The 144,179-nt window shown below is 42.7% G+C and overlaps 3 protein-coding genes across 3 annotated transcripts in view; 2 read left to right on the top strand and 1 right to left on the bottom strand.

The window, feature by feature from the left end:
- LOC311244021 (tumor necrosis factor receptor superfamily member 1A) overlaps positions 1 to 4,096 on the top strand; it is a gene marked incomplete at both ends in the record, with an annotated part of 15,501 nt that extends 11,405 nt beyond the window's left edge. Inside the window, one exon of the mRNA XM_084333430.1 lies at positions 3,744 to 4,096. Coding sequence (XP_084189556.1) covers positions 3,744 to 4,096 — 353 coding nt within the window. The remainder of the gene's footprint in view (positions 1 to 3,743) is intronic.
- Positions 4,097 to 27,002: 22,906 nt separating this feature from the next.
- On the bottom strand, positions 27,003 to 41,468 carry LOC311243827 (5-aminolevulinate synthase, erythroid-specific, mitochondrial-like). The gene is made up of 10 exons (XM_084333193.1): positions 41,377 to 41,468; positions 39,219 to 39,540; positions 38,648 to 38,746; positions 38,167 to 38,389; positions 36,621 to 36,805; positions 36,171 to 36,350; positions 34,748 to 34,912; positions 32,878 to 33,146; positions 30,801 to 30,963; positions 27,003 to 27,747 (listed from the first exon to the last, which is right to left on the bottom strand). The coding sequence occupies exons 2-10, from the start codon at positions 39,526 to 39,528 to the stop codon at positions 27,584 to 27,586; spliced, it is 1,758 nt and encodes a 585-aa protein (XP_084189319.1). The 5' UTR covers positions 39,529 to 39,540; positions 41,377 to 41,468; the 3' UTR covers positions 27,003 to 27,583.
- Positions 41,469 to 43,811: 2,343 nt separating this feature from the next.
- Positions 43,812 to 140,069, top strand: LOC311243851 (N-terminal EF-hand calcium-binding protein 1-like; the record flags this gene model as incomplete). Its single annotated transcript, XM_084333223.1, has 12 exons — positions 43,812 to 43,934; positions 66,913 to 66,937; positions 107,323 to 107,431; positions 108,118 to 108,143; positions 108,533 to 108,630; positions 125,660 to 125,918; positions 127,086 to 127,165; positions 133,274 to 133,327; positions 135,599 to 135,711; positions 138,603 to 138,680; positions 138,895 to 138,986; positions 140,041 to 140,069. 12 exons carry the CDS (start codon positions 43,812 to 43,814, stop codon positions 140,067 to 140,069), a joined length of 1,086 nt encoding a protein of 361 aa, XP_084189349.1.
- Positions 140,070 to 144,179: the final 4,110 nt, after the last annotated feature.

Genomic DNA, 144,179 nt, shown 5'->3' with positions numbered 1-144,179 from the left:
CTGGTAATGGAGCAAGTTTGAATCAAGATGTCAGCCCCCAGTAAACAGACTCTCCAGTCTCCGGATTTTATGTTTAGGTAATATAAAATGCTTCTGAGTAATTCAAATAAAATATCATGACGTACCGTCGTCAGGGAGATCAAAAGTAAATTTCAGATATGTTCAGTCAAATTTGCCCGGCTGTGATATGAAGCGAGCAAAGCATAGCCGTATGCCATCACTTCTCTATACAATGGAGCTGAAAGGCACTTGACTCGTGGTGCACCAAAGAAATATCTAAAGCAATGGGCCTCATTCAACAATACTCTGTTATTATTTTTCTTATATTCTTGCTTACCTGTCTGTTAACACTTTCAGTGCCCAGCCATTAACATGGGAAACATGGTTAAATGCCAAGACCCACTTAAATGATAGCGTTGTGAACGCATAATCTCTGTCTTAAATTATGGCTATGTGTCTACATTTGCAGTCAACATTGTCGAAACAGATTGTTTTTTAATCGGTTCATTTTCGTTTTATAGCATTTTGAAAAGCCCTCGTTTTTCAGGAAAATATATAGATTCCGTGATAAAAGGCATTTACTGGAATATTCTAGCATACACAAAAACGTTGTAATTTTTTCGGCCTATTTTTTTTTTTTATCCACTTTTTCTCCCATTTTCTATATTTTCTCCCATCCCAATTTCGTATCATCCAATTCAACCCTCCCCTGTCACGAACGCTGTTTCTTGCCTCCCACAAGCCGGCTGCAATGTGGACTAAGTCATACATAGCACAAGTCCCCTCCGGTACTTGAGGTAACAGCAGTCGCATCTTTTCACCTGCGCAGCTCGATCTCTCAGTGGCGAGGAGTAACGCGTGGGAGGCTCACGCTGCCCCCGACACTTCCTGATTCTACTGCGCAGGCGCACCAACCGACCTGTAGGAGTCGCTGTCCACAACGCCCGATCCCCACCCATCAGTTTCCCACCCCCTAATACGGCCAATGTGTATTAGTATGAACGACCAGCTAAACTGAAAGCAATGTGGAGCGCTGGGCTCGAACAGGCGAGCCCAGCGTCTCCGCATTCGTGGCGAGCGCCTTGCCCACTACGCCACGTAGCCGCCCTAATTTTTTGTCCTATTTAGGAATAGTTTTCAAATAAACGCTAGATTATCGATAGTATATGTGTACTTATGCACGCTATAGAGGCGGGCTGAAATCTATTCTCTCATTTCCTGATCGCGCACACACACACAGACACACACACACACACACACACGCATAGGGCAAACGCTTATATCTCTGTGAAAACAGCTCTGATTATCCTAAGACTGGTAAAATAAATTCCTTACCTGAGATCAGATGTTATCCAAAAAGATTATTCCAATTCCTGATCGCCATTCCAAATATCGATCACGCTTATTGATTACAGTGTTGGGTCCTGTAAATACATAATCCACGCGTTTTCCGGGCCGGCGAGCACAATCGATCCTTCAGTTGGCTTGAGGGAAAAGTAAAATGAGCAAACTGGCCACCCCCCCTTCAGCAGTGTAAAGTAATGGTGTGCAGTTACACAGGGAGAGACGATAGGGGGCGGTATCTTCCCAATTGAGCTCAGAGAGACTCTGCAGCACTAACCCGAGGCTCGATTGATGAAATATGAATTCAAATCGCCAAAAAAATTATAATAATAATAATAAACGCTATATAGCGTCGGGGGCACTCAAAGGTCGGCATGAACTAACGACAAAACGCGTCCGTGGCACTCAATGTGTTAAGAGAACAATAAGAAAAGCCACCGCCACATTCATCAAGCCATTCCGTCCAAATCTGTTCTTACCCAGGTGTCTTGCATGATGAATCCCACTCATTCTTAAACTCAATACTTATACCCTTATAAACCCTTATACTTGTACATATGCGTACTGTATAGTGCGAAATAAATAGTTCCAGCAAAGTAGGCTTTGTCAATACTGAACGACTGCGCGCTTGTCAAGGAACCAATCGCGCAGTAGGTTCGGAAATACCGGATCTGTCACCTGTCATCTCTCTCTGATAAGGTCCCTGTGGCTAAAACCCAGAGTGCGCTCAGAACTTGTAGGTGGGGAGCAGAGAAGAGAATAGATGAGAGGAGAGGGGAGGAGAGGTTGTAAATATGCGTTCTATGCGTACGGCCTGGGCAGCCAGCATCTAACTGTTCTAACAGCAATATATAATCCATTTCAGAAGCAGAGCGCATGCAATAATAATTTAAAATATAATAATTATTATTATTATTGAAAAGTTATGGGTTTATAAAGTCGTATTTGGGGGCAATTGACCAATGGTTTGCTTTCAACCCATGAACTCCTTCCTCTCTCACCTTTTTATATATATTTTTTTATTTTATCTACTAAAACTGTATTGTATTATATTGTTTGTTTTGTAAAGTGTCTTTGAGCATTAGGAAAAGCGCTATATAAATCTGATGTATTATTATTATTATTATTATGAATGGTAGGCTTTTTTAAATGTTTCTCATCTGGGTAAGAGTTTCTTATCTGGGTAAGAGTGCTCTCGACACTCTTAGAATTTGGTCTTGCCTGAGAGAAAAGCAACAATAAGAAAACATTGCTGAATCCCAGGTAAGAACAAAATAAGAGGTAGTTAAGAATGAAATCTGTTCTTATATCGCTTCATGAATGAAGCCCAATGTCTCTTTCCAGAAATCATGACCCGGTTACTCAGGATAGTACACACAGAACTTGTTGTGAGCAGTTGCATGTAGGAAAAATGTTCTACCGAAGTACACCCTCATTCATTATTATGGGGGTGTAGTTCAGTAGAAAATTGTTCCTAGATATGTTTATTGAAAATGTTTTGGGTTAACTGCTTATAGTCCCTAAAATAAATGACTGTTTTTACTTTTAAAAAACAAAGGTGGTGAAGGTCAACAGAGATGAGTAGTCGATGTGACCTTTATCAGCATTGCGCTACTGCGTCCCATCGTATCGCGAGCCACTGTGGGTTTTTTTCAGAAGAGGAACTGCTGCACCTTCTTCTCTCTTTCCACTCAGTCAGCAGCACGGTTGCTTATCTCAGGCCGGCCGCGTGGCTCACTGTGTGTAGGAGGCCTGTCACTGATTCAGATCAGCTAGAAGTTCAATTTCAGAGGAAACGACAAAGCAGATAGTGATGAGCAAGTGTCTCAGCCCGTCAACCACAGAGCATGCTGCCTGCTTCTTCTACCGGTATATTATGCCCCAATTCCTAAGAAGGCTCTCTATAGACCTCTCACGTGTTCACGTCATTATGACGAGCCCCGGTGCCTTCTTTTTTCAGTCTATGGCGGACATTAATGGTCTTTTCCTTTCCCGTTCTCCTTTTCCAGTATCCTTGATACTACCTGTGGTGTTAATGGGAAAATGTTTTACTGCCGCTTAAAATCCCCCCTGCCTTATGTATATTAGAAGGCTTTGTTCACGGGACCACAGCTGCATGAACCACAGATGACACTAGGAGCTATCTAGTAATAATCCATTCATTTCCCTATAGCTGCAGGAGATTCTGGAGACTTGGGAGCAGCCGTAAAATACGTCCCCTGTGAGAGGTCTATTGACCATAGTCACACGGTGCTCTTATGTCATGCTCAGGTTGATGATCCATAGTGCTGTAAAGATAATACTTGGTGGCCAAGCTTTTGCACCAATATCATTGTGATACCCAATACCCTGATTTCCCTACCTCCCTCAACACTCTGCCTGTCCTTGTCTCCTCTCAGCCTGGCCTGCCACCGTCCTCTATGCCGTCATCAAGGAGGTTCCCTTGCGACGCTGGAAGGAGTTCCTGCGGCTGCTGTCAGTGGCCGACCAGCAGCTGGAGCGTGTGGAGCTGGAGGCCGGCCTGTGCTCCCTGGAGAAACAGTACCTGATGCTGAGGCTGTGGAGCCAGGGTGCCCACGTGGCCCTGGACGACATCTACTCTGCTCTGCACTACATGGACCTAGCCGGCTGCGCCCAGCTGCTGCAGGACAGTCTGGGCAAGCTACAGTGGAAGTCGGGTAGTGGCGTGGCCTTGCCCCTCGAGTCCCCGCTACCGCACAGGACCGCTGGAGCTACACATGTGCAGCTGTGAATTATGTCAAGAAGGCATCATGTAGTGACAGAAAACCATGGTTCCACAACCTGTAGTCGTGTAAATCACTCCCAGGAATGACATCACAGCAATGAGCTGTGCAACCATGAGATGTGCTGGGACAGTTTACCATTGCAAACGACCTGTGACTGAGTATCATATCAACTGTGGTGTTCGGAGATTCCCATAGTGTTCACCTCCCAGTGGACGGTAAAGACTCTTCATTTCTACTACAGTATGTTAACCTGGAGAATTATGAGGAAACCGGGATTCATTACAGTCCACATTGCCCACATGGCCAACCTGTTATGAACTTGTATATTTTTTTCTTTCAGATGACCAATTTCAATGTAGTAGGTTATGGTATTGGTAATTGGTAATTGGTAGCAGCACAGTTGTTAGCCATGGAACTAGATCTGGTGTGGATGATGTGCCATGCTCAAGGGCACACAGCAATAGTGCGGTAACTCAAGGAGTGATGTCAGCAGTTAGTTCACAGCCTTGTAGTTCTAAATGAGGTGGCATCAGCTCTTAGCAGGTAGAAATCAGCCAAGGACAACATCGATTACATATTTATTTAGCTGGTTCTGTTAGCCTAACAAAAAGCCCTTGTAATCTGCCAATTTCTTTAAAACATAGCCTATTATAGAAAATAGGGTTTTCCTAGTCTGACATTTTTATTTATTTATAAAGAAATGTGGGTGTAGCCAGGCAGAGAAGGAAATAATACATTTTACATGTTGTGTGTGCTATAGCCTACCCACCAAAAACAGGAAAGAAAAACTGTATTGTTCAAAAGATACTTAATAGGTAGCATGTAGGCTATGAAAGCACTCTGCCGACAGTTTTTATACAATCCAAATTCAATAGGAGCGGTGTCCAGTCTGATCAATAGACAACAGATTTGCCATAAGGTCTTATGTAAGTCCAAGGTGTGGACGGATTCAATCGGAAGCCTAACGATCTACTCACAAACCAGTCAGGAATATCAAACATGTTGAATATTTATGACTCAAATCCCTGTGTGGGGGAACCGTAGAACAGAAACCAAAGAGTTGACAGTGCAGTGCCTCGTCCCGATGTCTAAATGTAGGGGAGATAGAGCAGTCCTATGCGTATAGCTTTTGATGGCGAACACAATGGTGGTATCCCTTTCAAAATGCCACCACAGGAAGGGCCTTTTTTCGGCACCACTTTTCTTTTAGCTGAATTCTACCCACATTTGGCAGATAATGGGTGTTAAAAATCCAGTATAATGATGTCATAAATTGCTTATTGTGGACTATTAATGTCATGAGTATCCTTTTTTAGGCTTCAGTTGTATAATTCGATTTGTTATAAGTGTTTTAGGTCACCCTCTCTGAGCACTGCCAGCTCTCTGTAGGCTGAGGGGGCATGGCCTTCTGTTCACTAGACACTAAATGTTTGATTGTTAAGTACTCGGTGTCCTTACACCACTCAGCTGTGACTGATGGGCCAATTAGAGTAACCCAAGTATATTATGTAATATCATCAAAGAAGCAGATTGGCTATCTGAAATGGCTTGATTTGGTTGATATCCAGGGGGATAGACATCAAAGCGTTTATACATAATAACAGTTCTAACCTTTTGGGTAATTTTACATCAACATACCTTCTGTTAAAAAATGCTAAAAGATTGAAAAACACAAACTGAATCTTGAATGTCAAGCCCTGCGGTGCTTGCAAGATTTGGGACTTGAGTGTAATCTTCAGTTTTGGCAAAATTGTCTAATATGTGCGTTATAATGAATGAAAGACAACAAATATGTGACATCTTTTCTAGTGCATGCCAGGCTCTTGGCCTGTGAAGTTCTGAGTCCTCATGGTGGCGCTCTTCTCATAAAACTCGGATAGGTCAAAAGGTGGATTGAAAGTTTGTTGACCACTGGCAAATGTCTAGTTCTGTTTGAGCTGTATTGAACTTCCCATCTAATCGGATCCCGGGAAATTAGTGTTAAGACCTTGTAATATGTGATACTTCTTTACACTATTTTCATTCAAGTATTTGAACATTTAGGGCGGCTGGGTGGCGCAGCAGACTAAGCGCTCGTCACCAACGCGAGAGACACTGGTATCGAATCCGGCTGTCAGCGTTGGCCGGCCGTCATACTGGCTCAATTGGCAGAGTCAGCGGGAGGGAAGCCGGTGGGGTGGTATTCTGGTCGTTGTAAACAGCGACTCCTACGGGTCGGTCAGGGCGCCTGCACAGCGAGGGAGGGAGATGGTGAGGGTAGTGTGACCTCCCACACGTTACACCTCACCAATGAGAGTCCGCGCTGGCAGGTGAAAAGATCCATTTAAAATGCAGACCTATACAAAGTACAAATCTTGCAGGTCCAACAATTTAACGTTATTAATACTGCGGCCGCACTTTACTTAAAAACAGCCAATCAAATCCCCATCAATGGAAAATTAACCCGCCCATGCTGATTGGTCCTTGTGCAAGACTAGAAAGCGGGGATCTTTGATTAAACACCTGCTATCGGAAGAATAGACAGTCCGAAAAAAAGTTTTAACTTTTTAGTACTTAAGTACATTTAAAAGTAGAAACTTTTTTTACTTTTACTCAAGTGTGTTTTTAGCCAGATACTCTGACTTTTACTTGAGTACGATTTTGAGACGGTACCCATACTTTCACTTAAGTATAATATCTGGGTACTTTTTACACCCCTGCACTTAACCCATCTACCTACGAATAGAAACGGTCTAGGAATAATTCACTTGAATACTGTAAGAGAAGCTTACTCCAGAAACTGGATCATATTTATGTTTTAGTTCTACAGACCGATCCTGATGTCCTGGTCGTGAATCTTACAAAAAAGTATCAATGACTTTGTACAGTAGCTCTAATGGGCTTGTATAGAGTGGACAGAGTTTGGAGGGAAGGGGGGGTGTTTACAGTGTGTTAAATCTGGTTTATCTGTGGCTGTTCTAGATGCTGTCACCAGACCAAAATGTTTTGAACTTCTTGCTGTGAGGGTTCAGTTGGGGCTTACGTAGGTGGTTATGGTAGGCAGGTAGGGGATCTACAGACCACCATCTGCTTATCTAGGTTTCATTGACGCAATAGCAGATCGACTTTTTCAGTTATCTGATGCTGAGCTGATGTTGTGGATGATTTTAACCTGAACTGGCTGAATGATACTTCTGATTATCTTAAGGAAGTTTGAAAAACTACTTCTACTCTAATTTATACTTATATTCTCCAATAGGGTTGACAAAATCATTGCCTGTGGTGTTAGGAATTGCCTGGAGCTAGGTATTAGTTATCACTGTCCTATTGCATGTGTCAGAAATACATGATTAAAGACCAGACAAAATCTTACATCGTTACACAGAGACATCTAGACATTTTTAGTGACCAAGCTTGATCATAGCACAAATGAATGGAAGCACATATGGACCAGCTGGTCCATATCCGCTTCCATGCATTTGTGCTACAGATGTAAACAAGACAAACATCTTTCTCTGGTCTGCATGAATGAATGAATGAAAACTTTATTTAACAGATTGCAGAATGGGTACAATACAGTACGGCTCAATACACACAATTGTTAAAGGGGAACTATTTTACTATTTCTTTCACTATTTGGGCACTTTTACACAATTCCTGTGAGTCTATGGAACACCTCTGTAATATTTTTTTTTAATTCATTGTTTTGTATTTCTAATCAACTACTCAAAAACAGCATTTTTCTACCTCAAGATCTTAAGCCGTTTTGAGCCTGGGAGGCCACGGTGGTGCTGCAAGGGGCCAACCGTGCACATTATTATGCAGCTGAGACATCTCTGACATCACAGATCAGCACATGTTCAGATGACTCAGTTCAGTGAGGGTGAATATTGTGAGAGGAGAATTGGAAGAATGTGCCAATATGAGAATTAGAGACATAGATCATATTAATATAAGTCCACATAGCTATGAAACAATGCTAAACACTGAAAAAGGCCATTTATAAGATAGTTCCCCTTTAAGGGGATGCAGACCAGAGAAAGACTTTCGTCTTGTTTACATCAGGGTCCCCCATTTTCAATTCATAGTGACATTTATGACTTGATTGAAAAGTTTATTAACAGATTGCAGAATGGGTACAGTACAGTACAGCTCAATACATACAATTGTTAAGGGGATGCAGACCAGAGAAAGACTTTTGTCTTGTTTACATCAGGGTCCCCCATTTTCAATTAATCATAACATATATGACATACATGACATACAGACAGACAGTACTGCTACATCTATACATTTATGACATATCAGATTTGCAAATACAGTACTGTTTGTGATACAAAAAGTGTCCAGAAAAAGAGTGTATATACATTTGACGTAGAAACTGTACATTGGAGGAGGTTGGGTGGGTGGGGTTGGTGGGTGGGGGCTGTACATTGGAGGGGCGGGGGGTTGGGGTGGGGGACACTGTACACTGTACATTGGAATACTGACAAAGCCATACTTGGTAATTTACTGTACAACTGGGTTAAGACATTTGTAGGGGCCAGTTTCGAATTGCAGTCTCCCGTAGGTGTTCTTTGAGAGTGTTTTTGACATACACAACATACATGACATTTATGGCATAGGGACATACATGACATACAGGTATTTAGTACTTCCCACTCTCTCACCAGGTAAAAGAGTAACCAGAAAATCTCTTTGTTTGGTAGGAGTGGCAACCTCTTCTCCTCAGTGTTCTTTGTAAAGGGAGGAAGTAGCTACAGTACTTATATTCACCACTAGATGACACCATATACATTGAATAGACTTCAATGACGTCACTTTTTTAAAAGACAAAAGTCCGACTGGTCCTTCCAACTCTCGCCGGGTGCGGTGGCGCGCACCTATAATCCAAGTTACTGGGAGGCTGAGGCTGGCGGATCGTTTGAGCTCAGGGGTTCTGAGCTGCAGTGGACTATGCCGATCGGGTGTCCGCGCTAAGTTCGGTATCGATATGGTGCTCCTGGGGGAGCCCGGGACCACCAGGTCGCCTAAGGAGGGGTGCACCGGCCCAGGCCGGAGACGGAGCAGGCCAAATCCCCCGTGCCGCTCAGTAGTGGGATCGCGCCTGTGAATAGACACTGTAGCTCAGCCTGAGTAATACAGCGGGACTCAGTCTTTTCATGCTTTTTCCGCCCTCAAATTTCAACATCACTCTCTCTGAAACGTGAATACACGGTGGCTTGGTCCATCCTAACTTACATCTCCGTCAATGTAAACACATGGATATTTTGACAAAATAATATACAAGAGAAAATGGCATGCTCATGACTGCCTCCTACTGGATATCTGGGGTAAATACAAACCTTTTTCCTGAGCACTTTTCAAATCCCTTTAACAATTGTGTGTATTGAGCCGTACTGTATTGTACCCATTCTGCAATCTGTTAAATAAAGTTTTCATTCATTCACATGTGTTGTGTTTTGTGTTTCAGCGTCTCGACCAAACCACTGCAACACGAGATAACATGAAACACCACCCAGCACCCACCCACTCATGTAGGGACCCTCACAAGAGGAAACACACTGAAATCCCCACAGACTGTCAAGAGTTTCACTTTCCCCCATAAACAGATGTACACATAAGCCTGTTTACCACTTCCTTGTGCCATCAAAACTGAAGACCCTTGTGTGGTGTGTCTCATTCTCAGTCTAAGTGTGTGTAAAATAATTAGCTGCAGGCAGTAAACGACTTTAATATTTCAAGTAGTAGCTAGTATGTTGCCTACATTTGTATGAAATAAATAATGTTTTCTTCCAATGGAATTGCTTTTGATGCCCACCAATATAAACAAAGGCAGCATGAATGAAAGAAGTTCATGGCCACAAGGTGGTAGCATTTGCAGCGCATCTGCCCGGTGCACAAAATGTCAACTTCACAGAATTTGCTTCCCATACGCCAGCGCCAGTAGCATGGCCAGTTTTAAATTATATGAGCGGATTAGGCACCGCTCATGAATTGCAAATTCTGCCTGAACACAATGACGACGAGCGTTGCCCGTGCTTACAGCACAGCTGTCCTATTTTGTCCATTCATTCACCATCATTCGGCAGCACTTGCAAAATAAGGACAGTTAAATTAAGAATACGATGTGGTCATGTGGAACAACGAAGAACGTAAGGTTCTGCAACGTTTCGGTATCGTTTTAATTTGATATGATACACTTGATGTTGCCACTTTCTGCTCGTTTATTTGGTTTCACAGCGCGAGCGTTTGTGGTTTCTATGGTAACCGGGCTTCTGTTCACGAGAACAACAGACCCACAGAGCTCGTGCAGAAAGCCCCATCCTGACTATTTAAGAAAGAACGAACTCGGGAATGTAAAGTTGTGTTTTATATTATCATTACGTTGTTGTTCAGTTAGCTGGTTACACTTTGCATAACAACTACTATTTTGTTGTATGTGTGAGTGTTGTATTGGTAGCTCTGAGCTGAGGGCTATTGGATTACAAAAATGGGGCCATGGTTTTGTGTTCGGAGTCTGTCTCAGGGAATGATCAACTTGTGTGGCTATTTTGCAGATGGAATTCGGCCCTGAATAGACATGGCATGAATGAGGTTTTATCCAGTGCATTATCGTCAATCTACCACTGTAGATGTTGGCAAACAACAACAACAACAAGAGCAGGTACGTGAACAAAAGGGCAGAAGAAGCAAACAAATCCTCTCACCCAGATACTTATGGAATGTTCCCAACAGGTGATAAACTGAAACAATTTCCCCTCCATAGAATGACATCTGGTTTTGCTATAAATAATTGCAAGTTATAATATTAATCCGGCTGATTCCTAACATTTCACTGGTAGGCTATGTGTTATTAGGCTGAACTACTGTGTTGTAAAATGTGTTTGCCCTTTATGTCATGATTATGTACATGTTCAGTTTAATCCATGTTAATTGACACTTAAAATCATTCGTTCTGATAATGGCTTACTGTAAACTGTATGATGATAATCAGAGAATGATATTTTAATTTTTATGTTCATACAGACCTTTGTATACAGTGAATCAATGCCCATGTTGACATCACTGTGAACAGCTGGAGAGAGAGCAGAGCGAGAGAGAGGGGTGGCCTGCTGGCTAATCATGACTGCTCCTGTTGGCCCTGGGTCTGGGGCTATTGAGCTGTGCAGAGATGGAGACAAGTTCCTCAAGGCTGGAGAGTTGGCAATGGCTACTTCCCTGTACACCTCCGCCTTCAGGTCTCACGCTGCCTCCACTGTGTCTCACTTGCGCGGCCTGGAGAGGTGCAGCCTGGCCGGGGTAATCTCCACTCTAGAAGCCTGGCTTGATGGTCATGGGGAAAGCCAAATCATGAAGGGCTTAAATAAGGGTTTGGCTGCAGTGTTTCTATCCACGCTCAGCCCCAACAACATATCAGCCACCATTTACAAAATGGAGTCTATCCTTCAGAGCGGTGGGCAGGGCTGCGATGAAATCTTCGCCCGCTGCACGGCCCTCCTGGAGGGGAAGAAGAACCTTTGTCCGGAAGGTTCTACTCGTGCGGTTTTGGAGTTGACTCGTGCCCTCGCATGCTTGTTCTCTGACCCTCAGAGTAACAAGGGACTTAAGCTTTACCTCCAAGCCTACCAGAATAACAAGTCTGAAGCCGTCACTTTAGTCAAGAGCAGACAAGCACAGCATCTCCCCAAAATAGTGAAGGCCTTCTCAGAGCAGACCTCGCAACGACACCTCTCTCCAACGTCTGACTTGAAGCCTGGGTTTAGACCTAGCCAGGATGAGTTAGACTCAGAGGCGTCCTCTGATTTCCTGGAGTTTCTGTCGGCCGTCTCGCCGGGGAATGTAGAAGTGCGAGAACTTCAAGCGGCACATTTGTTTGCAGCAGGGAGGTTTGAGGAGAGTGCAGAGGCTTGTTCTGTCGTCTTGCAGGACAGTCATGCTCAGCCAAAGGCAGGTGCAGACACAGGTAAGGCAGTCCAAGGGACATCACCTGAAAGGAGGGCTAAGCTGTTAACAAGTAGAGCAGCGGCCCACTTCTCGGCTGGTGGCCGGGCTGCGGAAGCCTGCAGGGACCTGGGGGAAGCATTTGAGATCCACCCCGCCACTGCCAGGATGTACTTCCAGAAGCTCTTCATGGACCACGCTACAGGCGTGGCTGCCCGCAGCCAGCTTCGCCAGCAGGCTGAGAGAGGCATATCTGGCTACAGGGAGAGGGTCCTTGTTCGTCCAGACCTTCGCTCCACGGAAGGCGTGGAACTCCTGGATCCCGTTATCACACAGTTACGGGCTCTGTGTCACTTGGAGCCTGACGGTGGAGGCAGAGAGCTACGGGTTCGGCTGGCCGACTGCCTCCTCCTGCGAGGGGAGCACAGGGAGGCCCTGTCTATCTGCAGCCAGCTCGCCTCCACCACCCCGGCCCAGCAGAGCTACCAGAACACGGTCCATGTGCTTCGCGGCTACGCGCGTCTCCTCTCGGACGACCACAAGGGGGCAATGGAAGACTTCCAGGCTGTGATAGAGCACAGTGCTCCCCACCCTTCCAGCTGTGTGCGGGCGCTGTGTGGAAGGGGGCTCCTTCGCATGATGGGAGGCCAACAATACCTGACGGCTCTAGACTATGTGACAGCCAGCAGGCTGCAGCCTCAGGACACAGCGCTCACCGTCCGCTGCCTGCTGCCCTGGAACTGCAGAGGGCTGCTATTCACCGTCCTGCTGGAGCAGGGGAGGGTCATGCTGGAGGGGTCTGGAGCCCAGGGCTCAAATCCCCCTGAACAATCCCAGGAGCAGCAGCCACAGGCCTCACAGAGACGAGACCTCCAGAGAGTAGGGTATGGCTTTGTTGAGTAATCGAATAGTTGATTCAATTGAAAGAAATCTGTGAAATAAAGGTGCTATAGATAACATTCAGCCACTAGATGTCGCACTAGAGCACCAGTATGTCATTTATCCAATCAGGTGCATTCCACATGGGGAAATAGGAAGTAGGGAGAGGATACATGCCTGCAACATGTAAACAAAAACATTCATTTTGGACCTGCCAATTTTTTTTTAAATGATACTTTAATCAAACAACTTTTTTTGGGGAAAGCAATACTTTTATTCTGCACCTTTCTAAAAGCTCTATGGTTATATTATTTATTTTCAAATGATTAGTCTACATAAACATTTGATCTATAGCACCTTTAAATCCAGTGTAAAACATTAGTAATGTGATCAACTGCACCACTAAAAGTTCTGTCCTTTTTTTACCTACTGCTAAATGCCAAGGAAAGATAATATCAAGTAAAACTAGTAATGACTTGAGTTTCTAAAATGTTTCCTTGATGTGTTGTCGTGTTGATATCAGTGGTCCCAGTGGGGTGCACTCCCTGGCTGTGCTGCTGATGGAGCTTCAGCCCGGTGCCGATGGGGCTCAGATCCTGGTGGCGGATGCTCTGTACCGGCTTGGCCGGGTGGAGGAGGCCTACCGCCTGCTGCTGGCCGTCGGACCCACCAGCCCGCGTGCACCCATCCTGGCACGCCTCGCCCTGCTGCAGCTGCACAGGGGCTTCCTCTATGACGCCAATCAGGTCAGTATGTATGTGTGGGGCAAAGGTACTGGTTACGGTCAATATGTATGTGTGGGGCAAAGGTACTGGTTACGGTCAGTATGTATGTGTGGGGCAAAGGTACTGGTTATGGTCAGTATGTATGTGTCAGGCAAAGGTACTGGTTAGGGTTAGGGTCAGTATGTATGTGTGGGGCAAAGGGCTGCCTTTTAATTCATCATTAGATACATTTTCAGCTGTCTCTTACTTAGTTAGTTGACACAACATAACCTGACTGACTAGAGCAGCAGCACATCATTTATCCAATTATTCCATGTGGGGAAATGGGAAGTAGGGAGGGGATACATGCCTGCAACATGTAAACAACATTCATTTTGGACCCGCAATTTTTTTTAAATTATAGTTTAATTTACCAATAATTGTCTTTAGGGAAAAGCAATACTTTTATTCTGCACCTTTCTAAAATCTCTGTGGATGTATTTTTATTTTTTTATGATTACTTTACATATAAATGTTGTCTATTGCACCTTTCACTTTTAACACCTTTTACATACAAAATTACAACAATATAAATATTTAATTAGATATATTCACCTGCATACTGAGAGGAACATGGCTAGAGAAAGTAAGGAGACCCAATTAGAAACTACATTCCTTCTTGATTTTTTAAAGTTAATTATTCATTTCTGTATGTGTGGTTTATGTGTATTTCATTATTCATATGTCTCTATAATTCAGCGTTCATCTTTTCTTATAAATAAAAAAGTAAATATTTGTACATGTATCTCAGTGTGTTTGAAGGCTCTGTAGTGCACAAGGTACATTATGGCTTGCTTTGTCACAATGGAGAAATGTATTTCTATCCTTTATGAAAAATGATCATGGTATTTCCGATCACTAAAATGATATTACCATCGGTATCATGGTTTTAATTAGATCTGATCACAACATGATATTATATAAGTACAAAATCGGTACAATGGTGATACATCATGTCTATTTTATTATATATTCTATCTTATTATTGTATTTTTGCACAATCAAAGCGGGCATGGCCACCTTCATTTCACTACATGTATGGATGTGTATGTGACAAATAAATCTCTTGAATCTTGAATCTTGAATCATTACTTTTACCATGGTCAATTTATACAATGGCTGGTACCATGGAAAAACTTAAATTACCATCAAACTACCATGATACTTTCCCCCAAAGAGATGTCCAGCTTAATCAGCCGACTTTACAGGAGAAAGTTCTCAAACTGTCATTCCTCTCACTTCTCTCTCCACCCAGCTGCTGAAGAAGCTCATCCAATGTGGTGATACCAGCTGCTTGCGCCCCCTGCTGGCGATAGCCTCTCAGAAGGACAGGGCTCTGCTACAGGGACACTGCCACTCCGGAGCCAAACGCATCCTGGAGGCCACCAGAGACCAGAGCTCCCTCAGGGAGGCTGTGGCTTACCTGTCCATCGCTATCATGGCATCTGGTGATTCTGTTTTCTTTGTTTGATCAGGTCTTGAATCTGGTGATTCTGTTTTCTTTGTTTGATCAGGTCTTGAATCTGGTGATTCTGTTTTCTTTGTTTGATCAGGTCTTGAATCTAGTGATTCTGTTTTCTTTGTTCGATCAGGAATAATAATAAAAAAAAAAACGTCTTTCTATAGTGCTATATATATATATATAACATTCAGCCATTAGATGTCACACTAGAGCAGCAGCATGTAATTTATAATTGTTTTGGGGAAAAGCATTACTTTTATTCCACACTTTTCTAAAAGCTCTGTGGATGTATTTTTTTTATTACTCTACATAAAAATGTTATCTATAACACCTTTAAGTTGAACCTTTATTAATCCCCTTGAGGAAATTTGTTCTCTACATTTGACCAATCCTAACTAAGAAAAGATAAGATAAGATATATAAGGTTGAACTTCAGTTCGAACAGGCTGCTTCCAGAGGTATGTGGCAGGGCCTCAGAATGATGACAGATTATAAAGGCACCTCCCTCAAGCTGAACAGTGACATCTCCTTGGCAAATGATCTCAATACCTTCTATGCGAGGTTTGAGGCTGTGAATAACAACACCAGCCTACAATGCCTAGCCATGAAGTGCTTTCAGAAGCTTGTGAAGGGCTACATCTGTTCCTCCCTCCTCATCAAACTGGACCCCCTGCAATTTGCATATCGCCCCAACAGGTCCACGTAGGACGCCATAGCCCATGTGCTGCACACAGCAGCATCACAACTGGACAAGAGCCAGGGGAACTATGTGAGAATGCTATTCATCGACTACAACTCAGCATTCAATACCATAGTCCCCTCCAAACTCGTAGCCAAGCTCAGGGACCTGGGCTTGAACTATGACCTCTGCCAGTGGGTCTTGGACTTCCTGACGGGAAGACCCCAGGTGGTGAGAGCAGGAAACTGCACCTCCTCATCCATCACCCTCAACATAGGGGCCCCCCAGGGCTGTGTTCTGAGTCCCCTCCTCTACTCGCTGTACACACATGACTGTGTGGCACAGCGGAACAACAACACAATCATCAAATTTGCTGACGACACAGTAGTGGTGGGCCTGATCTCTGCAAACGATGAGAGGGCCTACCTGGAAGAGGTAGAGGATCTGGCGCGGTGGTGTCAGGAGAACTGCCTCTCCCTGAACGTCAGCAAAACAAAAGAGATGATTCTGGACTTTAGGATGTCAGGGGTCAGGGACTACAGCCCCCTCAGCATCGACGGGGCACTGGTCGAGAGAGTGAACAGTTTTAAGTACCTCGGAGTCCACATATCCTAGGACTTGACATGGACCACGCACATTGACAGTGTAGTCAAGAAGGCACGGCAACGCCTCTACTTCCTTAGGCGCCTAAGGAAGTTCAAAGTGAGTCAGAAGATCCTTAAGAACTTCTACTCATGCACAATAGAGAGCATCCTGACTGGCAATATCACCTCCTGGTTTGGGAATAGCACCGCACAAGACCGTAGCAGACTACAGAGAGTGGCCTGTTCAGCCGAACGCACAATTGGAGGTGGGCTTCCCACTCTCCAAGACATTTACAACAAGTGTTGCAGGAGTAAGGCTAAAAGAATAATCAAAGACTCTAGTCACCCTAACAACTGCCTCTTTGAACTGCTGCGGTCAGGCAAGCGATACCGGAGTCTCATGGCCAGTACAGAGAGACTCAGAAGGAGCTTCTATCCCCAGGCCATCAGGATGCTCAATGACAATAACACTATTTAACAAACCATCAAATATACTCACAGCACACACATCCACATGTACACACTCACTTTAAATAAACAACTCACTGTAGCACCCACTTTACCCACTTTAGACACTTTAACACACTTTATATGTATTGGTAAAGAGATTTGCACTACAACTCATACCTCATTGCACCTTACCCTAAGTTGTACCTTATCCCATTTCTGCATTGTACTGTATATTGTATTGTAACTCAGTTACTAATTTTTTCTACTCTGTATTGTATATATGTATATTGAACACTTTTGTTTACACTTGTTCACATACTTTTGACTTTCTATTTTATACTTTATCTATTTTTTATCTAGCACACTCTCAGGATCAAAACAGAAAAAAACATTTCATATAAAAGTATTCTGTATTTTTGTATGACAACTAATAAAGAAACTTGAAACTTGATATTCCTTTATTGATCCCCTTGGAGAAATTTAGGAAACTATGTATTACTTATTACCTATTACCATCATTACCTAATTAAATTTTTTACTATAAATATTTATTTGCTATCCTTTAGGTGGTGAGGCAACAGACTCCTTGCTGGAGAGAGCCAGGTGCTACGCCCTGTTAGGCCAGAGGAAGACGGCCATCTTTGATTTCAGTGCCATTCTCAAGGAGCACCCTGACCACATCCAGGCTCTCTGCGGACGAGGCTTCACCTTCCTCCTGCTGAACCAACAGAAGGTAGTCTTGACTTGGAAAAAGGTTGATAAAGCTACAGAGTTTAAGTTGAACCTTTTATTAATCCCCTTGGGGAAGTATATTTTGTGACAAGGTACTGGCCAGGCCAGAGGAAGGGAGTCCGTTTTTACTGATAGCATGGACCCCTTATCATTTATCATATTTAAAGCTGCAATCAGAGAATTTCTTTTATTTGAGTGTAGGGAATAGTTACATACTTTCTTTAAGAGTTTGATTTGTAAATAGAAAACCTTCCTAAATCCACTGCTGTACTTCAGTGTTTACAAACATTACTGATGTAAACATACATTTAGCAGACAGTGTAAATACAATTTAAAAACTAATATTTACCTGTTGTTTCATGTTAGCCCTCATACCAAGAGCTCAGTCAAGCAACTAGAGAATGAAAGCATGTCTCCAGTTGAACATTAATCGCTATAGATCCACCCAAAACCTAAAGTACGGCAGGCAAAAAATATACAGATTATTCAACCGTGTTGAATGCATAGACAAAATCAGAAGAGGATGTTATATATTAGTGGGGCTCCCTCTGGAACCCTACATCGTTAACCTCTTGATTCAGCTGCGGCGTGTGCTGTCCGTTCCAATGAGATTGTCCGATTGCCTCTTACTCCCCACAGGAGTGCACTCGAGACATCCTGGCTGCACTTCAGATAAACACAGACATAGTCACCAAAGACATCCTGTCACTCAAGGATAAGGCGCGGAAGCTGGTCTGTGATTGGCTGCAGCAGCACTGCAGGACCAGTCTCTCTGAGATCCTGGCCGCTAATGCCTTCCCCTGCCAGGAAGAGCAGCTCAGGGAGACTTTTCTAATTGGTGGAGCCCTGATGAGGACTGACTGCAGAGACCCCCGATGGCATCTCCTCTATGTGGATACACTCTTAGCCAAAGGTAATGGTGACAACTCTTTTAATTCTCAGTTAGTTTGATCCTTTATGTCATGAACTAGGTCTGCTCTAGGGCTGACCCCTATTAGTCGAATAGTCGACTAATCGACCGAAAGGAGCCGTAGTCGACTGCCAACCAATTTTTTTATTTTCTAATTTTTTATCATTCTTTCCAAAAGAAAAGAGGCCTAGAAGCGTGGCTAACGCTAATGGCACGCATACCAGATGCTAACTGCCTAAGAAAACAGGCACTGAAAGAGGATTTCACCCATCTAATGAACACACTAGACTAAATATCAAGGTGTATCCATCAGTGGACCAATTGCATGCTTTTGCAGAGGACAAGAAGCCTTCAGTCGACTCCTTCAGACATTAAGCACCCCCACAGCCCAAATGGAATGATAAAAAAATATATATATTTAAAAAATATATACTTTTTTTCCCAATTTATTTTCATAGTCTACTAATAGTCGACTATCGGCTAATTTCGGCCAATCATAGTATCCAAATCCTTAGTCGGGGACAGCCCTAGTCTGCTCATGAGAGACCATTGTATGTTCAGATGTACTTTATGAGTGTGTTTACATGCACACAGCATTCTGGATACCAGCTACTGTCTCAGTTCAGGTCCAAGGTGTAATACAATGTTTATTTTTATATAATCTTGATATCCCTGTGGCAATATACTGAATATTACATTACCATGAAAACAGATCTTACAAACCCCTCGTACAGCAGACAAGCGGTGTTCTGGGTAATATCAGCAGATTACAGCTTGACTTTGAACATTGAACATTGAACTTTCTCATAGTTATCTTGGCAACTACATGTGGGTTCTGGCACTTACATGTGCCAACTTGTATAAAAGACAGAATACTTGAGTATCAGACAATTGACTGTATTCACGTGGCGGAATATTCACACACGCAAGGTGGGAACAGGGTGGAAAATAACCTGAGTATGACATTAAGAGCCAAATGGCCACCGTGTGAATATGGTCAATATTGGAATACTTATTGGGCTAGGGTTACGTACCTCCAGTTCATTATCGTTATATATATATATATATATATATATATATATATATATATATATATATATATATATATATATATATATATATATATATATATATAAAAAAAAAAAAAAACGTCTTCAAAAACGTACAAGAAAGGTTTGAAGGAACATCTGATTATTATATTGTAACAGTGTGTTGTAACTTGTATATTGTAATCAGTGTATTGTATTTTTATTTACACACACACACACACACACACACACACACACACACACACACACACACACACACACACACACACACACACACACACACACACACACACACACACACACACACACACACACACACACACACACACACACACACACACACTTACTCATACTTACTTCTTACTCTCACACACTCCAACAAGGTCATTACATTGATCTTGTTTTCCAACTTGCTATATGTAATATAATTATGTTTATTATTATAGGTGGATGTTTCTTATACGCTTTCTGGGCTTTTCTGTCTCTTCCTGCCTCTTTATGCTGTATCTGTATCTATCTTTTGTACATTACAGTTGTCGTTATTGTGTTGTTGTTTTTATACTGTGCGAAAAAATGTACTAAACTAAACCAAGGCCAATGTAGGTTTCTGTTCTAACTACTCTCCAACTGTGCTGTGCAGAGAGCCACTTCAACTGCAAGCTCCACATACAGACACTGTCCACCAATCAAGTCCAACTGTACATTGGAGGGGGTTGGGTTTGGACATTTACAGGAGCCAGTTTAGAATTGCAGTCTCCTGTAGGTGCTCTTTGAGAGTGGTTTTGAAGGTGGGTAGTGATTCACATTCCTTTACAGTTGTGGGTAGGGCGTTCCACATTGATGTGGCATAATTGCGAAACGTGTTTAGTCCCTTGTTTGAGCCGAATCTGGGTTTAACATGATTTGTGGAGCTCCCTCTGCTGTTGTGGTCGTGGTATTCACTGACCTTTGGGAAGTATTTTGACATGTACATGGGTACCTTAGTGGTGTAGTGTATCTTGTAGACCAGGCCCATTGCAAGTTGCTGTACTCTGTTATCTACTCTAAGCCATCCTAGGTTGTCAAAGTGGGCAGGGGTGAGGTGGGTTCTTGGAGTAAGGTCAAGCAGTAGTCTGACCAGTTTGTTTTGAGATGTTTGTAATTTTGTTTTTAGTGCCTTTGAGGTGCTTTGGTACCATGAGGTGCAAGCATAGTTGTAGTACCCTTGAATGAGTGCTCCTGCCAGAGTCTTCAGGGTATTCTTGTTTACCAGAGACGAGATCCGGTACAAGAATCTAGTTCTTTGGTTGACTTTTTTTATTACATTGGATGCCATTTTGTCACAGGAAATATTTGCCTCTAGGATGGAACCCAGGTATGTAATTTCATCTTTCCTTGTGACAATATTGTCACCCACTGTAACTGAGAAGCCGTCGGTCTTGCTGAGTTTGTTATTTGAACCGAAGAGAATGGACTCTGTTTTACCCAGGTGTAATGAGTTTGTTATCAGCGAGCCAGGTGCAGATTCTGCCCAGTTCCGAGCTGAGGGTTTTTTCAACCTGTAACTTGTTCTTGTCAGAGACCAGCAGGGCTGAGTTGTCCACGAACAGGAACAAGTTGCAGTCACAAGCTGACGACATGTAATTTGCATAAATTAGGAACAGTAACGGCCCAGTAACGGTCCTAGTATGCTTAGTATGCTTATTATGCTTGCCTAGTATCACTCATGCTTGTTGCATGAGTGATTGCACACCTGAGGAAACAGCAGACCTACGAACACTCCTGGTGTCTGCAAGGTTGATACATGTAGAGTAAGGTTTTAATTAGTGCTGTCAGGCGATTAAAAAAATTAATCTTAATTACAGGATTTGTAATTAATTAATCTAATTAATCACATTTTAATCGCATAACCATTTTAGGCCTGATATTCTATAATCATATTTCAAATTGCATGTGTCCGGATGGCAGAATTCAGTACTGTATCTACAAAACCTTCTGTTTAATCATCTTCCATTTATTCATTTGCTTAGATTTTTCAGGTCTGGTCAATTTTAGCATGGTGTTATTCACAGTCAAAAATAAAAAAAAACTTATTGATATTCTCATTTGGTTCATTACAATTTACTCAAGCCTAGTAACAGACACAGTATTTCTGACACTGGGAATACATTCCCTGAGATCCATATAGATGTCCCTAGAATCAGATACCAAGAACATGCAAATGAACCATATTAAAAAAAAAAATCTGTAAATGTGTATTCTACGTTCTTATGGAATGAATGAGATTTAACAAAATGAAATAAACATATACCGGTATATATATTTTTATTATTCATTTTGAGTACATTTTCATAACGTGATAATTTGCTGTGTAATTAATTAATCTAATTAACGCGATAAACTGACAGCCCTAGTTTTAATACAGCAGCTGTATAAAACCTTACTTTACTCATAAATATACAAGCAGCGTATGAAGAGACTGATAAATCCGCCCGTCCCCTGTTGCCATCCATCTGCTCCAGGCGAGGCGAAGGCAGCGGCGGTCCACCTGAGCCAGGTGTTTGGGCAGGAGCCCAGGGAGGCGGTGGCCCAGGGCAGGGTGGGGGTGGTGGAGGCGTGGCAGCAGAAGTACTGCGAGGCGGCCGACAGACTCAGCAGACTGTCTGAGAAGGATCCTTCCAGCCTGGACTTCCTACTCTCCCTCATCCCTCCCAGACACAGGAAACGAGTGGCTCAGGTAAAACCCACAACACGTCCCTGTTACAGCCATGCTGCAGTGTAAAGTGCTAATGTGATATTGCTTAAAGCTGCATTAGTCAACGTCTGAGTTGTGGTTTTACCTGCCCAGCACAAATAGAGCAAGCTCTGCATACATTTTCAAGCCCATGCACACACGACAAAGGTTTTCCAGACTTCCAGAGGCACCAGCAGCTTTAAGCTGACATTTTCACACACAATTATTTTTATATATATAATCTTTTATATTTTTAATATTCTTTATTGTGTGTGAAGTAAGTTTACCTGCCCAGCAGAAATATGATTTATTTGCACATTGTGTGTACTCCATATATATATATATATATTAGGGATGCTCGATATTGGCTTTTTTACCGATACCGATATACCAATATTGTCCAACTCTTAATTTCCGATACCGATATCAACCGATACCGATATATGCAGGGCCCCCCCCCCCAAAACGGAATCATTTCAGGTAATTAACATTACATATCTCTTGTTGTGGAATTAACACAACATTATGCATACTTTTGACAATAAATAAAATCAGAATTTGTTCTTACTTGCTTGCCTGGGTAAAAAAAGGTTATAGAAATGTAAAAAAAATAAAATATGAATACCGATATTTTCCGATATCACATTTTAATGCCAATATCGGACATCCCTAATATATATATATATATTGTGACAAACCTGGTAGTGTTCAGGCTTGCCACGGTTCAAATACAAACAAATTTGAATGTCCACACAAGAGCAATATAAATCAATACAAGTATTTATTGAATTCAGTCCAGAATCCAGAGGGGAAAAGCAAAAGAATGGTTGTGATTCAGTCCGAGGTCAAAAACACAAAACAGGCTCGCTGAAAGAAAAAGGGATTGTTCTCAATTCAGGGTAGTCGTCCAGTCCAGGGTCAGTACACAAGGGGGAATCTCAGCCAGTCCAGGGTCCAGTGCACAAAGAACACCTACTCGCTTTCTCCTCACATTTCACTACCTCTCACAGTCACAACTCTGAACAAACAATCTCTCTCTCTCAATACAACAACTCCAACCTCACCTCCACTCAACTTACTCCTGACTAACTAAGTGGCTTTGTAGTGTGTGTGTCTGGGGTGTGTGCACGTGAGATGTGTGTGAACTAATTATGCGCAGGTGTATTCTATCAGTACTAATCAGCTAGTGTGTGTGTCGGAAGTGTGTGCATGTGAGATGTGTGTAATGCTGCACAGGTGTATTCTATCAGTACTAATCAGCTACCTAATTGACTCTACTCCTCCTGTGGCAGAAGTATCTCCCATCCCTCACATATCCATGGGAGGGGGGAGGAGATCTGTCACTATATATATATATATATATATATATATATTTAAGCATTACATCACGCGCAGGAGTGGTTTGTGAACAATAAACCATGCCTAGGGGTGGTCGTTAGACCCCCCTAGGCATGGTTTATTGTTCACAAATCACGACTGCAAGTGGTGTAATGCTTTTATACAACTGCCACATTCATCCAACCTTATTGCTATACAATAAACACACATTAATCGAAGATTTATTGAAAAAACCATCCGCCAGAAAAAGTTGTTCCCACAACAACAAAAAAGACAATTTGCCTCCATGTGGAAGCAGCTCGGAAGTGCATCCAACCAACTAACACATCCAACTGTGTGTTATTGGAATGATTGAGAGAAGTTGCCTCATGTGGAAGCAGCTCGGAAGTGCATCCAACCAACTAACACATCCAACTGTGTGTTATTGGAATGATTGAGAGAAGTTGCCTCATGTGGAAGCAGCTCGGAAGTGCATCCAACGGATCCAACAAACTAACACATCCAACTGTGTGTTATTGGAATGATTGATTGAACATTTTATTACCAGATGCAGAATGGGTACAATACAGTACGGCTCAATACACACAATTGTTAAGGGTATGCAGACCTACTTTCTATAGAACTTCATTCTTAGATGCTTCTATAGAAAGTAGGGATGTGTACCGAATTCGGTTCTTTTGAGGTACCGAATCGAAACACGTCGGTACTACCGAGTATCGATTCAAGTGAGATACCTTGTCTTTTTACTTTTCATGTCAACGTTCACACGCACAATATATGCTTACCTAGGATTTGACTTGATTCAACAACAAAGCAGTTGGAGCAATGGCAAGCCGAAAATGGTCGAAATTGTAGTTATTTGAAGTTAGGATTATTTTTTTCACGACTGAGGAAGGTAAATAATTTTTTTTTAGACTAAAGTACAGAAAAAAGGTACCGTTGGTACCGGTATCGATTCACAGGTACCGGTACCGGTACCGTATCGGTTCAAATGTTAAAGGTACCCATCCCTAATAGAAAGTAGGTAAAACAAATTAAAACGTTTTCTTTGCCCTATAGGGAAAAAAAAGTTTTCTTCGCCCTATTTTTTTATTTATTCTTTTAAACCTACTTTAGAGGGCCTACACTTAACCAGTTGGAAACCAGGCGTACAGTAATAAAATTAGCAATCAACCAATCAATCAATTCAATAGACCATGCTCACTTAAAACAGCGCAGCACTCAGCTGCTTCTCTCTCAGTCTGACTCTCCCCCGCCATTGCAGACAGGAGTGTGTGTGTGTGTGTGTGTGTGTGTGTGTGTGTGTGTGTGTGTGTGTGTGTGTGTGTGTGTGCGGGGGTGGGTGGGTACGCCAGCATCGGACAGTGTGAGAGTGAGCGCTGCAGTCAAGGGGAAGGAAAAAGATTTTTTTTTATAAAATTGCAAATAATCAATCAATCAATCCGCGATTTTTCTTTTGTTCTACAATGACTCATGACCCATCAATTACATCATCCAACATTGTTTAAAGGACTAAGACATTCGCCGTGACAGAATCGCTTTATATTTAGTCGTTATATACATATACAACATATCCATTTGTTAAAGATTATTGTCCGCCATCTTGTTTTTCCCGACGGAGTGATCCGGCGGAGTGATGTGATTCGGTTGTGGGCGGGTCCTGGGACCAGGAGCGTGGATTGAGCCCTATACATACGTGTAAATGGACTGTTTCAGCCAATCAGAATCGAGAAATTTGCATGCCGTTGTATAATAAAAACTAGACTTTACTAGACTTCACTCAGGTGTATTATTGATGCTCTCATTGATACTATGTTTGTGTGTGTGTGTGTGTGTGTGTGTGTGTGTGTGTGTGTGTGTGTGTGTGTGTGTGTGTGTGTGTGTGTGTGTGTGTGTGTGTGTGATATAGAGAGAGAGAGGGGGGTGAGAGAGATGAGGAAGGGGCAAGAGAGAAAGAGAGCTGGGAGAGTGTGTGTGAGAGAGAGAGGGGGGGTGAGAGAGAGAGAGAGAGAGGGGGGCGGGGTGTGTGATTACTCAGCCCTTGTTTGGGTGAATGTAACAAGTTCCTAACGTTTTCTTTCCCCTATTATTTCATGCACACTTTATTCATTGTTTTAAATTATTATTTTCTTTTAAGTTATTTTGTGCATCACTCTGTTTTGAATTTGATGCAAATTTGCAATGCATGAGGGTCATCCTTTTGTGTTAAATGGCTGCATAAAGCAAGCATTTGTTGACTTGCATGTTGATAAGAGTATTAAAACTTGGAACTTGAAAAAGATCCGTTTAAGGTAGAAAAAAATGCGATTAATTTGCGATTAATCGCGAGTTAACTATGGACAATCATGCGATTAATCGAGTTAAATATTTTAATCGATTGACAGCACTAATATATATATATATGGAGTACACACAATGTGCAAAGAAATAATATTTCTGCTGGGCAGGTAAACGTACTTAATTTCTCCAAAGTTTAATTAACACGTTTTTAAATAGTCAAGATGCAGAAGAAATATACAGTGTACTGTATTGTGGTTTTTAAAGAGGCTCTAAAGACAAAATACTTACCTAACAGGACAACATAATCTTACCGTCTTCTTTCCAAGACACTGCCACAAATATATGATTGGTATATTATTTTAACCACGTGTGGTTTAAATCTCAGGCTGCAGCTCAGGAAGCCAGCAGTGTGTCGTCAAGTGGCCACTGGGACCAGGCCCTGACCCTGCTGACCGTGGCAGTACAGGGAATGACCAATCAGAAGCTCCAGTACCTCCGTCAGCGAGCTGCCTGCCTTGCCCAACTGGGCTTACACGAGCGGGCGATCAGCGACCTCGACCGAGTTATCCAGAACCACGGTGGTACTGACTCCGGCTGTTCGGACGACCCGCGGGTTCGGGCTGAGGACCTGTGTCGACGAGGCCGCAGCCTGGTGCTGTGCGCCAGGGAGGGGCCAGCTCTGGAGGACTTCACCCGGGCCCTGGAGCTCCACAGGGGCCAAGCCGTCCAGTGTGTGGAGGCCGGTCTGGGGAGGCACCGGCTGGCTGAGTGCTTCCTCCGCGGGGCCCTGCAGTACTACGGCGAGCAGCAGCTCAATAAGACCTGGAGACTGATCGAGAGCGGCCTGGCGGTGGACAGTGAGAACGCAGAGCTGCGCAGACTCAGGACTAGGGTCAAACGTGAAGTGGCCAGCCCCTGTAACGTCAACTAGAGTGAGGTAGATCCATCCTCTGCCTGCATGATGTCATCATAGAAGTGCCTATTCCTGAACATGTCATTGTATTGAAGGGGAACTATCCAAATGGTACAGAGTTTCTTTCAATAGAATTACATGTCTTCCAAGTTCAAATGAAATCATTAACAGTGTTATTATATCATCTATAGCATTTCAGAGAGTATTCTACAAAGGACTGAGATTCCAAACAACATTCATTTTATTCCAATTGTTTTTATTCATCCTTGTGTAATAAACCAAATTGCTTAATGAATTATGTTACATTCGAAGATTCAAGTTGGATAGTGGACTTTTTTTCCCCAAACCCTGGATGACACAGTAATGATACTCTAATTATAATGAAACAAATTATGATGGTTTTATTTTATGTCATAGCACATGAAATAAATAATATACTGTAATAATAATACAATACCATCCACAATATCACCCTGAGATGAGAGATTCTTTGAAAGTGCCTGTGTGCAGGTTTATGCCATTATTATTTAAATTTTATTTACCTAAAATAATGATTTATAATCATACACATTATGGCAAACACAAGTCACATTGGCAGCTATAAATAGAAAGAAAGATAAAAAGCGGATGAGTTGATGTACAAGCATGACGTCTAGATCATGGATGTAAAGGACATTATGTACGATCATACACTTCTGAATGTATAATGATACGAGGTAATTTCATGCAACAATAATATTACATTTCTACATCTATAGCATGTGCGTGTTCTGTTGAGAATGTATGTTTTCCTGATCTCCTGATTGGATGTTTGTGTTACGCGGACATTGTGATGTACTGGGGCTCCATGTTGCCAAAGTAGGATTTCTCCCATTCACTCATGAGGTCAAAACGCAGCGGGCGGTCGCAGAAGGAGCAGGAAACTGTGGCCGAGCTGTTCAGCATGAGACCCGCCTCCTGCCACACCTCCACAAGCTTCTCTGGAAAACAAAAACACAAAAGAATGTTTTCAAGAATTAAAGGTGCTATAGATAACATTTGTGAGTAATCATTTGTGGATGACGATGAGGCTGAATACAGGGCTCTGGTGGAGAGCTTCGTAGAGTAGTCGGACAGTAACCAGCTCCAACTCAATGTCATCAAGACAAAGGAGCTGGTGGTGGACTATCGGAGAGGCAGGAAGGGTCCCCCTTCTCCCATAATCCTCGGAGGGGAGGAGGTAGAGATGGTGGAGTCCTACAAGTTCCTTGGAGTTCACCTGCGCAAAAAACTGGACTGGTCGGACAACACTGAGGCCCTCTACAGGAAGGGACAGAGTAGGCTGTTCTTCCTGAGGAGACTCAGGTCGTTCGACGTGTGCAACCGACTGCTGCTATCTTTCTACCAGTCGGTTGTAGCCAGCGTCCTCTTTTTTGCTGTGGTGTGCTGGGGGGGGCAACATCAACTCAAGGGACTCCAGCAAGCTGAACAAGCTGGTGAAGAAGGCTAGCTCAGTTGTGGGTGGTGAGCTGGATAATCTAGAGGTGGTGGCTGATAGGAGGATGAGGAAAAAGCTAGAAGCCATCCTGGAGAACCCCTCTCACCCCCTCTCTATCTAGCCAGAATGAAGAGCACGTTTAGCCTAAGACTCACCCCCCCGACACACCACAAACCGCCTGGGCCGGTCCGTTATACCGGCAGCCATCAGGCTCTACAACAAAGGGCTTGGACGGCCGGATCTGCTGCCAGAACTATCACTGTCAGAACTCGGGACTTGAGAACTAGAGACTCACATCACCGTACTGACTATCTTCTTGTATTTTGCACCAGAGACTCATATCACTGGACTCTCATCACTAGACTATCTTGTGTTTGTACTTTTTTTTTTTATATTATATTGTATTTGTATTTATACTTTAAGTGTATCATCTATAGTGTATATAGATACTGGACTGTATAGGACTGTGAAGCTATGTACCCCCCCCCATGCTGCTTTGACACCCGAATTTCCCCAAGGGGATTAATAAAGGATCATCTTATCTTATCTTATATTAAAAATAAAAATGATTCCCCAAACAATTATTTTGATTAATGAATTTATCATTTAAAAAATGTTGGTGGGTCCAAAGTTAATGTTGTTACATGTTGTGTGCATGTATGCTCTCCCTACTTCCCTGTAATGTACCTGCATTCCTTACATGGAATGCACCTGATTGGATAAATGACATGCTGGTCCTCTAGTGCAGTGGTTCCCAAAGTCGGGGTCGCGACCCAAAGATGGTCCGCGAGCAGCCACGGGAGGGCCGCGAGATGATTTCCCAAAAAAAAATATTTTTTTTTTCAGGCCACTGAACTTAGAAGCAGGCCAGGACGCGTGAATATTTTAGGCAACCAACTTGTGTTTAGCGTTTCTCTGATTGGCCACTACGCCCATGTGACCGTGGCAGCGCGAGAGAGCTGCAGCGCGGAAATAGGCTGTCTATTGCCTCGCGCTGCAGCGCGGAAATAGGCTGTCTATTGCCATTCTCTAAGACAAACTCTAACCTTAACCAGCTCCTTAACAGTGCCTAAACTTAACCCTTCTAACCTTAACCAACTCCGAAACAATGCCTAACCTTAACCTTTACCTTAACCAACTCCGAAACAATGCCTAACCTTAACCTTAAACATAACCAACTCCGAAAGAATATTGCCATTCTCTAAGACAAACTCTAACCTTAACCAGCTCCTTAACAGCGCCTAAACTTAACCCTTCTAACCTTAACCAACTCCGAAACAATGCCTAACCTTAACCTTAACCAACTCCGAAACAATGCTTAAAGTTAACATGCCTAAACTTAACTGGCGAAAGAATGCATGTTAAAAAAAAAAAAAAAAAATTGAAGGGAATCGAACTTGTCACCAACGGACCGCAGAATCAACAGCAAGGCAGTGCTACCAATTGAGCTAGTTCTCGATGTTAAAAAAGGGGGGATTACTGCAAGTTGGGCGTGGCTAGACACAAGTTGGTTGCCTTTAATATTTAGGCGGCCAGGACAGTGTTTCTAGTTGTATTCTAAAATTCTATTCTATTGTATTCTAAAATGTGACTATAGGGTTTTATATTAACTTAATAAATAAACAAAAACGAAAAATCGACTTATTTCAACGAACATTTCAAACTAAATAACAGACTATGCACATAAAACGCTGAAAACAACCGAAGCAACAATAGTATTTTAATGAGGCTATTATTATTATCATTATTATTTTGCAACAAGTTAGCCCTCTCATAAATAGCACATATAAATGAATAACTAACTTGAACTAACTTAATAGGATTGAAGTGATATTTGGCTTAAAAAATCGGTCGCCTGGCAAAAAGAAAAGAAAAAAAAAGCCTGACGATGTGCATTGGGCCGCGGCTCTCTGACACCTTATTTTCTGGGTCCCGGCCTGAAAAGTTTGGGAACCCCTGCTCTAGTGCAACTAGTGGCTGAATGTTACCTATAGCACCTTTAATAATAACGTATATTCACAGCCTGTATATTACAAGGGTCCAATAGTAGGTCCACTTATTTTCGGCACTATGGTCGTCAATCACATTAGAATCACCATTGATTAAGTCAACAATCAATCAATTAACAATCAATTAAAATCATTACATCAAGCAAGTTGACAGCATTTTCTTAAATAAATTGATTACACGTGCAATTTCGATGATCAATTTTACAGATCGATGCGGTTGGATTTCTATATTCATACTGTGTGTATTGATCATGATGCATCAATGGTTTATTATTTATTTATTCAATAAAAAATAAAATTACCCTTTCCATAGTGGGAACTGATTTATTTTACATCTGAATAGGTCGTTGCCATTTCTACTGCATTGCAGTAGGTGGTGACAATCGGATGCCAAGATGCCAGAATGTGCTTACGAAGCAGCAGAGACAGACACGGCATGCATCATTTGTAACCCTCCACTGTCCCCCCACTTAACTTAATTGGGACACCAGTGCGACTAGAACGTCACTCTCTGAGGCAGACAGGGAGGAGTTCCTGGCCCACTCACCCACAAAGTACTCCATCATGGCGGGATGGTGGTGAGGGGAGGGAGCCAGCCGGAGCAGCTCCTCCCCCCGAGCCACCGTGGGGTAGTTGATGGCCTGGACGTAGATGTTGTGTCTCTCCAGCAGGATGTCGCTCACCTTGCTATTGAGCTCAGCGTCGCCCACCTGGGGAAATAATGATGAATTAAAGGTGCTATAGATTACATTTTTATGTAGAGTAATAATTCAAAAATATATATATACAATACATCCACAGAGCTTTTAGAAAGGTGCAGAATAAAAGTATTATTGATGAATGAAACAATATTTACATGTTGTGTGGATGTATCCCCTCCCTACTTCCTATTTCCCCACATGGAATGCACCTGATTGGATAAATGACATGCTGGTGCTCTAGTGTGGCATCTAGTTGCTGAACGTTATCTATAGCACCTTTAAATAAATTCTGTTGCTGGTTTTATGTGTCATTTACAAAATCATATTGCACAGTGGTTCATAATGCCTTTAATCTCGGAGAGGTCAAAATTGTCTGAGGACATTTACATAAGTATATGGATTATGATTAACTTGGATTTATCCCCCCTCGTATATATCAGGGATGGAAATGGTAATGAGATCAATTTCATTCTAAATTAATTCTCTTTGACCTTCTGACCTTACTGCTGAGATTACAGTTCAGTTCAATAGACCATAGCCTTGCCCTTTATAATGATGAATTAGCTCCCTTTAGATTATATTGTTCTGGCCCATAGACACAAGCAGCAGTATGTAAGGAGGTTGCTAAGATAGTACACAAGATGAGACAATAGAACTGGCACTACAACTAACCAATATTTATTGTCATATTTCTGTGTTGTCTTGTGTGATATTCCATACCTAAGCAAGCAGATATTGTTACTGAAATAAATCTAGAGTATTGTAATGATCCTTTATTTTCTCCTCCTCAATATCGCCCGGCCCCAAGGAAACATAAAAGAAGGAAGGGTCATCACGTCATAATACCAGCGTTCTATGCTCTGCTTGGTGCCAGACTTTGGACCAGTTCTATTGAAGCCCAGGCACGTGCACACATAGAGGCTAAGGGGTGCCTGAGCACCTGCCTTTTTTAGCCTCATCAAAAAAGTGCCCTTTTTGAAAAAAGAATTTAATGATTTTTTTCTTTTCTTTTTTTCTTTTTTTTTTATCGTTAAGCTATAGACTGCCCTTCCAACTGAAAAATGTCAGGATAGAATCAAAATATTAGGTAAAGAGAGAGAGATGCCCCATATTCCATTGCAGTTTGCACGGCCTCCTCAGCGTGCCTCTCTGCGGACCTATATATTTTATGCATAGCGTGGGTGGTGATGATGATGATGATAGAAACCGCTGTTGAATGCTGGTATTTCACTCATTGAGGGACACGAAGAAGTCAAGTCCGATGGGATTTGGGAATCTCAAATACAAATCGGGATTGGAATAAAAAATGCATTTATATTAAACAATACAGAATATACAGCACTTCTTGGGGTCTGTAGGGTAAGCACTTATTCCCTCCCCCCTGAACATTTATGGAGATGTATGAGCCTTTTAAGTCAGTGATAAAAGTGTCTTTCAAGGATAAGTGAGCTCCTGCACTGATTATTATAGTTCAATATTCAATATTTTATCACCATAACCCCCCAAAAAGCATAAAAAGGGGGCCCCCGCCCGAAAAGGGCCCTTAAAAATCGCGCTTGCGCGCGCTCGGTTAATATATACACACAACTGTGGTGCCCTTTTCAGCCTTTGAGCACCTGCCCCTCTAAAGTCCTGTGCACGTCCCTGTTGAAGCCTATATTAAAATGCAAAATCTACTAGCTACCGTATCTGAGGAAATATACATCAACCAATACATCAAACGTTAGCTAGTTAACAATACAACACATTGCAGATGATTCTGACATCCAAGGTAAATAACCTGTTAAATAAACGAGGAGTTAGCTGGTCCCAATGTTGGGCGAACTGAAGGTTTCCACACTTGGCACCAATGTGCGTTTACCCTTCCTACTTTTATAGTTCCCTTGCCCGGCCCTAGGCAGTGGTACCAGTTTGATCTCGTACCCGTATGGGGATGATGTGACTCGGGCAGTTGACCACAGGGAGGCCCTTGTCCAGGAGCAGCTGTCTCATGTGCTTGACGTTCCTCTGGTGAGCCCTGCGCATCGCCTGTCCCTCAGGGCTCCTCAGGACCCTGACAGACTCCAGAGCCCCGGCCAGCACCATGGGGGGCAGCGAGGTGGTGAAGATGAAGCCGGCCGCGAAGGAGCGCACCGTGTCCACCAGGGCGGCACTGCTGGCGACGTAACCTCCCACACAGCCAAAGGCTTTACCTGGAGTGACGACGACACAAGGTCATGTTAGGCTAGACCCTAGCCACTAGGGTAACGTGTGAATACACAGGTTTTGATTCATATCAATGAAAGTTATTGGAAAAACGTTGTTAAAGATAAAGAAGATTTCATGATTTGTTATTTTATACCTACCAGCCTAGTCTATAGTGCAAGGAATCTGCACCACATTCTCAGTGACAAGTCAGCTTACTACAAGTTTCAAGCCATGCACTATGCAGCCTGATTGGCGGGCGGTTTAGTACACTGTGTACTTCTCAACAAGGAACACAGTGGTGGTGTTAGTTTGCTTGGCAGAGTCTGGCCACCCTGAGACTTTGGAATTAATATGATTACAGGGCCTGGGACAGATACCGGGTTTTCTTTCTCAGAGCATTTGATTTATTGGTGGCTTTTGGGATGTAAAGAGAATTTCACCAAATATGACAAACGGTTCTAAAGAGAATGTGCCTTTAATTCTCGACGTGTACTGTACTTTACAGTGACTTCTACCTAAAGCCTCACAGCCTAATTGAAACCATACACAGTGGACTCCCTGGCAGGGCTGTTATCTCTCCAGCCAGAATAGGAGTAGAGTGAGCTCACAGCTGAAGACTCCTACGTCTCCTCTGATAAGAGGTAGCTCTTCTTCATGTGAGCTGGGGAGAGTTGTTGCTGGTGATACAGTATGACAGCGTCAGCTGTACAGACCAGCTGTACAGACCAGCTGAGAGGAGAGTCCGCTTGGCAGGACCTAATCTAAACTAATAACTGTTTGAGGGTGTTTACCAAATCCCCTTCGATTTGAAAGGTCCCATCATTTACTTTTCAACTAATTTACCTTTACTTTCAAATATTTTCAACACTTTTATACGATTTCCTCTATGGAACATGTTTGTTTATTTCTTTATTTTTTTAATTTGTGTAGACTTATACATAGATTAAATTAAAGTTAAACTACTGGTAAATACTTCTTCTAAATAGGTTATTTACTTTTCCAGTACCTCTTTCGTCCCTTGTATTGCACCGTATGTTGTGGGTGTAGGTAGCACACACCACATTTGTAAACGTATTATTCCCTTACCTTATTTATCTATTTTTTTTTCCGGAGAATAGATTTGGTGGGCATTGTTCCTTACTCCAAAAAGAGCAGTTAATTGACTAATTAAAGCTAATTGATTGATTGTGTCCTGGGTATGACATCACAAAGGGGCTCCTTCTGAACAGCTACAGGTAGTTTAATCTGAAGGCTTTTTCAGGTAACAACCCTGACCAAACAGCAAGGCGGAACCTATGTAATTTCCCCCCCAGCACCTAATAAAAAAATCTAGACTGCCAAATCCACACACAAATTAGACAAAACCCAATCTGTTTACTGGACGGGAGGAAACTGAGGTGTTTCTAGCGTGTGACTGGTGTGAATAAATTAATAACATTAATTCTCCTTCAGAATTTAAGATATTCATTCTTATCAATAGTGAGAAAATGGATTTGGAACATGACGTGGGCATTGACGTTTTCAGTAACGGGAAACATTTCCAAGCCATTAAAGAGATGAAAAGCACTTTAGCGAGTGAGTGTTACAGCGCCACTAGAGTGCTCACCCAAGGTCCCAGAGACGATGTCGATCTTGTGCATGACGTTGTCCCTCTCGCCCACGCCGGCTCCGTGCGCTCCATACAGGCCCACGGCGTGCACCTCGTCCACGAAGGTCAGACCTCCGTATTTGTGAGCTACGTCGCACAGCTCCTCCAGTGGACATATGGCACCTGAAGGACACAGGAGACAAGGTCAGAACATGTAAATGTAAGTACTAATTAACCACAGAGAAAATGTAAATAAAGTACTAATTCATCACATAAAGTACTAATTCATTCTGGTCTATGTTACATTGAACTGACATCTATAGTTGTTTGTACTGTACTGTTTCTGTCATGTATTTGTTCTAGGTGGTGTTTTCTGTACTGTACTGTTCCATGTGTCTTTTATGTTTTATGTGGTGTATTGTCGCAGCTACCACCTGCACCGTGCTTGAATTCCACCGGCCTGGCCATGTGGCAATAAAAGGAACTTGAACTTGAACTTGAACAGAGAAAACGTAAATAAAGTACTAATTAATCACAGAGAAAACGTAAATAAAGTACTAATCGACCACAAAGAAATCTTAAATAAAGTACTACTTAAAAGCTTACATATGGCTATAACATAATGTACAATCTGTACCTTTTTTCCTGTGGTCGATTAGAACTTTATTTACATATTTTAAGTGACATACAGTCTTATGAACATGAATAACTTTCTCATAAAGTTGGACACCAGACAAGCAAGACTAATGAACTCTTAGTGACAGTCACATTTTAGAAAGCAGAATTATTTTGACCAACACTGGACAAATCATTTGAGCTTTACTTTAAAGGAAAGTGAGCCAGCTACTTTAACCATTTACCACAAAGACTTGACCCATAAACCATCTCCCTCTACCATCCAAACCAAACTTCCATTTCACCACTGTTTAAGTGGACATATAATGTATAATTTCAACAGTTTTATATGACTTCCCTCAATCTGTGGAACATGTTATTTGTTTTTTTTGCAAAGAAACTAGACTATATCTAATTTACATTTTAAAATATATATTCATTTTCCAGCATCCTTGTATTTAAACACAGTGTTTCTTGTAGGTGTAACACGCCAAATGTCTAATTAATTATTTCCTTTTTACGATAGGATAAGATAAAAATATTCCTTTATTGATCCCCTTGAGGGAAATGCAGGTGTATTAGCAGCACGGGGAGGGGAGGTACAGGTATGGGCAGGGTAATAGGTAGACAATAAATATAGGCAATAAAGAAATTTGTACATGAATAAAGGTAAACAATAGACAAAAAGGTGCAGATGAGGGTCTGTATACCCTATCGGTCATAATATGAGCAAACCTAATTGACTAATTAATGTTAATTTATTGCTCCATACAGAGACTAGGCAAAACCAGTTTTTCCATAATATGTCTCCTTCAGAAGTGCTCACCGTCCATGGAGTGCACGGTCTCGAACGCCACAATTTTGGGCGTCTTGGGGTCAGAGCGCTGCAGCAGCTCCTCCAGGTGTGCGCTGTCGTTGTGGCGAAAGATGAATCGCTTGGCCCCGCTGTTCCTAATGCCCTGAATCATGGAAGCGTGGTTCCCCGCGTCAGAGTAAATCTCACACCCTGTGGGTTGCAGCAAACACGTCATGAGGCCAACGGAGAGCACGTCAACCTTCCCACAATGTCAACACAAGGAGAGCGCTTGTAAATACTGCACAGCGCACCCAGTATTCATAGGAAATACAACCACCATGCTTCATCAAATCATGGACTGGACGTTATTGACGTTATACTGAGTAATGACTGCTGTTTCGCAAAAAGAGAAGATACAGCACCTATGAAATCGGACCTCTGGCTTGACCTGTGGCCCTGAGGTCAAAGGTCAATATTTACCTGGCAGCATCTTGGCTAGGGTGAAGAGGGTGGAGTCGTTGGCCACGAAGCAAGAGGAGAAGACCAGGGCTGCGTCCTTGTGGTGCAGTTGGGCCAGCTCCTGCTCCAGTGTCACGTGGAAGTTACTGGTGCCCGAGATGTTCCTGGTGCCACCGGCCCCCGCACCGTGCCTGTCCAGGGCCTCTCTGAGAGAGGGCACACAGAGTACAAGTCACTAAGGGCCCTGTCCTCGATTCTGGTGCCACCGGCCCCCGCGCCGTGCCTGAGAGGGCACACAGAGTACAAGTCACTAAGGGCCCTGTCCTCGATTCTGGTGCCACCGGCCCCCGCGCCGTGCCTGAGAGGGCACACAGAGTACAAGTCACTAAGGGCCCTGTCCTCAATTCTGGTGCCACCGGCCCCCATGCCGTGTGTGAGAGGGCACACAGAGTACAAGTCATTAACCCTTTCACTGCCACACTACAGAAGGTTAACCCTTTACTATCACACTACCGATGGTCGCCGGTACTAACCTGCTGTTGTGTGGCAGTGAAAGGGTTAACCTTCTGTGTATTGTCACAGTGAAAGGGTTAACCTTCTGTAGTGTGGCAGTGAACGGGTTAAGGGCCCTGTCCTCAATTCCAAATGTAAACAAAAGGGTAGCCCCACCACTGAAAACCAGAATGTGTTATTGGATGTTTTTCTTTTATTGTTTTTTTTTATTCTCAAATGTCATAACTGAGCTTTTGATAGAAAGATTTTGATCATATGCTAAATATTACCGCATTTTATAGCTGTTAAAGTTTTGTTTACATTTGAGAGTACTGTATTTTGAGTTTGGATGGGTTAAGAAAGTTCTAGAAATCCCATTTCCCTTTGACAAGTCAACTCTCCAAGAAAATGATGTTCAAATACATTTACATTTAATTAGTCAACTAAATTCTGGCTCAGACCTTTAAAGGAGACCTGAAACAAGCCTTTTAATTGTACTTTTTTGTGTGCATATGTTCATTTAAAACGTGTTTATCTTGAACTGACAGCTTTTTAGACCATTTACCAATCCCACGTCAAAATGTTTAGTTGAACTAGCGAGCTACTGCAAAATGTAGTTAAACACTGGTTTAATTGACTGAAACAAGTGTCTTCCATTTTGGCCAGAGAAATGCAACTCATAAGATGACAACAGAGTGAGTTTTGCATACACCTAAAACCTACTATGGTAAATGGACTGCATTTATAGAGCGCTTTTTTCCAAAGCGCTTTACAACTATGCCTCACATTCACCCATTCACTCACATTCACACATTGACGGCAGAGGCAACCATGCAAGGTGCAAACCTGCTCATCTGGAGTATTTAGGGGTTAAGTGTCTCGCTCAAGGACACTTCGACACACTGCCAAGAGGAGTGGGAATTGAACCTGGAACCTTCTCATTACCAGACGACTGCTCTACCTTCTGAGCCACTGTATCATACCACAGCTACATAACGACCATAACACCTACAACAATAAATTCAACCACAAAAGAGAGCAATGTTTCAGGTCTATTCTTGCCGTCCCCTCTCACCTGATCCCCTCGAGGACCTGCGGGTGGCGGCTCATCCCCAGGTAGTCGTTGCTGCACCAGACAGACACCTGAGAGGACACCCTCCCGGCGATGGAGTAATCCTCTGCGAATGGGAAGACCTCGGCACTCCGGTTTACCGTCTTGAAGACGCGGTAGGTGTGGTCCTTTTTCTTCTCCGCAATCCTCTCATCGAAGAAGCTGTCGTAGTCATAACTGGGGCTTACTGTTAAGAGTTAGCAGTAAGATGACAATATTGAACTCCCTTTGATATGTTCTTTCAATTAATTATGTAGTTGATTAGTCAAACATGCCATGGTTTACCATGATGAACTACACAGTATTTATCACTTACAGTGTAAACATTTGATGGTCGCAGTTTGTTGTAATCTCAGCACCATTGAAAATTTGCCACAGATCAGACCAAGACAAAATCTTTCTACAAAGTCAAATACAAAGCGGGGCTGTTTTGAATGAAACTGACCCATGTTGTCCTTGAGAAGGTGGGACACAGTGCTGGGTTGACCAGACGTAGATGTCAGGATGGAGCCTTTGAGACCCTTCAGCAGAGCGCTCATGAACCCTGGAACAGAAATAGAGAAGGCCTGTGACTCTATGAAACTGCTGTACCATGGATCTTGTTTATCCTGGATCTTTAGCTTGAGGTGTAATAACTAGTGACAGTTCTTTCTGGTATCAGATCTTTGAGGTATCCGAACTGAACCTCTTTTTATGTCTATCAATGCCATTTGTATATCTTAGATGGTTGTGTAATAACCAGTCCTGAGTCAAATAGTATTTGCATTGGCCTATTAATTCTCAATGTTTGTAGAACCAGATGGGCGGGAGACTGCCAAAGGGTTTAGACCTGCAGGCAGATTATTCCAACGTCAGTTTGGGAGCCTATTCGTTTTGATATTTGAATAGTCCCTGTGTGGTAATCCCCACATGTCTTCCACTCTAAACAGGTCAAAACTAATTGTAGGGTTGATTTATCTATGATGATTCTATGTATGTCCAGACTCCAGACACTTTCTTCTTGTATGTAGGCGCACCTGTCTCGGTCGCAGTTGGGACGTCCTCCTGTACCTCGGAGCTCGCTGGCACCACCCCGATCTGGGAGGAGACGAAGGGACATCCCTTTGACACAGACACGGCCACCTGGGTGGCCGACTGGGCAAATGCCCTCTTTTGGTCCACCACCATGGGCATCTTAGTCTCGAGCGAGGGCGTGGCAGTGACCGTGATCTGGCGAGCAATGATTGGGCATCGGTCGGCCAGAGAAAGCAAGGCGACCCCTGTCCTCCTCAAAGCCGGTTTAGGGGCAGACTTCAGGAAGGGGCAATGGTGTAGAAAGGCAGCCATGGCACTGTTAATCTGAGTCCAAAAGAAAAGAAAATTTATTAATTTGATACAACTTCAAAGGTGGATGTTTATAGACCTTTTCTAACTTGACAACGTAAACATTCTAAATAGGCCCCTTTGTATTTCTTCATTACATTTCTGTTCATACAGTTGCTGACATCAAATAAACAGGGTCCAAAGTTGTTCCCCGAGCAACAGTAGCAACAGAATACTTCTGAAAATGTCTATATGGTCTTTTTTTGTGGAAGTGCACTAGTTTTTTTTGGTGATGTGCAAATATAGAAAATATAACTGCCATTATTACACAGCTGGCATTATGCAACCAGCACTTTCCAGAAACATCCCTATAGCTAGTGGCCCATCCACACACTGGACTGCCAGCGCTGAAATTGAATGGGAAGGGGGCATCACTGCATTTTAGAATTGACTTTTACAGGGTGGACAAATGCATTCCCTTTATCCTACAAAGTTACAAATGTTTGGAGGCGGTATTAATGTGGAACAGCGCAGCCCATTCAAAGCGTGGTGCCGCCTCCTGGGCGCGGCAGGTTGCCGCTTCTTATCTCTGCTTTGCAGGAGCGCTGTCCTCTCGCCGCAGGTGCTGAAGTGTGATTGGCACAGTGGCTGACGTCATTACGCTGAGGCCTATGCGATACAATTAGTAGTATATCAAATTATCAGCTATAGAAGACACATTGGTGACATTGGGTGTTATTTAGTTATTTTGATTATTGACAACCCATATTCTACTATTTCTCTCATAGTATTTCTCTGCTCATAATTTCATTACATTACATTTTTTCTTTTGGAAGTTTAATATAGTTGGCTAATGTTGACTTTAATTAAAACAAAACAAATTGGCCTAAATTCATCCAAATGTTAATATGTTTACCTGATGAGCATGTGTGTGTATAGTTTACAAACATAGGCTACGTGACGTGACGTCTATCGTGCATATCATCCTTAACAATGGCATGCGGTCAGGAGATAAGGCAATTCTCAGGATCTGTGGTTTATTCTTGCGGTCGGATGGGGCCACCGTCTTCAGGTTAACCAAGATGTCAGTGGGTTTTAACCTCATAATCAGGTCAAAGCGCTGAATATTTTGGTAAACAATTGGAAAAGTTTAATTCCAAAATGAGATCGACGAACGACACCTATATGTTGTAACAGCCTGGCAGACAGTGTTACTCTTTTTGTACACATAAACAACAGTACTGTATATTTGTAGATCTGGTATGTCATAAATGTCTAGATGCAACAGATGTCTACCTGTATGTCTGACATATATGCTATGATGAATTGAAAATGGGGGACCCTGATGTAAACAGTACGAAAGTCTTTCTCTGGTCTGCATCCCTTTAACAATTGTGTGTATTGAGCTGTACTGTATTGTACCCATTCTGCAATCTGTTAATAAAATGTTCAATCAATCAATCAATCAAGTGGTAGCGTATAGCTATCCAGTAAATTACCATAAGCCAAAATACTAGGGGATATTATAGCACTGCACAATAGCCCAGGGAGCTTAGAAACAAGCGTTTCGGACAGTCTTCTTCAGTTCAGTGTGTCCAACATGAGATGTTCTTTAGCTTTATGGTCTAGCCTTTAATAATTAGCATTTATTTTAAATTTATTTTTAATTGACATCCGGTAACACGCCCCCCCCCCCCCCCGTCCCAGTGGTGTTATTACATTATTTTTTGTCTTGTTTTAACAAGTGCTGTCGATTCAAGAGGAATGCTATTATACACTTTACAAACAAATACATGATAAAACATAATATTTGGAAAACGTTATAGAAGGCTAAAAGTGAATAAATGAAATAAATTAGTTTGGTTCTCTCACCTGTTGACCTGCACTGAGGACGAACTTCTGAACAGCAGTTAGAAGTTAGGCGGAGTGGCACGAACACAAAACACTCACAAGTTATTGTTGTGACGTCGACGATTGCGTAATGCAATCTTAAAAACTCCTATCCGCTAGCAGCTGTCATAACCCAGTTTTGGGGGCCAGGCACGGGCGTAGTAGCCGAGATGCAGATGGGCGGATTGATTCCAAACTATCGATAGGCTACTTCCGATTTTAACATTTTGTTTTAAGACTCGTCATCAATCGATACCAAAACGATCCATTCATTTTATTTTAGAGACGAACATAATGGACTGTTCTTCTGCAAACTCCGTTCTGGCGTCATTACACAACCAAAAAGAAGAACTGCATTAGGACTTAAAAAAGTTCATTTTGATTTTGTCATTGTCATTTTTCCCCCTCAAATCTTGCAATATCTTTGTTACTGGCAGAGAGAAAGGGAACGAGAACATATATGAGTAGTCTTTATCATGGCATTGAGGGAGGAGTATATTATTATTATTATTATTACGGTGTTGTAATTAATGTGAAAATACCTCTCCTTTAGAAACACAATTTGTTTCAAGTGTTTGGCCCTGGTAGGGGATTCATTATCATATAAATCCAAAATTGGTGGTGACACCCATCACTTATATTTCATATTTTTTGAACTTGTAAAAAAAAATCAGCAGTATCACCTCCATGTGTCTACAATTAAATTAGTTCCTCCAAGGTGTGCAGGCTCCTCGTTCACTTCAATTTATAATATAATAAACATCATACCTCTGAAGTATAAACAGGGTCCTACTAGATTGGAGTTTAATTTATACCTCATATATTTAGTAAAATAAAGTTTAGATTTGTATGTTTGTGCTGGCTAAACGTTATTGGAAGTCCTTGAATTGTATTTATTAATGTCAATACACCATCATACCCATGTCCACCCTGTTAAGTGGATTCAACCAAAGGCTGGACACTGAGAGGGTGGAGATTTTGAGCTATATGTAAACCTACTTGTGACTGAGACTGAGCTATAGTATACTGGCACATAATATATGGGCCGCTGAGCTAGAATACTAGCACATATGGCACATACACGAATACTGGCACATACACTCTGATAGAATACTGGCACATACACTGAGCTAGAATACTGGCACATACACTGAGATAGAATACTGGCACATACACTCTGATAGAATACTGGCACATACACTGAGCTAGAATACGGGCACATACACTGAGAAGGCACATACACTGAGATAGAATAGTGGCACATACACTGAGATAGAATACTGGCACATACACTCTGATAGAATACTGGCACATACACTGAGCTAGAATACGGGCACATACACTGAGAATACTGGCACATACACTGAGATAGAATAGTGGCACATACACTGAGAATACTGGCACATACACTGAGATAGAATACTGGCACTGACACACACGCTGAGCTAGAATACTGGCACAATGGCACATACACTGGCACACGCGCACACACACACACACACACACACACACACACACACACACACACACACACACACACACACACACACACACACACACACACACACACACACTGAGCTACCATACTGGCACACTGAGCTATACTGGCACACATGCACTTCATTCGAAATGTATCTTATTTTTTTTTAATCAAAAACCTTTTGGAAATATTGTTAATTTCCCAATATAGTTTAGCCTAACATAGTGGTTGTGTTATGCTTGACCCCATCCAGCTGACATCACAACATCATAAAAAGTAGATGCATGGTTCATATTAAAATATTATGGAATATTTTCTTTGCAAATAACAATTGTGATTTAAACAAATTCCTTAGAGCCTGAGGTGTGGCCAGCAATAGCAACCCCTCCCATATCCACAGACCACAGTACACTCAACTCCAACCCACACATTAGACCAAAACAAAAGATTAAACACAGCGCAGTACCAATATAAGGTATTTTGCCTAGAGGTCGCTGTTTGATGGCATTACAGATTGTATCTTTTAAAAAAGTATATCATAAACGTATCATAATCACAATTCTATCATCATTTATTTCACAAACAACCCTCTTCAACCCTATCGATTGCAGCTCGAGTGCGGTCATTTGACAGATGTGTGTTCATCAATATGCTCGCCAGCGGATGGTGCATTCCATAGAATTTTATGAATCGCTCCCTGGCTCGTCACGTAGAGAGAGAGGCGGAGTTTCACATGTTGCCAAATGAAATCGCTGTAACGTCGTTGAGGCACCAGGCAGCAGCATCAACACTGGTCCATCGTACGACGAGCAGCATCATCGGAGGAGCAGCGCAGTTGGAAAGGAAGGAAGGCTGTGCTCAATACACCCTGCTATACCACCGTTGCAAGGACAGTCATTCCGAAACGCACCAATTGCATCAAAATAAGAGTGTCAAAATGCTGGCGTGTACAGAAATAATTACTATGTGTCTTCAGTCTGCTAAGCATGAACACATGCGAAAACAGCAGGAGCTTGAGCTACAGAAGAGTCAAACCCAAGGGACGTCAATCTTTCAGGATGTAAGTAGTACCTAAACCTTCATCATTGGAACATGTGGTATGGTGTCGTGTGATTTTATTACCAGTATAGTCCAAGGGTTGTTTAGTTACCGGTACATTACACTGTCAAGCTGCATAGCCTATGTCCACAACAATGGGGGGTCGAAAAATCTAAATGCTATGATTTGCTTTTATCTTCAATGCATTGTCCTTCAGCTGGTTCGATATAAATGGTACATATGGAGTTAATAGACGTCAGTGGTCTTTTAGCCATATGTGGCCAACCATATTGGATTTGGAACCTATTATGTAAGAAAGGTGAGAGGGCTTGCCTATTAGTGCGTGAATAACATGCATTGTAGCCTGCATCAGCTGGATCATGGTATTTTGATGTAATTTCCACTGTTTTTCTATTATGTAATGTGATGTACCAATTTATACAACCATGTACTTTGAGTAATACCTAATTATTTGTCTTATTTAGGATGCCTTATTAGTAACAGACATTTTAAAGAGTCATGGCATTCATGCATGGGTGAGGCTGTTTTTCCTTTTCTTTGTGATATTTACTTAAACATAACATGCTCCTTAGTATACATGGGCCTCTTGATGCTGTATTAAAATTGTTATTAGGATTTCTTGCTTGCACAGCTCCCTCTGGATTTTGTGTTTATAGCCAGGAAAGCTCCACAACAAGGCACCTACATACTCTACTGTTCTCTTTCTTTGTCCATGAATAATTTACAGCTGCTCTGTTACTTAAATCCCTCCACATAAATGCAGTCCCATGCCTTCCAACCAGGTTATCTAGAGGACAGTGTTAGGTGTAGGTGCAACATGGCCTTTTAGAATCACCTTCATTAGCCATTTGGTTTTATTTGTTGAGCCTCTAGTTTTCCAATGAGATAGATTATATTCTAGAAGATATAAAACAATGTACTGTATTAGCTGTTACGTAATTTCCGTGCCACAGACTTCCTTCCAACTGAGTGGAAACAGAATCCTAGGCAGATTATTCCCAGCAAGGGGACATTAGAAATATAATCCTAGAGGCAGATTATTATCAAGCAAAGGGAACATTATACAGAATCCTAGAGGCAGATTATTGACAGCAATGGGAACATTAGACTGCAGTAAATGCACATTTTGGCGGAAATGCAATTTGCATTCATCCTCTGACTCCCAATACATGCTGGATAATCTGTAAACTGGCAACCCTGCATGAAACCCATTACAATGGTTTATGGATATCAATTTGTGCACAACAGCTGCATATAAGCAGTTTGTGAAAGGCAGCCTGCTTCTCAACACACAGCATTAATCCAACTCTGCTGCCATATGTTTTGTTGTGTTGAAGCCAAATCAATTATAGTGCAATTAGTCAAACAACAATTCAGTGTAATGAGTTTAGCTTGGGTGTCGTGCTCTATGCTTAGCCCTCCCAGTTAGCCTGCCTCCCAAGTTAGCCCTTCCAGTTACACCACAGCACAGTGCTGCACACAGTCCGTTCCATATAGGTTATTAGAGATGTACTGCTATCAGTGCTGGCTTTTTATTTTCTGCCTTATTCTCATAGAAAAATGCTAGAATTAATTCATTCAAATCTCAACTCAAATCTCACCTCTTCACCAAATGTATTCTTTTCTTTTCACTTAATTGTTCCTCTGATCTCCTTCCCTTAGTTTGCCCCCTCCATTGTTAAGTGCCTTGGGTTTCATGGAATAAATCCAATAAATTATTATTATTATTAATAGAAAAGGGTATATAGGAAGAACACATAGAACACATAGATCACATAGAACACATAGAAGTTCACCCAGAAACTGAAATGGAAAGTTTGACATGGCAGTTTGAATGGCTTGTAGTAGAAAATAAGTAACATTGGTGAACATATACAACTTAGTGGTTTTCACAAGGTGAATTACCAATGCTATGCCTAGTGACTTTCAAACTACTTTAAAGTCTCACTGAGTATTTACTATTTTCCACTCCATCTCAATATCATTGGCAGTATGAATGGCATTTAGTAAGGTAAGCTGGGATCAGTTGAAACACACTGTATACATCTACCAAGTACCAACACAACATTAGTAAGGTAAGATGGGATCAGTTGAAACACACCATATACATCTACCAACACAACATTAGTAAGGTAAGATGGGATCAGTTCAAACACACTGTATACATCTACAGTACCAACAACACCACATAGATGGGATCAGTTCAAACACACCGTATACACCTACCAACACCACATTAGTAAGGTAAGATGGGATCAGTTGAAACTCACTGTATACACCTACCAATACAACATTAGTTAAAAATGGCCAATCTTCGGTAATGGCTAGAGGTCATAATTAGACTGGTATGATCCTTTAATAAATTAGATATGGTCATTTAATAAATTAGACTGGTATGGTCCTTTATAGTATAAGTAGAATTACTTACTTTAAAAACTATAAGTGACGCAATTACAGTAATGAGAGTAAATGTAATTAGTTACTTTCCACACATCAAACAATGCTGATTTCCAAGAAAACATTGTCAAATTTCATGACCATTTTATAGTTGTTACCAACGATACTCCAGGACATCTGTCATTCTATCCAGTCAAGTTATGTAGCATGGGACTTAAACAACTATGCCAGGAATGTTCAGACAGAACATTCACTACCTAAACGGACAACGTATAACGTATGAAGTATATCACGCCATACAGTATGTACCTTAAGCATACTAATGCAAATACAACTGAGAGGGCATACATACCCTCATCTGCAGTTCTGCACCTTGACTTATTTACACTGCCTACTTGCTCATATGCGCATACTCAGAGTTAATTATATTGTTATACTGCCTATTTTTATTTTTACTTCCCCACTGTACTACTACTACTACTACTATTAATAATAAATTCAATTTGTAACGCACTTTACATTGTGCTACAGTACATAAAAGGAGATAAAGATTTTAAAAAAATAAACTGAATAAAAACAATTAAAATGAATAAAACAACCAATGAAATGGAAGAAACATTCAGATAAAAAAAAAATAATAATAATAATAATTATTATAAAAACACACAAGGTCGGTCCATTTAGGCAAATGCCTTAAATGTTTTTAGTCCCCTTTTAAAAGCCTCAACAGACTGTGGTGCTCTTAGATGGTCGGGGAGGGCATTCCACAGCCGAGGAGCAGCTGAGCAGAAGGCCCGGTTGCCCATGGTGAGGAGGTGTGTTTTGTGTATGGGTTTGAGTGGGTTTGAGTATCCAGAGCTGAGGGAGCGTGGAGGTTGGGGGAGCGATGAGTTCTTTTAGATAGGAGGGGGCTTTGCTGTGGATGCACTGATGAGTGAGGAGGGAGACCTTGTATTCAAGCCTGAAGGAGACGGGGAGCCAGTGTAGGGAATGGAGTACTGTAAGTATCTTGCTAGGGATCCCGACGAGCAGTGCGTTGCAGTAGTCAAGCCTCGAGGAGACAAAGGTGTGAACGAGTTTTCCCCGCTTCTGGCAAGGTGAGTGTGGGACAGAGTCTGGCTATATTTCTAAGGTGGAAGAATGAGGTTTTGCACAGGTGCTTAATATGGGAGTCAAAGGTCAGGTGGGGGTCCATTTTTATACCCATGTTAGTGATTACAGGTGAGAGGGGGAGGTTCTGGCTGTAAAAGGTGATGCTGGTTGTTGGGGATGATTTGATTTGGTGTGGGGTGCCGATTAGAATGGCTTCTGTCTTGGAGCTGTTTAGTTGCAGGAAATTGTGAGGTCAGTGTGGATGAAGGTGACGAAGGTGGTGACGGCAGGGGGGCAGAGGGGAGTGGGGCAGTCCTGAGGTAGAGTTGGGTGTCATCAGCTTGGCAATGGAAGGATATCCCATGCCAGCTGATGACACGACCAAGGGGGAGCATGTATAGTGTGAAGAGGGCCAAGGACGGAACCTTGGGGGACGCCGCAGGTGACAGGCTGTGTCCGGGAATTAGCGCCTCCCAAGGATACACACTCAGTTCTGTCAGTGAGGTAGGAGGTGAACCAGTGTAATGCCGAGTCGGAGAGTCCTATGGAGGAGTGAAGACGGTTGAGGAGGATGGTGTGGTCGACTGTGTCAAAGGCTGCTGACAAGTCCAGGAGGATGAGGAGGGAGGGGGAACCATTGTCAGCAGCCATCAAAAGGTCATTCGTGACCCTGACCAGCGCTGTTTCTGTGCTGTGGGCTGAGAGGAACCCTGACTGAAATTTCTCATATAAGTTATTATGTTTGAGGTGTTGGTGAAGTTGGGCGGCCACTACCTTTTCCTAATGGCTGTGGTGATGAGGGGACTTATGCTACTGTATATGGGTTTTTACAAGGGCTGTGGGGAAGGGGTCAAGGGTGCATGTGGATGGTTTCATCTTGGTGATGATGTCTTGTCCTCAACCTCTCGCTGTGAGATGTTGGCCAAGCAACGGAGAGGCTGGGAGATCCCTGGCTGTGGGGCGGCGGTCAGGGGAGGAGGAGTGAGAGAGAACAGAGCGGATGGTGTTTACCTTTGACCTGAAGGCGTCAAGGATGCTGTTGCACTGATCCTCTGTGGTGTCACTGTGAGTGGCTGATTGTGGTTTGAGGAGATTATTGATTGTGGAGAAAAGTTGCTTGGAATTACCGGGGCTGTTATTGATGATGTTGGAGTAGAATGTTGACTGTGCATCTCAGAGGGCCTTTGTATAGACCTTCCGATGGTCTCTGTACGCCTCTCTGTCGACAGTGAGCCCTGACACCTAGGAACGGAGTTCAAGGACACGGCCTGCTGCCTTAAATTTCCGCAGCTCACTGGTAAACCAGGGGGACGAGCGTGAGAAAGAGACTGTTTTCATTCACTGTACTATCTACTACATTTTATGACCTGTATCATGTCTTCTACTATCACCATGTACCTGTACCTCCCCTCCCCCCTCCCCCATGCTGCTATGATGCCTGAATTTCCCCAAGGGGATCAATAAAGGAATATCTTATCTTATCTTATCTTATGCCCTTGCCTGTAATGTTGTGCATCCTATGGCCTCCTTACCTGTAATGTAATGTATTAGATTATATGTCCTCTTTGCCAATATAATGCATTCGATTCTATGGTCTCTTCTCTGGTCTGTGAGCGTTGGTTGTACAGACAGGAGTTTGACCCCATTGACTTTGCACTGGTTTGGGGCTAAACGAGTATGAGGCAGTATACTCAGCATGGGCCCCGGTAAATGTCCGAATCCCCCCCCAACCGACCCCCTCCAATGTACAGTTTCTTCCCCTTCGAATGTACATTTTTTTTTTTTTTTATAATATCTCTTTTTCTTAAACAGTACTGTATATTTGTATGTCTTGTATGTCATAAACATCTTGATGAATTGAAAATGGAGGACCCTGATGTAAACAAGACGAAAGTCTTTTTCTGGTCTGCATCCTCTTAGCAGTTGTTTGTCTGTATTGTACCCATTCTACAATCTGTTAATACAGTTTTCAATCAATCAATCAATCAATCAATCAATCAATCAATCAATCAATCAATCAATCAATCAATCAATCAATGGATTGTGCTGAGAAATAACTCTACTCTGATCAAGTTCAATTTCAAGTTTCAAGTTTGTTTATTATTTGTCACAACAAAATACAGAATACTTTATGGTGAAATGCTTGTTTCTGTATGAGCCCCTGAGAGTGTGCTACATACAGTAAACAAAAGTAATTAAGAAGTAAGTAAAAATTAAGTAAAGGAATGTTCAGTCAATATACATACAATATACAATACAGAGTAAAATGAGTAACAGTGAGGTACAATGCAGAAATTAGATGAGGTACAAAACATAGGGTAGGGTGCCAATGAGGTATGAATGTAGTGCAAATCTCTTTAGTAATAGATAAATATAAAGTGTGTTAAAGTGTCTAAAGTGAGTAAAGTGAGTGGTAAGGTGAGTGTTTGTTTAAAGTGGGTGTGTACATGTGGATGTGTGTGCAGTGAGTGTAGATGATGGGTTGTTACTAGGGATGCTCGATATTGGCTTTTTTACCGATATACCGATATTGTCCAACTCTTAATTTCCGATACCGATATCAACCGATATCAACCGATACCGATATATGCAGGGTTCCCCCCCCCCCCAAAAAATTGAATAATTTTAGGTAATTAACATTACATATCTCTTGTTGTGGAATTAACACAACATTATGCATACTTTTGACAATAAATAAAACCAGAATTTGTTCTTACTTGCTTGCCTGGGTAAATAAAGGTTATAGAAATGTTATTTTTTTTTTGAAAACCGATACCGATATTTTCCGATATCACATTTTAATGCCGATATCGGCCGATAATATCGGTAGGCCGATAATATCGGACATCCCTAGTTGTTACATAGTGTCATTGGCATTGAGCATCCTGATGGCCCGATAGAAGCTCCTTCTGAGTCTCTTTGTACTGGCCATGAGACTCCGGTAGCGCTCTTGCCTGACCGCAGCAGTTCAGTTGATCAACATCATCGTTGATAATTAAGAAATAGGGCTAGAGTTCCAAAAATCGGAGTAATTCCTCTCAGGTTAGTGTTACCGTAAGGGTTAGGTTTATAAATAATAATAATAAAAAAGTTTATGGACAGTAAGTTCACCCAGTATGATCCTGTCTATTTGGTGCCTGGCTTTTATGGAATCCATGAAACATGGCAGCCATTTTATGGTGTACCCATAACATAAGGCTGTGTACCCCAGCCTAATGAACGTTCATGAATATTCATTTGAATGGGAATTGCTGTTTTATCAATTCCAGTGTGGGCAGAACACAGTGACTAGTCTACCCAGACGTTTGCCTTCATTTTCCTTATATCTTTTTGTATTACTGCAAATTCAACATGGGAGTTTAGAGGTGAGACACAATATTTACAGTAAACCCAGAATAGATAACAGTGTTGTATGTAGAGTATGACCAGTCTTACTAACATTTGTTCCTAATGTGTGCTCAGTGTGCTCAGTGATGATGACACGACACAAATAATTATTACTCTTGTGTGTCGTGTCGAACAAATGTAACGTTAGCGCCCACCACATCTACACGAACGTCTACACAACATAAGAGTTGTTTGTAGGTCGGAAATGATGGAATAGATTTACCAACAAAAAAAGGTGTTTAACCTGCCCATACCTTATTAAAAGCGAAAGTATAGACGCAGCACGGATAACTTGTGCTTCCATTCAAACAGACGGCAACAGTGCAACACACGTGACGTCAAGTCTCGCTCGCGTGAGACTTCCTCTCTAGATACTCTACCTGGCCAGGGTACTCCTGGGTCCTAGTGCCCCCCCAGTTACACTATATGTCATGCACATGTATTTTATATGTTAATAAAATTGCATTTATCTTTAGTCCTAATTCTGTCACTGTTTGATGTCACAAAGAAGGGTGTATCCGAAAGCTGCCTACAACATTTGTAACATGTGATGAAAAAGTAAACAAATAATTAACTGTATTAGACATTTGTTAATGATGAATATGTGAGGTTCGCCTCTTCCCTGGACCTTTAATTCCTGTTCCCTGGACCTTTGATTCCCTGTCTCCTCACCTCTCCAGCCCCCACCCTCGCGTTCGTTTACTCTCGTCTGCTCTTCAGCAGCCCACACCCTTGGACTACCTGTCATTATGTGTTTGATTGGTCCGTGCCGAACACACACTTCTAGTCAAGTATCAATTACTATCTCGCACCTGATGTGTGTTCTAATTAGCGCCCCAGTGGGCTTTAAATAGCTCGATCTTCCCCCCAGTCCTCGTCGGGTCGTTCTGCAAACTCCTACGGGAGATTCTCTATCTGTAAGCTCCTACGGGAGATTCCCTATCTGTCTGTATGCTGTTTCATCTCCGGCGTGAGACGAGGTGCAAGCCTTCGCCACCTGTCGCCGTTTGCCTGGAGTGGGACACAGTACTGCGCTCTCTAATTCTCTACGGGAGGTATTCCAGTGTTCCACTCCAGACCCCGCGCCAGATGCGCTCTCCGAACCGGCGCGTTCTCCAAGCAGACGCGCACCACTCCAGACCCCGCGCCAGATGCGCTCTCCGAACCGGCGCGTTCTCCAAGCAGACGCGCACCACTCCAGACCCCGCGCCAGATGCGCTCTCCGAACCGGCGCGTTCTCCAAGCAGACGCGCACCACTCCAGACCCCGCGCCAGATGCGCTCTCCGAACCGGCGCGTTCTCCAAGCAGACGCGCACCACTCCAGACCCCGCGCCAGATGCGCTCTCCGAACCGGCGCGTTCTCCAAGCAGACGCGCACCACTCCAGACCCCGCGCCAGATGCGCTCTCCGAACCGGCGCGTTCTCCAAGCAGACGCGCACCACTCCAGACCCCGCGCCAGATGCGCTCTCCGAACCGGCGCGTTCTCCAAGCAGACGCGCACCACTCCAGACCCCGCGCCAGATGCGCTCTCCGAACCGGCGCGTTCTCCAAGCAGACGCGCACCACTCCAGACCCCGCGCCAGATGCGCTCTCCGAACCGGCGCGTTCTCCAAGCCGACGCGCCCCACTCCAGACGTCTAGCCTGCGCCCTCCTACTCCATCCCTGTAAGCAGCTCTGGCCCTAGTCTCCCCTGTTGGCTTCTTTGTTAGCTCCCCTGTTAGCTTCCCTGTTAGCTCCCCTGTTAGCCCTTGTTAGTTCCCCTGTTGACTCCCCTGTTTAGCTTCCCTGTTAGCTCCCCTGTTAGCCTGTTGACTCCCCTGTAGCTTCCTTGTTAGCCTCGTTTAGCTCCCCTGCAGCTTGCTAGGCCTCTACTACCAGCATGGCCCCAGTCTGCTAGCTTAGCCCCGGCTGCTAGCACAGCCTCTATGTTAATGCAGCCCTTGCAGCTAGCATAGGCCCTGTAGCTAGCCATGCCCAGGCAGCTAACCCGGTCCCTCTGCATGGCCTCCACTTTTTGTGTAGTTTTTCTCCCACTGCTAGGACTGCCCCTTCAGCTAGCAAGGTCAGTTTTCTCCCACTGCTAGGACTGCCCCTTCAGCTAGCAAGGTCAGTTTTCCCCACTGCTATGACTGCCCCTTCAGCTAGCAAGGTCAGTTTTCTCCCACTGCTAGGACTGCCCCTTCAGCTAGCAAGGTCAGTTTTCCCCACTGCTAGGACTGCCCCTTCAGCTAGCAAGGTCAGTTTTCTCCCACTGCTAGGACTGCCCCTTCAGCTAGCAAGGTCAGTTTTCCCCACTGCTAGGACTGCCCCTTCAGCTAGCAAGGTCAGTTTCCCCACTGCTAGGACTGCCCCTTCAGCTAGCAAGGTCAGTTTTCTCCCACTGCTAGGACTGCCCCTTCAGCTAGCAAGGTCAGTTTTCTCCCACTGCTAGGACTGCCCCTTCAGCTAGCAAGGTCAGTTTTCCCCACTGCTAGGACTGCCCCTTCAGCTAGCAAGGTCAGTTCCCCACAGCTAGGACTGTCCTTCCAGCTAGCTTGTTCTCTCATGCTGGTCCAGCCCTGTCTGCCAGCCTAGCTCCGGCAGCTAACGCAGCCTCTATGTTAATGGAGCAGTACAGCTAGCATAGGCCCTGTAGCTATCAGTGCCCTGGCAGCTACCCTTTCCCTCTGCTAGCCCCTTCCCTGTTCCCCTCTCCAGTGCCCCTGTTCCAGCCCTGTCTGCTAGCCTAGCTCCGGCAGCTAGCGCAGCCTCTATGTTAATGTAGCCGTACAGCTAGCATAGGCCCTGTAGCTATCAGTGCCCTGGCAGCTACCCTTTCCCTCTGCTAGCCCCTTCCCTGTTCCCCTCTCCAGTGCCCCTGTTCCAGCCCTGTCTGCTAGCCTAGCTCCGGCAGCTAGCGCAGCCTCTATGTTAATGTAGCAGTACAGCTAGCATAGGCCCTGTAGCTATCAGTGCCCTGGCAGCTACCCTTTCCCTCTGCTAGCCCCTTCCCGGTTCCCCTCTCCAGTGCCCCTGTCCCTCGCCCTGTCCAAGGCCTTAACCCTGTTTTCTCTGTCCCTGTCTCCAGCCCGCCCCCGCGGGCCTCTGTTCCCGGTTCCCCTCTCCAGTGCCCCTGTCCCTCGCCCTGTCCAAGGCCTTAACCCTGTTTTCTCTGTCCCTGTCTCCAGCCCGCCCCCGCGGGCCTCTGTTCCTGTTTCCCCTCTCCAGTGCCCCTGTTTCCTGCCCTGTCCCTTGCCCTGGCCCTGTCCTTTAGCCTTTCCCTTAGCCTTCCCCTTAGCCAGCTCGCCTCTTAAAGGCACATTGCCCTTTTCCCTAGTTCTTGTTTTCCAGTGTTTTTTGTTCTCCCTTAAAGGGACAGTGCCGCTTTTCTGTTGTATTCAATAAATGCCCAGTTCTTGGCTTACTCTCATACCTGTCTTGTGTTGTGCGATTGGGGTCGGTTACAAACCATAACAGAATAGGCTTCACTTCAGATTGGCCCCCACGATAGCATCTGCAAATGATTTATAAATGTTTTATGAATGTCAAACAACAACAAATCATTTGTTGAACATGAAAAATAAATGGAGATACACTATAGTTGTTTTTTCATATCTATTTTTCAAAGCATCTACAATGTGTTACTACACATTAAACAACATTATTTAATGATGAACAAATCAAGTACAAACAATGCTGATAATGCGTTATAAATAATGTAGAACTAATCTGTAAATGTTATACAAATATAGTTATAAATGATTTAATAATCATTTATGAATGTATATAAATGGTTTGTTCATGATTAGTTCATTATCTACAAATACCTTATAAATGTATTATAACAGGGTGTTATTATAAAGTGCTACCAAAATGTATATTAATAATAATAATTATAAATATTGTGTTTCTGTTGTACCGAACTCGTACCGAACCGTGACCCCAATACCGAGGTACGTACCGAACCGTGGCTTCTGTGTACCGTTACACCCCTAATGTGTTCTACCCCAAAATGCCCTGAGTGGGAGGGTAGTTTATTTACCAGTGTTGTGGCTATGTTTGTGAAGAAAATGTTTAAGTAATTGGCCACATCCAGCTTGTCTGTGATGAGCGTGTTATGTAAGGGATAATGTATAGCTACGAGGTCATTGTTGCAAAATAATTGACAGACACAGAGTTTAGAATACCGAGGCGCCTTGCCGAGGTGTTCTAAACGTAGTGAAGGTCAATTATTCTGCGACAATGACAGAGTATAGGCTATTATCCCGCTTATTACATGGCTAACTTACTAACAATATACCTAATTCATTTTACACCATCGACAAGACGAGATCAAATGCAGACGCAGTTGTTGTGTGGCTCCGCTGTCATTATTATTATCGCCGGCAGCCGGCAGGTGTGTCTGATTGCACTGATGCAGTGTGTGTCAGTGGGCTTGATTTCTGCAGCTGCGAACAGCGGTCATTATTGCTTGGCAGAGGTTCGTTATCGAGTAATAACGGACCTCTGCCGAGCGCTATTGACCAATCACAATCAAGCATTTCGGTGAATGTTAAAACGCCAGGTAATAACTGTCTTTATGTTTATGTTTGAAAATCTGGTTTTAAGTTTTTTACTGCAGCCTAGTTGATTATTGAGTAATTTCCAAAGTTCACAGGGTTTATTTTTGTTTTCCTCAATTTAGTCATTGATGAAATAATTTTTTGCAATTTTGATCATGGAGTTTACGTAATTTCTTAGTCTGTTTCTTTGCAGTTTGAGTTCAGTCACGTGGGCTTGGAGTTCACTGCTCAAGCTTTTGGTAAGCTTTGACTGACTTTTACGAAACTCAGAGCATTTTTTTCTCTGGTTTTCATAGTGGTCAATATTTCTGTGTGCATCCACGGCTCAGCGCGATTTTTTACCCTGGTGGTTCTTAGGGGGGCCATGTCGTTTAGTATTGTTGATCATTTGGTTTTGAAACCAAGCCATGTTTCTTCAACTAGTGTACCACTGAGCTCTTCTGACCAGTCCAGGCTCTCCAGTTATAGGTTAAAGGCCTCGCTAGAGTAGGTTTTGAGGTCTCTAGATGTGACTGTTTTGTGCCAGCCGGCCTTTTGTTTTAGCTTTTTGCGGGTACAGAATATCATATAATGATCGCTTAACCCGCATGCTATAACCCCCTTTACTGGTATGCCGTTGCTGACGATCAGAGCATCAAAACCCCCCCCCCCCCCCCCCTTGATGCATTCATGATGAAACATAATATTAATACCTAATATATACCTTTGATTTGGAAATAGTAACATGTCCAAACGCCTTTAGAAAAATTCACATAGCGCTCCATAACGCAGCTTCCAGGAATTTGCCCGGATCACTCTGAAACTATACAATATTCACCACGGGATAACACGCGAACGTATACATGAAAAAATTTACTATTTTTTACATGTTGGACGAGCGATAGTGACTGTCAAATGAGCCATAGTATTGTCTCCATAGCTATAATATAGAATATAGATATAGCTCTGCAAACATTGAAAATGCCTATCTTTTAGCGTGGCCCATTGACTACAGGATAATAGCTGGCGCGAATGAGTTAATATATATTTGTATGTTGTATGTTATTAACTGTTTTACATACTTGTTTTAATTGATTGATCTCTTGTTGTGTATCTTTCATTATTTTGAATCTTCTTAAGTTATTTTAAACCGTATTCAACATTGTTGTAAATTATATATAATATATTTTATTCAGTCGATGACTTGTGACAAGACCTCTAGTTACAGTTGTGTGTCAACATTCCAATGTGGCTTTGAGGATATATTGGTAGGCGGTGCTAGCACTCACATCAATTAGATTAATGCTCGACTGATCTGCGAAGAGACATTTTATTGTCACACGTAAAGGGTAAGTTCGCTATGCGGTGTGAAGTGAATAGAGGAGACAGATTCAGTCAAGCCATAAAAACCACTGAATAAAAAATCAACAATCATCAGTTAATTCATCTATAATATATATTGATGTCTATTGTCATCATCATCATCATCATCATCACATCATCATCATCATCATCATCATCATCATCATCATCATAAAAAGGTGCCACATGACTAGACATAAAACTCTGAATCTGAATCTGGTCTCTGTTACATTGCAGCACGTGGCTGTTGTGTTTTCTTTCTCATTATGTTATTGTATACACTGTAAATATTAATTAATTGCACAATATATATTTCACTTTCTTCCACCTCATTTGTTGTTGGCATTCTTCCCTTTGTTCATTTATCCCTGGTTACATCACATAGATTTTTGACATTAGTTATGTTAGTTAGAAAACATCAATCACTCAATCGATCTATCTACAACATGTTGGTGAATGAGTACACTCTCAAAAAACACCTAAGGGAGACTGCAACTCGAAACTGGCTCCTGTAAATGTCCGAACACAACCCCCTCCAATGTACAGTAAATTACCAAGTATGGTCTTGTCAATAATCCAATGTACAGTTTTGTTTGTACAGTTGTACAGTGTCCCCCACCCACCCCTCCTACCCAACCCCCCCCCCCCCCCCCCCCCACTCCTACCCAACCACCTCCAATGTACAGTCCCCCCCACCCCCACCTACCCAATCCAATGTACAGTTTCTACGTCAAATGTATATACTCTTTTTTTTTTCTGGACTCTTTTTGTATCACAAACAGTACTGTAATTGCAAATCTGGTATGTCATAAATGTATAGATGTAGCAGTACTGTCTATCTGTATGTCATGTATGTCATATATGTTACGATGAATTGAAAATGGGGGACCCTGATGTAAACAAGATGAAAGTCTTTCTCTGGTCTGCATCCCCTTAACAATTGTATGTATTGAGCTGTACTGTACTGTACCCATTCTGCAATCTGTTAATAAAGTTTTCAATCAATCAATCAATCAATACAGACCTGAACGTATATCAAGCATCAACATCATACACAACTCCATCCTTTACCCGTATTTTTTCACCTACAGCACAATGGGACAATAGACCTAAAGGACAGTGAATCTGCCACGCTGTTTTCTTGATTTTATGGACTGATTCCCAGTAGGTTTCCTCTGAGGCCTCTTATGTCGGATGCTTGTGCAAGAATCAAGAATCAAGAGGTTTATTTGTCAGGGCATACAGTGAAATGCGGGTGGTCATGCCCGCATTGATTGTTAAAAATACAATAATAAAATAGAATAAAATAGGCATCGAAAAAAGAAAGTAGAAAAAATAAAATAGATAAGACACAAGATATGCATGGTAAAAAAAAGACATGCTAGGTTCCTGAGAAACTGGTTCTTATATGGGTGAGCAGCAGGACTTTGTAGTTGATCCGGGATGAGACGGGGTGCCAATTTAGTGAGTGGAGGGGTGGGGTTATGTGCTCATATTTACGGACTCTCATCAGGATCCTGGCAGCGCTGTTTTGGATGTATTGCAGCTTTTGGATGCTCTTGCCAGGAATCCTGATGAAGAGTCCGTTACAGTAGTCCAGTCTTGAGGAGACAAAGGCATGGACAAGCTTCTCTGCATCTGCATCTGACAGGGTTAAAGTGGGACGGAGTTTGTAGATATTTCTTAGGTGATAGAATGAGGTCTTGCAGAGGTGTTTTATGTGAATGTTGAAGGTCAGGTGGGGGTCAAACCGAATCCCCGATTTGTGACTGAGGGGGAGAGGGGGATGATCTGGCCATCAAAGGTGAGATGGGATATGGGTGAAGACTGTCAATGAGTGCCAATGAGAAGTGCCTCGGTTCTTTTGCTGTTTATTTGGAGGAAGTTGCTGTTCATCCATGCCTTTATCTCCTCAAGACAGGTGGTGAGGCATGGCAGAGCTGCAGAGGGGTTTGGGGCAGTTTTTTATGTAGAGTTGTGTGTCATCGGCATGACAGTGGAAGGACATTCCATGTCTGCCGATGACACGGCCGTGGGGGAGCATAGGTGATGAAGAGGATGGGACCAAGAACCGACCCCTGTGGAACACCACAGGTGACAGGGAGTAGCCTGGACTTGTATCCTCCCAGTGAGACATATTCAGTCCTGCCTAAGAGGTAGGACTGGAACCACTGCAATGCATGGTCTGACAGTCCAACAGTGTAGTGTAGGCGCTTCAGGAGGATGGTGTGGTCCACAGTGTAAAATGCTGCTGTCAGGTCGAGGAGGATGAGGAGTGATGGTGATCCTGCGTCAGCGGTCATTAGCAGGTAATTTGTCAACCTGAGCAGAGCTGTTTCCATGCTATGGGCTGAGCGAAAGCCTGACTGGAACTTTTCTAACAGGGTGTTATTTTATAAGGTGGTCCTGGAGCTGGGAGGCAACTACCTTTTCCAATACCTTGGCCAAGAAGGCAAGGTTTGAAATTGGCCTGTTGTTGGCAAGAACCTCCGGGTCCAGGGTGGGCTTCTTGAGGGGGAGGGGGCGGATGATGGCAACTTTGAGGGCAGATGGGATAAGGCCAGTTTGAAGGGAGAGGTTAACAGTCTAGGTCACGGGTGGGCAATTATTTTTCCCGGGGGGCCGAATGAGCAACTGAAAATATGTTGGAGGGCCGGGCCAAAATTCCAAACTCAATTATGCATAATATACATTTTATTTCTATATAAAAAGCAGTAAATGGCATTGTTTTGACCCCTGGTAAGAGTGTATGTTATTATTTGGCAATTAAAAGGTGAGGTTAGCTTTCAAAAATATAATTTATTCAAATAGAATTTATTTCCAAAATGATAAACAAAATGTGAAACATTAATAACAAAGGGCATGTATGAAAATGTGCTATACAAATAAAGTTATTATTTTGAGTTATTATACTATTGAAACAAGGATTTTCTTAGCTTTCTAAAGACATCACATCATCTTATAGCCAAAATAAACAAGACATGTCACTAGTGATGCACGATATATCGGCCGCCGATATAATATCGGCCGATATGGCAATTTTTTTAGGTATCGGTCCGATATCAAGATAGGGCCGATATAATTTTTTTTTATACATGTTTTGGCCTTAAATATTTTCAAAATATCAGTCATTTCTGAAAATAAGTTACAAAAGTAAAAGAATTCAGCGTTTTGGAAAATAGCTCTTTATTTGATTATCATAAAAAAGTGTTTTCTATACAGAGATATCGACATCGGTAAATATCGGTATCGGCCAGAACAGCAATATTAATATGGTTATCGGTAGGGATGGGTATCGTTAGGATTTTATCGATACTACTACTCCTATCGATACTGCTTAACGGTTCGGTACTTTATCGATACTCTTATCGGTTCTTTTTGATAATTTTTTTATGATTTTTATATTTGCAGTTGAGAGCATTGGTCATCTCCCTACAGTAAAGATTAGAAATGATTGAATTATTGTAAATGTGTGTGGAGTGGTGGGAATAGCTGCTTCAATAATAACTTATAACAACAACAGACAAGTTAGACAACTATGTATACAAAAAAAACGATATACACTGAATGATTAGTTGTTACCTAAAGTCCTTGGACTCCACTGTAGAGAACGGGTGCAGGCCTTTGACAACAAACTTTGTCACAGCCCTGTGACACTCGTTCACCCTATCCTCTGTCATCTTTCCTCTAGCTGCTAGGGAGAAAGGACTTTGGGTGGTGGAGGTAGAGGGAGGATGTGTGGTGGGCTCACTGGCCTGGGACACATTGGTGGCTGACCTCAGCTTGACGATCTATAAAAAGTTTTTAGATTGTAGTATTTGTAGCTAAACAATTATTTTGTTTATTAGCCTATTTGTAATAATTCGTTATTAGCCTAGGAAACTCCGTATCTTGGCTTACCGGCTGCAGTGGACGTGGATGCAGATGAACCACTGCGCGCAAGGCAGTCGAATACGGCGCATTTCTGCACACTAATATAGTGTTTTGCAAACAAATGTTTTGATAGATTGCTCGTATTGCCACCCTTACTGGCAAATGTTTTGTTGCACTTGTGAACGCTTCGCTCTATCCGCCATCACGACTCAGTCCATGCAGAGCTGTCTGTGTCTGTGTGCAGCGCGTGTCGGCACGGAGACAGCGCTGAGATGCTTCCAGCTGCAGCACATCAGGTGTGCGGGGCTTGTATGTGCGGGGCTTGTAAGCGCTGCTGTCTGACGTGCTGCAGCTGCATACTATTGACAGCGCTTTCATTAAGGAGTACCCGTATGTATGTGTAGCGCGACTCGCGAGGAGTGTGTGTAATAATGACTCGCTGCTTCTCGTGCAGAGACAGAGAGAGGAGAGATCGTTCGCAACTTTTAAATAATAATAATAATAATAATAATTTCTCTAGAGTATCGATAGCAGTACCGAGGACGTCGGAGCTTATAAATACTCCGGTATTTTCTAATATAGTACCGGTTCCCGTTTAAAACCGGGGTCCGGGGGGCATCCCTAGTTATCGGTATCGGCCACAATTTTCACATCGGTGCATCACTACATGTCACTGAACTGTGTAAAGAAAAGTGTCCCAGTTTTGTAGCCTTTTTTACTTTACATGCCTATATTAAACATTTAATGTTTTCAGAACTGTGCAAAAAAAAGAAAAGAAAAAAGTTCAAGTGTCCCATTTCACTTGTTATATTTCCACATTTTAGTGTTCTTCAGTTCTTTTTTTTTCATTCAGTGTGATAAATCCAGTCTCTGTTGAGCTTTAACAAGTCCATCAAAGTCAGGTTGCATGTCTGAGGTGGAGATGCGAAGCACAGCTGCCAGATGTTCATCAGTGAGAGAGGATCTGTACCTGGACTTGGTAAACGTCATGACTGAGAATGTCTGTTCACATATGTAGGTGGATCCAAAGAGAACCAACATCTTCTGAGCATGTCTCCTCATGTTTGGAAAGTTCTCCTCCTTGAGAGCAGAGTAGAACTCTAGCAGTGATGCTGACTTAAAGTGCTCTTTCAGTAGTGAATCAGACTGCAGGTCAATGAGTTCAAGCTGAACATCAGTGGGTGCACGATCAACACTGCAGGTAAAGGGAGAGGAAACCAGCTGCATTTCATCCTCAACCTTTTTGAAATCTTGAAAACGCCTTGAAAATTCATCATGCAGTGCTCCTAACATGGATGAGTACCTGTGCCGGTGATCATCTGATGGTTTGACTTCTTTCAGGGTTTTCATGTGTTCGAGATTGTTGCTGCCTAGTTGCCTTGAAATGAATTGCAAATAATTTTTTTTTAATCTACCTACCTCAGTTGTGAAAAAAACCCACACTTTCGACAGTTTTCGGCTTGCCATTGCCCCAACTGCTTTGTTGTTGAATCAAGTAAAATCCTAGGTAAGCGTATTTTGTGCGTGTGAACGTTGACATGAAAAGAAAAAATGTAAAAAAAAATTAAATATTATAATTTTCTTTCTTTTTTTTCTTATCATGTAATCTTTCGCGGGCCGTACAATGCCCAGGTCTGGTCTAGGTGGTGATTGGGCTGATGCTGGGGATGTATGACTTGAGCAGGGCAGTTGGAATGGGATCCAGGGTGCAGGTGGATGGTTTCATTCCTCTGAGAGTTATTTCAAATTCAATGTGGCTCTGCTGAACCTCAGTGAAACAGTGGATGTTTCTATGGTCTAGGTATGTTAAGATGTTTCCTACTGTATGGTATATTAGGTATCTTATGGTGTTTATATGGTCTATTAGGTGGTGTAGTGGTTAACACTGTCGCCTCACAGCAAGAAGGTCCAGGGTTCGATTCCCGCTTGGGGACCAGGTTTCCATGATGCCAGGTATCCAGGTGGGGTATCTCCCAGGCCTTTCTGTGTGGAGTTTGCATGTTCTCCCCGTGCTCGCAAGGGTTTCCCCCCGATAAGATAAACCCAATGGAAAAACATGCACAACAACAGATCGCTAACGCTGTGGCGTCCTTGACGAAGACGGACAGGAGCACTTGGATTGGTCCCCTGGCGCGGCTCACGTTGACGCCTGTCTGCTCCCGGCTGCCCTTGGGGGGGAAGGACGACGGGATGGGTTAATCGCAGAGACGAATCGCATCAGCGATCCTACAGACAATGCATGCGTGTGTGTTCCGGTGTGTGTGTGTGTGTTGAGGATAATTGCCAATGCCAATTAAAGACCTCTGAGCAGGTCCTGCATTATAAAAAGGTATCTAACATGTTTCCTATGGTCAATTTAGATATCTTAATATGTTTCCTATGGTCTATTAGTTCATTAGGTATTTGGTTTTAATTCTTTGTTTATGTAAATTCCTAAAACTCCATGTTCATCCTCACCATACTGATTATTCAAAACAACTTTTCATTCACTTTTCAAACAACATTTCACTGATCTGTGGAATAGGTGTCCGTGGGATGACATCACATAGAGGACAATACTCTCAATAACTCAAATACATGAATACGTTTGCAGATTATGTGCATGATCATAAATCTAAATGTTGTGCCCTGCTCTGTAAAATGCTATAAGTGCATGGTACCAACGCTGGGCCATAATTCAATGTGATCATTTATCGTCTTTCAATGGGATCATATTTAGTTGAAAACACAGTATCAAGATATTCTGTTGTCTGAATTGACAATAACAAGCACTTGATAATAACAATTATTTCTCACATTTGATCTAAAATATTTGTAAGGGAACATCATCTGCAGTTTCTTGTTGTATGTCATTTACAGTTCAGTGAGATCAACGTCAACTGGATTACATAACACTTGTGATTTCACACACGTGAACAGATATCATGATGTGTATATCGGTATAGAGAAAAGGTCCTTATTGATTATTGTGATATTGATTTCTTCACTGTGAAAATGGACAAGGAGGATGGCATCAATAAAGGAAGCTATAATTTGTTCATTGTTCATTGTCTTCCCAGATAACTTAAATACAATCCTTTGTTACTCCACACAAATCCCATTTAAATGTGTCTGTATACAACCATGCAGTATCACTGCAGTTGGTTTCCTAAGATCACTTTGTGAAGCTCACAAAGCTCTGTGTTCAGTAAATCTCGCTTCTATGAAAGGTACAATGTTGTTTTAAATGGAATGCTAGAGGAGCATGTCGAGGCCCTCACACCCCAGTGGGCTTGAGAGGGGACAGCTCTACGGATCAGAGGCCACAGCTCCAGTGTGATGATACAGGGAGTGAGTGAGTCAGTCAGCTGATCGGATGCACACATGGTGTTTTAGTGCAGGGGTTCCCAAACTTTTCAGGCCGCGACCCCCAAATAACGGTGTCAGAGAGCCGCGACCCCCACTATTATAGGAGGTAAAAAAAAATGTAAATGTTAATTATTTTTTATAAATGGAAATGTATGGTTGAAACATGCAAACGTTCAAACGCACACACACTAATAAGCATTGGAGGCTTTTTAACCAGGGCCGGACTGGGGAAATCATTCAGGCCAGGAAATATAGTGCAAAATATAGCCCTAGTCAGGCCACTTTTTAACCATCAGGACACTTCATTTCCTGCATTCTGGTGCAGGAATCTTTTTATTTGTACCCTTTAAATGCCAGTGTTTGTGATGGCATCACAAATTATTGTTAAAAAACAGGCTAGCATATGTATGATTAGCAACAACACTGATTTGGATGGATTTTCAGTTTTTTTGTAATGTTAGATTGAAAAAAATACAATCTTTTATTCAACTTCAGCCCTGATCATAACACCACATATTCATTTTATAATTCTAACCCTTTAAATGCCAGTGTGTGTGATGGCATATATTTGCAATATATCAAATGCAAAGTAGATTTTTCTGGGGAGGATTATTACAGGCTAGCATGTGTCAATGATTAGCAACAACAGTTTTTTGTAAGGGTCCCGCCTCCACCAATCACATGCAGCTCCATTTGTGTGTGTGTGAGAGCAAGAGAGAGAGAGAGAGATAGTTCTCCAACTTGTGTGAGTTGCAGTCATCTCCTGGTTGTTCCCCACCTAGGTTATCTAACTATTGCGCTGCTGCAACTAGAAACACTGGCCTGGCCTGCTTCTAAGTTCAGTGGCCTGACTGCATACATTTTTCTTATCTTTTTTTTTATTTTACATTTTTATCATCTGGCGACCCCCCCGCCCCCGTGGCGGCTCGCAACCCCCACTTTGGGAACCCCTGTTTTAGTGGACATGGTGGTGGAATTAGATGAGGTGTCACTCAACAACCCTCTCTCCACACTTTGCACCTCTGTGTGCTCAGTACTTTGGTGTTATATGACGGCAATGATGATGATGATGATGATGATGATGATGATGATGATGATGATGATGATGATGATGACAGTGGTGGTGATTGAGAATGTTGAGAATGATTATATTCATCCCCACAGTTTGCACACCTTCATTTTCTCCAAGTTCTCACAGAGTAGGACATTAATGTTGAATTTGGAAGGAATACTGGAGCACACTGGTATTCTTGCTACTTTATGTAGGAATACTTTAAACCAACGTTTTGGTCAACAGATCTTCTTCAGGGTAATTGATGAATATAATTGAGAATGATTATATTGACATTGATGACAATGACAATGACAATGATGATTTCAAGTTTCTTTAATAGTTGTCATACAGAAGTACAGAATACTTTCATACAAAATGCTTCTTACTGTTACGCTCCAGAGACTGTGCTAGACAAGATAGTATCAAATAACATAGTATAGCATGTAATTTAGAAGAAGAAAATGAGGTCACAGTGTTCGGTATAGACATATGTACAATGTTCTGAGTTACCATATAATATACAATACTATGCAGTGTACTAATGTACAGTACTATATAGTGCAAAGCAGAAATGGGATGAGGTACAATTTACAGTAAGGTGTACGAGTTGTAGTGCAATCCTTCATCAATAAATATAAAGTGTGGGGAGTGGGTGCTACAGTGTGTTTGTTTAAAGTGGGTGTGTGCTATAAAGTGTGTGGAGTGGGTGCTACAGTGTGTTTGTTTAAAGTGAGTGTGTGCGTGTGGATGTGTGTGCTATGTGCGTTTGGTGGTTGTTGTTGTGTAGTGTTCATTGTTCGTTTAGCAGCCTGATGGCCTGGGGATAGAAGCTTTTTCTGAGTCTTTCTGTGCTCGCCTTGAGACTCCGGTATCGCTTGCCTGACCGCAGCAGTTCAAAGAGGCAGTTGTTCGGGTGACTGGAGTCTTTAATGATTCTCTTAGCCTTGCCCTTGCAACGCTTGTTGTAAATGTTCTGGAGGGTGGGGAGCCCCCCTCCAATTGTGCGTTCGGCTGAACGTGTCACTCTTTGTAGTCTGCTTCGGTCTTGTGCAGTGCTATTCCCAAACCAGGAGGTGATGTTGCCGGTCAAGATGCTCTCTATTGTACATGAGTAGAAGTTCTTAAGGATCTTCTGACTGACTTGGAACTTCCTTAGGCGCCTGAGGAAGTAGAGGCGTTGTCGTGCCTTCTTCACAACACTGTCAATGTGTGTGGTCCATGTCAAGTCCTCGGATATGTAGGCTCCGAGGTACTTAAAGCTGTTGACTCTCTCAACCGGTGCCCCGTCGATGCTGAGGGGGCTGTAGTCCTTGACCCCCGACCTCCTGAAGTCCACAATCATCTCCTTTGTTTTGCTGACGTTCAGGGAGATGATGATGATGATGATGATGATGATGATGATGATGATGATGATGATGATGCTGCTGCTGCTGCTGCTGCTGATGATCATCATCATCATCATCATTTCGAAGGCCATGTCCCAAATTAGGACACAAGACAACTGTCCAACTGTTTGCACAATTGTTCCGTGATATTTCACAAAGATCCAAAAGCAGAATGAGTATCACGACTCCCTCGTCCCAGAAACACCATAGGGGTGAAAACAAGGATGGCCACCAACCCTGTCCCCAGAGCTTCTTCTTGGCAAACATAAATATCAACACTTCTTTTTCTGAGAACATGTCATCTCTCTGGGCTGTTGAAATGCCTACGGAAATCACAGAATCTCTTAAATGCCCTCCTATTTGCAAAAAAAAGAGAGAAGAACACCAGGAAATGTTTATTAGATCTGGTGTATTATTCACACTACATGTTTAGTGGATTTGACATTATGGAAGCTGCCTGGGAAGTCGTCCATTACTGCCAAGGCTGAGAGGATGTAGTTCTTATTACAATCGTATTACAATATAACTTACTAAATGTTTATTTCTTTCTTGTTTCAGATATTCCACCGGGCAGACAAAAATGGTGAGTAACTTCACTGTTAAACTACACTGTTACTGCTCTGCTGTGGCCTTGGATGAGGTCAAACACACTGTGTTGTCATGGAGATCAATAGTGTCCGTGGAGGCCGCCTGGCCTCCTTCAGTTAAAGTAGCTAAAGGTTTGGATGTCAGTTAGGCAGCTGAAAGGTGCACTGAGCCTAAAGAGACCACTGTGTATATCTCTTAAAGTCCTGTAAGGTGTAAAGATAATGATGTGATGTTGCAACAAGGGATTGTAACCACTCAAGTATGAGTTTGTGTGTCTGTGTCTGTGACTGTGATAACATACTAAGTTTTAATCCGATTTGCGTCAGACTCGACGGATGGTTTGACGGCATGTCGAGGACCTGCGTTATTGATTCTTTCTCGAATTGATCAAAGATCGAAGGCACAGATCAAGGTCAAAGTTTTAGCCATTGGTGTGTGTGTGTGTGTGTGTGTGTGTGTGTGTGTATAGTACTAAGGATCAAGGTGATAAATGACAGGATTTCCAACTGGGGAAACTCCAGGGAGAGACACGAGCAAGACTGACGCCAGGTCTACTCAAACATATACAACATCATAATGAGCCTCCTCCGTCGACTTGGTATTATATAATATTATTGTGTAATATTCATAACTGAAAGGCGGGTTTACAGGATAACGTCTGCCGTAGCGCAGGTGTTGCGTCTCTCTGACTTCCATTCTAGTTGTTTATGTGAAGGTTTTCATGTCTTTCTCGCATGTCTGAAGTGGAGCACAATAATATTGACAGATGAAGCCCAGGTGTTCTTTTGATTTTGTTTCCCTCACGTGAGTCTGTATGAATCCCCTCAGCCCCAATATTTATTAACCCTTTCACTGCCACACTACAGAAGGTTAACCCTTTACTACACAATTATTTAAATAGGGTGCAACTAATGACAAAACACTGATGAAATGTTACATTAGAGAATGTTAACCTTAATGTTAATACAGCTACAATGACGTGACAACATTAAGCAGTGTTAAGCTAATATACAGTAGTTGAAGCATGTAGTATAGAAGCACATGAAGGGAGCAGCAGGACAACATTAATCAGCATTAAGCAAATATTAGTTGAAGCATGCAGGTAGTACAGAGGCATGTAGAACATGAAGCAAACAATACATACACATGGAACAACACATGAATCACACTGAGAACGTTAGGTTATGACTATAACCAAGTTCTGTTAATTAGGGGTGACGCTTGGCATCACTACTGCACTATCTCGCGTACGTGCACGCGTACTGAATAAACCACAAATGTACCTCTAATACAGGCCTGTACAGTGCGAGATATATATCGCACGTGCTACAGCAACAGCGGTCTGTGCGATGAATGGATTTACTTCACTAGCACTGGTGCGATAGGGATTCGGTTCATATAGATACTCTTATTTTGAAAATCCTGTAGCGGGTCTCATTTCTGCCCACGCGCAGCTCCAGCTATAATAACTAGGCTCGACAGCTAGCAACATTCAGGTGCATATGATACTCTTATTTTGAAAAAACTCCGTGACAACTCGACGAGTCATATCCGCCCTATCCGTGCTTGCAAGCAGAGCAGCGTGTTGGTGCGCACTGCTGTAACACAGCAGTGCGCCTACACGTCCCGAAATAAGTCCGTGGTGTTTTTTTTTTCTCGCAACGGGTCAAATGCATCTACATGCTTTGCACCGTCGCCATTCCTTTATGCGCACATCGCCCGAAATTAACGTTTATGTACCATTACAATCACTACAACGTTAGCAAGCTAACAAGCTAATCCTGATCACAGGCAGAGCCACAGTGTGGAAAGGGAAATGGGGGGGCACTCTCTCCCCTTCCCTGTGTGTGTGTGTGTGTGCGTGCGTGCGTTTGGAAAGACGATGAAGTCACTAGTCAGGACTCAGGACAGGAGTATATTATAGTAAACTGAGGATGGACAGATAATGTTGATATTCAAATATAAAAAATTTCGAGAGGAGTGGAAGTTTGAAGACAGACTAGACTACAATATGATGCAGGGGTGGTGAGTTGAAACAGTGTGTGTGAATGAATTAATGTAAACTTTATTTAACAGATTGCAGAATGGGTACAGTACAGTACGGCTCAATACACACAATTGTTAAGGGGATGCAGACCAGAGAAAGACGTTTGTCTTGTTTACATCAGGGTCCCCCATTGTGTGTGTGTGTCCCAACCGACCCCACTTCTATGTTTCAATAAATTATTTGCATTTAAAACTATTAACGCTGACTCATTCCTTCAGTCCACTCAAAATTATGCTAATATTCCTTATGTTGTTTATGATATTAATTGAAAATAGCATATGAGAGTATTACTATTATAGTAATAATAACACATGGCGATATACTAAATGACAGCCAAACATGGCACTGCAACTAAATAACACAAATACAATAGGCACATTTGTGACTGTTACAAATATAACATGTTTTATACTTGTGCTACAAGATTTTGGCCTGTGCTACAAAACTATCAACCTCTGTAGCACCAGTGCTATGTGCAAAAAAAGTTAACGTACAGCCCTGCTCTAATACCAGTATTAGTCTGACCACACCCCTCATCAGCTTACCTTCATAAGCAGGTGTGTGGTCACCTGCTCTCCTCCTTCCCAAGCTTTCACCACAAGGTGAGGTCAAGGGCTGCAGCGGCCGTCTGATGCCAAGCGTCACCCCTAATTAACAGAACTTGGTTATAGTCATAACCTAACGTTCTGTTTCATTAGGGGCTCTGCTTGGCATCACTACTGCACAAAGGGAGGCCAAGCGGAGCCGCTGGCTGACAAATACACCCCGCTGACAGCCCCCCAAAACCATCAGAACAGGGAGGGCCGAGCCCCCCCGACCCCCCCTAATGGAGGGTATCCCCCCTATTAGAGGCTTCAAGGGAAGGCGACGGACCCGACCGTGCGAAGAGGCACTCAAGCAACTTAACGCACAGGGTGAGCAGACCGTGGCTTGACCCCACGACTACACACACGCACAACCCGCATGCCACCCGGGAACGAACGGAGGAACAACCTCGTTACTGCCCCCAGAATCACGGGGTCAAGGGCAAACCCAACCCCGTGGCAAGGCCGTAGCAGCGGAGCGCGAAGGAAGACCCAGACCCACCAAAAGGACTGGACTCCCTGGAATGGGGGCCCGGAGAAGTCCATGATGCCAGCATCAAGACCCCACCAGGTGGGCACGTAGTGCCCCGCCCCCCACATCGCCAGCGTATTCGGACAAAGGCCCCCCAGTTACTGCACCTGGTAATCCCAGGCGGTATCCCAAGTACTAACCAGGCCAGAACCTGCTTAGCTTCCGAGATCGGACGAGATCGGGCGTGTTCAGGTCGGTATGGCCGTAAACCGAGCGGGCCCCGTCCCCCCAACAGTACACCGCCTGGCACACTAACCCTGCAGAACAGACAGTCAGCATGGCCGTAAGCACACAAAAAAGGTTAACCAACGGAAGCAGGCAGCGCACCGGGGAAAAACCAGGCAACAGGCTGTTAACCCTAGCCTGGAGACTGCGGACGAGACAGGCGCCAGAGGGGACAGCTGAACACAGCCGCCCCGGCGGAAGGAGCGTAAGCTGGCGGTGTTGCATGACCAAGCCTCCATTTAAAAACCCCCACCCAGAGGGGTCGAGGCAGAGAAGGCTGACACGATTGGCAGACGTCATGAACGTGCAGGGGCACCCTCAAACGGTGAACCCGGGAGTTGACACTGCTCCAACACACCAGGGAATCAACCACCTCGGTGTTACCCAATGCGGTGGTTGTTCCTATAACCCCTCAAGAAAAAACTCCAAAACACACCTGCGGGTATACACCGGCTATACCGCAGTACAAGTGTTTCAGTTTCCAAAAAGGGTTAACCCAGGCCTACGGGTCGCAAACATCACTTCGGACCGGGCCTGGCGGTACGGGAAGCACAGGGTCACCAGAGGAGGTCAAAAAACCACCCCCACAGGCCCCTCTTCGCCATGCGTGAGAGAGGAGCGAAAAATAATGGAGAACCAGCCCCTAAGCACACCGTACCTGGTATTCCCCGGCGGTCTCCCAACCAAGTACTAACCAGGACCAACCTGTGTAGCGGCCGAGATCCGACGAGATCGAGCGCGTACAGAATGGCATGGCTGTAAGCCATGACGACAGTGCTGAGTAAAAACATACCCAACCAGGGTCTCCATAGCGCTTAACCCTGTGACACCCAGACCGACCTGGCATTTTTCCCCCTGAAAAAAGCCCAAGTCCCTCAGGGTACCAGAACAGCAGATCTGCATCCCCGGCGGACAACGGGTTCAACTGATCTGGACCAGCGTGACCAGAACCAGTCCCGTGCCCTAACCACGCCGACATGCCTACTCCAGGAGAAGGGCAGATATGCGTGTTGATCTTAACATGAAAAGAAGGCGCCACCCAGACGTTCGGACGAACCGCGCCTGGTGGCCCACCCCAAGGGCGTGAGACCCCACTACATATGTTCAGATCCATCCCGTCATCATCCCCCAGACATGAACGAGAATCCGTCGACAACCCACCCAGGTCATGGGATGTGGTCGTCGGAAGAGGAAAAACCCCCATCTCAGTTGCTTTATAAAAACGCTGTTTCAACCACAAGCAACCAAGGCGTGCCAGTCAATCGCCTGTTTACAGCGAGCTAGCACTATACGTGCGTCGGGACACACCCCCATCAATGAACAGGCTATTTAGACCTGTCATTGAATCCCCAAGGCGCCCAGGGGAACGACAAGAGGGGTGTGACACTCCCTAACTCCAACACTTCTGGAATAGAAAGAAGGAAGCATCAACAGTATGTATCCCAGTCTACACAGCCGGGGTAAAAAATGTTCACATTTTTACATCCCACCACCCTCCCATAGGAAAGAGACGGGGATCCCCAGAGAGACTTCCCACGCGAGCTGTACAGATTGAAAAGAATATATTGCACCCTGAGCCATGTAAAAAACTGGTTTTAGGGCCTCCGGGGAAGAGGCACTGAACCCATACACACTCAATAAACGAATTGAATCGAATATACATACAATAGAAAAGGACCCTTCTAGAGGGTCCACTCACTTTGACAATCTGAGGAGGAAGGCTCTGTACTCTGATGGAGGCTTCCTCACATGGAAGAAGGAGTCCGAACTCACAGAAGGCCTGAATAGGCGCTTGGTGAGGAGGAGCCCTGACCACCCCCCCTGAAAACAGATCCATCACATGGACCTGAACAGCACACGGAAGTCCTACCAACAGAGACGCGCACGGTGACGTACTCTATGGCGGGGGAATTCCTGCGGTGCACACGCCCAATATACCAGGCCGTGGGACCAGGAACTCCCTCCCCCCCCCCCCCCCCCCCCCCCCGTAACGTGCCGAACCGCCACGTGACGGGAACCTTGAAGGACAGGGGGTGTACCCCTGACCGACAGAACAATGGGGAGAGGAAAGGTTACCAGTTCACCCCTTTACGACCCCACACCCATGATACGACGTAACGACAAAAAGAGAATATGACACAGTCATAGTCAGCTCTATGAAGTGTTTCACAGCTCCACACAGCGCATGAGCTAACCTGCTATCTGATTTTTACTAAGGAAAAACACAGAATAGAGAGGGCTCTAAGAACCCCGGTCCAACATACACATGTGCTTCTGTGGCCAGTACAACCCAGTTGTAGGTCACATGACACACACAACCCATCATCACCTACAAAAAATGGCAAAAACACTCAACAGAGGAACGCCGTTTTTTTCACAATGAGAAAATACATCATTCTTGATTAGTATCGACCACAGGCCTTGCTAAGCACACATGACAGCAACCAAACCAATTTCCCTTTAGGAAATAAGTTTCTCCAGCAGATTTAGCACAACCTCAGCAATCAAGCTAAGAGTTACATCGTATCCCTACCACACAAAAGACACAATTAATGCACAACATGTCTGATAGGAGGTGATAAAGTCCCCAGGGAACCGGGGGGGAAAAACACAATCCTCCTATTTTACCCTCAATACGGCCAGTTAAAACAGGAAAACCTGTTAATGTGTGAACACACTGTTCATTGTCATTACAGTCTGAGAAAGAACATTCTTTTACTCACTTGTCACCAAGCATAGCTTCATAGGTTAGTTACCTTAGTTGTGAGTACACGGCCGTGTTACTCACACAACAACCAGATCATTACATCCCGTTTGCACGGAGAAGCTAACTGCCAGTGACAAAAACAGCTCACACATAACCCGCAACGTATCCTAAATGCATTGTAGCAAAGTAAAACCAGAAGACGTGTTATGAGGCCTGGTCAACCCCGTTCCTACCCGGAACGCAGATCAGCGAAGTGCAGTCACAAGACACCGTAGAACACAGCCGTCCTGTGTTGTTCGATCCGGGCAGCGTCGCCGCTCCAACCAGTCGCTACAGTCCTCTTTGTTGACGCAATCCCCGTCCAGGCTCAGGGCAGGGTCGACGAACATCCCCTGTCAAGGATGACGTCGTGGTCAAGAGTGTAAAACATGTTAAAATCAAAGCACGTTCAACAGAATAGCATCAAGCTAACGGCTGCTCCAACCGTTCGGGTGCTATTGCTTCTGCTCGCGAGACGCCGATCTAACGACGCACGCGATCAGAAGCGAGCTCCCGGCGGCGCGCGAGAAGCTAAGCTACCCCGCGCCAGGCCATGGCCATAGCAGCAAGCTAACGTTACCTAGCGACCACGACATGCTAGCCCCGCAGCTAACAGCTGACTGGCTAATAGTAGGCCTTAAGCAGGCCATGCAGCGATCCAGCAGGCTAACGCAGCAGTTAACAGCTGACCGGCTAACCGTAAGCTATGAACATGTAAACAATGACATAACACTCACCCAGACAGGCCGCCGTTCTGAACCTCTCCTCACTTTTTAAGAGAAAAGAGAAAACAAGATGTCAACACCGCTTCACAACGGTGACATTACTACATCCGACGGAATCAGCACAGTACCAACCGGCCTGTGTAGCTGACTTTGAACATGAATCTGCCGCTATCGCACATTACATGCACATATCCCCTCGTGAAGGAATACTCTCATTTGGATATGAAAGATGGGGCCTTAACACGGTGACAGAGAGAATCCACTCGTCCAGAACACACAGGGATCACCAGTGTCAATGGTCGCGGCCCACTAGTTAAAACTATAATGGTCTCCAGACCAAGGCCTTCTGTCGCCTAGGTGGCTGAACAAAGGACCCTAGTCTGGGGCCGGTTTCCATAAACTTTGTCAAGTAGCCCCCATAGCACTAACAGACAAGTGGAGCCCGCCAGCAAACACTACTCACCCAACCTGGAACGCACCGCTTCTCACAACAGCGGCATGTCCGACAGTTCAGCTGTGGCCTGACAGGTTTCACCCCAACAAACACAGCAAGGAACTGCAGTTGAGAAGCATGCAGCGGCGTGCTCCCAATACGAAAACCGGTGGAGGGTTTTTAGAATGATCATCATCTTCCAGACACTCCAGTACGAAGACAATATCGCCGTATTTTCTCGAAAATAGTGAGAGAGAAAATAAAGATATGATGTCAACGTATCCTTGTTTCCCAAAGCTGCTCCTAAACCTTTCTTCCATCATGGTGTCAAGTGTGGGGATCTACCGAGGCACTTCTTCCTTGTGGTGAAAGCGAGAAGGAGGAGAGCAGGTGACCACACACCTGCTTATGAAGGTAAGCTGATGAGGGGTGTGGTCAGACTAATACTGGTATTAGAGGTACATTTGTGGTTTATTCAGTACGCGTGCACGTACGCGAGATAGTGCAGTAGTGATGCCAAGCAGAGCCCCTAATGAAACAGAACTACACCAAGAAACACAAACCACAAACACATGAATCACACTGAACTACACCAAGAAACACAAACCACAACAAATGAATCACACTGAACTACACCAAGAAACACAAACCACAACAAATGAATCACACTGAACTACACTAAGAAAGTAGTTGGAGAAACAAGAGACAAGTTCACAGACAGACTGAAATTGACAAGGTGGCAGCAGCAGAGAGGAAGTGGTTTACTGTATAATGAGCCATTGTTTTAAATGAGAACTAAATGACCGGTAAGTGTTAACTTCTCTGATATGTGTTGAAATAGAGTTCCACTCTTGTGCGGCTCTGACTGAAAAGGCAGACTGAATAATGTAGCTCTCTTGTAACTCTTGTGATCCGATATGAATTTGTGGTGGGGAGGGGGGTATACCATGTACCATGCACATCAATTTGTGTTTTCATGCCACCATGTACATAATACAATACAGCTTTGTCATTTGGACATGAAATGTCTGAATTTTCTGCAAGGCATTCCTTGTGTGAAAGACCTCAGTGATGATATCATAGTCTATGGTGTGAATAAGCTCAGTGATGATATCGAAGGTTATCCTATAACCCTAGTTATATGATTGGCGTAGCTGTCGGCTTTGCACTATGGGGAATACACTTAGCGCCTAATGCGCGTCAAATAAAACTCCGGCCAGCATATAGCCCAGGTGTGGTTGATCAGCTCCCCCTTCCGAGTCTGAATTTCGACGAAACACAGCCAAGGGTCCTCAGGGCTGCGTTAAAAGCAGACAGCTACGCCAATCATATAACTAGGGTTATAGGATAACCTTCGTTATATTTCATTGGCTACGCTGTCTGCTTCGCACTATGGGACAACGGGCGAAGCAGGGCGCGTAGCCCCGACAAATGCACCCCCTGAGGTCCCCCTCACGACCATCAGAAAAACATGGGGTGGGGTCCGGCCCCCTCGCGCCTCCTAACGAGGAGTGGAGGGAAGGACGCCAATCAGGCGCAGTTACCCCAAAACGCACAAGGTGAGTAGATCATGCGAAAAACCGCAGTCTACCTCACCATGCACGCCGCCAGCCGCCCGGCAGCGGGATGCAGAAGGGGTTCCAGCTCCAAGAGCCGCACTTCTCCTTTACAGAGGGCTGACGGCAAGCCTGCCCCACCCATTCCCACACCGGAAGCTCCGAGGCAGCCACCAGTGAGCCTCCTGGAATGCTGGGGCCTACAGGTGACCAGTACAGCAGAGCATGGCTGACACCTGGTGGACACTAGGTCAAGACTGACCCCGCCCGGCGCGGCCAGGATGAGTCCTGTGTCCCCTAACGCAGCCGCCCCCCGTAAAACAGACAGGGGGTGTGCGTTTTGGCCGTAAGTCACAGAGGCGCTAGAGGGACTGACCCCCCCCCCCCCCCCCGTGACCACAGGCCTGCCCCGTCACCCTCTCTTGGGGGTCTCTGGTTGCGTCTAACCAGACGAGCCCTCTCACCGAGCCCCCCAGGGGTTACAGGGACCTACAGGCTGACCAATACCTTAGTCTGTCAGCCCGGATGACGGAAACCTACATAAAAAACCCTCCTTCCCATCTGTACACATAGAAAACGCTGTTTCTATGCTGTTCCGACAGATCCGGGGGCGTGCCCGGTTCCTAACGGCAGTGTTGAAAAACACCCGAAACCCGGAAGCACTGACCTCTAATTACCAATACGTTAGGCCGTAGGGAGGCAGAATATGCCCACTACCTCCCCACCGTATTGGCCCGGCACCCCACGTAAGGGGGAGTCGGTGAAGTCCGCCACGTGAGATGTGACATAACCCAGTGGCCGAGCTAAAAACTCCACTCGTCATCCACTCATATATGAGTCGGGGGGGAAAACACATCACAGTACCACTGTGCGTTCTTCCACCCCATATTCGAATGACAGGTAGGGCCATCATAGTCTACGACCTACGGTGTGAAGAACCTTAGTGATGATATCATAGTCTACGGTGTGAAGAACCTCAGTGATGATATCATAGTCTACGGTATGAAGAATCTTAGTGATGATATCATAGTGTACGGTATGAAGAACCTTAGTGATGATAGCATAGTCTACGCCCTACGGTGTGAAGAACCTCAGTGATGATATCATAGTCTACGCCCTACGGTGTGAAGAACCTCAGTGATGATATCATAGTCTACGGTGTGAAGAACCTCAGTGATGATATCATAATCTACGACCTACGGTGTGAAGAACCTCAGTGATGATATCATAGTCTACGGTGTGAAGAACCTCAGTGATGATATCATAGTCTACGGTGTGAAGAACCTTAGTGATGATATCATAGTCTACGGTGTGAAGAACCTCAGTGATGATATCATAGTCTACGGTGTGAAGAACCTCAGTGATGATATCATAGTCTACGGTATGAAGAACCTTAGTGATGATATCATAGTCTACGGTGTGAAGAACCTCAGTGATGATATAATACTCTACGGTGTGAATAACCTCAGTGATGATATCATAGTCTACGGTGTGAAGAACCTCAGTGATGATATCATAGTCTACGGTGTCTCACAGAAGGAACATGATGATGTTCTGAGAGCCGTGTTCAAGAGACTAAAGGAAAGTGGCCCGACACTCAACTACAACAAATGTGAGTTCAACCAGCAACACCTTGAAGTCTTCGGTTTCATCTTTTCTGCTGACGGAATTTCAGAAAAACTCAAAAAAAACATCCCCCAGGCCAGTGACCCCAAAGACCCAGGATAAGTCAGAAATGTTCTTGGCCAACTACTGCTTCAGGTTAATCAAATACTTCTCAACCATGAGATTGCCGCTCCATGAGCTGACAAAGAAAGGAACCCCATGGTCAGAGTTTCATCAGGTCAGAGTACCAGCTGAGGATGCAGATCTGTTGAGGTTCCTCTGGTGACAGAGAATGACAGAGAATAGTGTAGTAGTCATAAAAAAGCAGAGTCAGGGCTAAACCGAGGAGTATAAACACTGTGACGCGCATCATATAATAATTCAGTTCCACATCCAGAATATGCTTTAAACTATTTATTCTTTCACTTAATGAAACACACGTACATACATAAACTAAAACTGTAAACTGTAAACTAAAACTGGGCTTGAACTATGACCTCTGCCAGTGGGTCTTGGACTTCCTGACGGGCAGACCCCAGGTGGTGAGAGCAGGCAACTGCACCTCCTCATCCATCACTCTCAACATAGGGGCCCCCCAGGGCTGTGTTCTGAGTCCCCTCCTCTATTCCCTGTACACACATGACTGTGTGGCACAGCGGAACAACAACACAATCATCAAATTTGCTGACGACACAGTAGTAGTGGGCCTGATCTCTGCAAACGACGAGAGGGCCTACCTGGAAGAGGTCAAGGTCCTAGCGGGATGGTGTCAAGGGAACAGCCTCTCCCTGAACGTCAGCAAAACAAAGGAGATGATTGTGGACTTTAGGAGGTCGGGGGTCAGGGACTACAGCCCCCTCAGCATCGACAGGGCACCGGTTGAGAGAGTGAACAGTTTTAAGTACCTCGGAGTCCACATATCCGAGGACTTGACATGGACCACACACATTGACAGTGTTGTGAAGAAGGCACGTCAACGCCTCTACTTCCTCAGGCGCCTAAGGAAGTTCCAAGTCAGTCAGAAGATCCTTAAGAACTTCTACTCATGTACAATAGAGAGCATCCTGACTGGCAATATCACCTCCTGGTTTGGGAATAGCACCGCACAAGACCGTAGCAGACTACAGAGAGTGGCCCGTTCAGCCGAACGCACAATTGGAGGGGGGCTTCCCACTCTCCAGAACATTTACAACAAGCTGTGCATGGGTAAGGCTAAGAGAATTATCAAAGACTCCAGCCACCCAAACAACTGCCTCTTTGAACTGCTGCGGTCAGGCAAGCGATACCGGAGTCTCATGGCAAGCACAGAAAGACTCAGAAGAAGCTTCTATCCCCAGGCCATCAGGATGCTCAACGAACAATAACACTATTGTAACAACCATCAAATTCACTCACAGCACACACATCCACACGCACACACTCACTTTAAACAAACAACTCACTGCAGCACCCACTTTACACACTTTAGAACACCTAAACACACTTTATATTTATTGGTAAAGAATTTTCACTACAACCCATACCTCATTACACCTTACTGTCAATTGTACCTAAATTGTACCTCATCCCATTTCTGCTTTGCACTATATAGTATATTGTATATTAGTATATTGTATAGTATATTGTATGGTAACTCAGTTACTTCTACTCTGCATTGAACATTGTACATATGTACATACTGAACACTTGTGTCTACGTACGTGACTTCTATTTTATACTTGCTATACTTATTTTATTTTATACTTATCTATTTTTGTCTAGCACAGTCTCTGGAGCGTAACAGAAAGAAGCATTTTGTATAAAAGTATTCTGTACTTCTGTATGACAACTAATAAAAAAAACTTTTATAGCGATCTTGCGTTACTGGTGTTCTTGCAATACGTGCAATACGAGTGTATGTTTGAGCACCAGTCCGGACAGCTTGTTCTGTGGGTCTGCAGTGTTATATAAGACCAGTGTTAAATGTTGCAGCAGCCCGTGCCCACAGGAGCAGAGGTTTAAGGAAGCTCACAGCTCTCCCTTATAAATGCAACCCCTTTCTAAGCTTGTGGTTTGTCTAAAACGTGTGACTAGTAAAAACAGCTTTTTTCACAAGGGCTGTATGGAAGAAAGTGTTACAGATAGAGGGAAAGTACTGAGATGCAAGTGCAAAGAAATAACATTCTTCTCCTAAATACAAGAAAACAAGTACAAAACAAATACAAAAAACAGCCATAGGGATGTCTGCCGTCACTCCAGTACAACCAACCATATAGCAATTATTTTGTGGCACTGTAAAAAATGTCATATTTTTTTTGAAGTACATTTAAAAGCAACATTTCTTTCTGATTTTGATTTAGTTTTATTATTCATTAACCAAGATATCACATAGTGGTCACATAATCACATAATATGTATTGCATATTCATGCATCACATATTTATGCATCCAGAAATGAAGAATTCAACATACAAACCCCCTCTCCCTAATCCCACCCACTCACTACATACTGGTGGTGTACCGGTACACAGTTCGGTACGTACCTCGGTTTTGAAGTCACGGTTTGGTACGGGTTTTCGGTACTGTGGGGGAAAGTTTGGCTTTCCATGTTCTACTCAGGGGTGATGTAGTCATTGGGCCTCATTCATGAAGCGATATAAGAACAGATTTTGTTCTTAACTAGCATTTCCTCTTATTTTGTTCGTACCTGGGGTTCAGCAATATTTTCTTATTTCTCTCAGGCAAGACCAAATTCTAAGAGTGGTCGAGAGCACTCTTACCCAGATAAGAAACGTGTACCCAGATGAGAAACATTTAAAAAAGCCTACCATTCATAATAATAATAATAATACATACGATTTATATAGTGCTTTTCCTAATTCTCAAAGACACTTTACAAAACAAACAATATAATACAATACAGTTTTAGTAGATAAAATATAAATATATAAAATGGTGAGAGAGGAAGGAGTTCATGGGTTGAAAGCAAACCATTGGTCAATTGCCCCCAAATACAGTACCCCCAAATACGACTTTATAAACCCAGAACTTTTCAATAATTATTATTATTATTATAACTTATTGCGTGCGTTCTGCTTCTGAAATGGATTATATATTGCTGTTAGATTAGTACAGTTAGATGCTGGCTGCCCATATATATAGGTTCGGAAATACCGGATCTGTCACCTGTCATCTCTCTCTGAAAGGAGAGAGCATAGGATCAGCGGCATTACGGCATATATATATATATATATCAGTATACTGCGCGATTGGTTCTTGACAAGCGCGCAGCCAGTCATTCAGTATTGACAAAGTCTACTTTGCTGGAACGATTTATTTCGCACTATACAGTACGTATATGTATAAGTACAAGTATAAGTCTTTATTTGTCATCAGATTAACACACACACACATGCGATGAGCGACCCACAGGAACACACACACACATGTACTGAGTCGCAAGTCGTGAGACGTGTGTGTGTGTGTCATTTTGAGATCAGTCGCAAATCGCTTCCTGTTGAATATATCAGACAGGGATCAGATGCCGAACCACGGCTGTTTTACACACGCCTCATTCGCCTTATAAGGAGATGGTGGGTGTGTCTGTATGCAAATGTATTTAGCGCGAACACGCTTTTGAGTTTAAGAATGAGTGGGATTCATCATGCAAATCTCCTGGGTAAGCACAGATTTCGACGTTAAGAACGGCTTGATGAATGTGGTGGTGGCTTTTCTTATTGTTCTCTTAACAGACAGGTAAGCAAGAATATAAGAAAAATAATAAGAGAGTATTGTTGAATGTGCAGAGTTCCATTGAGAGCTATTATGGCGGCTGTACTTCAGTAGAAAATAGAGCTATTATGGCAGCTGTACTTCAGTAGAAAATAGAGCTATTATGGCAGCTGTAGTTCAGTAGAAAATAGAGCTATTATGGCAGCTGTACTTCAGTAGAAAATAGAGCTATTATGGCAGCTGTAGTTCAGTAGAAAATGGAACTATTATGGCAGCTGTAGTTCAGTAGAAAATAGAGCTATTATGGCGGCTGTACTTCAGTAGAAAATAGAGCTATTATGGCAGCTGTACTTCAGTAGAAAATAGAGCTATTATGGCAGCTGTACTTCAGTAGAAAATAGAGCTATTATGGCAGCTGTAGTTCAGTAGAAAATAGAGCTATTATGGCAGCTGTACTTCAGTAGAAAATATAGCTATTATGGCAGCTGTAGTTCAGTAGAAAATGGAACTATTATGGCAGCTGTAGTTCAGTAGAAAATAGAGCTATTATGGTGGCTGTACTTCAGTAGAAAATAGAGCTATTATGGCAGCTGTACTTCAGTAGAAAATAGAGATATTATGGCAGCTGTACTTCAGTAGAAAATAGAGCTATTATGGCAGCTGTAGTTCAGTAGAAAATAGAGCTATTATGGCAGCTGTACTTCAGTAGAAAATAGAGCTATTATGGCAGCTGTAGTTCAGTAGAAAATGGAACTATTATGGCGGCTGTAGTTCAGTAGAAAATAGAGCTATTATGGCAGCTGTACTTCAGTAGAAAATAGAGCTATTATGGCAGCTGTACTTCAGTAGAAAATAGAGCTATTATGGCAGCTGTACTTCAGTAGAAAATAGCTGTTTTCTATTTTGGGTGAACTACCTCTTTCAGGGGTTGATCCCACTCAGAGGAGAGACCTTTTACACTCAATCTAAAAACATAAAACCTAGAAGGCTGCATCTTCAAGAATTCATGAGAGGAATGAGCAGCAGTCTTTGAAGACCTCAAGGCTATTCATTAGAAATGAGTATGAATGCAGTATTCTTACCAGCGCCTCTATCTGGGTTTCATAGCAGCAAACTAGTATTCATACCAGAGCCTCTATCTGGCTTTCATAGCAGCAAGCATAGTATTCTGGGTTTCATAGAGCGACAGTGGCTCAGGAGGTAGAGTGGTCGTCTGGTAATCAGAATGTTCCAGGTTCGATTCCCGCTCCTACCGGGTCACTCAGCGTGTCAAAGTGTCCTTGAGCAAGACACTCAACCTCTATTTGCCTCCGATGAGCAGGTTGGCACCTTGCATGGTTGCCTCTGCGGTCTGTGTGTGAATGTGTGAGTGAATGGGTGAATGTGAGGAACAAAATTGTAAAGCGCTTTGGATAAAAGCACTATATAAATGCCAATCATACCAGCACCTCTATCTGGGTTTCATTGCATGCAGGCATGCATTTCATTGTAGTTTAAAGCACCCCCACACACATAAAAGAAACAACAACGACAAAAACGAACAAACATCAAAGCATTTATTTGTTCACTCTTTGGGAAAGTGTGGTAAAGGAGAAGAGAGCTGCCGCAGAGCCCTCTGTGGTGTTTAGCTTGCTGGCTGAGTTGGCACCCAGGAGGAAAATGTCTCCCACTAAGCAACAGTGAGTGGGCTGCCATGCTGTGCCTTAAGCACTGCGGGTTTGACCACATAATGAGACTTGGCCACTTGCCATGGCACAGTCCATCCCGCTATGCTACTGTAATGAAAGATATTTTTTCTTTTCTTTAAAGGACAACATTCTGCTAATTGCTTCCATTTGATGAAGCTGACTGGGTGTATTCAAATGTTGAAATTTCACAGACAAAAGCGAGAATGTTATTGTTATGTAATGGTGTGGAACTGACCACTGTGTAATAGATACTGTAACCTCAGAGTCAGTCTCAGCTATCAGTCCTGCATGGAGAAAAGGATTTGCCAGAGGAAACAGATCCCTGATTTCTTATTTGTAATACTGGGGCCATTGACCAATAAACATTGCTGTTCTCTGACACGGTGTGTTTATCATGCTATTAGTATTAAGCACCACTGAAGCCAAATAATAAATTGTTTTTATATTTCAAAATATAGCTGAAGAAATGTATTGTGTTAGTTAGATCAGTGTTTTGTACGGGTGACAGAATCTGTTGATATCTCAGTCTTTTGATTCAAATGACAAGATTTACTTATGAGGCTGGTTTGATACCCAAGATGTTTGTATACAGCAGGGGTCAGCAACCTTTTTGACATGGAGTGCCTGTTTGAAATATAGTTGTAACTAGTGTGCCTCAACAATATTCCATGCATCGTAATTCTTTTTTCTCATAATCAGGTATTTTTAATGATAATTTTTACATTATTACATCATTATTGTTATTGTTATTATTAACAATATTATTATGATGGTTGTATCAACCCTAAATCTGAGTTGGGGGGGGGGGGGAATGCAATGCAGATAAACAGCTGCATACAGTGCGACCATTTCACTCACATTTGCCCATTCATTTTTGGACACATCACACACCATCGGTCATAGCTCCACCTACAGGCCTAATGGAGAACACCAGGAGAACACCAGGATGTGAATGGAGGGTGAATGTGAGGTATATCGTGTAAATAAGTTTTGATTGATCGCAAGACTACACTGTAAAAAAAATTATAATAATAAGTTACCAGAACTTAAAAATATTGAGTTCAGTTACTGTGCATTAAGGTTTTCAGTTTTCAATCCATAATAAGTTAACAGAAAAATAAGTACACAAACACATTATTTCAACCTAATAAAACTATGTTTATTGTCATTGTTTTAAGAACACAAGTTGACTTGGTAATACTCACATTTTGAGTAAAAAAAATGGCTTTTAACATGTGCAATGTTCAATGAAATAGAAAAATAAATAATAAAAATTGTTGATTAATCTCACTGGTTACAATGGTGACCGTAATAATGTTTTTGTTATAAGGCTCTGCAAATGTTACTGAATGATGTAGCAATGTATTTCCAGCTAAATTGAAATAATAAACAAATAAAGGGTCTCAATTAAATATGTGGTAGTAAAAAGAACCTGTGGGAGGATTTCAACAAGATAAATGCGACAACAGTGCAAAATATTTCACTATAATATTTCAGAGCAAAAAAAAAAAAAAAAAAAAAAATTTTAATAATTTTTACTGCTGCCCCCTGTGCCTATGCAAATGCCCCCGCGTGCCTATGCAGGCACGCGTGCCTAGGGTTGCCTACCCCTGGTATACAGGTATCTAAGCAACAGTGTTTTCCAGAGTAATCAGAGTAATAGGTACAGTAGTCTAGACTCAGTCTAAAACAGAACTCTCACAGTGAGACATTAAATTAGAATAATATTTTTGCCTTAATATAAGATACAGCCTGTCAAGGGTTTGAGGATGTTTCTGGGTTGCATGCTTCTAGATGTCTGGCTTTGACACCAGACTAAAAGGGAATGACTTAATTAAATTACACCACAATTGAATTGAAGCTAAAATCAGTACACACAACGCTATAAAAGTACTGAGCCAAGACATCCCAAAATATTTGTCGCTGACCAAATACTTTTGAAGTTCACCATAGACACATTTTAATTCAAGAAACAACACAATCTTATGTTACTGGAGTTTGACAGCACCTCACAGCTGTCTGACTATATCCTATTCTTACATTTCTTATTTTGTATTTATAAAATGGGTAGCTCAAATCAAGCAATCTTATTGGTTCATAGCCATGGTATAATGAGCGTATATCCACAGCTATGATTCTAATTCCTTTTCACAAGTCAGTATCACTTTGCGTCTGAGGAAAATCCTTGTTAAATGAGACAGTCTGGTCCTCTAATAATAATAATAATAATAATAGATTTCATTTGTAATGCGCTTTACAGTTGCGGGGCAACTCTCAGAGCGCTACAGTTAAGGGACTTAAAAGCTAGCGAGAATAAAGGAAAGAAAGAATATAAAAATAGGCAAGACTAAAACATAAAATAGCAGAGAAACATAGAATAATAAAACTGATAAAATAAATTGGTAAAAGAACATAAAATGTGTGGAGCAAAAGAAATTTGATAAAAGGTCAACAGAAGGCTCTACTAAAAAGGTGGGTTTTGAGGCCTTTCTTAAAAACATCCACAGTCTGTGGTGCTCTCAGGTAGTCAGGGAGAGCATTCCACAGACTGGGAGCGGAGGAGCAAAAAGCCCGATCTCCCATAGTGCATAGATTTGTCCTTGGGCGCTGGAGGAGGTTTGCCTGGCCAGAGCGGAGATGTCGAGAGGAGGAGTGAGGGGTGATGAGTTCTTTGAGGTATAGGGGGGCGTTTCCGTAGAGGCATTTGTGGGTGAGCAGGGAGACTCTGAATTCAATCCTGAGTGAGACAGGGAGCCAGTGAAGGGACTTGAGGATGGGGGTGATGTGGTGGTATTTCCGCACTCTCATCAGGATCCTAGCAGCGCTGTTTTGGATACATTGTAGCCTTTGGATGTTCTTGCTAGGAATCCCGATGAGGAGTGCGTTGCAGTAATCCAGCCTGGAGGAAACAAAGGCGTGGATGAGCTTTTCGGCATCTGACAGCGTGAGTGATCTGGCCGAACTACGCCCCTTAGCTGTGATATGATAACCATATACCATGGCCTGTCGTGAGCTATTGCTTAATTATACAACAGTTAAATCCAACCAAGTAATTTGATTGGACAAGAGGCATTCCATGAGTGATAATATTCAGTATAACAGCACTGGGACTTTTAACCATGTATCATTCCGCAGCACAGGTGTTCTATTAATAACCGTTCATTTCACATCGGTGCGCTCCACCCCTCCCCCCTCAAGCCCAAACAGTAGTTTCAGCTCATGTTGAGAGGGAGGAGGGAGCCACGGCGCATTTCTCCAGTTATCCAGCCTTCGGTCAAAAATAAAGGTGAAAAGGTGGCTGGGTGGCGTAGCGGAGATTGCGCTCGTCACCAATGCAAGAGACTCCAGTCTCGACTCCCTGAGTCGGCATTGCCTGCGGCTTGGACCAGTCGTCATACTATCTCAATTGGCAGAGGTAGCGGGTGGAAAGTCGATGGGTGGGGATTGGACATTGTGGACAGCGACTCCTACAGGTCGGTTGGGAGACGCCTGTACAGCAGAGACAGGAACTATCGGGGGCAGCGTGAGCCTCCCACGTGTTACTCCTCGCCACTGAGAGTCCGCGCTGTCTGGTGAAAAGATGCGACAGGCTGCCTCCTCGTGTACCGGACGGGACACGTGATGCAAGGCTTCTATCCTCACTACAGCCGACCAGTGGGAGGCATAGTCTAGCAACGTTCAAGACAGGGGAGGGGAGAACTGAAGGGGAGAATTGGCTATACGAAATTGGGATGGGAGAAAAATAAGGAGAAAAGGTGGATAAAAAAAAGAAAGGTGAAACAAATGCTGTCGTCCAGCGGTAACATGTGTAGACCTATAAAATGTAGCAAGCTGTGCAGGAAAATGTTTGTGTTCAGGTTCAGGCTTGGCCTGCGGCCTCGTACCTACGACCAAATCACAACCGTGCTGATATTCAGTATAACTGCACTCTCTCTTGTGTGATATTGCTTAAATCTAGTTTGCTCTTTAAAGTTTAAACCAATGCCAATTGAGTGCAGAGCGCTGGCCCAGAGTTAGTGTTTGACTGGGTACCCCACAAGGTTAAGGCACTGTGGTATGGAGACAGTTTGGATTCAGGCCATATTCAGAAGCTATTTCAGTTTTTACCCCCCCAGTTTTTTATTCATGCCAAAGTGGAAGTAATGCCTCACCACCGATCTGAATTACACATTTAATTTCCCAACAGAGGGGGTGTAGCATTGACATGTCATCAGCTTGTGACTGCAACTAGTTCCTGTTCGCAGACGACTCAGTCCTGCTGGTCTCTGACAAGAACAAGTTGAAGTCTGAACTCGGCAGAATCTGCACCTGGCTCGCTGATAACCCTACCCTCAGCCGTAAAATAATGTGAATCCCTACCCACCTTCAAAACCGCTCTAAAAGAGCACCCACGGGAGGCTGCAATTCGAAACTGGCCCCGGTAAATGTCCAAACCCCCCCCCAATGTACAGTTTCCTCCCCCTCAAATGTATATATTCTCTTTTATAAACACTGTCTGTAAATAAACAGTACTGTATATTTGTATATCTTGTATGTCATAATTGTCTGGATGTAACAGTACTGCATATCGCTATGTCGTGTATGTCATAAATGTTATCATGAATTGAAAATGGGGGACCCTGATGTAAACAAGACGAAAGTCTTTCTCTGGTCTGCATCCCCTTAACAATTGTGTGTATTGAGCCATACTGTATTGTACCCATTCTGTAATCTGTTAATACAATTTTCAATCAATCAATCAGCCACAAAGCGTCTACGGCATATTGATGGCTGTGGAATCTGCATATTCTGTCAAAACTGACCATCTGAGAGAGAAATACTGACCATGGAGGTATAAACCATAAAGTTTCATATCAGAAGGAGATCATCCATTTGAAAAAATGACAACCTCTCATAGATACAAATTGTATGTAGAGTAATTTAATTTAATTTATTATTATTTTATTTTTAATAATACATCCACAGAATGTTAAAAAAAATGTGTTGTTCCAAAATGAATGTTGTTGTTGCATGCATGTATTCCCTCCTTACTTCCTATTTCCCCATGTGGAATGCACCTGATTAGATGCTGGTGCGCTAGTGCGACATCTAGTGGCTGAATGTTATCTATAGCACCTTTAACCTTCATTTAACCAGGCACAAATTTGTATCTACAATGACGGCCTGGTGAGAGGACAAAAGGACCTCTCGAAGGGTAACAGGCTAAACCAAAAAGAACAATCCAGATAAGACTGTTGAACACAGACAATACATACATCACAGAGGTAAGGGAAATAATTAAAACACACACACCAAACAAACATCCAAATAAAATTACGGTATGTAATACATGAAGCAGAACAGACAATTTACATGTCAGTTAAATGGCTGGGTGACAGTTGCAGGTCTGTGTAAACAAGTAAAACTCACCATGCAATATTATAGAGGTTATTAATTAGCTATCTTGATGCATTTGCTTACAAAATAGTAACATTTTAAGACAAAGTCGTATGTGTAATCGAAATACTGAGCTCTGAATTTTATTTAATAATAATTTTCCTCCCAAAACTGATGGAATGAAGATTAACATAAACTTGACATGTGGCCCACGAGTTTTCAAGAACTGTTACATGAAGGTATTGGAGCAGGAACCAATCATAAATCTGAAATGAAGAACAGTGCACTAACAGTGCGTATCGGGTGAGAAAAATAACAACTGTATAATCAGGAGCCCAATCATTCTATAGCTGCTGAAGCCTGTCACTTTGAGAAACACTGATTGCATAATGTGCATCTGGACTACATTGTGACTGATTATTACACACTCTGACACCACCCGAATCACTCAGCACTACGAGACAGAAGCATGGACACCACCTGAATCACTCACTCAGCACTACGAGACAGAAGCATGGACACCACCCGAATCACTCACTCAGCACTACGAGACAGAAGCATGGACACCACCTGAATCACTCAGCACTACGAGACAGAAGCATGGACACCACCCGAATCACTCACTCAGCACTACGAGACAGAAGCATGGACACCACCTGAATCACTCAGCACTACGAGACAGAAGCATGGACACCACCCGAATCACTCACTCAGCACTACGAGACAGAAGCATGGACACCACCTGAATCACTCAGCACTACGAGACAGAAGCATGGACACCACCCGAATCACTCACTCAGCACTACGAGACAGAAGCATGGACACCACCCGAATCACACTATATATAATAAGTATCTCCAACCCATGTGTCAGACCAAACAAAAAAAGTAAACAAAGCTGGATACCAAGTAGGGCTTGTTTGCCTAGAGGTCGCTGTTTGACGGCATTACAGATTCTATATTTAAGGTTGTACTACATGTTATGGTCATTGACTTAACTACAAAGTAGTTTTTAAATCAGCATCAATGAAGGGCGGCTGGGTGCCGCAGCGGACATTGCGCTCGTCACCAATGCAAGAGACACCAGGGTTCGAATCCGGCTGTCGGCGTTGCCTCCAGCTTGGGCCGGCCGTCATACTAACTCAATTGGCAGAGTTAGCGGGTGGGAAGTCGAAGGGTGGTAGTCTGGTCGTTGTGAACAGCGACTCCTACAGGTCGGTTGGGGCGCCTGCACAGCAAAGTCAGGAAAATGGCGGGGGCAGTGTGAGCCTCCTACACGTTACTCCTCGCCAAATGAGAGTCCGCGCTGGCAGGTGAAAAGATGTGACAGGCTGCCTCCACATGTATCGGAGGGGACATGTGATGCAAGGCTTCTATCCTCCCTATAACCGGCCAGTGGGGGGCATATGCGAGCAACGATCAGGACAGGGGAGGGAGAATTGGCACGAGAGGTAAATTTGAAAGGACACTTGAAAAAGGCCACAGGCCGAAACGTTGTGTTAAATTATATTAAACTTGGGAACACTGCAGACGGTGTGCTGACTTTTTTTCACAACTTTACATCACTAGTAAGCACCAGCTGTGAAAAGAGGCACACAGGTTTATGTAAAGTATAAATATTTCTCATAAACAAAATAAGACTACACACTAGCCTCTCATTGACTCTCATCCATGACAGTTCCTTGTGCATTTTTTCAACACTGTTTCTAATTGAGCTATGCAATGCAAGTCTTGCAGGTTGCAGCTCTATTTTGAGTAAGCTGTATTTTATTTAAGTCTTGTTTAGATGCATTTGACCAGATTGCTGGACAGTAGTCCAGATGTGACAAAACTAGCGATTGTATGACTTGCTTGGTAGCTGTGTCAGTTAAAAAATAGGCATTCCGTCTAATAATTGAAATACTTCTGCTCATTTTTGTTACAATATTGTTAATGTGAGTTGACCAAGAGATTGTTTCATCTATTATAACTCCGAGCAATCTGGCCTCCTTAACTTGTTCAATATCTGCACCCTGCAAAGAAATATTTAATCTGTGTTTCTCTCTCTGAGCATGCTTTGAACAAATTATTAGACATTTTGTTTTGGATGCATTTAGTTTCAGCTTATTTACCGTGACCCATTCAGAAATCTGCATTAACTCGCTTTGAAGAAGACTGCTGAGGTCTTTGGCATTGCTTGCCGAAGCATATATTGTAGTGTCATCTGCATAAACGGAACTGCTTGCGTTTTTTAAACTATGTGGCATATCATTTACAAATATTGAATATAATAATTAGGGGTGGAATGGTTCACAAAATTCACGGTTCGGTTCGTATCGCGGTTTTGGTGTCACGGTTTTCGGTTCGGTTCGGTATACGTTGTTTTTTATTATTTTTTAAATGTAACACTCCAAAAATACCATACATCAGCATAAGATATATAGCCTAAAAATAATCCAACTTTTCAGTTATTCTCAAGGACGTAGTCATGCAAACACTGAATCAGGCACATTATTTTGACACTGACCGGTTAGAGCTAGGAGAGATTTTGGTACAGCAAGAGGGGCATTGCTGATTTAACTCTTATGCCCCCCTAACGATTTTGCAGAGTTGTCACCTTAGTGCATGAAAAGATTGCATCACGTTCAAGGTCATAAAAAACTTTATTTGTAATATTTCGTTCCAATTATTTTTATGAATACCACTATGAACCTAACTCAACATATCTATCAAAGATTCCAAATATTTCCGTTTGTAGGGTTATGGTTAGGGTTAGGGTTAGGGTTGGGGTTAGGGTTAGGGTTGGGGTTAGGGTTAGGTTAGGGGACTGTTGAGCAAGTGTTGGGGTGGGCACGGGCACAGGGATGAGATTTTACCTTCTCCTAATCTTTCTGTCTGGGTAACCCTAACCCTAACCCTAACCCTAATGGCAAGAAATAAACCACTATGGACGGTTTGAAAGCTAATATTGTTAACTTTTGTGTTAGAGGGTTTCAAAATCTAATCTTTTCAAATTCTGTGAATATATGGAAAATAAGCAAACGGACACAATTTCATGACATAATAATCAACACAGCCATCGTTGTACACAGAAACACAAACAAATATAGGCAAAAAACACAAAATAGTCGCTAAGGGGGCAGAAGAGTTAAACATGCTTCTCATTTATTTGGTAAAAAAAAACGTTTACAGCGGTTTGCCTTAAATAATGTTTGGCACACAAAGACCGAACTGACTGAAAAATATAGGCAACATTTGTCAAAGTATTAACTTAGTGCAAACAAACTAAATAAATCTTTTTTTGTGGTCACATTATAGACAAAGGCCATCAACATAAAGTATTGATTGATTGTTTGAAAATGTTATTAACAAGGCCGGCCGGGTAGTGCAGCGGACTAAGCGTCTGTCTACCACCACAGAGCCAGTGGGATCGAATCCGGCTGTGGTGCCTCCGGCTTGGCCGACCGTCCATACTAACACAACTGGCAGTGTTAGTGGGTGGGAAGCCGGCGTGGGTGGGTCCTTGTCGTTGTAAACAGCGACTCCTACAGTTCGGTCGGGGCGCCTGCACAGCAAGGGAAGGATCTGGGAGCAGTAGTGTGACCTTCCACATGTTACACTCTCCCAGTGAGAGTCCGCGCTGCCAGGTGAAAAGTAGCGGTGGGCTGGCTGCACATGTGTCGGAGGAAGCATGTGATAGTCTCCACCCTCCCAGACCGACGGTAGGGGGTAGAGTGCGCAACTACGAGTAAGGGGATTGGGAATTGGCATAACGACTAACATTGGGAGGGGAGAAAAACCGAAAAAGAAGGGGGAAAAAGACCATAAAAAAAGATTTATTAAGAGAGACATCGAGAGGTTTTGTTTCAGATTTTTATCATCAATTACTAACGTCCTCGTATGAAACCCTCCACCTAGACTCAGTCTGGAGGAGGGATATACCAGACCTGGAAAAAGATTTTGATTGGCAAGAAGCCTGGGCAAATGTTCAATTTACATCAAGGAACCCGGACCATCAACAAATCAATCTTAACTATATTCACAGGACATACTTGACTCCTATAAGACTGAACAGAATGGGTCTTAAACAAGACTCCAAATGCTCCTTATGTACAAATGGGGACATTTATGCACATGTACTGGGACTGCCCACCAGTTAAGATATTCTGGAAAGAAGTGACCCAGCAATTATCAAATCTCTTAACTCTGAATATACAGTACACCCCTCTGTATTACTGCTGAATGATGTTTTTGAGTGTGCAGTACATCCACAGCTAAAGAGATTGGTTTTATCGGGGGGCGGCTACGTGGCGTAGTGGGCAAGGCACTCGCCACAAATGCGGAGACGCTGGGCTCGCTCCACATTGCTTTCAGTTTAGCTGGTCGTTCATACTAATACACATTGGCTGTATTAGGGGGTGGGAAACTGATGGGTGGGGATCGGGCGTTGTGGACAGCGACTCCTAAAGGTCGGTTGGTGCGCCTGCGCAGTAGAATCAGTGTGTCGGGGGCAGCGTGAGCCTCCCACGCGTTACTCCTCGCCACTGAGAGATCGAGCTGCGCAGGTGAAAAGATGCGACTGCTGTTACCTCAAGTACCGGAGGGGACTTGTGCTATGTATGACTTAGTCCACATTGCAGCCGGCTTGTGGGAGGCAAGAAACAGCGTTCGTGACAGGGGAGGGTTGAATTGGATGATACGAAATTGGGATGGGAGAAAATATAGAAAAAGTGGATAAAAAAAAAGAGATTGGTTTTATCGGGTATCACAGTGGCTAAAAAGCTGATAGCATCACGATGGTTTCAACCGAAAAAAAATTGCCGGAAAGTCTGGATTCTTACATATCTCGATGTGATTTATCAAGAAATATCTACAGCAAGAATTTTGGGTCTCAATGAATCCAAAATGACAATGTGGTTAGAAGTGGTGGAGAGGATAAAAGCTAGCATATAATGGTAGTATCTGGTTAGGAGCGAGGGATAATGGATGGATTATCCAATGGGGGGTCCGGGAGTGAATATTTTAGGCAACCAACTTGTGTTCAGCGTTTCTCTGATTGGCCACTACGCCCATGTGACCCTGGCAGCGCGAGAGAGCGGCAGTGCGGAAATAGGCTGCATTCTATTGCCATTCTCTGCGACAAACTCTAACCTTAACCAACTCCGAAACAGCGCCTAAACTTAACCCTTCTAACCTTAACCAACTCCGAAACAATGCCTAACCTTAACCCTAACCTTAACCAACTCCGAAACAATGCCTAAACTTAACCATAACCTTAACCAACTCCGAAAGAATATTGCCATGCTCTAAGACAAACTCTAACCTTAACCAACTCCGAAACAGCGCCTAAACTTAACCCTTCTAACCTTAACCAACTCCGAAACAATGCCTAAACTTAACCCTAACCTTAACCAACTCCGAAACGATGCCTAAACTTAACCGGCGAAAGAATGCATGTTAAAAAAAAAAGAAAAAAGAAATTGAAGGGATTCGAACTTGTTACCAACGCACCACAGGATCCACAGCAAGGCGGCGAACCAGTTGAGCTAGCCGTCGATGTTAAAAGAGGGGGAATTACGGCTACATAATGCTGCCGCGGCAGAGTTCCGATACCGCGTCGCCGCAGGGGCGTGGCTAGATGCAAGTTGGTTACCTTAAATAATTACGCGTCCGGGAGGGGGGGGGGGGGGGGGGGGTACGAGCTAGAGCATTTGTGTGTAGGGTATTAGATAGCAGGTATTAGGGGTATATCCTGTATAAGACATTTAACTAAATGGTGATTTCATTGGATGTGCACTGTTAATTAATGCTTGTATATCTTATCGTGTGTTGTCATGTTTGTTTATATGTTTGTTTAAAAAATAATAAAAAAGAAAAATACAAAAGAAAAAAAATTATTAACAGATTGCAGAATGGGTACAATCCAGTACAGCTCAATACACACAATTGTTAAGGGGATGCACAGAGGATGCACAGAGTATGCATATGCTCAACCAGCACTAGACTTTCTTATCAAAAAGGAAAAGTCATTGTGTTATTTAAAATAAAAAAAATCATGTGTACTAAATCTATATTTACTTTTTAATTGCATGAAACATTATGAAGTATTCTCTTATGCCGCGTTTCACTGCATGGTACCTAATCGACTCAACTCGTTTTTGCTTTTTGAGAGTCTTGGTAGCCGTATTTGAAGTGACGTCATACCAGGAAGTAAATAGTTAACAGTAACACACAGCGTTGGAACCTGGAGAAGCCCTGATGATATAATATAAACTAACAGCCAATAAACGTGAACTTATCTTTGAACCTCTGTTGTCAAGCCTCGTCAATATACCCCCCTTCCCCACTAATGGAACTGGTGTTGTGGAGTCACTTCGCTGTGAGCGCTTCCACGGTTAGCTTGCGGCTAACGTAGTGTTAGCCTAGCTTGCGGCTAATGTTACATTTTACATTTACATTTAGTCATTTAGCTGACGCTTTTATCCAAAGCGACTCACAAGTTCTGTACGACAAGACAGCAAGAAGGGTACAACTCTATCAGCTGAGTAACAATGTTTACAATGTGTGTGTAACAAAGTGTTGCGTATATATATATATATTTGTTTTTATTTATTTATTTTTATTATCATTTCAGATAATGGTTGAAGAAGTGAGTCTTTAGTCGACGGCGAAAGATTGGACGGGATTCGGCTGTCCTAACTGGGATGGGTAGTTCATTCCACCATTGTGGGGCAAGGACTGAGAATAGGCGGCTTCTCTTTGATGACCCTCCGGGAGCTTGGATAGGAGTAGGTCTGAGGCGGCCAGAAGATGCAGAGCGTAGGGGTCTTGAGAGTGTGTAGTTAGAGACCATTGACCGGAGGTAGGCGGGAGCGGTTCCCTTTGCCGCACGGTATGCTAGGTCGAGGGCCTTGAAGCGGATACGTGCAGCAATGGGGAGCCAGTGCAGGTCCCTAAGAAGTGGGGTGACATGGGCCGACTTCGGTAGGTTTGAGATCAGGCGGGCCGCTGCATTTTGAATGAGTTGAAGAGGCTTGGTGGCAGTGGCCGGGAGGCCAGCTAGCAGTGCGTTGCAGTAGTCGAGGCGGGAGATGACTGTTGATTGGACGAGTAGTTGGGTGGCTTCTTTTGTCAGGAAGGGGCGTATCCTTCTGACGTTGCTCAGGAGGAATCTGCAGGTTCTGGTTGTCGCTGCGATGTGAGCAGAGAAGTTCAACTGGTTGTCGAGGACAACACCAAGGTTCTTGGCGGTCGGGGACGCGGTCACAGCTGCATTCTCGACTGTGATGGAGAGGTCGTCAGGGGGGAGGATTTGGCCGGCAGGTGGAGCAATTCTGTTTTGCTTAGGTTCAGTTTGAGGTGGTTGGTCGTCATCCAGGCGGAGATGTCGGACAGACAGGCCGAGATCCGCTCAGAGACGTGGATATCTGAGGGAGGGAAGGAGAGGAAGAGTTGAGTATCATCGGCATAACAATGATATGAGAAGCCATGAGACGTGATAATGTTACCCAGTGATTTAGTGTAGAGGGAGAAGAGAAGGGGTCCTAGGACCGAGCCCTGGGGGACACCCGTCCGGAGGGGGCGGGTGGCCGACAGAGTCCCTCTCCATGACACTTGGTAGGAGCGGTCGTTGAGGTATGATGTCAGCCATGTCAGCGCAGATCCAGCCACTCCCATTCCTGCGAGGGCCGCGAGGAGGATCTGATGGTTGACTGTGTCGAAGGCTGCAGATAGATCTAGGAGAATCAGGACAGAGGAGAGGCCTTTCGCTTTTGCTAAGTGAAGTGCCTCTGTGACCGCAATGAGGGCCGTTTCTGTGGAGTGGCCAGTCCGGAAGCCAGACTGATTGGGGTCTAGGAGGTCATTCTGTAAGAGATAAGCAGTAAGTTGGTTGGATACAGCACGTTCAAGTGTTTTAGAAAGAAAGGAGAGAAGCAGTTTAAAATAGTATTATTTATATACATGATTCATGACATGATCGACTGGACTGCGGTCTGTGTTATTTTGATATCAGAGATGTGGGAATAGATATCACCCTTTTCTTTTATTAATCTCAAAATACCTATATCAATGATTGGTCCTCAACTCTGATATCAAACAACAAATAACATAATCATTAGAGGCTATAGCTGTGCACATATCTTGGCATACCTTCAGTCGTTCATGTCGTGACTCAGGGGAGCTAATGTCATGGTTGTGCATACAGGCATAGTAATAAACCAATTAAATACATGTGAACACTGTCTCTGTGTGGTCAGAGTGCACAGGGTGAAAAAACAAAACCGTGTGCATAATTATTAGGAATAGGATTTACACATAAGCATTAACCTAGTGGCTAATGTGTACAAAAACATTTTAACAATCGTTAACCTAGTGGTTAATAAAACTGATATAAAAGGTGATTATGATAATCGTTATGCATTGTTCTGTGGTTTATACTATCAATGGTCAAAACAAACTTGGTGTCTTGGAACAACCCAACTGGTTCTGCCTTGTTAACAATACAATTTTCGGCCAATGTGCAATGTGGCTCTGTGATTATTCCTCATTGCCATTATAAAATTGGTTAATGCAATCTTACTGATTGTATTTCATCATATTCCTAGTCAATAATTTTCCAGATACATATGAACTCTGTGAAACAGTTCTTGTTTGTGAATCTGACAGTTGCTGTGTCGTGTTGATCATCTGTTCTCGGTCTGTCGTGTGGCAGGGCCAAACAGTAACACAGTCAAATTTAAATACATACATAACAATGTGGACAATGTGTGTTCAGAAGTCTCTTGGTCCACAGGTCTCTGACGATGTGTCTCTTCTTGACGATGCAGTTGGGAACATTCACTGGTCGCCGTCCATTCCCTGTCAAGGGTCACCTGTAGCAGTGGGGCGGTCAACTATAGTGGCCTTGCAGACTCTTTCCCTGTAGTCTATGTTGTTTTTCACCACCATCACATGTCTGCCACTGTGCTCACGCTTGACCTTTATCAGGCCTAGAGACATGGCTGTAGGGTGGTCTTGAACGTGCTGTGTGGTGGTTGTTCCCCCCGTTCCTCATCATCGCGGTACTAGAGGGGCGAGGGTTTGCTGGTGTAGCGGCTTGTCTGTAGGATGCTCTCTCTCACACGGATGGCAATCTGCTCATGGAAGTCCACCTTGATGGTCGGGGCTCCATCTCCTTTCTGTAGGTGATGGGTTTGGTCTGCCGTGTTCTGCAGTGCCGGGGTGGCGCAGCAGGCGCAATCTCGTTGATGGTGATGACTCTGAACTCGTAGGTGTCTTTTCTCAGGCCGTCAAGGGTCTCAGTGTCTCCTTGGTCAGTCTCCTTCGTGGTCCTCTGCTCCACTTCCTTGGGGATGGCGTCCTTGGGTGGGCTGGGTTGGATGGTGGCTCTCTCAGGTTGTGTCGTCGCCCTGGTTGTGCTCCCCTTCGTTTGGTCTGCCATGGGCCGCATGTTGTTCGTGGTTCAGGTCACGCGTCGTCTCACTCATCCTGTCCTCTCACCAATTTGTGATCTGAGGATGATAAAATTGCCCTAGAAAATTCTTCACATAAATGATTCACCGCCTTTCTGCTAAAGAAGAAAATCATTTAGGGTTAATTCAATTCATTGTGTAATACCATCGTGCATTTGATATCGTTTGGATCCGATCTTTGCATGGAATCAGAAACATTTCTTTTTATCTTTATAATCTGTGATGTCAAATTGAAGTTGACCTTACCTCAGGCCGCGTACGATGGTGTGCTTCTTCAAGATACTTACCTCGCCATGACTTCTCGGTTGTTCTTCACGTCTCAGTGTGGCTCATCATAATTTAGCATGGGGAAAAACATAAAATCTAGGCAGCCGGTTAATTTTGCATGAAAAACAATCATTCGTTTTGTCATCTAACCCTAACTAATCTTACTGTCATGCACTCGTCCTAATAAAATTAACCTACACTGTGGCACTCAACACTTTGATGAACATTGTTACTCAGCTGATAGAGTTGTGCTCTTCCTGATGTCCTGTCGCACAGAATCTGTGAGTCGCTTTGGATAAAAGTGTCAGCTAAATGATCAATGTACGTGTATACCTTGTACATTTAGATAATTGTGCTCCAATTTTGGTGGTTGATATTTGCAGTCATGGAAAGACTTGAAATTGCAAGGAGTTAGTGGTTGTAAGCAGAGGATAGAAGGAGGAGATTGCAAGTGAAGTTGTTTTCATCATTACTCTTTCATCTCGGGCACTTCTACTTTGTCTGGTTTTATTCAGAATTCATATCTCTAATTCGTGTGCCTCTTGAAAAGAGATGATGAAAACAACTGGTTAGTTATTGTTAGTATGGGAATTAGGTAGACTTTCATGACTGCAACATCATCACCTGTGTTTATACTATAATAAGTTGAGTCTCTAGGTGTGGTCAGAGTCCTCTCTGGCTATTTGCATTGTCAGGTGAGTCCACCAAGCCTGTGGTCAGAGTGCAGGCATTTGCATTGCTTTGTCTCACCCATGCCATACCCCTTGGGTTTCAAGTAAATTGCACCTCGTCCCATTTCTGCCTTGCACTATATAGTATTGTATATTAGTACACTGCACAGTATTGTATATTGTATGGTAACTACGTCTATTCTGCATCGAACATTGTACATATGTCTAAACTGAACACTGTGACCTCATTTTTTTACCTCTAATTTTACTATGTTATTTTATTTCATACTTATCTTGTCTTGCACAGTCTCTGGAGCGTAACAGTAAGAAGCATTTTGTATAAAAGTATTCTGTACTTCTGTATGACAAATATTAAAGAAACTTGGAAACTTGGAAACTTGGAAGTGTCCACTCTGAATAGCTTTGTTTCTGTAAACAAAATTTACATGTGGGTGTTTGGATGCAGATTTGTTTTAACTGGTCAATCGATTGTCTTTCAGCTCCACACATGTTGACATGCAAATTGTTGGAGTTTCTGTCTTTTGTGATAGAATTTGGGTGTAGACCTGCACTGTTCTGCATCTCGCCTCAGAGCCAGACTGAAAATACAAACACATGTTAATTTTCCACTCCTAAGACCATTTTTGAGTGTGTTCTCTTTGATTTTGAGTTCAAACACACGTCATCTAGTCTTCATCTATATAAGGTCTTGGCGCTTATACTGGAAGTGTGTGTTACTCATAAATTGTGTTGTGTTCAGTTATGATGCATGATTTTCTATGGTACCCCGTATCAAAATGTGGGAGTTACAACTTACACTGTTTTAAAAATAGAAATGATTTGTTGGATAGTTGTAATTCCCAGTAACTGATATCATATGTGTCATGCATCATCATGTCTTTTGTGATACGAGTGAGTGTTTAAACACTGCTCTGTGAATTCAATTTAGAGTTAACTCAGTCTGCCTCTTGATTGTCTGCTTGCTTCCTGTAAACACAAAAACATGTTAATTTCCCACTCTTTTCTTTTCGTTTGGGTGAAGTCTCTTTGACTGCATGTGTGCTTAATAAACATTAGCTAGTCCTTCTCTTTTTTTTTTTTATCTCACACAATATACATATCTCATCAATGTTACTGTGGAAAAGAGGCATGATTTGGCCTCATCTAAACCTTATCTGCATTTATTCATTATCTCTAAAGAAAGGTTGTTAATCTTTCTTTAGCTTTTAGATCAAATCTATCCAATTGATTAGAATCCTATTTAAAACTAGCTTTATGTGACTTATAACGTGTAAAAGCAACATAAACACTCAAGTGATCTGAGATAGTTGTAATTTACTGTAACTGAGATGATAGTTGTGTCATGCATCTATATTTATGATTTTCATACTCACCGGGAAAAGCTTCCGTGTTCACGTTGGATCCTCACAGTTCAGTTCAGTTATTGAATAACCATATTATATTACCCCCTTGCAGCGTGTATTTACACATACAATTAAAACATATACTATACGTGGATTTCATATACCCTCGGCCTCGGGCATATTAAACCTTACGTTCGCCCATGGATAGTTTCATATCGCACTTTTGTATGACGTCATCAGTCCAAGCGACGTTCACGCGTTCCCATTCATCTTGGAAATAACGCTTTGCAATCCATGCAGTATTTTTTCCACAAGCTCTCAATAGCCTGGAATTCACCTAAACCAGCGTTTTGTTACCGAATGAACGCGCCTGTGCATATGTAAACAAACTGAAACGATAAAACTATACTTCCCAAATGGTCGTTCCCGTGGGCCGGTTTTGTTGGTTCCGGAAATTAGTATCCTAGTTTGTCGCGTGAGTTGCACCCCAATGTTATTCTCTGTATAACGGTCCCAATGCTCGGGCCGCTATCAGCAGCCGGTTCTTGACTCAATAAAGCAACACGACGGGTCCTATAATACTTGTGCACATACAAACGAGACTTAAACAGACAAACAAACAATAATATATATAAGTTAACGTGTTTGTATACCTGATTGTATTGGATCGCTGTTCGTTTAGTCGGCCAGCACCCTGCTGCGACAAGGCTTGTTTACCCTCGGTTTAACTATACATCGTTTTTAAAACATAACGACCGAATCCTGAACTTCGAAATTTAACAGCGCTATATTAGATTATATATACCTTTTAGTCACACTCTCGGTCTCTTCAACCCGCGACTAATGTCCCGTTTAATGTACTTTCCGCAACTAATGTCCCGTTTAATGTACATTCACGTACTCTCGGGACATCGCGTAATCATGTACTACTAGGACATCGCGTAATCATCTTCCCGCTATCTGTATGATCAATTGGTTAATTTAATCCGAATACATCGTTTTCAGGAATGGAAGAGATTGTGGGCTTAGTTTGAGGTTGAAATAATGAATATTATGACGTTACTCTGGTAAATCTAATTATGATTCTTTATCAGCTTCTCGGTCCTATCTTCCCGCCTCTTTGCCAAAAGAATCACAGAATAGGTTCTAACAGAGTAGCGTTTTCCAAGGATATAGATAGATAGATAGATAGATAGATAGATACTTTATTAATCCCCTTGGGGAAATTCAGGGTATCTCGCAGCTCACATAGCATACAGACATTTGACCATTCCCAAACAGTAGTTACACATTATGTCTGTAATTATATCACATCTAATAAGCCCACGTTTCTTCTTTTGTTGCCTATATTTTAGCCTGCATCAGCTAGGCTAGGGTTAGCAATCCAACAACCTTATTTTGTGCCAAAGCTTTCGGGAATAGCACATATAACCCATCCTCTCAGAACCGCCTGATAAGGACCCAGGTGCACGCGTTGCCCTGGTAACGATTTTCAATACAGATCAGATATATTAATGCACATTATTATTACTCAGCCATGATCTCAATATTTGACAACATTCTGTAACATTCACCTGGCACAGAGAAAAGCGGGAAGGTTTTAATTCCTTGCCATACATTTTTGGTCGACCATCTATTATACTCACTTTTCTCTGTATCGATGAAACAATACAGCACGCCGGTGGGACGCAAAGAGTCCGTCACAAGTTCGTAGACGCCAATTGTGGGATATTCGTGGATATCCTGAAGAAGAATGTTCTCAGTCAACCGAGGTCAAGATAATATGGTTTATTATCCAGACAGATAGAAATATACATAGTACAAGAGAGAGAATGGCTGAGGGCTTCGCCCCAGGTGATCAGCTGAAATGACCCAGGTGAGAAGACCTGGATTGATCTCGGGAGGAGACTTATGTAGTTAACAAGGGGGGGATGTGGTCCCATTTGATAGGTCAAATGGGGGGGGGATACAGGTTTGGGGAGAGGGGCACAGGATTTGGGAGAAAAGGGGGGGGGCATAGGATTGGGGAGAAAGGGGAGGGGAATGTCTTATTCCACAGAGGGGGGGGGCACAGGTAAGGGGACACAGGGGAGGGGAATATCTTTACATGAGGACATTATATTATACCACAGTACCCATTCTGCAATCTGTTAATATGATTTTCAATCGGTATTATGTCTCGTTTTCAATCTATGTATCAGGCTGGCTCGCACCTTATATCATCTGTTTTTTAACAAGGTGAGGCGCCGCGCCACACAGTGTGGCGTTCCCCACTCGTGTTTTGTCAGGAGGACGGGGAATGGTATGAGGGGCCGTTTAGGCCATATACCGTCACTGTCACATATACATATTGAAATGTGTCTCGTATGTCCACACTCCCCACTCGTGTTATGTAATAGCACGACGACAGGGAATTGTGTTTTTTGGACATATATGTATATATATATATATATGTATATATATATATATATGTATATGGTATGTTATGAATGAGGTACACTGGGGTAAATAAGACTTTAATGTCTTTCCCTTGGTCTGCATCCCCCTAACAATTGTGTGTATTGAGGCGTGCTGCTTTGTACCCATTCTGCAATCTGTTGATACCATTTTTTCAATCTATATTATATCAATCTATATGTCATGCTGGCTCGCGCCGTGTATCACCTGTTTTTAACAGAGTGAAGTGCCGCGCGGGGCCATACGGTGTGTCCACATTCCCCACTCGTGTTCAGAAGGTCGGGGAATTGTATGAGGGGCCGTTTAGGACATATACCGTCACTGTCACATATACATATTGAAATGTGTCTCGTATGTCCACACTCCTCACTCGTGTTATGTAATAGCACGACGACGGGGAGTTGTGGTTTTGGACATATATGTGTGTGTATATATATATATATGTATGCAAATATATATATGGTAAATTGAAAATGGGGTGCCCAGAGGAATGAGATGGAATGTCTTGCCCTGGGCTACATCCACCTAACAATTGTGTGTATTGAGGCGTACTGCATTATACCCATTCTGCAATCTGTCGATACAATTGTTGTCCACTGCAATTGGTCCACTGATGGATATATCTTGATATTTGTCTAGTCTAGTGTGTTCATTAGATGGGTGAAATCCTCTTTCAGTGCCTCTGTGCCTGTTTTCGTAGGCAGTTAGCCTCTGGTATGCATGCCATTAGCGTTAGAGGCGGAGAGGAGGAGCCTTGCTAAGCTCCAGGCCATCAGGGAAAACCCCTCCCACCCACTATACACAGACTTGGCTGACAGGAGGAGCATGTTTAGTGCTAGGCTCACACTACCGAAATGCAGAACTGAATGGCACAGGAAGTCCTTCATTCCAACAGCCATCAGACTATACAATGCATCACTGTGCCTCACTGCATCACTGAGCACAGAGTGGCAGTTACCATCTTCCTGGACTTAGTTTGAAACAGCACTGTGCAATATTACACCTACTGTAGACCTCAGTATATTTTTACTTTATTTATTTACTGTATATTTTATTCCATTTTTATTCTATTTTACTCTACTCTTATCCTAGGCAACTTGATTTGATTCGTTTTATTATTCTAATTCGTGACCTGTTCTGTCTAAATGTTTAAATGTTGAGCGATTTGCAGTGTCAAATTTCCCACGGGATAATAAAAGTATTTCTATTCTATTCTATTCTATTTTCTTTTGGAAAGAATGATTAAAAAAATAAATTAAAAAAAATAATTACAATTTTTTTTAATTTTTTTTTACTAAGAGGTTGGCAGTCGACTACGGCTCCTTTCAACCGATTAGTCGACCGCTTTGAACCCGCTGCCCCCTGGCGATTCTATTATTATTGTAATATGATTTGACCCCGCTGCCTCCTGGCGTTTAGCCCGGAGATTTGCGAGCGGTGCTTGGAGTTCCATTTCTTTTTATTTGAAGAATGGGAACTGGCGTTGCACTCGGTGGGGGCATTGTGCTTGATCGTGTGCGTTGGATATGACGTTTTAAGAATATACCTGGTATGATTTCTGACTGTGTCTGATACTAGATTGTTCAGTGACCCTGCAGTCTGTGTTGTTTATAATAATGTTGAAGCCGCTGTATCCGGTGGCTGGTCCCGTTGTTTCAAATTGGGACCGGCGTTATGCCTGAAGGGGGTCCTTTACAATCTGTTCATATGTGTATATAACGTTTCAGTCTTCTCCTTCGTGAGAAGGCCTGATGTGTGGGGTTGTACTATATTTATTCATTAAATACCTTACATCCAGCTCCTCTGGTCAACCATGAGCGCGGGCAGCACGCCGCATTGCCGCTCCCATTGGGAGAAGGTACAGTAAGCGGTGATGTATGGTATTTACATATCTGTATTTACATATCTGTCCTTTGCATAGAAGGGGTTCCCCGCTATCCGTCTGCGGATATATGGGGACCCTTGCTAGCTCTGGCGTTAGCAACCAGGGGAGTTGCGTGCGCCGGGTTGTTTATACAAGGTTCTTTTCGTCTTGCTCTGTTTCTGGCCCTGTGATACAGCAGGTGTCACAGCCGCGACAGCCAGACAAAATCGGTTTCATTCTGAATTTTGTTGGCGAAATAGGTCGATTTTCCAGTCCCAGTAATGGGGACTGGTTTTCTGTGAAAACGGGGGGAGTGATTCAGACCCATGCCACGCATGTCTCCCGATCGGTTGATTTTGGGAGGAGGCATGGTGAAGGTTTCCATCCTCTGTATAGGCTGTTAGACAGCCCCCCCTACTGCTGCAAAGGGGGATGACGTCTGCCCACACAGAGTGGCCCTGCTTGTCATTCGAATATGGGGTTGAAAGACGCACAGTGGTACTGTGCTGTGTTTTTCTCCCCGACTCGTATGTGAGTGGATGACGAGTAGAGGGTTTAGACTGAGTTCCACATCTCTGCTCATCTTTTACAGCTGTGTGTATTGAGCGTGCGGTGGAGTACCCGTTCTCCAAGCTGTTAAGTTGGATTGAAAAGGTCGTTTTCAATTGGTTGGTCAATCATTGATGTGGGACCTCGGCCACTGGGATGTGTCACATCTCACGTGGCGGACTTCGCTGACTCCCTCTAACGTGGGGTGCCAGCCCAATACGGTGGGGAGGTAGTGGGCCTATTCTGCCTCCCTACGGCCTAACGTATTGGTAATTTTGGTCCTCATTAGAACCTTCCGGGGGGTTCTGTTACGCGGCCATGGTCGGGGGCCCTGCCTCTGTAAAGGAGGAGTGCGGCTCTTAGAGCTGGAACCCCTTCTGCCTCCCGCTGCCGGGCGGCTGGTGGGGTGCATGGTGGGGTGGACGGCGGTTTTTTGCATGATCTACTCACCTTGTGCGTTTTGGGGTAACTATGCCCCACTGCGTATGATTGGTGTCCTTCTCTCCGCTCCTCGTTAGGAGGTGCGAGGGGGTCGGTCCCCACCCCATGTTTTTCTGATGGTCGTGAAGGGACCTCAGGGGGTGCATTTGTCGGGGCTATGCGCCCTGCTTCACCTGTTGTCCCATAGAGCGAAGCAGACTGCGTAGCCAATGAAATATAACAAAGGTTATCCTATAACCCTAGTTATATGATTGGCGTAGCTGTCTGCTTTTAACGCAGCCCTGAGGACCCTTGGCTGGGTTTCGCTGAAATTCAGACTCGGAACGGAGAAGTAGACTGCACACCTGGGCTTTGAGTAGCCGGAGGTGGGCGTGGTCGGGCAAATGGAAAGTACATGTGAGAAGTTTTCATTGGACGCACACAGGCGCTGAGTGTATCCCATAGAGCGAAGCAGACAGCTACGCCAATCATATAACTAGGGTTATAGGATAACCTTCGTTATTCACTGTCAAAGATGCAAAGAAAAATCATAATTCATATTCTCCTTTGTTTCATCACAATTTAAGCAAGCTTAGTAATAGACACAATATTTCTGACACTGGGAATACATTCACTGAGGTCCATAGATGTGGACCTTGTAGAAGTGGAGCAATATTTCATTTACTTAAGTATGTATTTTAGGCGGATTTTCAGAAAATAGGGCTCCAGGCTTAAGAGCTTAAACATATGTATAATGTATATTCATTGATTAACTCGTATACCAAAATTTATTTGAATAAAAAAAATAGCTTTTCGCATCAAATATTGATTAAAATGTGATTAATTAACTATAAAGTCTCGAATTAATTCGATAAAAATTTTTTATCGAGTCCCACCACTATTTTTACCACCAAATTGTTCAATAAACTATTGAAAATGTCTAAGCAGCATCTCTACACCTTTACCCTCATAGAGAATGCAAGGATATATGAATGTAAATTGGCAACAAGCACCCATTGATATTTTCCAGGAATTCCAAGTCGGGAACCTATATTCTTTCAGGACGTGTCAACACCTACTCAGCTCTCTGTGTATGCTGAAGATAATGGTGTCCAATTGCCACATATTGGACCATGATAGGTACAGAGTACAGAGAAGCTCTCACTCTCCAGGGGAGGTGAAAAAGTATCTAATTTGTTATCAGCAAGGCTTGAGCCATCCATTATGTAAGATAGGCATGAAGCCAGAATCATTCTTATAGTAACCTACCAACAGATGGGATGGTCTGTTGAGAGACTCTGTAGCCTCTGGAGCTGAGCAGAGACAGATCTCATTATGCCCCACTGTCAGGAAAGATCTGACCCCTCAGTACCCTGCTCTCCATCTCTACCGGGCCAATTGTCCACAGCCACAGACACGGCTTATCATATGGTGTACGCCACCTAACTAGAGGGCACGGTGACATGGCTGCACATTTATCTTTGTCACTGCTGGAGATTGCAGATCGGCTATGAGTTGACTGGTGGTTGGTTGATACAAGAATATGGGATCATAGGAAAAAATATAAATTGACGTAATTTTAGATTTGACCACAGCCAATTCTTACATTGTGTTTTGTACGCAATTCCGGGCAATTATTTCACAAGGTATATGGAAAATTGGATTGTCAGATCTATATCTATATACTATATCTAAATCACATCATAAATCACACATTTTAATCGTTTCTTATTGTCATTTCTTATTGCATTCTGTAATTATCTTTTCAGTTTCAAGGAAAAGACTTTGAATTACATGGCCTGAAGAAAGTTTCATCATGAGAAGAAGAATCTGATAATATGTTAATTGAGGTGCCATATTTGGGAAGTGTAATTGCTCCACTGCTGCTGGGTCAGACACTCACACGTCTAGGATTAATTTGGCGGCCGTGAATTCGACAAGGAGGCGGATCAAGAGCCTATTTCTTAACATTACCTCGAAGTACAGAGCTAAACGGGAGTCGTAAAACCTCTGACAATCCTCTCATTCCAGTGTAAGCTTGGCGAGGTGCCTTTTATTTCTTATTTATTTATTTGTACATGTCCTCCTCCTTCCCTCCTCGCCTTTCAGATGATGGTAAGCTGTCCTTGGAGGAGTTCCAGTCGTACTTCGCTGACGGTATCCTTACGGAGGAGCAGATGCAGGAGCTGTATTTCTCTATCGACAAGCAGCGGACTGAGTAAGATCCTCTTCCCTTGGGACTCCTCTCTCTCCTGCTCAGTCATCTGCAGTGTCTCCTGCTCTCCTCCTTACGCCTGGCAGGGAGACGTCGACAACCTCACTTCAAAAGCCACGAGTCAATATTCTATCCGCAGACTAGAATTTAGAGTATGACATAGCGGCCCAGTTTGCGTGGACAAAAGCATCAAATTTAAATGTAGAAATAATGTTTCTCCATGCATCACACTCAATGACACTCATTGTTAAAACCGTTATCCTCATAATTGGAAATGGTGTATTGTGAAAGCGTTTGTTGTGAAGATCATAGAAAAATTACAGTAAATGCAATGTCCAATTTTTGCATACGCGTGTGCAGGTCCACATTAATTGTCATTAATTAAGTAATTTAGTTTTAAAAAGTTTTAGTTATTTGCACAGTAGATAACAGTAGATAGATTGTCTTTCTATGTGCATGCAGTACAGCTCTCGGTCTGACCCCGGGGTTCCCAACACACTGCCCTGCTGTGCAATCAGCACTGCCTTGTATCTGCTGGAGAAACCATTACACGATAACATGTTCGAGATGCCTGACCTCACTGGGGCTTTAATAAGAACATGTCAGGCATCCTAATCCTCTTCCTCTTTCCATTAAAACCATTTTGTTTCTGTCCTCTTTCCCTTCACAACCCTCTTTGTCCCTCCCAGCAACCTAGACACGGACAAACTGTCAGGTAATTCTGTCTGATACTCTCAATGTGTTTTTATTGACTGTCCTATCAATGTCATCATTGATCCTAGGATGTTCTTTGTGTGGCAGTAAGGTGTGTTTCTGTTTTGTTTCTGTGTCTGCTGTGGTAAGAGCCCTGCATGCATCAGTCTCAGGGTCTTAGTGGTGATGAAGTGATGGAGTGAGGAAGTTATGGTTTTGGCCCCAAACCACTTTGACTCGTATTGCTCCCATCAGCTTCAGCACAGTCTCATTTCAGCTTCAGCACAGTCTTGTTTCCTCCAGCCAGAAGCACTTTCTCTGCTCTCGGGTTTACTAGTGAAATCACTTGTGACCGGAGGCTTTAAAGCCTGTTGAAATCGCTTACGACATCTTTAACACCATTCCCCTCAGAACACTTCACTCCACACCTGGGAGAATATGTCAATGTCTTGTCCGCTCTGGAGAAGCTGAACGTCGCTGTCTTGAAGGCCATGGACAAAACTAAAGAGGTGAGTGGACACGTCTTTGCACTTTGTATACGACTGAAAATTAAGCAACAGCATCTCCACACCTTCACCCTCATTGAGAATGCAGGGATCTATGAATATGCTAATTGGAAACAAGCACCCATTGATATTTACCAGGAATTCCAAGTCTGCAGCTTATATTCTTTCAAGACATTTCACAATCTGCTCATCAAACCCTCCGCAGCCACACTCTCATCCCCAAGAACTCTGCATTGCTCTATGTCTCAGCCCCTGTTTCACTGTCTAGGCCCTACAGTTCTATCTTAATTATATGTCTTGTCTGCCCCAGCTGTGTCTCGTTCGTAATCACCCCAGCTGTTTCCCATGTGTAATCTTTCCCCATGTGTATGTAAGGGATAATGTATAGCTACGAGGTCATTGTCGCAAAATAATTGACCGACACTGCGTTCTGGAACACCGAGGCGCCGCGCCGAGGTGTTCTAAACGTAGTGAAGGTCAATTATTTTGCGACAATGACAGAGTATAGCTATACATTATCCCGCTTATTACAGGGCTAACTTACTAACAATATATACGTAATTCATTTTACACCATCGACAAGACGAGATCAAATGCAGACGCGGTTGTTCTGTTGCTTCTCTGGCGTCGGCAGGTGTGTGGGCTTGATTGCACCTGATGCAGTGCAGCTGTGCATATGGTAAAGCTTAGCCCCTTTCGTGACTGCGATCAAAATGCTTGATTGTGATTGGTCAATAGCGCTCCGTTGCCCCTAACAGCGGTCATTATTGCGCGTTGCCCCTAGCAGCTGTGAATTATCGAGAAATAATTTACCGCTGCTGATCCGAATGTATAGGTAAAAACTAGGGATGTCCGATATTATCGGCCGACCGATATTATCGGCCGATATCGGCAGTAAAATGTGATATCGGAAAATATCGGTATCGGTTTAAAAACAAAAAAAAACAATAACAATATTTGTTATATATATATCCAGTGAAATGATTAGTTACCTGAAATTATTCAGTTTTTTGGACGGGGAAACCCTGCATATATCGGTATCGGTTGATATCGGTTGATATCGGTATCGGAAATTAAGAGTTGGACAATATCTGAATATCGGTATCGGTAAAAAAGCCAATATCGAGCATCCCGCGCATAACGCGCGCTCGCATTTATTGAGGGCCCACTAATACATTCTTTCATGGGGCCCATAATCTACAGCTACACCCCTGATCACACATGCAACTCAGATTTCAGGGAAGTACAGAGCAGCTCTCCCTCTCCAGGGGAAGAATGTGGAAAAAGGCGCTCTGGTGACAAGCTCTGCACAAATAACAATCTGTACAGTCAAAGTAATGTTTTCAAGACGAGTTATCCGTAAACAAATTTAAATAAAAGGTAAAATAAAAGGTTTTGAGTGGAGGGGAGCTTTAATAAATTGCATACAGTGGAAAGAGACAGGAAGGACAAGAGGATGGACGGGTCGACGTGACAAATCGTCAGCCACAGTCAAACCTGCGACATTTCAGGTATCAGCCCTAGGTGTCTTCAGATCACAGTCAGGAGAGAAGGTACAAAGCCTTTTTATCCCCTTTAAATGGCATTTAGAACATTTGAAAGTGGCCTTACGTCATCTTGAACTCCCTAGATTTTCAGCATTTTCACAATTATCGTTTGATCATGAGAAAATTAAATAAGTCAGGCTCGAATGTGTAGCCTATTGTCCTGTTGCAAATTCACATCCCTCCAAAACACCAATATACAGTATGTGAGCGGTAGCGATGTTAACCTGTTCCCCCCCGTGCTGTCCATCGTGTTGTATAAAATTTGCGATTTTAATTTCAAACGTATTCAAGTATTAACATCATGAACATGTCACAACAGCATGTAGAATGTATATTATCATCAATATGTTAATTTAGCAATAGGTTAAAAGTGTCATTAGATAGATTACATTTTTCGATTTGCTCAAGTCTATTGCGAGAGGGCGACCATTTTGGAAATTTTGAACCATGGGAATTGTAGGCTTTTTGCAGCCATTTTGTAATAGACGGTAGCTGTCGATCAGCATTGGAATTTTTCCAAACTACTCTTCCTGAAGGGATCTATGGGGTTCAAGGTTCAGAGTTCTGTATGAATTATTTCAATAACTGTTAATATTTGGGATAATAAGCCACAAAAGGTAAAGTTTTTGACAAATATTTCAAGTTTCTCTTCCCTATTGTTAACATGTAGGAACAATTAGATCTGAAATTAGTTTCAAAACGGTTGCACTGTGGGGAAAATAAAAAAGTACAGTAGATTACAGTATATTTCATTATCTGTTCTTATGCACGCCTGGTGATACTAAATCCAAATTGAATTCGGGCATTTGAAAGATAATATATGTATATATATATATAAATGTGCGAATTGGCTATAATAAGGTAATTTATAAGCCTCCTATTCTATATATATATATATTTTTTTTATCCTCTTTTTCTCCGCCTGATTTTTCTGTGCTTTTTTCCTCCCATCCCAATTTAGTCGTTATGCCAATTGCCCACTCCCCTACCTGGTCGGTCAAGGGAGCCCTGAGGTCTACCACATGCTTCCTCCGACACATGCGGAAACAGCCAGCGGCTCTCTTTTCACCTGACAGCGCGGACTTTCATTGGTGAAGTGTAACGCATGGGAGGTCACGCTGCCTTCACCACTTCCTGTCTTTTGCTGTGCAGGCGCCCTGACCTGACCTGTAGGAGTCGCTGTCCACAATGCCAGATTACCACCCCATCGACTTTCCTTCCGCTAACTCAGCCAAACGAGTTAGTATGACGGCTGGCCCAAGCCGGAGGCAATGCTGACACCCGGATTCGGGACCGGAGTCTCTCGCATTGGTGACGAGCGCAATCTCTGCTGCGCCACCCAGCCGCCCTCCTATTCTATATTCTATAATATTTCAAATTGCATTGGTCCGGATGGGAGAATTCAGTACTGTATCTACAGAACCTTCTGTTTAATCATCTTCCCTTTATTAATTTCCTGTACACATGATATCAAGAAGGTACTGAACGAGATCAGTGGCAGTTTTTTATGTTTGGTCATTATTAGCATGGTGTTATTCACTGTCAAAGATGCAAAGAAAAATCATAATTCATATTCTCCTTTGTCTCATCACAATTTAAGCAAGCCTAGTAATAGACACAATATTTCTGATACTGTGAATACATTCCTCGAGGTCCGTAGATGTCCCTAGATACCAAGAATATGCAAATGGACCTTGTAGAAGTGGAGCAATATTCCATTTACCTAGGTATATATTTTAGGCGGATTTTCAGAAAATAGGCTCCGGGTGGAAGAGGTTAACGCACATATACCTCTCAACACAATAACTTCACCTTCAGATTGACACCAGTGGGAGGTCCAGTGGCCTCTCACTTGCTAATTGCCATCTCTGGCACCTTTTTAACCTCAGAGAACATGTTGTCGTTCACATCCACCAGTGTTAATACTCAGGCCATGGTTACACTGGGGTAAAACAGCAACGTTGTATTTTCGAATGATTACGTTTGCATGTCCAAGTTAAAAAGAAACACAGTTTTGGCAGGAAAACGCGTTTTCCTAGTGGCAACGCTGAAAGGGTGTTTTCGTTTTGGAAACTCGGCGAAACTCGCCGACAATGGTGCCATGTAATTTGCGCAAGCCGGATACGGAGCCGTTTCTTGCCCAATGCCCATGCGCAGTAGTAAACACAGACGCCAAATTCTCCCCTGGCTGGACCTATACAGGATATCAGCTGCATCCTCCTCAGATTGCCTGTAGCTGCGGCTAAACTAAGATCATGTGTTGTCAAGTTATTGTTATAAGGAACCCAGTCCAAGCTACAACAGTCTGCATTCCCTTAACAATTGTTTGTATTGAGCCGTACTGTATTGTACCCATTCTGCAATCTGTTAAATAACGTTTACATCCATTCATTCTGCTAGCATTAACGTTACTACGCTGCTAGCCACAATGCTATACTGTTATAATGGCATATCCCAATCACGTTAGCACGTAAGCTAACAAAATCTGCGATATTTTTGTTAGACTAAACTCCGCTGTTGGTGGTCAATTGTGTTGATGTTAGTTTTGTTTCATCAACAAATCATCAACAAATGAGGCAGAACACAGTGAATGTATCCGTTTTTGTTTATTGCACTTTATTTCTTGCTGAAAAATAAATGCTATGTTGCTAAATGGCTCATGCGAGGTATAAAGATGGTGGCTTTCTGAGATTTTGAGCAGGATGTGGAGTGACTCATTCAACCTTTCTGATTGTTTGAAAATGGCCTTCATGTTTTAACTACATCGCCACCTACTGCTTTGGCATTGTACTACATGTATATAGTAGACGAGACAAAACGACGTCTAACTTAACTCTAACTTGCCTGCCAATACGCAGCGTTCTGAAAAGCTAAATGAAACTAAATGAAATGGCCCTAATGTAACCGCAGCCTCAGAGAGCCGGCTTAGCTGTCAACTGACGTAGCATTTGATTTATGTCGAAGGTCACTCCGGAGGTAATCCGTGGGTGAATGCTATTGAGGTCAACACAATGATAACCACAACAGACCAAGTACATTAGATTAAAATGTATGTCATCATCAATGTTGGGCAGTAACACGTTACTTAGTTACTGTAATTGTATTACTTTCCCAGTAACGAGTAAAGTAAGGCTTTACAATTCCCAAAATAGTAATTATATTAGTTACTAATCCAAGTAACTCTGTGTTACATCGTTGCCAGAATGCAGTGTGTCTTTTAGTCCTCCTATAATGTTAGATTACGTTTATATGCGGTCCTCGGTAGATGATGTGTGCGCGAGCAGCAGAGCGAGGTCCCATTGGCTACTAGCCAAAAAGCAGCATGGAGGGTGATGAAGAGAGGTAATGTTACACGTTTAATAGCTGTCGGTTGTAAACTATGTGGGGGGAGCAAAAAATTTGCAACCCCAAAAAATACAACATCTGATTTGATGAAGCATCTGACACAGCAGCACAACAATGTGAAACTTGACGCATAAAAAAACAGACACTGACAGGGAAGCCTCTATACCAGTGCCAAGGAAGGATGTAAACAAAACAACAGAAACTGAATCTAAGATCAGGGCACCACCGGTGAGTGGAGTAGGAGTGGAAAAGCTCTCGCTGGGTATAGGGAGGTGTAGTCTGACGTCACTTTGGACCGCCCGCCCGTATAACTAGTAAGAGTAGGTAAGGAATGGATATATACAGATATACATAGTATATTCAGGTATGTAAAAATGATTATAATGCAGGTATATTCAGACAGATGTGGATAAATATATATATCATACAGAGTTATATGGGTAGACTATAGTTTGAAGTAGGTAGTTATGATTATTGATTACAGTGTAAGGCAGTTGTAGACAATGAAGGCAATAGGCAGATATAAAAAGAATTGTAGAGACAACAGAGTTCAGATAATCAGGACTATGAGATTATGTTCAGTGCTAGACTAAGACTCCTGAGATGTAGCACTGAACGGCACAGGAAGTTCTCCATTCCGACAGCCATCAGACTTTACAATGCATCACTGTGCCTCACTGCATCAATGAGCACAGGGTGACAGTACTATGTTCCTGGACTTTTATTTTTAAACCGAACATAGTACAATTTTACACTTACTGTATAGTTCTGTATATTTTTACTGTATATTTTATATTAGAATGTAACATAGGAAATGTATATCCCGGACCGTATTTTATTCTTAGGCTTATTTTAATTCTTATTCGTGACTTTGTTTTGTCTACCTAAATGTTTACTGTTTACTGTGAGCGTTTTGTAGTGCCAAATTTCCATCTGGATGATTAAAGTATTTCTATTCTATTCTATTCTATTCTATTCTATTCTATTCTATTCTATTCTATTCTATTCTATTCTATTCTATTCTATTCTATTCTATAACACGCTAATTACAGAGCACTGGGAATGCTCTCTTTCAGCCTCGCCCGAGCAGAAGCGTATATATTCTGCGATATACAGTGTATAGGGGATTAAATGAGATGCTCCTGACATGCACAGTGCAGAGAGAGACTGTCTGAAAACCCAGCACTATAATAATGAAATTGCTTTAAGCACAGCAACAGGATTAACGTAAAAAAAAATAACTCCATTAAGACATGATCAATAGCACAGCTCACTCGTCATTGATCTCGATTCACCCTTCATGGAGACAATTGGCAAATACCCAGGTTATTGTGTGGACTGAGCACAGGCGGCATTCAGGTTCAGGGGGTCTATTTCAAGATCAAATATGAAGCCGTTATCTTATCTTATTACATGGCGTTTTAACATTCGCCGAAATGCTTGATTGTGATTGGTCAATAGCGCTCATCAGAGGTCCGTTATTACTCGATAACTGACCTCTACCGAGCAATAATGACCGCTGTGCGCAGCTGTAGCAATCAAGCCCACTGACACACACTGCATCAGTGCAGCCAATCAGACACACCTGCCGGCTGCTGGTGAAGCTGCCGGCGATGACAGCGGAGCGACAGAACAGAACTGCGTCTGCATTTGATCTCGTCTTGTCGATGGTGTAAAATTAATTAGGTATATTGTTAGTAAGTTAGCCATGTAATAAGTGGGATAATGTATAGCTATACTCTGTCATTGTCGCAAAATAATTGACCTTCACTACGTTTAAAGAACACCTCGGCGAGGCGCCTCGGTGTTCTAAACTCCGTGTCGGTCAATTATTTTGCGACAATGACCTCGTAGCTATACATTATCCCTTACTTAACACCCCCCCATCCCCCCCCCCCCCCCCCCCCTTCCCCTTGTAGCTTCATTCTCAAGTGCCACTCGAGGCCACTCCAAAACTAGGGGTAGGGCCAAGGGAAGATTTTGGGATTGGCTCTAGATGTAGGCTTGGATATCCTTTTCCTGGCTACCTTGTTAGTGGGTTATTGACCAATAATACACACGATATGATGTCATCCCTTGTGCCATATAAGTACACTCTGTAGTCTGTACACCTGTGGTAGATCAGACGTAAGAAAAAAAATACCTGGATGGAAGGATGTGTGTGTGTGTGTGTGTGTGTGTGTGTGTGTGTGTGTGTGTGTGTGTGTGTGTGTGTGTGTGTGTGTGTGTGTGTGTGTGTGTGTGTGTGTGTGTGTGTGTGTGTGTGTGTGTGTGTGTGTGTGTGTGTGTGTGTGTGTGTGTGTGTGTGTGTGTGTGTGTGTGTGTGTGTGTGTGTGTGTGTGTGTGTGTGTGTGTGTGTGTGTGTGTGTGTGTGTGTGTGTACAGAGAGAGAGAGAGAGCGGGAGAGAGATGCTGTGGTCTCATTGGTTAAACGTGGAGTGACATTGACTGACACAGGCCCCCTGCCCTTCAACTCTCTGACGTCATACAATACGTCCTCCTCACAGACAGTCTAGTTCTATTATCAGCCCAAAAGCTGTACCTTCGGGGGCTGTGCTGTGATCAGCCTCGCTGTCCAAAGTCCTGACCTTGACTACAGACGGAATCTGATCCAAGAGTAGTGCTCTGCTCTGAGGAAACCAGTGCTCTATCAACCGCATTGGAAAAATATGTGCATCTCAAGTGCCTACCGATATCATCTGATGAAATTCAAGAACATATTTCATATTGTCCAGGACAGGTCATATATACAGGGGCGACAGTGGCTAGGGAGGTAGAGCATTCGTCTGGTAATCCAGAGGTTCTCGGTTCGATTCCCACTCCTCCCGGGCAGCGCGTCCTTGAGAAAGACACTTAACCCCTAATTGCTCTCGCTGAGCAGGTCGGCACCTTGCATGGTTGCCTCCGCCTTCAGTGTGTGAGTGAATGGGTAAAATGTGAGGAACAAATTGTTAAGCGCTTTGGATAAAAGCACTATATAAATGCAGCCATTTATTTATATACTGTAGATAGATGGATACAAGGTAATGTATTCTATCCCCAAGAGGTTGCCGTGGAGATGAAGAAAATTCAAATAATACAACAAGTTTGGTGTTGCAGCTCTTCTGTTTAGAGGAGAGAATGAAAAACAGTGCAGGAATATAAAACCGATTTGGGTTTATTAGTTATTTATTAGTAATGAATTAGTTATGTGTGTGTGTCTATTTAAGGATAAGAGAATCCTGGAAAACAGTAGGGAGAAAGGATTCCAATAAACCAAACCATAGGTTTTAATTTTTCAAGGCACACTTCTAAGTCCCCCCATCTATTCAACATTTATTTCAGTGCTCTATGGGGGAGGGGGAGCTCTATAGGGAGGTGTAGTGGTTACATCATTGCTGTTTCCCGCGCGGTCCACCCCTCTTGAAATCGCAATGTATTTCCAATGGATGCATGGTGTACCTTTCTGTGTGTATTCATCCACAATCTATAGCTCAACATGAAAAATCTCGCAATTAATCGTAAAAGTAGCAAAATAACAATGTTTATGTTTTCGTTCACTGACAAACTACACTTAACTTTGGCGCTGCTGTCTGACGTCACCACAGCCTAGACTCCTGGCTTTAGTCACCCTGACCCAACACACGCAAGTGCTCTGATGAACCACGTTACCATATTTGTATTTATAATTTAAATCGTATAACGTTAATTCGCTGCATATTATACCACTGTAAATACTAATCTAAATCATTGTTTCGTTGTACATATTGTGTATATGTTTTTTTTTTTTTTTTTTTTTTTTAATCATCATCATTTATTTATTCGTACATGGAATTACCACAGTCCAACAGTACATTCATATAATTCACCAAAAATACCATGGCCGAAAGGAACAGGAAGAAGAAAAAATCTTATATATACCTGCCCCTACACACACACAACACACCGATAGACATATTGTGTAAAACCAAACAGAATATACCCATTTTGCAAAAAAAATTAAAAATTTAACATCAACACAACCAAATTAAATCAACATAAATAAACCCATTTTGTCTATCTATCAGTCAAACTACATATTTAGGTTCATTCATTTACACACACACACACACACCCCCACACACACACACAAACAAACATATAAACAAACATGACAACACACGATAAGATATACAAGCATTAATTAACAGTGCATATCCAATGAAATCACCATTTAGTTAAATGTCTTATACAGGATATACCCCTAATACCTGTTATCTAGTACCCTACACACATATGCTCTAGCTCGTACCCCCCCCCCTCCCGGACCCCCCATTGGATAATCCATCCATTATAACTTGTTCCTACCAGACACTACCTTTATATGCTAGCTTTTATTCTCTCCACCACTTCTAACCACATTGTCATTTTGGATTCATTGAGACCCAAAATTCTTGCTGTAGATATTTCTTGATAAATCACATCGAGATATGTAAGAATCCAGACCTTCCGACACATTTTTTCCGGTTGAAACCATTGTGATGCTATCAGCTTTTTAGCCACTGTGATACCAGATAAAACCAATCTCTTTAGCTGTGGATGTACTGCACACTGAAAGACATCATTCAGCAGTAATACAGAGGGGTGTACAGGTATATTCAGAGTTAAGAGATTTGATAATTGTTGGGTCACTTCTTTCCAGAATATCTTAACTGGTGGGCAGTCCCAGTACATGTACATAAATGTCCCCTCGTCCCCATTTGTACATAAGGAGCATTTGGGGTCTTGTTTAAGACCCATTTTGTTCAGTCTTATAGGAGTTAAGTATGTCCTGTGAATATAGTTAAGATTGATTTGTTGATGGTCCGGGTTCCTTGATGCAAGTCGAACATTTGCCCAGGCTTCTTGCCAGTCAAAATCTATCTCCAGGTCTGGTATATCCCTCCTTTGTGTATATAGTTTATAACGTTATTGTTTTTTATGCAACGTTAGTAGCCAAGTGTGACCGGTGTAAATGGTTCTGCGTTGTGTTTCAGTTATGCAAGGGACAGCCAGGACTCCGCTTTGTTGAACACAGGTTTATTTCTTTCTCTCAGCCTGTACAATCAAGCAAACAAACACACAGGTTGAGTCAGCAACGGTGCTTTAAGGCCGTGCAACAGTGGCCTTTCTGTCTCGTCAAACATGACAAGAGAGCCTAACGTTATATATACAGAAATAAACTATGTTTTTTTATATACAATTTGACTCATCTGAATTTCTACAGTTCACTGTCTTGGCTCATTTAAAATATTCCACAACACACGCAAGTGACACGGATTGCAAACCTTTCTACTCTCTCATGCTGGCCCTGACCGATCCGGAAAGCTCTGCATACAAAAACTCCTCTACATGCCCTGATTTAAAATGGTTCACTCCTCTTTGTATACTTTTGTACGAGTACAAGTATGCTGCCAGGGAACTTATGGACACGACAGTAGACATTGCTAACGTCTAGTACGTTTAGCTAGGTAACGTTAGCTATGGGTAAAGTTAATGTTAACGTTTGTAGGAGCTATTTGATTGTTTTTGTGTTAAGTCTGTAGTTGTTAAGTTCATCACTGGGTGGCAGCACAGAGCGCATGAGTTTTGAATAAAGGCACAGGTGTAGGCTATTGCAATCAAGGTATGGGTGACAGAGAGGTCTCACATTTTTTACCTCACGCACGCACGTAGCCTCGCTCTTTTTCACTATTATAAACAGAATGAATCAGAAACTATTGTTTGGCTCATCAACCATGTATTATGTTAAATACTTTAATTAAATGGGAACTTCACCCAACAGCAAGTGACACCGACTGGACATTACGTTTTTTTCTAATTGCGTGTCAAAAAACGAGGATTTCCCGCACCCAACCGAGCGCCTACCAGGACATCAGGATAGTCGCTACAACGTTTGTTAGCTTAGTATCAGCGCAACTGGCCGTGACACACACACTGTATACGCTCACACACTAGCAGTCACTTTAACATGAACACACACACACACATGCTGCACACGCTCACACTCATGGTCACTTTACACGATGAAAGGTCACTTAAAAACAAGAACGGGAGTGGTTCTTGTATAGTAAACAGATGGATAGTAAGCTAGCATAAGGACACATAGTGTAACTGTAGATTGTATAGTATAGCATTGTATAGTAGTGTACATAAGACCCAGTGCCTCATCCGTAGCTAACAGTGTATTGCACTATCGCAGGACCTTAGCATGTCTTACCATGCTTTTTGTAAACTTCATGTACATATACCTGATATGTCTTTATTCTTATTACTTGTATTATTGCACAAATGTCTTATTCTCATCCTATTGGATTCTTATTATTGTATTATTGTATTATGGCATTATTGTATTATTGCACAATAGTTGCGGGCAAGACCCCCCGCATTTCACTGTATACTTGTATGCCGTGACAAATAAAACTCTTGACTTGACTTGACTTGACTTGTATTAGGCGACAGAACTGAACGACAGGCGTTCTACTAGTAAGTGTAGTTATTATTATTTTTTTTATCCACTTTTTCTCTCATTTTCTATTTGAGAAATAGATAAAAAATGTTATCATCCAATTCAACCCTCCCCTGTCTTTGAACGCTGTTTCATGCCTCCCACAAGCCGGCTGCAATGTGGACTAAGTCATACATAGCACGAGTCCCCTCCGATACTCGAGGTAACAGCAGTCGCATCTTTCCACCTGCGCGGCTCGATCTTTCAGCGTCAGGGGTCTGGGCTTTGGAGGGGCCCCGCCCCCGTCGCTTCCTGATTCTACTGCACAGGCGCACCAACCGACCTGTAGGAGTCGCTGTCCACAACGCCCAATCCCCACCCATCAGTTTCCCTCCCCCTAATACTGCCAATGTATATTAGTGCGGACGACCAGCTAAACTGAAAGCAATGTGGAGCGCTGGGCTCGAACAGGGAGGCGAACCTGTTCGAGCCCAGTCTCCAGTATTCGTGGTGAGCGCCTTACCCACTGCACCACGTAGCCGCCAGTGTAGTTATTTTTTAACTACAAATAAAAAATTATATTAATTATAACTACCTTGGGTCGCCCTCGTGGCGCACCACGTTAGTGCATCGCACACCTACGCGGCCGTCCCGTGTTCGCTTCCCGCTCCCGGTGACATTTGTCGCATGTCTTCCCCGCCTCTTCTCCCGTTCATCCTCTCCTCATCTGTCGGTCATGTCTGACCATGAAAAGCAATAAATGCTAAAAATAAATCTTTAAAAAAAAAAATTATAACTACCTTTATTTCAACCAAAAATGCTTAAACAATAATGTTAGTGATAGAAGGGGACTCATTTTGTTCAAAAATGGAAAGCTTGCCAATGTTCATGAGGCAGAATTATTACAATTAATCAATTAAATAGCTGATAATACATTTTCCCATATAAATCCCTATACGAGTGGACCTCGCGGGAAACTAAAGTGACGTCAGACTACACAAATGTGAATCCCTGCCCACATTCAAAACCGCTCTTAAAGAGCACCTACGGGAGGCTGCAATTCGAAACTGGCCACCGTAAATGCCCAAAACCCCCACCACCTCCTAATAGACAGTCTCCTCACCACCACATGTATATATTCCCTCCCCGCCGTATGTATATTTCCCTCCCACCCACCCACCCCCTCCTAATGTACAGTCCCCTCCCCATCATATGTATATACTCTGTCAGGATCTAGGGGTAACAGTACTGTATATTTGAATACCGTTATGTCACAAATGTATCAGTACTAAATACCTATATGTCCCTATGCCATAAATGTCATGTATGTTGTGTATGTCATAAATGTCTATATGAATTGAAAATGGGGGACCCTGATGGAAACAAGACAAACGTCTTTCTCAGGTCTGCATCCCCTTAACAATTGTATGTATTGAGCCGTACTGTATTGTACCCATTCTGCAATCTGTTAAATAAAGTTTTCATTCATTCATTCATTCACCTCCCTATGGGGGAGGGGTAGCTCTATGGGGGAGGGGGGAGCTCTATGGGGGAGGGGGGAGCTCTAGTAACAATGCGAGTGAGAAAAAAAATGCATTCATCAGAAAGAAAACCGTACAAGCTTCCGCGCATGAGAATGATTCATTTAGTGAAGCGGTGCGAGACGTACAGCATGTATAATGCAGGATAAGGTAGAAAGTGTTACTCTTCCATTCCATTCGGCTGCAGTTTTAGTCGTGTAGCGGTGTCACAGAAAGCGCTATGCAGTCATTAAAGCTTCAGTTTAACATTCATACTGTACAGTCACACTGACCAGCTGTAGCCTTTCAAGCCTTTTAAGTAGCCCACTTACAACCTGCTTTGTTGTACGGTGCAGAACCTTGGGGCCTATGAAGGAAGGAGGAACAACAGTTGGCAAGGGCAGAGATGAGAATGTTAAGGTTAAGACACAAGGGCAGAGATGAGAATGTTAAGGTTAAGACACAAGGGCAGAGATGAGAATGTTAAGGTTAAGACACAAGGGCAGAGATGAGAATGTTAAGGTTAAGACACAAGGGCAGAGATGAGAATGTTAAGGTTAAGACACAAGGGCAGAGATGAGAATGTTAAGGTTAAGACACAAGGGCAGAGATGAGAATGTTAAGGTTAAGACACAATGGCAGAGGTTAGAATGTTAAGGTTAAGACACAAGGGCAGAGGTGAGAATGTTAAGGTTAAGACACAAGGGCAGAGGTTAGAATGTTAAGGTTAAGACACAAGGGCAGAGATGAGAATGTTAAGGTTAAGACACAAGGGCAGAGATGAGAATGTTAAGGTTAAGACACAAGGGCAGAGATGAGAATGTTAAGGTTAAGACACAAGGGCAGAGATGAGAATGTTAAGGTTAAGACACAAGGGCAGAGATGAGAATGTTAAGGTTAAGACACAAGGGCAGAGATGAGAATGTTAAGGTTAAGACACAAGGGCAGAGATGAGAATGTTAAGGTTAAGACACAAGGGCAGAGGTTAGAATGTTAAGGTTAAGACACAAGGGCAGAGGTGAGAATGTTAAGGTTAAGACACAAGGGCAGATATGAGAATGTTAAGGTTAAGACACAAGGGCAGAGGTGAGAATGTTAAGGTTAAGACACAAGGGCAGAGATGAGAATGTTAAGGTTAAGACACAAGGGCAGATATGAGAATGTTAAGGTTAAGACACAAGGGCAGAGGTGAGAATGTTAAGGTTAAGACACAAGGGCAGAGGTGAGAATGTTAAGGTTAAGACACAAGGGCAGAGATGAGAATGTTAAGGTTAAGACACAAGGGCAGAGATGAGAATGTTAAGGTTAAGACACAATGGCAGAGATGAGAATGTTAAGGTTAAGATACAAGTGCAGAGGTGAGAATGTTAAGGTTAAGACACAAGGGCAGAGATGAGAATGTTAAGGTTAAGACACAAGGGCAGAGATGAGAATGTTAAGGTTAAGACACAAGGGCAGAGATGAGAATGTTAAGGTTAAGACACAAGGCAAAAGGACCAACGAGGAAGTGAAACAGATGGCAGAAGTGGGTGCGATTGAAGCGACGGTGAGGGAAGCACAACTGAGATGGTCTGTCATGTGCAGAGAAGGGAAGATGAGCACCCACTGAGAACAGTGAGCGACCTGCCCATCCCTGGAAAAAGAAAGCAAGGCAGACCAGGGCGAAGGGGTGGATCGACTGTATCGAACAAGACATGGAAGCACTGGGGATGACGATGGAGGACGAAATGGAACAGAAACGGTGGCGACAGAAACTGTACTCCCGTCCAACCCAAAAGGGACGAGGAGGAAGAACACGAAGATAGACATTGTACCAATCTCATACACTTGCATATCATTAGTGGGCTTTGAGCACATTCACTCTCTGTGTTCAGTGCCTTGCTCAAGGACATGTTGAGAAATGTGGTGGGCACCATAGACATAGTGTTCACCTTCACTCTGTACCTGTATATACTTCCCTCTGTGTACCTGTGTATACTTCACTCTGTATCTGTGTATACTTCACTCTGTACCTGTGTATACTTCACTCTGTATATCTGTGTATACTTCACTCTGTACCTGTGTATACTTCACTCTGTATCTGTGTATACTTCACTCTGTATATCTGTGTATACTTCACTCTGTATCTGTGTATACTTCACTCTGTATATCTGTGTATACTTCACTCTGTATCTGTGTATACTTCACTCTGTATATCTGTGTATACTTCACTCTGTATCTGTGTATACTTCACTCTGTATATCTGTGTATACTTCACTCTGTACCTGTGTATACTTCACTCTGTACCTGTGTATACTTCACTCTGTATATCTGTGTATACTTCACTCTGTACCTGTGTATACTTCACTCTGTATAATCTGTGTATACTTCACTCTGTATATCTGTGTATACTTCAGTCTGTGTATACTTCACTCTGTATATCTGTGTATACTTCACTCTGTATATCTGTGTATACTTCACTCTGTATATCTGTGTATACTTCACTCTGTATCTGTGTATACTTCACTCTGTATAATCTGTGTATACTTCACTCTGTACCTGTGTATACTTCACTCTGTATAATCTGTGTATACTTCACTCTGTATATCTGTGTATACTTCAGTCTGTGTATACTTCACTCTGTATATCTGTGTATACTTCACTCTGTATATCTGTGTATACTTCACTCTGTGTCTGTGTATACTTCACTCTGTGTATCTGTGTATACTTCACCATGTATATCTCTGTATACTTCACTCTATTTGTGTATACTTCACTCAGTATATCTGTGTATACTTCACTCTGTATATCTGTGTATACTTCACTCTGTATATCTGTGTATACTTCACTATGTATATCTGTGTATACTTCACTATGTATACCTGTGTATACTTCACTCTGTACCTGTGTATACTTCACTCTGTACCTGTGTATACTTCACTCTGTACCTGTGTATACATCACTCTGTACCTGTGTATACTTCACTGTATAATCTGTGTATACTTCACTCTGTATAATCTGTGTATACTTCACTCTGTATATCTGTGTATACTTCACTCTGTGTATCTGTGTATACTTCACCATGTATACCTGTGTATACTTCACTCTATCTGTGTATACTTCACTCTGTATATCTGTGTATACTTCACTATGTATATCTGTGTATACTTCACTCTGTATACCAGTGTATACTTCACTATGTATACCTGTGTATACTTCACTATGTATACCTGTGTATACTTCACTCTGTATACCTGTGTATACTTCACTCTGTATATCAGTGTATACTTCACTATGTATACCAGTGTATACTTCACTCTGTATACCAGTGTATACTTCACTCTGTATATCTGTGTATACTTCACTCTGTATACCTGTGTATACTTCACTCTGTATATCTGTGTATACTTCACTCTGTATACCAGTGTATACTTCACTATGTATATCAGTGTATACTTCACTATGTATACCAGTGTATACTTCACTCTGTATACCAGTGTATACTTCACTCTGTATATCTGTGTATACTTCACTCTGTATATCTGTGTATACTTCACTCTGTATACCAGTGTAATACTTCACTCTGTATACTAGGGGTGGGGGGGAAATCGATACGTAGTAGTATCGCGATACTTTGCGTGGCGATACTGTATCGATACAGGGACACCAATCAATATTTAATTATAAAAAAAAAAAAAAAATGTGTATAAGGAAGTTGCATTGTTCATTTCAATACCTGTAATAGTACAGTAGTCCACACACACACACATGTGCATTTAGTTAAGTTGGAATATGACTGTAATACAAACAGTTCAGTTTGTCAGGTACATGCAACACAGATTACAGTGTTTACATCTGTCTGCTTGAGAAAATACCATGTTCTGCAATAAAAATTATTGAAGTGCGATGAACAGACTGAACTTTATTTTATTAGATAAAACATGTTGACAGTTTTACTTTGCAGTTAAAAAAATTATAATTGATTACAAAAAATTATAATATTCGCGATATATCGAGTATCGCGATACTGTCGTATCGCGAGGTCTTTGGCCATTCCCACCCCTACTGTATACCAGTGTATACTTCACTATGTATATCTGTGTATACTTCACTATGTATACGCCCCAAGTCCCTGTTTACATAACGTATACATACGACTATACCACTGCTTACTCTACATGACCCCTGCTTCCTAGGAGTACCAGGGCTCCTCGGTGCTGGGGCAGTTTGTCACACGCTTCCTGCTGCGGGAGACCTCCACCCAGCTGCAGTCCCTCCAGTCATCACTGGACTGCGCTATGGAGGCTGTGGACGAGCAGAGCTGCACGGAGAGGAGGATGCTGAAGAAGCCCGAGGATCTGCCCATCCAGAGGGCAGCCAAGCGCCCCAGCAGACGCATCCAGAAGAATATGTGTCTGTCCCCCACGGACCCCTACTCTGGCATGCTCACTACAGGTACTGTACTCTGGCATGCTCACTACAGGTACTGTACTCTGGCATGCTCACTACAGGTACTGTACTCTGGCATGCTCACTACAGGTACTGTACTCTGGCATGCTCACTACAGGTACTGTACTCTGGCATGCTCACTACAGGTACTGTACTCTGGCATGCTCACTACAGGTACTGTACTCTGGCATGCTCACTACAGGTACTGTACTCTGGCATGCTCACTACAGGTACTGTACTCTGGCATGCTCACTGCAGGTACTGTACTCTGGCATGCTCACTGCAGGTACTGTACTCTGGCATGCTCACTGCAGGTACTGTACTCTGGCATGCTCACTGCAGGTACTGTACTCTGGCATGCTCACTACAGGTACTGTACTCTGGCATGCTCACTGCAGGTACTGTACTCTGGCATGCTCACTACAGGTACTGTACTCTGGCATGCTCACTGCAGGTACTGTACTCTGGCGTGCTCATTGCTCACTACAGGTACTATAGTGTATATAATTTATATGGGGGCCCAGTTGCGTAGCCATGCCTCTCTCTCCACACTACATTAGCACTGTTCCAGCACCGGAGAGATGTCTGACTGATCCTATTATCATTCCACTATAAGGGGGGAAATGCTCTGGCTTGTTTGTATTTCTTTGAACCAATCCCAATCATCCTGGGTGGTGCTAAGTCCAAGATGCAGCGACGGTGCCCTTGCAAAATAGTGTCGCAAATAGCAGAAGGGGAGGAGAATTCCAACTGAAATATTCAGCCAATAGCAACTTATACCCACAGTCTCATGGCGCCAATCCAGACTAAAGTGGGCCCCACCGTGTGAGACCAAAGTTACTAATGATGAATTGTAACATAAAGCAAAGAATATATCTGGGCAGTTAGCAGTGCACGCTGTTGTGATTTATAATAAGTTAACTGTATTTCAGAGAGTCAATGTTTCTATCGGCAGACCTTTTATGTGACAAAATATATTGCTATATTGATGTAGATCTTTCTTTAAAAATGTGCTTTATGTTTGTTTGTCTTATTATGTGTGGGTATCCAGACCCAGAAACACAGAAACACTCATAGCATTGCATAGCACGGGGAACAAATATAACCTGTTGAAATGATGATGTCATGACTCCTCCCTGTGTCGTGCTGATGACGCTGTGTTTCCTGGGTCAGGGGTCAGCGTGGAGACAGACAACCACTGGAGTTCCCAGATCAACCGTCTGCAGCAGCTCATAGACAAACTGGAGTATGAGGTTTGTAGGATTTTGTTGTTTGCAGATATACCAGTGTTATTTTATTTATTTTATAGATTTCGTTTTAAATATAGCAGAGCAGGTAGGGGATAGCATACTCTTTGGATTAGGGATTCAATTCCTGCTTGTGCCACCCATACTAAACATACCGTAAATCCTCAAATAGAGGAGGGACCTCCGATAAAGGAGGGGCCTCTTATATTGGGGGGGGGGGGGGGGTGGTGTTGATGCATTTAGACAAACACAGGCCGGTCTCTAATATAAGGTCGCAAAAAAAGTATTTTTTTTATTTTTCGTGCCGTAATATAGAATGAGATAAACTCTTGCCAATGGAAATCAAGTGCTGCCTCCCGCTACACTGACTACCGTACATTATCGTTTCCCTCTGGTTAGCTTTAGCGCTAGCCGCTAGCTAACGTTGTCATAATATCTAGATCTGTGGTGTCAGCTGGATGACGTTGACTTCGCTATCTATATGGCATTGGCAGACGAGGCTGGCGTTGTCCAGTTGACACATTACAGACCATGATGCTATGATAACGTTAGTAGCTAAAGCTACTGCATGTAAACAACTCGATTCAACTGAGGAAGTCGAGAAGGTACCACACGCTAAACCGTCCCCGGACCCCACAACCTAGTAGACAGTTCCAACTTCAGTGTGTGAATGACGTTAATCCCACAATTACTCAACTGCACTCAATATTTAAATACCAATGCTAGTCTAAATAAATGTAGACAGACAATGTACGTATTAAAAAAAAAATATATATATATATATATATATATATATATAATAATAATAATAATAATAATAATAATAATAATAATAATAATAATAATAATAATAATAATAATAATAATAATAATAATAATAATAATAATAATGCAATAAAAGTCTGAAAATGAAGGGATTATGTCCATGAGTGTCATTTTTAGAAATTAAGGCCTGCCTCTTATATAAGCCTCTCTCTAAAAAAGGCCTGGTGCTCTTTGCAGCTGAGGTAAATAGAAGACCTGTCTTATATTTGAGGATTTACAGTATTCACGGTTCATTCCAGGGTTTTGGATACAAAACACAATGAGGTTGAACTGCTCTTACATGTAGTAATTTAGTTGACACTTTTATCTAAAGCGACTTACAAAATGTGTAGAACAAGTCAGCAGGAGGGCTACACCCCTGGCAGCAGTGGTATTGTTTGTCTAGCAATGCCGAATTTGAGTGCTTCATTTGAGTGCATAGTAGAATAGACATAGCGCATAGTAGTATAGACAAAGTAGCATAGTAGGTAGTAGTATAGACAAAGTAGCATAGTAGGTACTAGTATAGATATAGTAGCATAGTATGAAGTAGTATAGGCATAGTAGCATACATTTACATTTTACATTTTGTAATTTAGCTTACGCTTTTATCCAAAGCGACTTCTCTGTACAAATTCTGTACTACAAGTTAGCAGGAAGGGTACAACACTTACAACTGAGTAACAATGTTCATCAAACAGTGCTTAAACGTGGGTGCTGCAGTGATGAGTGCATATAGTAAAGACATATTAGTATAGTAGGAAGAGTGCATGATAGTATAAGACAGTAAGAAGGTTCTTTTTTTATTAAAATTTTTATTATATATATTTAAAAATAATTATTTATTATTAATTTCAGATATTGATTGAAGAAGTGTGATTTTAGTCGACAGCTAAAGATTTATCGGGTTTCGGCTGTCCGGTAGGAAGAAGTTTGTTCCACCATTGTGGAGCGAGGACCGAGAATAGGTGGCTTCTCTTTGATGACCCTCCCAGAGCTTGTATAGGAGTGGGTCTGAGGCGGGCAGAAGATGTAGAGCGGAGGGGTCTTGAGGGTGTGTAGTTAGAGACCATTGACCAGAGGTAGGCGGGAGCCGTTCCCTTCGCTGCGTGATATGCCAGGTCGAGGACCTTGAAGCGAATTTGTGCGGCGATGGGGAGTGCCCGGTCTTGAAGCCTGTTTGATTTGGGTGAGAGGGGGAGAGAAAGAGAGAGAGAGAGAAGGCTGCAGTGCCTTTTATTATCGCGGCTATTTTATTATCTTCTACTTTATTCTATTTACTATCGAAGCGGGCATGGCCAGTGGCCACCCCACCCTCATTTCACTGTATGCCTTGTGTATGTATGTGACAAATAAACCTCTTGAATCTTGAATCTTGCCATATTCAATCAGTTTCAGTAACTACAGAACAGTATATTGTTATAGACTCACTTGTTTTGCTGCATCACGTTGGAAGAGCCTCGAGCCGTTGCGTCAGCATGTCGCGCTTAACCCTTCGAGAAGCTTTGTGGTCTGGGCTTGAACTTTCCATAAAAGTGTCCATATAAATCCATTTTGTTAGATCCAACACTGTCTGAATGTACAGTATCTTGTGATTATTATCAATTTCCGACAACAACTACGGAATGCATGGTGGTATTTTCCTGGTGGACCCTCGGCGTGATTCGGGACGTGATGTCACGTGCAACGCTCAGCCAATAGAGTGACTACTTCGAGCGCTAGAGAAAAGCGCCCTCGGATATCGTATTTGAAGACGCTGATTGGATTCAATTTAGTTGCATGTTGCCCTGTGAGTTGCGCGCTGACGCTGATGTCTAGCGCCTGAGAAAAGAGAGGGGAGGGGGCCAGGGGGGGGGTGAATGGGATGCACAAACAATTCTTTCTTCTTCTTTCCACCAGGGGGGCGCCACTGGTCCAAAAGGTCGTTCTGTAATATATACTCAGAGAGCTGGTTGGATACAACACATTCAAATGATTTAGGAAAGAAAGAGGAAAGAGAAAAGAGAGACATGGCGATAGTTATCTACAGTATGATGGTGGGGTTCAGGGTTGGGTTTTTTGATGAGCAGTGTGACCCGCCCTGTTTCTATTCTTACCTCCATTTTGAAAGTAATGGAACAAATAGTAGTCGAAAAGTACCTTGCGGAATTTTTTTTTATCTACGAATTCCAATCTGGCTTCAGAACATCCCACTCCACTGACACATGCCTTCTCTATTTGAACGACCACATCAAACAAGAGGTGGACGTGGGCAAATACTGCGGCATGGTCATGCTGGACCTCCAAAAGGCTTTTGACACTGTCAATCACTCCATTCTGATTGACAAAATAAAAGCAATTGGTTTTGATAGTTTATCAGTGAGCTGGATGCAATCCTACCTGGAGGGGAGAGAACACATGGTGGAGGTAAACGGTACACCACCCCCCCTCCCAGTGAGCTGTGGTGTTCCACAAGGAAGCATACTAGGATCGTTACTGTTCCTAATTTATGTAAATGACATGTCATCAGCTTGTGACTGCAACTTGTTCCTGTTCGCGGACGAGTCAGCCCTGCTGGTCTCCAACAGGAACAAGTTGCAGGTTGAAAAAACCGAAAGACGAAAGTCTTTCTCTGGTCTGCATCCCCTTAACAATTGTGTATTGAGCCGTAATGTCTTGTACCCATTCTGCAATCTGTTAATAAAGTTTTCAATCAATCAATCAATCAATCAGTTATGAACCACCCTGGCGTTGAGAGAGGAGTTGATGGTTGCAGTTACAAATGGGAGGATGTCTGGTGCGACGGTCTGGAGGAGTGGGGAGGGTATCGGGTCCGGCTGGCTTGTAGTGGGATGGTTCAACGTCACCGGTGTCAGACCTTCAGCATTTGTAAGGGGAGAGAAAGATGACAACGTGAAAGATGAGATTCCTGTTCCAGGAAGTGTGTGGGGGTTGGGAGAAGCAGCTGCGGATGTTCTTTGGTTTTTTTATCAAAGAAGGTGTCAAAGTCCTCCGCAGAGAGAGAGTAGGGAGGGGGCGGGAGTGAGGAGGGAAAGATTATATAAAGAATAAGGGCTTAAAAAACGCAGATGAATCACGCTCTATGACATACAACATAATTCTACATCAAGGCAATAAGATTCAGGGCAGAGCTGTCACTGGGATGCTTATTCCCTTCCCTGCAGGTCTTTCTCATTTCCCCCCATCTGTCTCTAAGCATCTGCCTGCATTCTCTGCTTAGTGGGAGATGAAGTTCAGGCTACGCTAAGCACACACACACACAGATACACACACACGCACAGGCACACGCACACGCCCATGCACATATAGCGAAAGGGAGAAAGAGAGTGAAGAAGCACTGATCAGCTGCGTCTGTGTGTGCATGCATTCATTCCCGCCTGTTATACGAGGGGATCGTCTGCCAGTAATCCATGCAGCTTCTTATGAGATGATGAAGCCATGTCCAAGTGATCCGTCATCTATGGATGAAACATAAAGATTATTTAAAAGCTCAAACAGTTACAACAGATGACCAAGTAGGCTATAACTGGAAGCAACAGTCCCAGTTAGGCAGACCCTGGTTAATTCTGGGTGGCAAGAACTGGCTATCCGGCTGCAAGCTATCCTTGCTTAGCACAAATGAATGGAATCAGATACGGACCACTAGCCTAGGTTAAAACACCATGTTTTGGGGCGGCTAGGTGGTGTAGTGGGCAAGGCACGCTGGGTTCGAGCCCAGCTCTCGGCGTTGCTACCAGCTTGGCTGGTCGTTCATACTAACACAATTGGCAGTGTTAGGGGTGGGAAAGCTGGTGGGTGGGTCCTGGTAGTTGTAAACAGCGACTCCTACAGTTCGGTCGGGGCGCCTGCTCAGTGAGGAAAGGATCTAAGGGGGGTAGTGTGATCCTTCCACACGTTACACCCTCTCAGTGAGAGTCCGCGCTGCCAGGTGAAAAGAAGCGGTTGATGGGCTACACATGTGTCGGAGGAAGCATGTGATAGCCTCCACTCTCCCAGACCGACTGTAGGGGGTAAGTGCGCAGCGACCAGGAAGGGGATTGGGAATTGGCATAACAACTAACATTGGGATGGGAGAAAAACGGAGGAAAAAGGAGTTTTTTTTTTTTTTTTTTTTTTTTAACACCATGTTTTGGCCAACAGCTAGGCTAGCTGGTCTGTATCCGCTTTCATTAATTTGTGCTAAGCTAGGCTAGCTTGCAGCCGGATAGCTTTCTACTGAACGCACAGAGAGGAAATTGGTATCCATTTTCTTGTCTGACTCTGGAGAAGACGTAAGCACATTTCCCATAATAATAATAATAATAATAATAATAATAATAAACCTTATTTGTATACAGAAACTGCAGCTCAAAGTGCTTCACAACAGAAAAAAGACAGGCATAAAATGAGCACAAAAAGTGCAGACATATAAAATCACAGTTTTTCACATTAGGATCTAACATCCCAACAGGCCACCTTGTTTGATTAAGTTTTAAATAGACAATAATAAAAAGAGTAAGATCAAATAGACAGAGTGCAATAGTGCAGTGCAATAAAATAGTAGAATAGAATAGATAATATTATTTTTACAGTGAAATAAAATAGTTCTGTATTACTGTTCAACGGTTCAAAGTCGTCTTTACCTTCTCTGTTTGGTATGCACAGTTTGTAGGCGTGTTCCATTAAATGTGATTAATTTAGATTAATTAATTACAAAGCCTGTAATTAATTCGATAAAAAGAGAAATTGTATTGCTTGACATCAAGCATACATACATAATACATATGTTCTTTTTTATAACCCAAAGTTAAGATAGAAGAAGAATATTACTGCCTACCGGTGCTGTCATCACATCCACATAAGAAGCGTTTTAACATTCCAGCAACGCTGTGAGTGACACCTGATATTTCACACATGAGACTGACAGAGATTTAATTTTAAACTGACATTCAACTGAAGTTACATCCCAGTGCACTTTCTGAGATTGGATATACAGTGTACGGAGCTGGGGTGGACAAGGATAACAAGGTTCTTAGCTAGCTAACGGACTAGCCATTCTTATATCTTCTCTATGCCAAGGGTAGAACACAATGTTACCACCCCCTCCTCCCCGCAAGGCTGTGTTGAGGCGACTGGGGGGGGGGGGGGGGGGGGGGGGGGGGGGGTAATACAGATATAGCAATCCCTATACTGCAAAGCCAATGCTTTGTGACAAGCCGTACCTAGAGGCCATACTTGTGCTAGATTGATGTTCAGCCTCTCCGGCGGTTGAGCCTCGTTATGTGCTTCATGACTAGCTGAAATATTTATGCCTCCTTTTTTATTTTGCAGAGTCCACATCTGGAACCTCTCAAAGAGGACACGTTAGCGGGCACATACAAGTCGGTGAGTGCTGCATGATGATGCTAGTAGCCAGCGGTTTCATACTAGTGCCCGCACAGTGATGTTCATTGTGGAATGTGGGATGTGTTGCACAGCGGCTCAATAGTATGACAACAAAGAGGAGACCACACATGAACGTCCCTGAACGTCAGCAAAACAAAGGAGATGATTGTGGACTTCAGGAGGTCGGGGGTCAAGGACTACAGCCCCCTCAGCATCGACGGGGCACCGGTTGAGAGAGTGAACAGTTTTAAGTACCTCGGAGCCCACATATCCGAGGACTTGACATGGACCACACACATTGACAGTGTTGTGAAGAAGGCACGACAACGCCTCTACTTCCTCAGGCGCCTAAGGAAGTTCCAAGTCAGTCAGAAGATCCTTAAGAACTTCTACTCATGTACAATAGAGAGCATCCTGACTGGCAACATCACCTCCTGGTTTGGGAATAGCACTGCACAAGACCGAAGCAGACTACAAAGAGTGACACGTTCAGCTGAACGCACAATTGGAGGGGGGCTTCCCACCCTCCAGAACATTTACAACAAGCGGTGCAGGGGTAAGGCTAAGAGAATCATCAAGGACTCCAGCCACCCGAACAACTGCCTCTTTGAACTGCTGCGGTCAGGCAAGCGATACCGGAGTCTCAAGGCGAGCACAGAAAGACTCAGAAGAAGCTTCTATCCCCAGGCCATCAGGCTGCTCAACGAACAATAAACACTATACAACAACCATCAAATGCACACAGCACACACATCCACACGCACACACTCACTTTAAACAAACACACTGCAGCACCCACTCTCCACACTTTAGATCACCTAAACACACTTTATATTTATTGATAAAGGATTTGCACTACAACTCGTACACCTTACTGTAAATTGTACCTAAATTGTACCTCATCCCATTTCTGCTTTGCACTATATAGTATTGTATATTAGTACACTGCATAGTATATTGTATATTATATGGTAACTCAGTTACGTCTATTCTGCATCGAACATTGTACATATGTCTATACTGAACACTGTGACCTCATTTTTTACTTCTAATTTACATGCTATACTATGTTATTTCGTACTTATCTTGTCTAGCACAGTCTCTGGAGCGTAACAGTAAGAAGCATTTTGTATAAAAGTATTCTGTACTTCTGTATGACAACTATTAAAGAAACTTGAAAACTTGAAACTTGAAACAAGGTATATTGTGAATTGAAGTATTGAAGTAATTGAAGTACTATACTGGAACAGTCAAACATATATAGACAGCAGGGCCCAGGCTGCCCAGGTGAGCCTCATCAGCTCACCCTATACAGGAGATTCAGCAGGCTGAGTAGGAGGGTTGTTAATGTGTAACATGTCAATGTACAGAATAGTTTATAGTCACAGTGATACTACTATTCATTGATGGATAATTTATTACGTTGGATTATTTATACTTCATGCCGTTTTGGATGAATAGGATTTAAAGGTGCTATAGATAATATTCAGCCACTAGAGCATGTCATTCCAATCAGGTGCATTCCACATGGGGAAATGGGAAGTAGGGAGGGCATAAATGCATGCAACAATATTCATTTTGGACCCGCCAAAATTTTAAAGGAAAAGGATAAATTCATTAATCAATAAATTTTTGGGGGGAAAAGCAATACCTTTTTTCCACACATTTCTAAAAAGCTCTGTGGATTTACTATACAGGATTCTTAATAGGACTAGTTGTTAAAGATCCCTAAATATTCAGCACAACAATTGAATGAGGTTGGAGTGGGGTGGAATTTGGCAATGATCACGTGATGATCACCAGTACGACAAAATAAAGTATATATTACTCTACATAAAACACATTTAACAATCACATGAATATATGGAATACCCCAAATAAGCATGATTCACCACAATTATTTCAGTACGGTGTAGAGTATGACACTAATGGGCACGATTTGTTGTGTGCTATAGCCTATAGGTTGTGTGTATGGGGTAAATTGTGTGAATGTTGTTGTTGTTGTTGTTGTTGTTGTTGTTGTTGTTGTTGTTGTTGTTGTTGTTGTTGTTATTCTACCTGTGCAGTAGAGGGCATAGGGAGGTAATCACAGTAGTAGTCACATACAAAAGGGGATCACAGGTGCCTGTGCTGTTGGTCATGTCGTGTTCTTAGTATTTTTCATGTTTTTTCTATGAGCTCCTCATTTATTCTTTGCACCCAGTCTAGCCTCAAGTGGCAATTTTAGTTGATGCTACAAGTCTCATCCATGTTGCCTCCTCCCCCATCTAGAACATTCTTCTGGTCCAGAGACAGATGTCTGTGAAGGAGAAGGATGTGGAGGAGTTCCAGCAGGCTCTGAAGATCTACACAGACACCACCAGCAGCCAGCCCAACAACCTGCAGTATGTTTACCTCAGGATCCCACTGGGATTAGGAATCCTTCAGATGAAGAATTGTATGAGTCCGTTCTAGGTCAGACTAAGAAATGATGTAAACTCCATGATCAAAACAGCAAAAAAATTATTCATCAATGACAAAACCGAGGAAAACAAAAACAAACCACGTGAACTTTGGAAATTACTCAATAACCAACTAGGCTGCAGTAAAAAACTTAAAACCAGATTCTCAAACATAAACATAAAGACGGACAACACGCTCATCACAGAAAAGCTGGATGTAGCCAATTACTTAAATAGTTTCTTCACAAACATAGCCACAACACTGGTAAACAAACTACCCTCCCACTCAGGGCATTATGGGGTAGAACACATAGTAGCATACTACAAGAACCTAGGGGTCCACAAAGACGACTTCAAACTGGAAATGGTAACAACAGATGAGGTACTCAAAAAACTGAGCGCCCTCCAACCCAACAAGGCCACTGGCCATGACAACATCCCCTCCAAATTCCTCAGAGACTCAGCAGCCGCCATCACCCCAGTCATCACACACATAATAAACCTCTCCATAAAACAGGGACACGTCCCCAAGGACTTCAAAATTGCGAGAGTGACCCCTCTGCACAAAAAAGGCAGTAAATTAGACCCAGGCAACTACCGCCCTGTTTCTATCCTTACATCCATCTCGAAAGTCATGGAAAAAATTGTATACGAACAGGTCGAAAAATACCTTGCGGAAAAAAATCTAATCTACGAATTCCAATCTGGCTTCAGAACATCCCACTCCACTGACACATGCCTTCTCTATTTAAACGACCACATCAAACAAGAGGTGGACGCGGGCAAATACTGCGGCATGGTCATGCTGGACCTACAAAAGGCCTTCGACACTGTCAATCACACCATTCTGATTGACAAGCTAAAAGCAATTGGTTTTGATAGTCTATCAGTGAGCTGGATGCAATCCTACCTGGAGGGGAGAGAGCAGATGGTGGAGGTAAACGGTACCCTATCCCCCCCCCTCACAGTAAGCTGTGGTGTTCCACAAGGAAGCATACTAGGTCCGCTACTGTTCCTAATTTATGCAAATGACATGTCGTCAGCTTGTGACTGCAACTTGTTCCTGTTTGCGGACGACTCAGCCCTGCTGGTCTCTGACAAGAACAAGTTACAGGTTGAAAAAACCCTCAGCTCAGAACTAGGCAAAATCTGCATATGGCTCGCTGATAACAAACTATCATTACACATGGGCAAAACAGAGTCCATTCTCTTCGGTTCAAATAACAAACTCAGCAAGACCGACGGCTTCTCAGTTACAGTGGGTGACAATATTGTCACAAGGAAAGAAGATATTACCTACCTGGGTTCCATCCTAGAGGCAAATCTTTCCTGTGACAAAATGGCATCCAATGTAATAAAAAAAGTCAACCAACGAACTCGATTCTTGTACCGGATCTCCTCACTGGTAAACAAGAATACCCTGAAGACTCTAGCAGGAGCACTCATTCAAGGGTACTACGACTATGCTTGCACCTCATGGTACCAAAGCACCTCAAAGGCGCTAAAAACAAAATTACAAACATCTCAAAACAAACTGGTCAGACTACTGCTTGACCTTACTCCTAGAACCCACCTCACCCCTGCCCACTTTGACAACCTAGGATGGCTTAGAGTAGACGACAGAGTACAGCAACTTGCAATGGGCCTGGTCTACAAGATACACTACACGACCAAGGTACCCATGTACATGACAAAATACTTCCCAAAGGTCAGTGAATACCACGATCACAACACCAGAGGGAGCTCCACAAATCATGTTAAACCCAGATTCGGCTCAAACAAGGGACTAAACACGTTTCGCAATTATGCCACATCAATGTGGAACGCCCTACCCAAAGCTGTAAAGGAATGTGAATCACTACCCACTTTCAAAAACACTCTCAAAAAACACCTAAGGGAGACTGCAACTCGAAACTGGCCCCTGTAAATGTCCGAACACAACCCCCTCCAATGTACAGTAAATTACCAAGAATGGTCTTGTCAATAATCCAATGTACAGTTTTGTTTGTACAGTTGTACAGTGTCCCCCACCCACCCCTCCTACCCAACCCCCCCCCCCCCCCCCCCACTCCTACCCAACCCCCCCCCCCCACCTCCAATGTACAGTCCCCCCCCACCCCCACCTACCCAATCCAATGTACAGTTTCTACGTCAAATGTATATACTATTTTTTTTTTTCTGGACTCTTTTTGTATCACAAACAGTACTGTAATTGCAAATCTGGTATGTCATAAATGTATAGATGTAGCAGTACTGTCTATCTGTATGTCATGTATGTCATATATGTTACGATGAATTGAAAATGGGGGACCCTGATGAAAACAAGACGAAAGTCTTTCTCTGGTCTGCATCCCCTTAACAATTGTATGTATTGAGCTGTACTGTACTGTACCCATTCTGCAATCTGTTAATAAAGTTTTCAATCAATCAATCAATCAATCAGACAAACTGTGTTTTTCAAACTTAGTTATCTGAAGATGGTGAATGCAGATGGAATGCAGTGTACATTCATAGTTCAAACCGTAGAGGTTGAGAATTTGGGGTGATGTACTGTGCTTCAGTCAGTGATTTGGATTGACTGCCAATACATGGGATGTCCAGAACATTCCAGAACAGACATGTCTATATAGTTCTATAGTTCTTCTTCTCAAGGGTTCTTTTCGTGTCAACATCTTCTATCTCCTCAAATTCCCCAAATTAATTAATTCTCTCTCTTTCTGTTTCTCTCTCTCTCTCTCTCTCTCTCTCTCTCTCTCTCTCTCTCTCTCTCTCTCTCTCTCTCTCTCTCTCTCTCACTCTCTCTCTCTCTCTCTCTCTCTCTCTCTCTCTAACAGCATGTCAGTCCAGAACCTGCCAGACAGATCATGCTTCATCATGTACGAGTTCTGGCAGGACCGACTTTCCTGGATGAGGTGTGTTTTTAAAGGCTTACGGACACTGTCTTTCTCTAAGCACTTCCTAGAACCTCTGCAAACCTCTCTCTCTCTCTCTCTCTCTCTCTCTCTCTCTCTCTCTCTCTCTCTCTCTCTCTCTCTCTCTCTCTCTCTCTCTCTCTCTCTCTCTCTCTGTCATTGCCTTAGGTAGCAGGCTCATTAGTCTTTATCCGTTTTCTCTCCCCCTTTGCAGTTACCTGCAGTCGTCCATCAGCAAGACCTTCCAGCGTTGTGTCATTGACTCTCTAGAGGATCCGGAGATGGTCTCCACCATGCTTCTCCCAGGTAAGAATGAATGAGACAGAGATTGATTACATTTCTGTGAACACAGTGTTCAGGATAATTGCTCATATCCTGTTATGATGGGGAAGCTGCTTATGTGCGTTTTCAAAGCTTGCACACAACCAATCCCTGTATACATGAATACACAGAGTAGTACCATGGCAACGGAGTTTACACAGATAGCAGAACAGCAAATGAGACCAGGTGTCTTCAGTATCCAGGCTAATGCTGGTATATACTTATACAAAATTATTAGATTAGATTAAATTAGATAACATTTTATTAGATTCAATGTTCATCATACAGCACAAGTACAAATAAAAGAAGTTGGCATCTAACCAGAGTGCAAATGTAACAGTAAAGTACATTAACAATATACAATGTAGGCCTACAAGTGATTCAACTGGAGTATAAATGAGTACAACTGAGTAATAACGCTAATCAGATGTATGTACAGTACAGTGTTATAGTATTATTATGTACAGGATACAGGTATAAAAACACTATGGTAGTAAACCATACTGGCCAGTGGTATAACTACAGTAGTAAGAGTAGATAAGGGATATATACAGATATAGTATACAGGTATGTAAAAAGGATTATATGCAGATATTTTCAGACAGACAGATAAATATATATATGGTAAATATAAAAAAGATATATACTGTATTCGGTATATATATTCAGACGGATGTGGATAAATATATATGGTAAATATATATATACTGTATATACAGCATTATTGTACATGCTATTAGGTAGGTAGTGTACACATCATATCCCATATATAAATGTGATATGATGTTTACCTGGGCCAAATGTCCAAAACATAATGGCAACGTGCATAATGGCAAATAACAGAATATTGGTGTCCATGGCAACGCACACTCACATTGACCTAGAATGCTTTTAACAATTCCGTCTTAACATTACAGTGTGGCTATGGATGACATTTTTTTAAAGGAGTTGTTAATGCATGATGTTTCCCCGCTCCTCTGCCTGTAGTCAATGTTTATTTGTTTTGCTTATTGATCCTTAACTCTGGTTCCCATTCCAGCTTCATGGTGGATTATGAATAACAACTGACAGGAGCCAAGCTTCTGATGTTCAGCACCATGATACGAAGAGGAGGAAGAGGAGTTATCGTGTTATGTTTTACTTATTGGTTTATAATGGTTTCTTTGGTTTGATTTAAAAATGTTTCATTCCGGCATAACCCAGGGTTAATTCTGTAACACTATGCTGTTAAAAAAGAAAATAATAATAATAATAACTGAAAACTAACTTTGCACGCAAAAACAACATATTGGTTGGGAAATAATTGCATTATTGCAATAATTTGTTTGTTTTATTTGAATCCTCTCCATCGTCGGTTTCACGTGCCGTACGTTCTTGCGTGTCTTGTGAATCATTTATGGTTTCCGACATGTAAATATAAATGCAAGAAAGAAAAAAAATGTATCTGCATGATTTCTTATGATTTCCAAATGCTTGTTTATTTAAATTTAAAACAATTAAAAGTAGATAGATCACATCACAGGTACCATTAAGATATGAGCAACGATCAATTTTATCAACGCATTACTCATTACTCAAGAAATATAAAAACACAAACAGAGGTTAAGGTTTAACCCGCTTTCCGCCGTTGTCGTCTCTGTGGTATTGATGTACAAATGTTGTCTCCTATGAAATTATGCTTACTGGCATCTTAACAATGCCTTTACAGTGGCTCTTAGATAGAATGTAGTCAAGAGAATGGTTATGGTCCACATAGAGATTTTATTATACGTGTGTCACTCCTGCACTTTAGGTATTAAGTGTGAACCGTGGATCTATTAGTATAAAGTCAATGGACCTGTATTGCAGTGGTTCTCAACCCAGGGGGTTGTGATATGATTTTGAGGGGTTCGTGATATGATTTTGAGGGGGTTGTGATATGATACAAATGCAATATAATGTTTAAAATCTTTGGTATAGATTTTTTCTTCTTCTTGTGAAATAATTAATAGAAGTATAAAGCCCTCCTCCAATCATCAAGTTAAAGAGCCTGAAACGGCGCCACGAACCACAAGGCTTGAGACCCGCTGCTCTATTGTAAATTATCTTTTGATACTAATGTAAGACTATGAAGTACACAGTAAACGTTCAGCTCTGTCACCCGTATCTGATCTGCTTTGTGTAGTGAGACAATAGCGGACGTGGTAACAAATAAACACATAGTTGTGCATTTTGGCGGTACTGTTATTACTGGACTGAAAAGAAACTTAAAAGCCATTGATTATGTTACATCACAGAGTCTTCATGAGACTTGATTTGTTTCATGCTATACGCACAAATGCAACTGTATATTTTGTGTAAAGAAGATTTTACGTAAAACCGCCATGAGTAATGACATTAGAAATGAAGTATTAAGAACGTGTACAGTAGATAATGATAGACAATGTAAGAAATTGTTATAGCACAATGTAAAAATGTGTTGCTCATGCATCTGTAATTGACCTATCTAAAGCCCCGCCCTCTTTTCTTGATCCTCCACAACTGTTGCTTCCCTCTGACAAACAAAGTCCATTAAGAACCTATACAGTAGATAATGATAGACAATGCAAGACATTGTTATAGAACAATGTAGAAATGTGTCGCTCATGCATCAGTAATTGACCTATCTAAAGCTCCACTCTCTTTTCTTGAAGCTCCAATCACAACTGTCGCTTCCCTCGAACAGCGAACTGTTGTGATTGAAGGAGCAAGGAAAAGAGGGCGTGCCTTGAGATAGGTCACATTGTATGATATGATGTCAAACTGGTTGTTGTGAATGAAAGAATTAATGAATTTGTCAAAATGGTATTCCTCTGTCATCCTCAGTTCTTTATAGAAATAGATCAGTGTTACAGTGGTTAATAATGTGGATGCTATGTTTATTTTCTGGCATGAAATAAAGTTCATGACACGACACATCAGTCATCTGTTTTATCTCATTTATTGACAGGTGGTGGTGTTTGGGGTGAATTGCAATATAATGGAAAATGTCTATATGAGATACTAGAATAATATGAGGTGTGTAGTGACGATCCTAACCACCACTTGGCTGGATCTAGGAGAACCTTGTTCATGACGCGCTTCAATGAGTTAGATGTCCAGGAGATAATCACTGTTGGGTGAGGTTCCCATTTAATGAAGAGTTCAGCTTACAACAAGGTTACTTAGTTGAATAATACTTATAAACCTATATCGCATAACAAATCCTGTGGTGATATGATGGCTGGCCTGGCTCCCTCATGTGCAAGTCGTAAAAGAACGTATAGTTTTTCACCTACCAGATTAATGTACAGTGCCACCCAGTGGGAAACTTGATATAGGCTACGAATTACAGTATACACAGACATAATGAATGGCTCCTACAACACAGAAGAATACAAGTGACCACCACATGTTTATATTACTGTCTCACAGTTTCTCACTTATAATTGCACTGTGGTGGTTGGAATGGGGGTAATGATGTTGGCTTTGGTTCCATGTCTCTCTTCAGGTAACAGGTTTGCAGGTTACAGTTGGAAGGCTGATCTTTCCTACATACCAAAGGCACAAATTCTAAACATTAAAACAACAGTTAGAACTGGTTGTTTATTTATTGTTATTAATTTTCCTGTTTCTCTGACAGTGGTAATAGAGTTCCTTTTTGTTCTTCCTGTGTCGACCACTGCTGAATGAAGCTATAAGGGAACTACTATCTCAAGTAGGCTACTTCCATGTCAATGATTAGTAGTTATGTTCTCTTTTTCTTTTTTTTACTTAATTTTTTACAAACATACAGGTAGTAGTAGTAGTTTATTTTTTCTGTCATCATCTCACACAATACAATATACACCATCATTTATCAATATTTGATTTTTACAGTGACTGAAAAGGTACAGACTGAAGCATAGTGCTTATATGTGCCTGTCCTATATTCTTACCAAAAGAAAGACAAAACAGTATTCTAAAGGGAAAAAAAGCAAGCAAAACAGTATTCACCCTTGTAGTTTTCAAAATTAGCTTTACAAAAAAATACAAAAATGTAGATTCCAAAACTGTATTCTAAAAGAAAAAAACAAAACAAAACAGTGTTATTCACCCTTGTAGTTTTCAAAAATAGCTTTACAAAATACAAAATACACATACAAAATTCACAATACTATTAAACAGACAGAAACAATAAAGAAAAAAATATATAATATCAAAAAGAAAACTGAAATAAAAGACAGGGTGTAACATGGGTTCATTGGTCATTTCCAGCTTTACATTTTTTATTTACATTTCAATTTATTTTCTTGTTTCCTTTTCATCCTTCTGTGATGTCATCCCTCTTCTTCCTATATTCCTCACACTTTTCCCATTTTGACTCAAATTTCTCTTGCAGCCTACCCTGTACCACAGCTTAGTCAGTGCTTTCTTGGCTGCTACTAATAGTATCTTAATCAAATATTTGTCTTCTCCCTGAATGTCTTTCTGTGACAAGTTCCCTAGGTATAGTACTAGACCTGTCTGGGGTATTTCATATCCTACTATTTCAATTATTATCACTCCTATCTCTTCCCAATAGTTTCTTATTTTCTGACATCCCCAGAATATGTGTGTGTGGTTCGCTACTTCTTGTCCAGATTCTTGTAAAGAATCTAATTATGTTTTTCCACCCAAACTCCCTCCATATTCATTCATTCAATCTTTATTTATACTCGATAATACACTGAGTAATTAAACTCATTTACAGTGCCGTCGAGATGTTACATACACAAGTGTCACAGTGTGTTCATAAATATAAAAACATCAGACAATCAGAATAATTGAGAGCACATTTTAAAATACATTAAAAAAAAAAATACAAAAATTAAAATTTTAAAAGAATAAAATAGCTCAAAATTAAAACAGAGGTAATACTTTAAAAACAATTACATATTGTGGTGACCTGATTGGTCATTAAGGTTCTAAACCGACCCATAGACACTAGAGCATAGGTGTCAAACTCACGGCCCGCGGGCCAAATCCGGCCCGCCATGTCATTTGATGTGGCCCCCCAAGAGCTCAGGTAAAAAAATTTTTTTTTTTTTTTTTTTTTTTTAACATTAATATTGGGTTAAAAAATAGCAGCGTTAAAATAATTGTGGGTTAATGCGTTAATAAAGCTTTAACTTTGACAGCCTTAGTTATTACACATTCTTA

This window comes from Notolepis coatsorum (assembly GCF_963971535.1).
Source record: "Notolepis coatsorum genome assembly, chromosome: 17".
Taxonomy (NCBI): Eukaryota; Metazoa; Chordata; class Actinopteri; order Aulopiformes; family Paralepididae; genus Notolepis; species Notolepis coatsorum.
This window is presented reverse-complemented; position numbering and strand designations above follow the sequence as displayed.

Coding starts and splice junctions, on each gene's coding strand:
- LOC311243827 (XM_084333193.1), bottom strand. CDS start 39,528: ATGGCTGCCTTTCTACACCATTGCCCCTTCCTGAAGTCTGCCCCTAAA. Junction 38,747..39,218: donor CCCAACTGCGACCGAGACAG/GTGCGCCTACAT, acceptor TTTCTGTTCCAG/GGTTCATGAGCGCTCTGCTG. Junction 34,913..36,170: donor GACCGTGCACTCCATGGACG/GTGAGCACTTCT, acceptor TGTGTCCTTCAG/GTGCCATATGTCCACTGGAG.